At 46.0% G+C, this 136355-nt stretch overlaps 4 protein-coding genes across 16 annotated transcripts; 2 read left to right on the plus strand and 2 right to left on the minus strand.

The window, feature by feature from the left end:
• Nucleotides 1-2481: 2481 nt before the first annotated feature.
• LOC131591728 (ran GTPase-activating protein 1-like) lies at nt 2482-24097 on the minus strand. The gene is made up of 17 exons (XM_058862721.1): nt 23854-24097; nt 23585-23622; nt 21904-22022; nt 20632-20759; nt 19672-19731; nt 18845-19024; nt 17875-18009; nt 16464-16622; nt 16177-16290; nt 14593-14692; nt 13781-13865; nt 13252-13393; nt 12669-12782; nt 12235-12337; nt 10460-10548; nt 8510-8631; nt 2482-3732 (listed from the first exon to the last, which is right to left on the minus strand). The coding sequence occupies exons 3-17, from the start codon at nt 22013-22015 to the stop codon at nt 3663-3665; spliced, it is 1713 nt and encodes a 570-aa protein (XP_058718704.1). The 5' UTR covers nt 22016-22022; nt 23585-23622; nt 23854-24097; the 3' UTR covers nt 2482-3662.
• A 3820-nt stretch (nt 24098-27917) lies between these two features.
• On the plus strand, nt 27918-76133 carry LOC131591515 (zinc finger CCCH domain-containing protein 7B-like). Of its 10 annotated transcripts, none has more exons than XM_058862301.1 (23): nt 27918-28476; nt 35229-35289; nt 37200-37233; nt 37607-37804; nt 38651-38809; nt 41423-41503; nt 42979-43038; nt 44432-44474; nt 48430-48689; nt 50146-50494; nt 51459-51568; nt 52428-52590; nt 52676-52837; nt 53698-53903; nt 55389-55489; nt 56186-56367; nt 59915-60000; nt 65391-65524; nt 67075-67180; nt 68239-68347; nt 70023-70156; nt 70968-71131; nt 71888-76133. In XM_058862301.1, exons 2-23 carry the CDS (start codon nt 35237-35239, stop codon nt 72078-72080), a joined length of 3087 nt encoding a protein of 1028 aa, XP_058718284.1. In that variant the 5' UTR covers nt 27918-28476; nt 35229-35236; the 3' UTR covers nt 72081-76133. The 10 variants fall into 10 exon arrangements, with proteins under 10 accessions (XP_058718284.1, XP_058718283.1, XP_058718286.1 ...); XM_058862300.1 differs by lacking the exon at nt 27918-28476 and adding an exon at nt 28483-30411; XM_058862303.1 differs by lacking the exon at nt 27918-28476 and adding an exon at nt 33510-34759.
• An 8158-nt stretch (nt 76134-84291) lies between these two features.
• LOC131591403 (transcription factor VBP) lies at nt 84292-102268 on the plus strand. Of its 3 annotated transcripts, XM_058862061.1 has the most exons (6): nt 89299-89403; nt 91079-91409; nt 95047-95373; nt 96822-97042; nt 97682-97893; nt 99803-102268. In XM_058862061.1, exons 2-6 carry the CDS (start codon nt 91391-91393, stop codon nt 99822-99824), a joined length of 801 nt encoding a protein of 266 aa, XP_058718044.1. In that variant the 5' UTR covers nt 89299-89403; nt 91079-91390; the 3' UTR covers nt 99825-102268. The 3 variants fall into 3 exon arrangements, with proteins under 3 accessions (XP_058718043.1, XP_058718042.1, XP_058718044.1); XM_058862060.1 differs by lacking the exons at nt 89299-89403; nt 91079-91409 and adding an exon at nt 84292-84615; XM_058862059.1 differs by lacking the exon at nt 91079-91409 and having other exon boundaries at nt 89097-89403.
• A 21405-nt stretch (nt 102269-123673) lies between these two features.
• On the minus strand, nt 123674-131528 carry LOC131591734 (protein Tob2-like). Of its 2 annotated transcripts, none has more exons than XM_058862736.1 (2): nt 131411-131528; nt 123674-127317 (listed from the first exon to the last, which is right to left on the minus strand). In XM_058862736.1, exon 2 carries the CDS (start codon nt 127229-127231, stop codon nt 126209-126211), a length of 1023 nt encoding a protein of 340 aa, XP_058718719.1. In that variant the 5' UTR covers nt 127232-127317; nt 131411-131528; the 3' UTR covers nt 123674-126208. The 2 variants fall into 2 exon arrangements, with proteins under 2 accessions (XP_058718719.1, XP_058718720.1); XM_058862737.1 differs by lacking the exon at nt 131411-131528 and adding an exon at nt 130444-130462.
• Between the last annotated feature and the right edge of the window lie 4827 nt (nt 131529-136355).

A 136355-nucleotide genomic window follows, 5' to 3' on the forward strand; every position in this document is an offset into this window, starting at 1 on the left:
AAATACTACCAACACCACATGCCCCAAAGAAGATCTTTTCTTTGAAGACAGAAAAAACCAAGCTGTTACTACCTTTAAAGGCTGAGTCTCACCATGTGGACAGTTGTGGATTGCAGCAGACCTTTGAAGAATGGGCATCCCTCTCAGCAGAGCTCTGAGATGGGATTTGATGGCTACTGATGGTAAATAATTTTTCTTGGGGGTAGGTGAATATAGAGTGATGTTCAAGTTTATTATTTCATAGCTCATAGATATAAATTTTAGGTAGAATAACCCTAAGTGATTTATAACTGCATATTTTTGTTATCCAATTCTCTATTTCTTTTAGGCGTGGGTCACATAAATATGAATCTTTCCCTGAAAATAAAAAAAAAAGTCATTTGTGAAAAGAAGTGTGGCATTATCACAGATCCTACATTCACTCAGAAAGTATAAATATAAATTGATACATTTTTAAGAAGAAATTTTAATTTCCTAGGTAGCTTTCTCCCTTTTGTGAAAAACTTTCATCAGCTGGGTAATTTTTCTTGAAGACAAAAAATTCTTCCCTGTGAGGGTGGTGAGGCCCTGGCACAGGTTGCCCAGAGAAGCTGTGGCTGCCTCTGGATCCCTGGAGGTGTCCAAGGCCAGGCTGGAGGAGGCTCAGAGCAGCGTGGGATAGTGGAAGGTGTCCCTGCCCATGATGGGAATGAGATGAGCTTTAATGTCCCTTCCACCCAAACCATTCTGAGATTCTGCAATTTAGTGAAAAGACTGAAAAATTAACTGATAGCATTATTTTGGAAAGTTTGATGAAATTGGATTTCCCATTTATGCTTTTTCTTCAGCATTTGATGCATTTTAGGATTCAGAACCTCTGTTCATTTCACAGGCTTGCAAGAAGTCAGAGATGACATTTTACAGCAAACTTTCCTCCAAAGGTATTAATGAGCTTAAAGAATTCTACCCATCATTTTTTTCTTCTTTTGCTTCTGCTCACCCTACAGTCATGAATATGAAATATTTTTTCTTGTGTTTCTTAATTTGAAATTCAGGTTTTCCAGCTCTATCTCAGAGCACAGAGAAACCCTTTTTCCACCCTTCAAACGAAGCCCTTCTTACTTCAGCCTTGCTCTCTTGCTTGTCCTGCCCTTTCTTAAAGACTAAATAACAGTGATGAAGTTTGGCTGCTGTTCAGCTGAACTCAGGGACACAGAGAGAGAGAGTGCAAGTGTTCCCAAATGAAAGGAAGATTATACTTTTAGATTATACAAATAATCATCATTAGTTGTGTTTCCTGTCAGCTGCTGGATCCAAAGACTTCTTTCCTCAGGCAGGTGAATGAAATTGAGGAAGAGTGAGGCACTCTGACAGTTCTAACATGCCAAAATTAATCTAAAATTATTTTGTTCTCATCTTCAAGAAAATGAGGCCCATAAGATATAATGTTGCTGTCCTATAGAATACATCACAACATCCTAACTCCTCCCAATTTCTGTCTGGAGAAAAATCTTCATCTGCAGTCTCAGAACTGTGGCTGAGAACCTGAGCCAGAGCTTCCATCTTCCTGAGCTTTGCTCCCACAACCACAGCACACTGTGAAAGTTGTAGATGTGTAAAATCACTGAGGGAGAACTCCAGACAAAGTCACTGTGCTGTAAGAGCAAAGCACAGACACATTTTGGCAAGCTGAGTGTTCCGGTTTGCTAAGTAGGCCATGTTTAAAAAGATTATTTTGCATATTTACAAAGGGCAAGTAGACACAAGCTAATAAGCCCCAAATTCTGAAGAAAAGCAAGACTGACCACACCAGTTTGGAATCTGGCCAAAACCCTGAAAGTCTTGCTGCCCTCATGAGTGTGTAACCACCTGACCTTTATGAATGCTGGGGCAGTACAACCTTAGCAAGTCCTCAGAGCTCTGCCTAACAGATCTGGCCCTTTGATTACATTTATTTTCTCACAAACACTGCAAAATTCAAGAACTACTCCATGCAATTTGATAAGGGGGAGGAGAAAAAAAATAAGCATTCAAATGGTCAAAGCATCAAGTCACAGCTTTCCAGAGGGAAATCCAGCAAGACACGGGCTGACCAAATCTTGGCTGTGCATGAGGTCACACCAGAAAGACTTGTGATGGAGTTTTCAGTCCAGTCATTCTTAAGGAAAGCTCACAGGTTCCTGTAAATATCCCTGTGAATATTCATGTGCATTCCAGCCTATTTTTCTAGCCAGTGAGATGAAGTGCTTAAATTTACCTCATCCTGGGAATGTGGGACAGTAACAAGTTCAATGTTCACCTCACGCTACTTACAGCTGAGAAGCAGGATAGTGCTCCTAAGTGTCGGCACCACTTTTCCCATTTAGACTCTGCTAGGAATTTGAGGATGCCTGGAGGGAAGCCTGCTCCTCTGCCATGTTCCTGTTTTGGACAGGAGCAGGAGACCACCAAGAAAATAGATGGGGTGCTGCAGAAACAAGGTTTGTGACTCACTGGCTTGGTTCCCTTTCACTTTACTGGTGCCTCTCTCCTCATACAAACCAGGCTCCATTCCAGTCCCATTTTGTGTTCCACTGCAAACTCTGCAATCACACAAAGCTGCAAAACAGGCTTCCAAATCCCAGTGTAGGTTTTATAAATCACGGTAAGGCTGTGAAGTTAGTTTTTATTTACATAACATTTCAGGCAATCACCATAAAGATTTCTATGTTGTAAGGAGGAACGCCATGGTGGTCAGAAGGCACATATGGGCAACATGGACAATCCTTCAGACAGATTTAGGGGCATCTGCTGCTATTTGTTCAGTGCAAGAGAAAAGCACAACCTTCTCTCTCCATATTCTAACACGTGCTTGGCTTTCAAACATGTGAACAGTGCACACAGGCCCAGTGTTTTGTCAAAGGGAAGAGAAAGGGACACATTCCACAGGGATTTCATGGATTGTATTAATTTCCAAACCAAGCCTATTTAATTAGAGTGAGAAGGAAAAGGGCAGGAAGAATAAACAACACAGGCAATGGCAAAAAAAAAATTACAATAAAATATGTTCTCTCCCTTAAGCAATGGCCAACATGATCAGCCACATTACACAAATATTCCAAACCACAGCAGAAGGGGAAGAGTACATTAAAATAAACATCAGCCACACACCGCCATTGACAACAGCCTTGAAAGAAGAACCAAAGGGAATCACTCCTCACCCCTCTGACCCATGAGCAGCACCCCCATGGCCCAGAGAAGCAGGGCAGCAGCAGCAGCAGCACAGCCTCCCTCTGGCACAGTGCTAAATGCTATAAGGCAGGAGTTCAAAGTCCAATAAAATAAAATGCCCAATTGGGTTGATGCAGATGAGAGCTCTTCTGGGCCCCATGTTAGTCTTGGCACCCTTGCCAATGCAACCAAAATGGAGAACTCTTCAATTCATGCCGAGCTCACAGCAGCACAGACTTATTGTAGCGTAAGCACCTGCCCTACAGACCAGGGAATCACTTCAAGAGGATTAGGAAGACAATTCAGCAGGATTTGTTCAAGTTTATGAAAGCAGAAGGAAGGACAGACTTCCTACAGGGAGAAAAAAAAAAAGCCAACATGTCTGTAAGGGCTGTGGGATCCTTTCCCACTATGTGGCTCCAAGTTCTCTGCTGATGAGTCCTATGAGGAAGGAAGGGCACATCTCTTGTCTCTTACAGCTGGTGGAGGGTCTGTAAGAGCATGTGGCGAGCAAATGAACAGGAGTCAAGAGCACGGTTGGGTCTGTGGAAAGAAGTGAAAGAGAGATTTAAAGTACTGAATTTAAGAATGGCTTTGTGTCTGCCTTTGACTGAGCAAATAAACACTATTTACAATGCATTGGGTGTGTATGCCCAAAAACCTACAAATCTTGCCCTCAGTTCTCTCTTCCAAAACCATTCCATCACTGCTGCCCAGATCACTGCTTCCCATTCAGAGCCTGTTGTGGAAAACCCTCTCTCCTGAGAGTCCAAGCCAGGAAGACAGTGGTCAAGAATCAGAACATTTATTTCCATAACTAAAAACAATCTGCTACTGACTTTTATCTCTGCAGCCCAGCGTCTCATTTTGGGTAGAATGATGGTTATGGAAACCCCCTTCCCTCTCTTCTGGCATTGGATTTTTCCATAAAGTTTCACCGTCTAAAGCCCCAAAACACAGGAGATGATCCTCTGAGCACCCAATCTTTTCTGACCAAGTCATCTGCTATCTATAATCTGCTGGTGACTTTGGTCTCAGGATTTTTAGAGTCTTTAAGAGAGGCAGCACAACCTCCTGTCCTCTCCTTCCCTGAGGTCAAGTAACACCTGACTGACTTTGCTGGGCCACCTTTCAGGCCCACAGAACATGAAGAACGCCACCTGAAAGGGCCCAAGACAGAGGATGCAATAGCTAAGTCAGATTTACACAGAATAAGCTGCTCCGTGAAATGAAACCATGGAAATACACTTACAGCAGGGTTAACATGAGGCTAAATTTCTGCAATGTTTCCATCGCCTCCCAGTAATGTATATTTCTGTTTCTACAGGCTAATTGCTGGCTCAGCATCACTGAAACTTTTACCAGTCTCTAGCCATCCATTAGGGAACTTTCTCCAAAGAATTTTAATCCAATGTTTTCCACTGTTCTGAGAATAGAAATCATTAATTTTATCTCTCTCCCACCACACCACACCAAAATAACCTTTAACAATGAACAGTTGTGAAGCCTACTCAGTTTGGGAAAGAAGGGTGAGCTGAAATAAAGAGTGGAACATCTAGGAAGGACAAGGAGCTCACCTCCAGGTGTACAGCACACACCCAATGGCTGCAGAGGTTGTTTGCCACATCACCCCATGGCTGCTGCAGTTTAATAGAAGTATATCCTGGAGAAGACTTAACCTTTTTATTCCCCTCAAGTGCCATTCAGTGCCTCATACTGAACATGCAGTGTCACACAATTACAGCTTAGAGTTTATCTTCAAAGTGGCTGGGAGACATATTTCAGCCCTCATCTTTGGAAGATCCAGCCCTGCTGGCAGTGAGAGAGATGCCTGGTTCCATCCAGGCAGGTGCCTGTTTTTGGAAATAGAGAACCTGGACTACTGATGCTGATCACAAACAAGATCCCTTAGCCCCCTCTCCTAACACTAAGCCTCTTCTGGCAATAAAATCCTCTGTATTTGCTGTGGAGTTGCCTGCCTGCCACTCCATGCTACAGACTGTTGAAAGAGACCAGTGATGTGACGCAATTCAACAGCAAAGAACAACACAAAAAAAACCCAAACAAACTACCTAAAAACCAACCAAACACAAACCCCATCACCTCCAGCAAGTCACAACTGGGGAGGCAGACATCCACATAATTTCAGTATTTCCACCTAAAAAATTATGGAAAGCACATGTGGATTCACAGCACCCTCTTGCGTCCAAAAAAACCAAATAAAGCTTGACAGCAAGCAGAGTAAGATAGATGCTGTTTACAGTCTGTATCCATAATTCTGTAATTATTATTGAATAGAGAACACTGCCTACAACAATGAACTGTCACAAAAGGAAGGAGGTAAGTGCCTATTCCAGAAGTCCCTTGCAGTGAAAGACAGCAGAGCTCTGGCCTAGGTAGCAACAAGAATTTACAGCTCTGAAAGCCCAAAAGAGCTAACCACAAACCAAAAGGAGAACAAAAAAATAGAAAATACCACAAAAATGCATACCAGTTTTCTACAAGTGAAGGAATCATAGGTTTGACAGAGTGGAGTTAGATTTGTTGCAGAAACAGAGGCCAGATGAGTTCTGAATATTACTAGGTTAACCAGGTAGAGGTTTATCTTTAGGATTGCAATTTTACTCTAACTGAATTCCAAGAAGAGACAAGGAATAGAGGTTAATTGAGAAGCTGTGTGTTGGTTTTGGCTGGGGCAATTTTCTTCACAGGATTTGTGCTGGAAGCAGTGCTGATAACACAGGGATATTTCAGTTACTACTGAGCAGAGCTCACACAGCATCAAAGCATTTTGTTTCTCACCCCACCAGCAAGCAGGGCCAGGGGTGCACAAGAAGGCAGGAGGGGAGACACAGCCCCAGCTGACCCCAACTGTCCAAAGGGATATTCCATAGTACGTGGCATCATGCTTATCAGATAAAGCAGAAGAAACTAGCTATGATGGAGCTTTCCTAGAAAGGGTGGAAGTGGTAAATTAATTCCTTGCTTTGCTTACAGATTCAGCTTTTGCTTTACCTATTAACCCATCTTCACATCAACCCCTGAGTCTGCTCACTTTCAGTCTTCCCCTTCCCCATCCCACTGAGGTGAGAGTAAGTGGCTGTGTGGGGCTTAGGTGGGAGCTGGGGTTTAACCACAAGAGGCTGGTTGGAATGGACTGTGGGGCTCTTGAACTGCTTACATTCACCCATACACAGATTTAAGAGCTGTTGTCCTCGTTCCCTTAAGGGAAAGCATTGTAAGAAATGCCCACGTTCATATAACAAAGATCGATTGCTTGTATCTAGTACGGACTTCACTCTGCAGCACAGGACAAAAGATCCCCTATAAACTCACAGCTTGCAAAAGTTTGTAAAGCAGAGAACTTCAGCTCCAAGCATTTCATAGCACCAGGGGCAGTGGAGGCTTGACATTAGCACTGGTACATAGCACAGGAAGGCAGGAAAATCTGCCTTCCACTGAGAGAGGCTCTCACTCAGCTTCTACAGAACCTATGAGCAGTCTCGTATTTCCACCACGACTCTCCCCTCTTGCGCTTGTAGTGCAATGCTCTGGATTCAGTGGGGTTTGCGTTGATGAATTCATGAAGACCAAAATTTTACTCTTTATTTTGTCAGATACAGGGTCATGTACAGCTTAAAAACATTTATTGGGAAAAGCCTACATGCACAGGTACAGGAAGAGGAGAGACAAATGTCTTTGCTGAGCAAAATTTGTCAGGACACTTAGAATTAAGAGGCTACTCTGGGCACTGCTACCTGACACAAACAAGACAGTCAAATGCCCTTTCTTCTTACAGAAGTCCTTCTTCTGTATTCTCAGCTTCCAGCAACTTAAATTCCATTTTGAAGGCTGGGGCTTGATCAACAAGCAAGATCAAGGCAGCAGTGTAGGAAACAGCAGAAATTCAGTGATATGTCTGGGTAATTTCACATGGCAAGTTCTGGTACTTCTTGCTTAAACCTGTAATGATCGAGTGGGAGGTATATTTGTTCAGTTGGTAAAGCACATGGTCACTGGCTTGTAACCTGATCAAAGACAGAGGAGGCAGCAGGCGAAGTGTTCCACAAGAAGAGCCTCCAGTTAGCATTTGCATATGTGTAAACAAGATACTTTATTTTCCAAAACTCACCTTAGCATGGTTGGCGTTTATGGACACAAACCACTGCTGCATATCAGTTTTGACAGCTTCAGCCACAGCAATGCTTGGAAAAATTCTTTTCCCCTATCACAACTGGCCAGCTTCCAAGCCCAGCAGAACCAAGACAGACTGCCAATATTCAACTGCATGCCTACTGTCCATGCTTAATACTGACCAAAACTATCTGATGCCTCCACCTTTCACCAGCAAGGGATCCTAAGCAGCTGCTGCTAACCCATATACCATGAAATTCAGGAAGGCTTAAGCCTCATTATGGAACCTGCCAAAAAGCTGCTCTCACCCCACACAGCATATGGTCCATGCTGAGCCAGCCACACCAAGCTCCAAATGGATTTCAGACCTCTGCTGTTTTGCCTAAAGTGACATTTTTGGACTGTTTCTCCTCTGACTGTTGAACAGTAGTAAGTAATCCTATTGCAAATCTATTTGGTGGATTTTATTCCCCTTTAAATCTCATCAATGCTGAAGTTGACACTGACTTAATTCCAGAATTCTATGGTTTCCATAGCCATTTAATACATTAAAAGAGCTGAAGCTGGTGGGGGCAGAGGTTGGTTCTATACCCTAGTGGAAGTAACAACACTAAGTACTGGCAGTGAGTAAAAGCAGCTTCTTCAGTACTTATGCTCCCCATTTAGGTCTCAGAAAAATCACTAACTTAGTTGCTGTCACAGTAGGAAGCTCCATTTAAAAAAACAATTCAGTCTTTGTGTTTTGCAGTTTTCATCTGCTGGTGTTCAGTGTCACACAGCATGACAATTCTGGCAGAGCTCTGCTGACCCTCTTAACTCTGAAGGATGACTTGAAGGGCATAGTTAGAGCCAGCCTACCCACAGTTCACTCAAGCAGGGGCCAGAAACCCAGCAGGTTTCCTTAAGCTCAAAATATTTCTTCTGTGAGAGGCATTAGCAGTCTCTCCTTCAGAGCCACTTCCTTGCAAAGCCAACTTCCCACTTTTCCCTCTTTAGGATTTTTTTTAAACTCTGAACCTCACATACTGGGGTAAACAAGATAAAATAGAGGCCCATTAAGCTATTAATTCTCAATTTCAGAACAGACATTTAGTGGGCTTTCACAACAGCTTACATGTAGCTATTAATCCTCAAACAGTTTCACAAGCTCCCACAGAGAAAACTGCATGGCAAATACAATACTCACTTTGTAACAAAAGCTGAGAGAACTGGGACCAGGGATTTAGGGAAATAATCCTGCTGGACCATATGGTTCAAGGTCATAAGAATACCATAGAGGCTTGGAACAGTTTTGATCTTCTCTTCACTCTGAGAAATAGACAAGAAATCAGACATCAGACAACTGGGATTTGATCTAACCCACTGTAATTCACAGACAAGGAATTCTCTGCAGAATGAGGTGCTCCCACACACTGCAGCAGAGAAAGCTGGTCACTAGATTAAGTGTAAGACAAAAGTGGCCAATTCCATAGTCTCCCAACACCTAAAATAATGTATCAAGAATATTCTAGTACTTATCAACTGACAGCAGTACTAATAGGTAAAGGGAAGTAGTGAATCTGCAAATCAAACAGCCAAATCTTCTCAGAGGCTCTGTGTCAAAGTGTTCAAGAGAAATTTCATCAGACTTTAGTCCATAAAGAATTCAGCTGCCTTAATTTTTATTCTATTATTCTGTAGGTCATTTTTATACCACCTCCAGCTCTTTGTCAGGCTCCCAACAGAACCTGATGCACTGTTCCCAGAACTGATCTCACAGTTATATACAAGATAAAGCCAACAGTCATTCCCTTGCTTACATGATGCGTAAGTTATTCTTACTCCTAACATGATGCTACCCTACATGTCCCAACTCTTACATTGCTTTCATTTATTTCTTTACTGGCATTTCAACAAAACTCCTCATTCTGCAGAATATGTCACAAGCCTGTGTTCCTGCTGTATGACATTGGAGTTTATAGTATTAAGAATATCTGTTGCTAACATGCTTCTAGCTTCATAGGACTGAAAATGCAGTATGCACCTTCTCCACATGTAAGGGAGTGGTGATGAATTAGGCACCACAGATGACAATCAGCAGGCTGATCCTCCAGGGCTTTCTCATCAGTGCCACTTCCTGGCCTGAAAGAATTCTTCAGGAGCACAGGTTTGCGCTTTGTGATTCAGGCATATCACTATTTTCCATATGGGAAAGAGGTAGCTGGCAGTCCTCAAAGAGGCATTCTGCAGAACCAAACATGACCTTGGCTTCCATTGACCTTTCTGGGAAGTAGGAATATCAGTGTTGGTCCAGTATACAACGAATAGAGGGAGAGACTAAACTGATTTTTAGGAAATTAAATCCTATCTGTGCATGTCAACAAGGGTCTGGGCCCCCAAGCTGAATATAACCAGAAGGACATTCATAAACTTGTTTAATAGCAGGCTGCTATTACTGAGATTATGGCTTTTCTGTAGTTTAGAATTGTCTTAGTCCAAGTTTTATATTCTCAGCTTCCAGGTCCTGAGGCAGCAAGAAACACTAACCCTTGCAGCACAAGCAGGCAAAGTGTTGCAACAGAACCTCTCCACAGTCACCTCACTGAAAATAAAGCTACTAATTCTATTAAAATCACAGGCTTTCTACTGACCCTCCATCTTCTCACAATGAGTTTATTCCTTGCAACTAATGACTTAACACTAGCATTTGGCAAAGCGTCTCCAAAGCATGGATTTGAATGCCATTGATCTGGCATGAGTAGCTAATACACATTTTTGAGACATGCTCTCAAGAAATGCCCTAAAGGAGCCAAATAACTAATAACATTGCCAATAACTAATAACATTGACATGGCTTTTATAGACACCACAGTCCAGCAGCAGCATTATTGCCCTACCTGCCCCTCCCTACCTTCAGGGAATGACTGAGAATGCAAAGCACATTAAGCAGATGTACAAAAAGGTGACACATCCTTCATCCTAATGCAACCTCGCAATTTGCAGTTTCTGCTCGACCTGCAAACTTCCATTGTCCCTGGGCATCAGGCATGCACAGGCACCCAGCTGCTTCCATGGCAACATAATTACCCAAAATCCTGCCAGTCTGGCCTTCAACAGTCTAAACAGACCATGACTTAACTCTTTCCTGCTTCCTCACCTTAAGTAGTCCCATGTGGACCAAAAGGTTTGTGACGAATGCATCTGAATTAAATGTGGCAGAACTGAAGGCTTTCCTCATCAAGGCATCTGAAAAGAGATATGTACATTAATTTAAGCAATATAGGAAAAGGATGTTTATGGATTTTAAGATTAAAATGGATCATAAAGAAACTAAGCTGTTAAATCAGTTTTGTGGTATAATATCTGTTAAGATTTCATTTGTCCCTGTAGCCATAAGCTCTGAAACGCTAAGACAGGTAAAACCTCTTAAGTATAAAGGAGAAAACAAATTTTAAAAATCCAGCAGAACACACAAAGCCCACAGTGTGAGAATTCCCACACTGCCAAGCTTCAGATGCAATACATCCTGGTCCTGTGCACCACCAGATACTCTGCTCAGTGCGCTTGAGCATGTTTTGCATGTACAGACATAGCATACATATAAACATGAGCAGAGGAGCTACAGCACCAAGAGGTAGAGCCTTGACTTCTTAAAGGCCAGAAACAATTCACCTTTCATTTCAAACCACATGGAATGAGAGAGCACAATAAGAAAGTTTGTTCAGCTGTTTTTCTGGGCTCCCTCAGGACCAATACTGTGCCACAAACAATGAGCAAACCAGCACTTTAATATCTCATGTGTACAAGGGGTGAGGCAACCCAGTTTTGACCTCTGATGATTCTGTTTTCTTAGAATAGGCAGAATTCACTAGAGTGGCTGTAGAACAGTGTCAAACATTAACCAGGGCCCTCACTGTCAGCTGATGGCTGCTTTTATGGAAGGAAATTGCCAGGTTCTACCTTTCCTGAAGAAGGAGGAATAAAGAATTATGTACACAAACACACTTGGGACAACAGTAATATTGTTTGTTCCATTTTTTTACTGGAGACAATTCTTAACAGGCATGAGCCAAGGTGCACTAGCTCAGTGAGGTGCCAACTGACTATTTTTCACTGACTGGACCCATAACCAACTACAGAGAACTACTGTGTTACTGTTTGTAAAACAATGGTTTCACCATGTCTATGAATTCCAAACAAAGAAATTCCAAATTAAGGTGGTTTACTGTGTATTTCCCTAAGTGGGCTTCAAAATAACTGATCCCATTTTTTTGCACAATAATGATAGGTAGCTCATGTGTGGGAGAATTGAACTGCTGGAGGATTCGAGAAAGATCAAAGTGGTCACATGCCCAGGATTGCTTAGAAATTCCTATTTCCAAGCAAAACCATGAAGGAATATACTATTAGTCCACACACTAATCCAATAGTACTCCATTATAGTTTGAGAAAGGGTTCTTTGTTTGAACACTGGTTTCTGTGTCTTGCTGCAGGTTGGAAATCTCTGTTTCCTGAAAAATTAAAGATACGAGACCTCAACAAGAGGTCTCTCTTTACAATCTCATAACACTGCACTAGGGAGGCTACTTCCTGCAATATGCTTTTTAAATAAACAGCCTTGGAAAGGTAACTGACCTTGAAACACAGAACTACTGGCTATGGACAGCCCAGCATCAAGGAGATGCACTAAGGGCAGCACTGGCCCACAACAACAGCAGCTACAATAGAGACAAAGCACAAAATATGGCAGGTTCAGAAAGAATCTTCCACTCCACACAGCAGTGGGGCACAGTTTTGCACTTTGTCGTCTCTGTTTTTTGTTAGGGACAAAAAGGCTCAATGGCCTGGCCCACAGGGGCCTTGTCCCACCTTGCAGCAGTGTCTATGGCACTGAACCAGGTCACACCACAAAGTGAAGAAAGATCCAGTCACCTGTTGTCTCATGCACTGCTGTTTTCACAGGGGCTTCATCTTTGAAGACTGATGATATCCTTAGGAGGGTTGCAACAACTTTCTCTACATCAGATGTATCTGTCTGAAAGAGAAAATATAGAGATCAGTTAACTGCTAGACAGCTACACAACATGGGTCTCTGCTAGACTCTGCTAGATTCTGGCACGAATTACTGTCTTCAGCTGACTGACATCAGCTTTGCCTTGGCCATATCAGGAGGCACAAGCAACACAAACAAAATTACTTTCTGTACAAGCTCTTATGCCAGTTTAAGCATTAGCTGCATCATCTGCTTCCATAAGGTTCTTTGGGATCACTGGAGAAAAGATGCAAATCTAGGTCAAGTTATCACCTCTGGCAATTAAACAATTTTGAAAGAAAAAACAAGCTCAGGCAAGCACCAGCTCACCTACCTGCTGAGCTATCAGCACAGAGCACTTTGGTCCTAGTCGCAGCAGCTTCTCCGGTGATGGGAAAGCAAGGAATGTGGCAACATCCACAGGAGGAGAGAGCACTGGAGTTGAAGCCTGAAACAGGCAGAATTCATCTCAAGTTTATTCTTGTAAAGTAAATAAATTGGTTCAGCAAAAGCAGATGAGACTACTCAGGGCACAGCTATACTAGGCCAGAACCTGTTCTGTTTGAAAACAGCCTGAGGCTGACCTAAGTCCAGAGCTGGAATGGCCAGAACATGGAAGCACAAGGGCATGGCACTGCATGTACAAGGTCCCCACCACTTGCTGAACATGGAAGATTTTTGCTGCCACCACTACTCAGCCTTTCCCTCCACATGTGCGTACAACATGCACACTTTAACAAAATACATTTTTCAACTAATTCATTTTATTTCCTGAAGGTTATCTCTGTTACAATAGTGCCAGCCCATGCAAGAATGTGACTGCCTGTCAGCACTTTAATTTCAGACTCCAGAATCTCATTTCTTGCTTTACTCTTCTCCAGCTGATGAAACAAGAATCCATCTGGCAGTAAGCTTACCTGTGAATCAATTATCTTCTTAGGAGTCAGTGACTCCTGTTCTTCCTCTCTCTCCTTCAGTTGTTGTTGTTCCTCCTCCTCTTCCTCCTCCTCATCGTCATCTTCCTCTTCCTCCTCCTCGTCCTCCTCCCCTTCATCATCACTAAGGTTAGAATGTTACACATTCCATTAATTAGGCCTGGAATTCCTGTACACTGGCACTCGACTTTTTAAGAACAAAAGAGCAGCCTCTCCTCAAAGTTCCTACTGCAAGAAGCACATCTCACCTACACCACACCAAGAGGATGCTCAGACATCAGTCACCCAGCAGGGAACAGCAAGAAAAGATCAACAAACACAATCAGTTACTAATGCTACGGTAAGTCCATCAATGAAAACAAAACAAGTTTAAGACACATCCTTAGGTGTGCTCCACACTCAGATCAACATCCACCAGCAATAAGAGTTATTTTAAAATGAGATAAGTCAATGAAAGTGTTGATGAAAATTGTCAAAAAACTTCCGATTTAAACTCTGGTACTATGCCTACCTCAAAGATCCCAGCACTGATGCCATATTGAAGCCTTCAAGGATCTCATGGAGTTGCTCACACACCTCCTCTCCCAGACAGTTACCTAGGTTCATAGAGGAAAGGGAGTAGACTTGACAGATGCACACAAGTTTGTTCTTGAGGACTTAGCTGTATATTCTTGTCTATCTCTTGTTTCTGAAATCAAACAGTTAAATGCTATTTCTGCACACCACCTTAGAGGCAGCAACACAAACTGCATTTTTCAGACAGAATCAAACAGTTGTTAAAGAAATTTCAGCAGCATTACATAATGGTTGGAGGTGAAAACCCCCTAATGCTTCAGGGTCTGGTTGAGAGACTTCCTGTTATTTCTCTACATAGCTCTTGATCTTAGCAGTTCTAAAACAAGGACACACAGCATAGCACCAGTGAAATGCAGTGACCCAAGGTATAAACAGCAAAAGCCAACAAAAGTCAAAAGTTCTCACTCTTCTGCAGAGTTGAACATAAAGGTTTTTGTTTGCAGGTATGAATTATCTGAGATAGCATTGAATAATTAGAGTTTTACTGAAAACAGGTATAGATATCAGCTTAATCTTTCCACCTTATCAGGTGTACTAAAATGCTTACCAGTTAACCAAGTTCATGGTTTAAGAAAGCTTTCAGGATCTAACCATTTTCTGTCCCAAAGTCATGCAAGTTCAGCTACTGAGTAGTGTTTTTATATGCTGACACTTGCAGGAACAGATTATGTGGTTCTGTCAACATTCTTCCTACTGGTTTCTCATTGGAATCAAACCAGACATACTTGATCTAGCAAACTTACATACCATTGAGATCCAACTTCTCCAACTCTGTCTTATCTTCAATAGCTTCAGCAACAGTCAGAGCAGCATCTCGTTTGATCTCACAGAAAGACAAATTCAGTTCCTAAAAATGCAGAAGAACATTTTGTCTGCAGAATTCCTATTAACATCTATCATACCCCTAAATTTCATGTCCTCACAAGTGTCCTGGAAAGACCCTCATTTGAAGAGGCTCCCAGCAAAAAAAAGTATTACTAATTGAAAATAAAGCCTGACATACTCCTACCTCATATACTTGAAAGGGGAATTTTGAAACATACTGGTGCTTAAGAGCAGCGCTATATTAAAGGTGGTAATTTTAAAATACCTACAGACCACTGCTCACCTCAAAGGTAGCAGACATGTCAGTCCTTAGCAGTCAGCTGACGAGATCTTCACTTATTAAGGGTCACAAGAGCACTCCAAAACTCACTGTCCAGTAAGTCTAACAGAAGAAGGGCAGCTATTGTACTAAACAGATCGCACATTTCCTTTGACACCTCAGTTGCAAGTTCAGGCCTTCAAAAAGCAAGCCATGAGTGGTACTACTTCTGACAGACCCAGCCAACAGAGAAACCATGTGGACTAGTAAGAGTGAAGTAATTCAACAGTCAGACACCATCCCCCACCATTCCACACTGTGCTCAATCAATCCCTTCCTGAGAAGGGATTGAATAGTAACAGCAGAAGGGAAGCAGTCCTTGAACAGAATGAATCAGCTGAAATTGCCTCATGCTACTTTTCCTTAACCATTTCCACTCTGGAAAAAACAATTTAACTTCTGTCTGTTCATCTCAACACCCCATTACTTAAGTTTGCTTAGGAGATTCAGACACCTTCCAGTAGAACCAGAAGCCCAAGCAAGGGATCACACACCACAAAGAACCTTTCTGTACCAGGTTCATACACACAGATATTCATTTTTGTCTTTGACTGCAAGATTAGGAATCAGGTGTTCAGCATCTGTCTCAGGGCAGTTATGACTCATGGCAGGTGTTTTTAAGAGATCCTAGTTTGCTTATGTTATTAATTTGACTTCAGCTTATGCAGAATGTTGTCAGATTCAAGTCCTGTGCAAATACTGATGTAGAAGGCTGTGGTATCACCAAAGAACTAAATATACTTGGACCCTTGATTGATGCTCTAACAAATAAAAAGGATTAACTTTTGAACTTTTAATTATGAACTATGAAATGCTGAGGAGACAAGCTGTTCATGAAGTCCCCTTTGTGTCACTCCCCATTTTTGAAGCTCTGGGAAGTTCTAATAGCAGGTACTTCCATTATCAGATTTCTTGAGTAGCACTTGCTGAGTTGAGCCAACAGCTGCAAAAACATCAAGCAAAGACTAAACAGATCACTGGTACACCTCCACATAGCACAGCCCTCACTAGATGGTGGGATGCCACTGATCTATAGCACAGCTTGCTGCTTTTCAGTTGTGAGCACAGAGCCTGCACAGACTGAATCTTACCTTAAAGTAATCAGTAGTGGTAGGAGAATGAAGAGAAAAACATGAAATTGAAAACTTGGCATTTTTCAAAAGAGCTGAACAGCAAGCAGACAATACCTTTAATTTATGAAGCCCTTCTTTAACAGCATCAGCAATAGCAACAGCACCCTTGGAACGCACCAGGCAGTCCCCAAAGTTGATGACTTCAATCTGCCGAAGTGCCTTCAGAGTCTGCAGAGCAAGATGGCACAGATTTAAAAGTGGACATGCAAGTAAGTACACATCCCATTACTTCTGGAATGTCATCTTCCCCACTGCAGCATGGCATGGTTCCACCAACCCAAAGGCGTTAATGCCAACCAGACTTGAGACAAAATCCTAAACAACTGCTTAGAACAACTCACCTCTGCCATGGCCACAGCTCCTTTCTCTGTGAAGGTGTTGTCGTTCAAGTTTATAACCTTAAGCAGTGGATTGATAGCAAAGGCCTGTGCCAGAGCTGTTATGCCAGGATGGTTAATTCCATTCTGTGGCATATGGACCTCTTCTAAAGTTCCAATGATCTGGGAAAGGATGTAGACAAAAAAAGCTTTTAGAAAACATACTTCAGCTCAAGAGTATACTGCTCCACTCTTAGGATTTATTTAAAATTGTTCTGAGTTTCAAAACTCCATTGGTTCTCCTACAGTGAATTATTTACCAGCAATTCTGTCACAAATCTAAGTGAAATATAGAAATTTATCTGGCAAGTGCCAGATAAATACAAAACCCTGACTCAAAGAGACACAAGTATCATTGTCCTATACGCCTGCTCTAACTTAAAACAAGCGCTCACCTGTGGTTCAACAACACTGAAATAGACCACACAACATCATTTTAATTTCCTAATTAAAATTTACATTTTGCCCTGACCACAGAAGCAAACACATAAGAAAACTAGTACAAATATTTATGGACTAAACAGCATGTCACATAACACAGTAATTAACCCCATTTTGGTAGTGCCATTCAATCCTGATCCTCTGTGAATCCCATTGTTATACAACTCTTAAGTATTTAAAAAGTCTTATTTTTGCCATGATTTCTGATTACTCAAAATCACATATAGGCAGTTCTTTACCAAAAAAGTCAACCTGTAACCTGCAATATCACTATCAATATATCTATATAGATATCTATATAATAGATATCTATATATATAATATATATTATATATATATTATCAATATATCTATATCATATATATCTATCAATATATAATTCAGAAGTCACTCCTAGCAGCAACTGAGGTATGAAAAGGGAATTAGGTGGCCCTAATCACAGTGAATTCTCTTCCTCCCACGAAAGTGCAATAGGGTCAGTGACAGCTAGAGAAAGCCAGGCAACACTTCCAGCTCTGACCAGACAATCCTAGCAAAAACACTGGGCTGCTTCTGCCAGATAACTGAGCAAAGCAGCACTCAAGAGAACCAGCTGGGATACCTACTCCAGTGCCAGTCAACAACCAATAGCAAAGAGAGGAAAAGGATCAGGACTATTAAATTACTTAGGAGATGACTATTTCTCCCTCAGGTAACTACTTTACACAGCTACTAGTTATGTGCTCGGAAATTTAGGTCATATAAACACTCCGTCACCAACTCTAATTCCACTTGTTGAAGACTCCAGTTTCAGCAGCAAGAAACACTGTGACTTTAGTGAACAGACCACCAGCTCCTGCCTCCAAGCTGAGGTAAACTCTGTGTGCATCATCTTTAGTGCTGAATCATAGCCTGCTCCAACATGCTGTCAAAGCAGCTCTGGTTTGATACTCACCCCGAAGGCTTCAGCCAGAGCAGTGGCACCATCATTCTCCAGACGATTTCTGCCAGCCACAAATATTTTTAAAGCAAGAGGCTTGCCCTGGGCACTTGACTTCCTGTGACACTCTTTCAGAGCAGCTGCCAATATCTAAAGATAAAACAAGCAGCTTAAACTCCCACAGCATATCACTCTACAGGAATCCTGTTGTGTTTTGTAGATCCACCTCTTGAGAAATACTTTGGGCATCATTGAAATGTACCTGTTTCTACAACAGGGTATACAATAAAACTGTCTCTGCCTGCAGCACTTGCACACTGTGGTCTCAGGCAAGAATTGATAATTTTGCAACACAAACTCACTGAGACAGCAGTAACATTTTGCTTCTAATCAGACAAGCATATATGGGTAAGAAGTTGACCATGAGCTAACAATATACACCCGAAGCAAAGGAATTCTATGGGGCTGCCTTGGGAAAAAGCACTCATAGGAGGTCAGATCCTTCTCTACTTAGCCCTGTGAAATGAATCCAAGCAGTGTCCAGTACCAGGCTCCTACATGGATTTAGTGGGGTGAGTCCAGCAAATGGTACCTGGACCGGAGAACTTTACTCACTAGGATAATACTGACCTCTGAGATTACTAAGGCTGGAGAGGAAAAGGCTCTGGGGAAAATATTATCCACGTGTAAAAACAGCCAGAACAACAAGATGAGTGGAAAAGGTGGTATAAAGAAGGCAGAGTCAGAAACAACTGCACACAAAGTGCAGAGAAAACACAATTTTAACACAAACTCCCTTTTTTTACTGTGAGGGTTGCTCAGCCCTGGGATAGACTATTCACAGAGCTTGTGAAGTCTCCCTATTCAAAACCTGACTAGACCAAGCTTGAAGAACCTGGTGTAGTTGTAGTCGCCCTAAGCAGGGGAGTTGGCAATCACCAGAGATTGCTTCCAACATCATTCCCAAAGAGGAGATAACCCTTACCTTGCCACCACCAGTGCCCATGCCACAGTTATTGAGCTTGAGTTCCTGCAGAGTGTAGCATGCAGGGCTCTTCAGCAGAGCCTCAAAGCCACGCACACCGTCTGGCCCAAAGGCATTGTCACTCAGGTCCAACTCCACCAGCTGGGCTCCAGCAGCTATGAGTGCATCTCCTAAAGAGATCTGTAAGGAAACAGATGGCAGTGGGTGGGAAGGAATGGATTAACTTTTAGTGACAACATCACTGCAGTGGCTAGGTATGACAGTGATGCTGCAAAAAAATTTCCACTTTGAAGACATTCTGCAAAGCTGCATGGGGAAATAAAACTTTTCTGCTAAATCCAGAAAGGAAGTTGCACAAATTGAGCTAAAGATAACCATAAAGCTGTTACCAAGACAGTATCCCAACCCTTTAGGTCAACTACTTTTCAAAGTTAATTTCCCACTCTACACTGCTGAAATACTGTCTTCATCAGTGTTGAGCTTTATGTTCTGGCTCCACAAGACTCAAGGAGATGAGGAGCTCTGTAATGGTCTTAGAAGACACAGCAGTATGATCTATTTAGAAAGCTTAGCTCTCACTTTTTCTGTTGGGTCAAGCAGATGTTTTTCCCAGTGAAAAGTTCCTTCATTAGCATGGACTTGCATTTAACCTTTAATCGACTCTTCTCCATCTCATACAGGGAGAGCAAAAGAGAACCACTCACCTATTCTGAGACATTTAGCACAGAGAAGGATCAGCCCTACCAAAATGCAGACTCCCACAAAAAGCATGACAGGTGAGAAAAAGGTTATATTAGTCAGAAGTCTTAGATCTAGTTTTTACTTACCAAAGCAGGAGGGATCTCAGATCTTAGCCTGCCTGTGAACATGTCACTCCAATGACACCTCTAAAATAAGAAGCATACAGATAAAACCCACTAAAACATTTAGGTCAACACAGCTGTAATAAACATTTACACACACAAGCTGCTTTACATCACTGGGGACAACTTAATGCTGTCTCCCTTCCCTTGGGTTGTCATTTGATTGTACTAAAGAACTGCAAGAACCAGTGTTACAGTCACTTCACTTGCAAGGATGAAGTAACTGAAATGCACACCATAAACACCATATAATAATTCTTGCTTGTATTCAAGCTGGAATTCTTTTCTGCTGAGAAAATTACCACAGAAAAAAGCAACAGGAAACAGAAGAACACATTAGCAATGCAGATTTTACTAAGGTATGAAGCTCAACAATCTGAACTTACTTGAAAAGCCACATTTGAGTGATTAATGCGTATCAATGTCTCATACCACTCTCCTTCAAGGGACGGTGTAGTGTTTCCAGTAGCAGAGCATCCCCTTAACATTAGGGTAGAGCAAGAGCAGGAAAACATAGCTTGGGCAAAGATTAACCTCCTGTTGCATTTCCTTCATTACTTCCTCCCTATTGAGACATTCTCTGAGGACTCACTCTCCACAGAGCTTCATTTGAACTCCGTGTTTTGTTGCCATGGCTCTTTGTTTAAGATGCTGCCTTCAATAGAGGCTCTTCCTCACACAGCTTCCCAGCTTTAAGATTGAAAGCCTTCTAAACAGAAAGTTAGGAATGCAGAAGGTGTTCCCATTATCTCAAAATCTACAAGTTATGCTCTGTTTTCATAAGGTTGCTCTTCCTCCTGGGAAGAGCCACCAAGCAAGCTTTGAGGGTACTCAAGGCAGGTTTCTGCAGAAAGAGCCTAGACAGGCCTTCACTATTTTCACATTATTTCTTTCCCTTGACTACTGCCCACTTAAGAATCTCACCTTGAGCTCACTTTTCTTCTCCAAGGCTTTGGCAATAACCTTTGCTGCCTCCACACCCACTGTGTTGCCTTCCAGGCGCAAGGCTTCCAGGCCATCAAATTCCTCAATTTGCTTGATCACTTTTTCAGCTGCAAGAAGCAGATAATCTAGTTGGTCTCTTAACCATTGTCTTGGTTACCACAGTAACCATGAAATGCAGTAATACTTGTTCAACCTCTAGCAAAAACAGCTAGAACAACACCTGAAACAGCAATGGGAACAGAGCTGAAGTGTCAGGTCACCAGAGAGAAGACTCTCCATTCCCTACCCTGCCTTCTCATATTTTTTTTCCTGTTCTGGTACCTAACCTCCTATTTGCAAAAGTAAGTTTCTTTACTTCCCAAATAAAATTCCTCTGCCATTTAGCACATAGTTTAAAAGCTAGACTGCATATCCCTGGAGAGGTGCAGAGACTAAGTTAGAAGTTGATGGGAGAACTAGTGTCACATCAACAGGAAAAAGTTCCCAGTGACTGGCAGAAGTAATCTGTTTAGCAAACATGTCAAGGTGGAAGGATTTAAGTCTACAGTAATCCTATGCAAGGCAAAGGAGCAAGCTGCAGTCTCTCCTGCCAATGGGCACTTGCTGTTGCTCCCAAGCTCCAAGACCTTTCCCCTAAGTTCAGTGCCTTTGAACTACTAAGCCAACCTATTAAAAAGTTCCACCTTTGGCATTAGCCAAAAAAAAAAAAAAAAAAAAGCAATATAGCAAATAACCTCTCTGAAAAACATGTTCATAGCAGAAATGTTGATCTAATATGTACATTTTTCTCCAGACATTTACACTAGCAGCCACTGTAAGACTTATTATGAATCACACATACACCAACAAGAGAGAAAGTGACCTAGGGCAGCAGGCTAACATATCAACACATTCCTCTGTGCACATCTTGTTCCAAGAGCTGCGATGCACTTGTTTACTGTTTTTAAAAGAAGTACTGACTTCTAATGCCCAGTGATTGTCAAAAACACTTAGAGAGAACACCAAGAATACAACAACTGCAAACCAGGCACACAAACCCCAGTTACAGCAGCTGCAGCACTGTCAGGGCACCAGGTCAAAGCAGGGTACCAGAAGGGAAGCAAATGTCCCTATCAGAAGCAGCTGTAGCTGATGGACCCCTGCATCACAGGTATGCTATGAAAACTTGTCCGTGCAGGATTAGCAGAAGGTTTACTACAAGGTTTTACAGCCTCAGGCAGACTTCCAAAGCACAAGGGTATTTTCTCTTACCATCTTCAGCTGTGTTGAGTTTAAGGCTCTGGCCTTTGAAGCTCAATTGTCCACCACCCACTTTGGTTTTGGCAAGTGACTCTGCAAGCTTAGTGATATCTTCTGATGCCATTTTCCTGCTTTTTCCAAAGGTCAAGAGATGTCAATTAAAAGAAACCGTCACCACAAAAACTCTCTAACTACAATAAAAAATCTATACAAATAACCATATTTATTTAAACACTAATGTTGTTTTTGTTACTCAGCTATCTAATTGACTTTTCAGTGTCATTACTACTTTTCCCCAGAGCTCAATTAAGATAGCTAGGCTAGATTAATATTCCAAAGCCAACCAGTCAGATGGTGCTGATTCTTCCAACACTGACAAGACTTGGGTTTTGATGGAGCTCTTATACTTCATAAACAGCAGGTAAAACTATGGATTAAGGCCACATTAAGACATTATACTTTGTCTAAGATTAACAATTACAACACAGTATTCCTCTTGTTTCGAACCCCATCCTTTAATTATACGTGCTGCACGCTTCCCCTACTCTCCAAAGCAAGTTAGAATGAACACAGTTGCTTTTCAGTGATATTCCCAGTAGTGCCCTTGTCAGCACAGTTCCAGAACCACCGAGTTGCTGAAAACATTGTGTGTGCTGCATACAAAACTCTCTCAGCTTCCTCACTGCTGTTTCCCTTCAGATGTTCCACACAAATTCATCACATATTAAACAGGATGATCATACACTTAAAATAAATTAGTGAACATTTAGCCTTGAGGCATAAGTCTGAAGCTAGCCATGCCTGGTAGTATCTGCATAGCATTATTTAATGAATATTAATCACTGTCTGAAGGAACTGGCCTCCATCCATTGAGCAGGATAAACAGAGTACATTTCTTATCCCACTGCCTCCACTGGTATAAAAGGGATAAAAGACTACACACAGCTAATGCTTAGAAACCACACACTTAGACCTCAGAAGAGATGAAGTTTCATTCCTACAACAGAAAACTGGTTCTCTTCCATTCTTGTCTGATTAGAAGTGACCCCACACTCTTGTAGCTGTTTGAGGTCAACAGTGCTGGTTTTAAAATATCCTCTATACAAAAGCTGTATATACATACTTTCCTCCTGATACCCATCTATGAAGGTTCCAGCTTCCCCAGAGTATGACTTCTCTTCACAGGTCTTTAATTTTAATATTGCTTTTGGAAACAAAAGGTGAAAATCTCCAAGGCTGAAGAACATTATTTTTCTAGGATGACTATCCTGTCAAGTAGGTGCTGTCAGCAGAAAGAAACCCACGTAACTTACTCCACTCCTACCAGACCATACAGATGCCAAACTCACAGACACTCCCAGCCTCTGCCAATCCAACACTGGGAAGGAAGAAAAAGAGGTCATCCTCCATACCCTGAAGGCTTTACCAGACAGGAACAGTAGTTATATCTGCAGAAGTCAGTCTGTCCACCTATTTCAATTAACAACTTTCCTCTTAAAAAACCAGTTCCATTCTACTATGATCAACTTCTTTACAGGTGTACTCCTCCTCTTGGCTTCTCTTTCCCTTGAATCTCCTTCGTCACTTTTCACCTTACGTACACACTGCCTCCTAATCTCAACACGCAAATCCAGCATCACATCCTGAAGCATATTTTACAGCACACGTCAGCAACACCCAACCGTCAACCTACCAGAGGTCTCTTCACTGTTAATCCTTCCACAGAGAAAGCTTTGGGAAAAAAATAAGAAAGGAAAAAAAAAGAAAAGAAAAAAAAGAAAAGAAAAGAGAGTTAGTCTATTTGGCAAACACAATCAAGATCTGACAATGCCTGAAGACAGGTTTCCTTTAAAATTAAAGGCTGTATGAAACTTTACACTTCCTGATGATCAAAGAAGTTAGTTCAGACGAATACTTTAATTACAACACTTCGTCGACCCCAACAGACAACACACCGGCTACCTGCCGCTCGCCCGGGAACGGAGGCCCTGATAGCGCGGGGTGACAGCCCGAGGTCCCCGCCCTGCCAGCCCCGGAGAGTCTCCCCGCGTCGCTCGCTCCAGGGGCGGCCCAAGGCTCCTCTCTTCGCCCACGGGAGCCGCCGAGCGCCGGCCGCACGCTCCTCCCCAGCCCCGTGTAACGGGGCCCAAAGCACGGCCGGAACGCCCCATCCCGCTCCGCGCGGGGAGGGGGACCCGCGGACGGACACGCGTGACGCGTGCCCACGAGGGGGGAACTCCCGCCTACGTGTGGGAGCGCCCCCCGCAGGCGGGGCCGAGGAGCGCGTCAGCCCGCGGGATCGCCACATCCCACGCACGACTCCCTCCGCCGGCCGCTAACGGCGGCGGCTGCCGCCTTTCCCCCTCACCTCCTCGGGGATTCCGCCGCCGGTGGCTGCCGGGGAAGGCGCGGGAGGCTCACGCCGCCGCCGCGCCGGGGCCGCTGGGTGAAGGGCGGGCGGGGGAGGCGGAGGATTTGAACGCCGGCAGTTCTGCTCCCCGCTCCGGGATTGGCTGCTGCCTCGTGACGTCACTGGACGCGCTCCACCGCCGCGCCGCAGCCCGGCCGGTGTCTCCGCGCCGCGCGTGGGCGGGGTTGTGGGGCGCGTGCGGCGGCGGCCGCGGGGCACGCCGGGAGCTGTAGTCCTGCACCTGCCCTCGGCTCCTAGTGCGGCCGGCGGCCCGGACGGGCTGCGCGGGGTTGTGGCCGGGCCGCGCTCACAACCCGCGTTCGTGGAAGGGTCGCTGGGGAGGTCCCACAAGCCCGCAGGTGGGACACGAGCACCTTCGGATGTGAAGCCTCGCCTAGATAATGTCCCTGTCTGTACTTGGCATGTTACTGTCAGACCGTCCTGCTAAGGAAGGCATTTCACAGAATCACAGAATCACAGAATCTGCTAGCTTGGAAAAGACCTGAGATCATCGAATCCAACCTGTGACTAAACAACACCTTGTCAACTAGACCATGGCACTAAGTGCCACATCCAGTCTTTCCTTAAACACCTCAAGGGAAGGTGACAACACCACTTCCCTGGGCAGCCCGTCTCAATGCCCAGTCACCCTTTCCGTGATGAAATTCTTCCTGATGGCCAACCTGAACCTCCCCTGGTGCAGCGTAAGACTATGTACTCTCATCCTGTCTCTTTCACCTTGCAGTGCATAGCCATTCCTGTTTAAGGATGCAAAAAAGCCTTGGTTTGTGTGACAGCCTCGCGTGCACGTTGTGCATGACATTTTCTTCTGAGTATAGAAACAAAAGTACATCGGATGAGGCAGGGTGAGTGGTGCACAGACCTGCCTGCTACTGCAGTGGGTTGGCACAGCACCCCAGTCCCTTCTCTGCAACCTGCAACCTACAGGCACCAAGACAGGTGCCATTTCAGGTACCTTTCAGGTCGCTACTGAGGTGGCCCATTGGTAGGATTTATTCTGCTATTTAGTCCCAAAACATTGTGAGAGGCATTTTCCAGTCTCTCACAAAATTCCCGTGTTTTTAATAAGCAACAGCAAGTGCTTATATGGACCCAAGAAAAGAATGTCAGTAGTTGATGGTGCTGGATGAGCAGCCTCACAAATAGTAAGAGAAGTTTCTTTTGCAGCTGAAGAAAATTAAGAACCACTTAGACACTAGACTATGGCTGTATGTGAGAAGCATAAAGCTGCCGGAATACATAGAGCTGATGAGGAACTAAACTAGTGTGATCTCTAGAAGGAGCCTGAACCTGGAAAATATAAGCAAGAAATTTGGGACTGGATATTAGTTCCTCACAATTTTTAGTAATAAATAAATAAACAAACAAATAAATAAATTTTAGTAATAAACAGGATTCTTATCAAATACATCAGATTCCCTTCCCTGTCATTCTCCCAAATCTTGGTTGTGACCAAGGAGCAAGAATAAAGGCATTAACTACAGGTGCAGCTATGTTGGAATGTAGATGTACCATGCCACTGTAGGATAGATCCTACATCTATTCTTCCTAAAAGATAGCTTTATAAATCAAAGTAACTTCTATGACACTGTATCTGGTTTGTAGCAGGGGTTTGCAGTGTTTGACTCTTGCTGACTACCTGCACATGAGACTGAGACTTCAATAATTGCACTTGCAAACTGTGAAAATCTTAATGTTAACTGCTAATGAGAGATTTTACTTCACAAGAGGAGTGGTACATGCCAAATCATGACCTTGCAGGACACCTCAGTCTTACAGACAAAGCAAATTGGGATGGAGGAAAGCACAACATGACTTTCAATTGAGAAATGCAGTCATGAAAATGACTGTTCTTAAATGAAAAACTAGTGTTTATTCCAGCATAACTCTTGATTGTGTGTACAATTTGGTTTTGTTCCTCTTTTTCCTCATCTCCTCTTAACCTTTCTTCTCATCCAGTGGTGATGTCTTTCCTTTTACAGGGGCTGCAGGGTTGGAGGTGTCCTGGGCTCTGTGACTCATTTGGTGATGGCTCTGTAAGGCTGCCCTCCCACTGTGATCTGGCATATCTGCTCCCTGTATTTACTTTCTGCCTCCAGACCTGCTCCACCTTTCTTCTGCCCAAAACCACCCCATCAACAGGGTTTGCCACTTAATGTGCATTTTGCCCAGCAGCTTCTGCACCAGACGCCCAGCTTAGTTTAGGTTCTACTCATTGTCACAGTTTCACCACCTTAAATTAAGAAACAACAAATCGTCAGAAGGGTTAATAAAAACAAACATTTTCTTATCCATGGATAGTAGCAATCTTTGGATCAAAACCAATACCTAAAAATGTGCATTGTAATTTTGGAGCATTAGACAATGTTCTCCAGTGTCATAAGGTACACTATACAAGTCATAGCCTATATTTCATAAATTATCAGTTTATTGTGTTTACAATGCTGTCAGAAGCAAATCCTACACACTACAATAAAGTCTTTCCTTTTATGATCAATGCGTTTTAAATATCAGGCAAGTTTAGTACACTTCAGATATTACCTTCAATCTGCCTTTGAATCTTGGCAGAGTACAGAGCTGCAAAGCACAACGTGACATTCTTGTGGGTCACTGTAAACGGAGAAGTGAGACACTCAGGAGTAAACATGTCACTGATTACATTGGGAAAAAGCTGGTAATTTAAACCAGTGTCAGTCTGGAAATTATTAATCTAATGGTAGACAGAATCCTTTAGGGAGTGGGAAACTCTTCTACCAGCACAAAACTCATTCCAGAGAGTTATTTGAAGTTAGTGATAGTGCAGCTGGGTGGGGATGGGTGACCCCCACCTAAGATGGTCTGTGTCTCTGGATCTTCACAGCCACTGCCCATGGCAGAGCATATCCCACTCAGCCCCCTTTCCCACCAGCAGCTCTCTTCCTGGGGCTCTGCCAGTATGGACTGCTATGGAGATGCAATCCACTTTCTGGAAATATTGAGAGATTTGGGATGAAAACGAGCCAAAAATCCAATTCCAAAGCATCTAAATTTACATATGTATACATAAATATAAAAATATATATGCATCTACATACATATAATATACATGTAGATTGTGTAATACCAAATCATGTAAAATTTAATATTAATATGGTTTTTATATATATATACACATGCTGCATATATGCATCTACATATATATATATAACATATAGATGTGCATATATATATAATTATGTAGCTTGTATAATAGCCAGCTGTATAAAATATAATATTAATTGAGATATAGCTATATATTTGTTTGTTTTGTTTTATTTCTGTGTTTAGTTTGGGGGGGTTGTTTGGGTTTTTTTCTGCTTCTTTGGTTATTTTTGGTGTTTTTTTAAATTTCTAATTTTTTTTTTTTTTTTTTTTTTACTGCATATTCCTTTCCACCCAAAGATTTACGTTTTCAGACGATCTAATTTACAGGGAACCCCCTCAGCAGTGCAGGGTGGAGTGAGTAAGGTCTGGCTGGAGCAGATAATTGCTCTGCCAGCAGCGATGGCTCTGGCCCCCGTCCAGCGAACAGAAATGGGTGGGCACAAGGGTCACTTCTTCACATATGTGATAATCCCGGGGGGGGGTCTCACAATTCAGTTCCTCGCCGCGTTCGTTGCATGCAAACCCTCTGTAGAGGCAGCTTTGCTTTCTCTTGGGGTTTATTTTTTTATATCAGCAAAGACAACCGGGAAGAAAAAAAATGTTGCATTAAAATTAGAACGGAGAGTCGACTGCTGAAGCGCTTTATTTTTTAGATTTTTTTTTTTTTAAGCCTAATTCACCTTAAAGAATCTCAAAACCAGCCACAAGGGAAAGATTTGTGAGTTTTTGTAATGGAAAGCGGTAGCCTCTAGGGCCCAGAGGATATGCAGGGAGGCATTTTCTCTTGCTGGTGCAGCTGGGAGCGAGCGAGAGAGAGCGAGACCTGGAAATGAAAGTAAAGAGATCAGGAGGCACATGGAGGGAGCTGCAGGGGCAGCCGATCCAGAAGCAGAATGCTGCCTTCTATAATTAAATAGCACTTACTATTATTATTACTTCTAGTAATAATACATTAATAATATCTCTAGTAATACAATACCATTTATCAAGGAAAGTTTATACATAGTGTGGGGGGGAAAACCCGAGGAGAGGTGAGTTCTTTATTATTATTTTGGGGGGATTATTTTTTGTCTTAAATCAATTCTGTGTGTGTTTGTGTATGTAGAAAGGGGTGGACTTGAGAAACAAGAAATTCTGGATGTTGCTTCATTAGAAAGTAAAGGTTTCAGATAGTAACTGCATAGATGAAAGGTTGTGTAATTGGAAATTTGATTTTGAAGCTAAACCCTCTTCCGCCAAAAATGTGGGGTTTGCAAAAAAAAAAAAAAAAGAAATATTGTCAAAGATCCTAATCCCACCCCCTGGAAAAATGTGGTAGTAGTCTAAAATTGCATAGCTAGGGGAAAAAACCCTGAGTTTACATGGAAAACTTAGTATTAATCGCGTCTGTGCCTGTGTTTTGTAGGTTCGGGATGTGTATGCTGGTCTGTATTTAGACTGCAGTTTCCCCCTCTTGTTTGGTACAAACCCCATTAAACGGCAGAAAAGCCCTTTGGAATTGCTTTTTACATGGATCTTCCGTAGGGTCTTCTAAAGTTTATAAAATAAGACCGTGTTTTGGTTTTGTTTGGGTTTCATTTGTTTGTTTTGGGTTTAATTCTTTAATATTTTAGACAGTTTCCGGGTGGCAGGGGACATTATGTGTTGGGTTTTTTTTTTAATTTTTTTTTCCCTCTTAAAGCCGTCTCCCAGACTCTTGGAGATGCGTGATTTTTATTTCAGTGATGGGGGATGGGGAAGGAGGAAGAGCATGTTTTGGTTTGTTTTCCTTTTCCCGGGGAAGCCTGGATGTCTCCTGCCGCGGGAGACCCTTCCCAGCAGGGCCGCGGTGTTGGCAGTGCCGGGGTGCCGGCGTTCGGCAGAGCCGCGGGGGTGCGGGAGGCGCCGCCGGCCCCCCTCCGCTCCAGCCGCCGAGGTGGCGCCTCTCCCGGCAGTGGCTTCTACGAAAGGCCGGGGATCGGCGGCCTAGCGCTGGCAGTGGGGGGAGGAGGCGAGCGAGGGTTCCCGCGCTATCCGCGTGGAAACCGGACCTGGGATTTAGTTTTTCAAATGAAGCACGGGAGTGCGAGCTGGGTGGGCAGGAAACCAAGAGCAAGTGGCGTAGGGATAGGCAGCATCACCCCACAGCTCTGTCCTTGCTCCCTGGCTGCGCTGCAGTGGGGGCAGGAGGAAGGGTGGCCTGTGATATATGAAGGTGTTATGTGTGGAACACAAGGCTGGAGGGAATGGAAAATGAGGTAATGGGGGCTGTTGTGGTCAATTGAGGCTTTTAGCCCCCACCACCATCCCCCTCTCAGGGAAACTTCGAATCACTGCGTTTATTTTCACTGGGGAGTGAGCTGGTTGTTGCTACCTTGCTCTGCATTCAGTGGGTGCAGTGAATATTGCTGGGTGCAGCTGGTGCCACCCCAGTGATCCCAGTGATGCTGCAGAGCAGGAGTGGTACTAATGGGGTGCTGGGATGTGAGACGGTGGCCGTGAAAGTACCTTGGGGCAGCCGCTGCGTGGAGGGACAGAGGAGTCAGCCCTGGTGGGCACAGCAGAGTGGTGGGGAATTCAAGAGCGGTTGGCTGTGAGAAGCAGTGAAACCCAGGGAGTGGGGCATGGCAGAGAGCAGCTGCAGGAGTGAGCAAGAGCCCAAGTTTGTAGTGGGCTCTGCAGTTTGTCCTTCATTGATGTGTGCCCAGTTAGCTGTTCCATTGTACCACTAAGGCAGCCAAACTGCAGGCAGTGAAAAACTCCCATGTTTCAGACCAGTGTTTCCTGGAGCCTTTTTCCGGGGGAGCTCCAGTCTCAGCTCTACAACATGACACTTGCATCTGAGCATACTTATTTCTAGCTGAAATGTTACAGTCAATGCCTGGAAGTCAGTCAAATGTCAACTCATTGCCATCTCAGAAATACGGTATGAAAAACTTTGCCCAAATTCAGCTCTAGCAGGGTTATGAATAACAGCCATGTCCTTGGTAAGATAAATCAAAGTCTTTCTGTTCATCTCGTGTTTCTACCATCTACCCATCTAGAGGATATCCACCCAGTTTGAAGTTCAGTCACCCAGTTCACTGGCTCTTACTTCCTTCTGAAGGCAGTTCACTGGCTCATGCTTCCTTCTGATGCCTGTCTGTAGCATTTTATTCCTGTCTGGGAAATGGTTTGTAATTTATTGACAAAGTTTGAATAAAGTTCTCTCTTGATGCTGAACCAGAGAGGATAAATGTCCCTGGACTGAAAGGATAAGAGCTTTGTAGTGGAGGTATAAATACTCAGTATTTGAATTTTGCTGGTGATTTGAGTGGACATGTCTGGACAGAGAGGTTTGGTGGGGGGGAGAAAAGGAACACTTAGATGCAGTGCTTCATAAAATGTTTTCTACTGTGTTTCTAAAAATATTTGAAAGACCAAGAAAACAAAAGCTAAACAACCTTTCCACTTAAAATTAATTATGCAGTAGCTGTGGTATAGTGTGTGGCAGAACTGAAGAGTTGCTCATGTGGGTGGCTCACAGTGTGTTGGGTTTGCTGGTGTAACAAGTGCATGGCTCGGTCTGAATGTTAAATGAAACACTGTGAAGAGGCTGGAACCATGAGGGGAGACAGAAGTGACTGAATTTGCCAGTGAGGTGGTGGGGGAGAAGGTGTGAGGAGCAAAGAGAGGAGTGTGATTGGCAGCCTCCTGCAGTGGTTGGGGCAGGCAGGACAGATGAGGGGTCTGCCACGCATGAAGGAGATTGCTGGTGTGGAGTCACATCGAAGGAAAAAGGAAGGTAGTTGCTCCTGAGAGATGTGCAAGAAGTTGTTGAGCAGCAGCTTATGGTGTGTGCTTTGAAGGTGTTGCCCATGAGAGGATGAGTCTTATGTGCAAAGTCATGACATAAGCCTGGAGGTGTGACAGACCTTTAGCAGAAAACGCTGGTCACCCACTTGCAAGGAGGGAGGAATGTGGGACAGTACCAGGGAGCAACAGTCTAGAGGGGAGATCACGCTGGTGGTTTATATCCAGAGAAGGCAATGGAGAGTTTTGGGTTGAAGAACATTCACTCTGGAAGATGAGGGTAGAACTTCAGAGCATAAAGAGCATGCAAGGCACAGAAGGTTGCCTTTTACGAGGGTTTTGTAGCAAGGATCAGACTGTAGCTGTGTGTTGTGGGACTTAAAGAACTGCAATAGGCTGGTCAGCCATCCACATGAAGCAAGGGTGGGGATATTCATGCTGGATACCGTGGCAATAGTGATGAGGAGAGAAAAAAACAGAAGAGGAGCTTTGGGATGCAAGAAGAATTGGGTAACTCTAGAAAGGAGACATCCTGTAGCCATTCCCAGTAGTCCTTGGCTGCACTCCAGGTTTGGGTCAGTTATGTTTGAATGCCCTTTTCTCTGGGCAAGCAACATTAATCAGCTCTCTCTGTAACACACACTCACATCCTGCTGTGCAGATGTTTTAGCAGCGTATCAGGGTAGCTGTGAGAATAGGTACTGATCTCTCCTTCACTCCTTGCAGAGTGTTTTGAAGGTTGAGCTCAGAAACAGAAGTAGGCCATGTGTATTGGAAGGTTTTCAAGGTGGTGATCTGTTTTGTGGATATACACAATTGTAAAGGTACACCACAGCATTTTTGGAATGCAGCCATTGACTTGATGATGACCAGCCTGTGTTCAACTGCCGTCCCCACAGTTGCTAATAATCTCTCTTTTCATCGGATCCGTGGGCTGCTGCTTCACTTCCCTGACTTTGGTTCCTTCCAGCAAGGCTCAGGGAGCAGCAAGAGCAGGGCTGCACCTCCAGGCAGGACAAGCAAGTAGCTGAAGGTGATGGCAGTCACCAGCAATGCCCTCACTCATAGGGTACAGTCCCACACCTGAATAGTGTAGTCTGAACTAGTTACCAGTAGCAGTGGTCCATCAACAGTCACAAAGAAGATGAGGTGGTGAATCTGGTCCAGGTCCAGCCAGAAAGTCCAGCAGTAGGAGATGGTGCCAGAGACAGGACCTGAGACAAGCTGCCTGCAGTAGAGGTCTAAGGTTTGTCCCAGAGATAGAACTGAGGACAAATTCACCTAAAGCATTGCTCGGATAAGGCAGGATCTGGACCTCTGCTGAAATGGAGCTCCTAGACCTTGGACAGAGGGGCATAGGTGGGGTTCAAGGTGAGGCTGTTTGGAGTACTTCAAGCCTTTTAGTGTATTCAGGGACCAGACAGCTAGAAATTTTTCCTTCCTCTCAGTGCTCTCCCCATGAGCTGTTGGGAGGGTCTACTTGACTCTTTTGCCTCCTCTTCTCTCCCACAGTTTGTCTCTTGTCATTTTCTGTGGAGACTTTCCTCACTCTTGTCTCTGATGGCCCTCACAGTTTTCTACAGTGCTCTGGGGTGGTTCTGTCCTCTTTCATTTCTTCCACTGCTGCCTTTGTGGAAATGGGTCCTATTGCTCTTCTTCCACATCTCTGTTCTCTCTTACTTCCTCTGTCTTTACAGAATTTCACACAAGGAGAAAAATTAAATGAATTACCACTTGTCTGCCTCTCAAGCCTGTCTGTGAATCATTGAAAATCGATATATGATCATGGACAAAGACCCTCTAACTAATTAAAGTTAGAAAGTGGTATGTTTATTCACCGGTGGAGGGCATGGGAGTCGTCTCCAAAAGGCATGACTGCCCCAAACAAGGTTCTTTTCCTTTTATTTATTTCCCAAGATCTTATATAAAATACGTATGCATAACTCCAGCACCTCCCATCCCCATTCAGTATTAAAATGAGGCTATTAGTTCTTCACGTGCGCACAGTTCTTCTCTTGAATTGGGTCGGTGGTCTCGAATTTTGTCAGTGGTCTCAAAGGATGAAGTCAGGAAAGTGTTCATCAGGTCTTTGTGACCCTCTGGCACGATCCAAAGCCCTGTGCTTCGTCATTGATTGGTATAGAGTCCAGGTGCTGGTCATTTTTCTCACTGTGTTCAATCTGTTCTTATAACGGTTCACTTATTCCACTTTTTTATATAAACAAGTTCATAACAGCAAGCAATATAACAATTAGCTCTGGCTTAAGCATCTAATAGTCATTAATTACCATTTGCTTATCTGACTTACATCTTCATCATTACAAATTGCTTCTAACTCTTAGCTAAAATCTTAACTCTTCAAAAATCATGATTCATCTGCCTGTATCGCTAGTGATCATATGAACCTCACAATCTCCTTGTTAAATTTCCTTTTTTTTTCCTGATTGCTCATTATCCAGGATATTTATGAATCAATGCAGGCCTTCTGATGGTGCTGTACTGAAGTATATCAGCTCTTCTCCATCACTTCTGTTAAAAGCCTTTGTAGAGATGCTGATCATCCCTCACCTTGTCTGTTGACTTTCCCTGTCTTGCTGCACTGTCCATCCTGTTCCAAGTTCAGCTGCTTAAAATCTCCTACCTGCTGCTTGAACCAGATTGCTCCCAAATTTACTGTCGGATGACTCAGAAATGGCACAGTGTCTCTTTCAAGCTCTTGCTTCCTTTTGCTGCCATTTTCCCTCACTCCAGTCTTTTCCCCTTCCCCCAACTCTTCTTCTTGGTAAGGGGCAGATATCAATTCTACCTTTTGCGTGGCACAGAGCACAATCAATAAGGGCTTGCTGAGTTGTCAGGATTGATTTTTATGTAGCGTGAAGGCCCCTTCACCCTGTTCAGACTGGGTGTGTTATTGATACTACAAGATATCTTAGAATGATAGGGATGGTCTTAATGTAAAAGGGAGCTGGATGATAATGCTCTCCAAGTTGTTGTAGTGTAGAGGTGGAGAAATTACTTTAGGATCTTTTCAGAGGCAATCCTGGGTTGGGAAGGTACAGGGTCTTCATCTCATTTCAGTGTTCCTCCAGTTGCTGACTTTGTCCCCAAGTTTCTATTCCTCAAATACTGAGCACTATTTGTGATCACAGCTCGTTGATGTGAACTTTGCTGTCACCAGCAACTCAGTTTTACCACAAAGTGCCATTCTTATTTTTTCTTGTGTGACAGATCCTTGTACCTTGGGGAATGGTCACTGGGGAGCCATTCCAAAATTTGCTTCCAAACTGCAGAGGATGAAGTGCAGATAACTCTTGAGCCTTCCTAAGGTGCTGCCCTTCCCAGTTTAAAACACTGCACAATAGGGCTCTGTTCCCTCTCTAAAGAAATGTTTCCCAGGCTGTGCTGCTCTTGCCTGCTGATTTCAGCATGAAATCCCCATTGCATGGATTCACTGCTGTCCTTTTATGTGGACCACGGCAAGCAATTCCTTCTTCCTTTGCATCTCCCTTCGTGCTGTACCTCCATAAACCTTATGTAGATAAGGTATGTTTCATAAGCTGTGCAGTAAACCAGTTTTCATCTGTCCCAGATAAATAGTGGTCAGAATTGCTTATCATGGGAGGGTCTCGGCACAAATTCCTGAAATGACAGCCAGTGCGGGCAAAGTTGGTGTTAGGTTTCTTCCCTTTCCTAGAAGGCAGTCATGATAACAGTTGGTTTCCACTGCTTTATTTACTGGCAGCCTAAGCAGAGAGCTCAAATTGAAGTAATTCCTCTTTGCCCATGTATCCTGTCAGTGGCATGTGAGAAAAAGCAGATACTTGGTAGTGAGCTGCTGGTCGTGCTGTATCTGCAGTGTGGATAAATCATGGGCTTTGCCGTTCAGGGCATCTGGTCTGGAACATTTTGTTAGTAGTAAATTCAGGCACAAACAAAATACTGTGCTGTTTAATTGGCAGCAAGACCTAAAATGACTCACTTTGTGTTGTTTCTTTTTCTTCTTTCTCCACAGCAACTATAATGGAGAGGCAGAAGAGAAAACAAGAGATAGAGAAAGGACTTCAGTTCATTCAGTAAGTGGACAACCTCAGTGCTCCCTATGGATTTGGAGGCAGTTGTCTTTCTGTCGAGGATTGCAGGAAATGAGTTTTTCCTATTCACTGCTTTGGGTTTGCTGCATGGGAAAGAGATACTGTCTTGAGGATTTTAACTGTGATTTTTCAGGATGTTTCTTGTCCTGTTAGCTCCCTACATTTGAAATTCTGTCATTTTAATATCCTTTGGTTTTGCCCTTCCCTGCAGTTCCAGGATGATCTTTACAGTCAGCATAACACTAACAGTACTTGGACCTTCTACATCATCTTCAGTATGAAGATCTCAAAAGTGCTCTTTCAACAAGGTTATCCCACCTTTGTTAGGAAGAGAGATAGTGTTTCAGTTCTGTAGGTGGGGAAACAAGGTACATAACTTGTTAGGCACCCCATATGGTGCCTATAGGGCAAGTAGATGACCTGGATTCTTTTACATCTGCCAACCTGGTGGATGTCTCAGATCATTCTTCTATAAATATAATGTGGCCTTGTAGAGCTTGAAGTGGTTGCTTATTTAGTAGTTACAAATCCTAGTACTTCCTTATAAGATACCATAGCATTTCTCCCTCCAATGTTTGAGTTAGCAGAGGCCTCAAACTCTGGTCTAGGTTCCATGGTGAGTAAGGAAGTAGTAAGATTGTAAACAGATTGGTTTGGGTTTTTTTTAAGGTCTGCTTTGAATCCTGCAATTACTATGCCTGAAATCTGTGTCTCTACAGTAGGAAACCCCCTAGATCTTCCATGTTACATATTTGTATCCTGTAATTTGGCCATGAAATTTTCATCCCAGTCTGAGACTAAATAGGGCTGATAACCCAGTTTTGGAGAGATAATTTTGAGATTTATATTGGTAACACTTATAAAAATGCACAAGATTCTGGGGAAGAAAATAATTAAGAAATATGAGGTGCAGTTCATGCATCTGGGGCATATCTTGCACTCTGAACCAGGAACGGTGACATATATTGGTTTGTTTTGATGCAAAAGGGGGAGTCCAAGTTTGTAGGCAGCACGAATGTTTCTTACAAAGCCATGACATTTCCTGTAGTTAGTTTTAAGGAGTGATTAGATGAAATCTAAAAAACGTTTTTTCAGTAACCAGTAAGATCATGTATGCACTGTAGGTGAGAAAAGCTATGAAAGGTGCTAAGGATTCCTGCAGAGCTTATTGATTTGTCCTTGAAGAGAATAAATAAATATATGTGGACCAAGCCTGGATGAATTAGATGGTCCAATCTGAAGAACAGAACCTTGTTCTTAAATCTCAGTGCTGCTGTGGGGTAGGTGTTATCCTCACAAGCACTGCCAGAATTTGTGGCTCAGGCTTGGCTGAGAAGATTAGAGTTAAATGGTCTCCTGAACCTGCATTGTTTCCTCCCTTCCTTTTGTAGGGTAGGCCTAAAGGCATGTGGCTAAGTTAAGGCAGAGAAAAGTGATTGCATTAATCTCTTTATGTCTCTGGTCTCACAAAGGATTTGGGGAGGTCTTGGAGTGCCCCTCTGGTGCCTCTCATTAGAGCCAGATGCACATAAAATACACTTGTATTCTTCATGGCAGTCTCTCATGGGACTTTATTAAAGCTGGGTCTTTTAGGTGACTGTTGGAAGGCACATTACAGGGGATCAAGTATGTGCAGAGAATAAATGAGAATAAGACTCCTCTAGTCCCAAGTCCCTCTTAGCTGTGGCCATCACTTGACACCACTGTGACTGTCACTGAGCATAATGCTCCCTAACTGTTCTCTTTGCCTCAGCTGCTTTTGCAGTGATAAAATGTTCAGTAACTTATTGAGATCACCAACACAGAACCAGAAAAATTATCTCTTCTTCAGACAAAAGCCCTTGTTTTCATGGATGCCTGTTTCATGAGTATTTTCTCTTCTTTTTCTTCAGGTCCACATTACCCCTAAGCCAAGAAGATTATGAGGTAATGGAGATTTTGTTGAAGCTGGGAGCCCTCTGGTTAGAAAGATTTGTTCTGTTGCACAGCCATTAGTTTACATGCCAAAAGTGAAGAATGTGGGATGGTCTGTCACAATTTGACTGTGACTTAAAGTTTTAAGGTTCTGACGATGACAACTTTCAGGGAAAGGAGAAGACACTTGAGTGTTCAAGAAGAATGGGGGTTTGACTGCATTATTCTCCTCTACCAAAAAAACTGATGTTTTACAGGAGAGTAGGGATGCAGAAGTATCTTTGTGGGCAAGCAGTAAAAGATATGGAAAGGAATGGTAAATTGGGAAGTCTCTCCTGTCTCTGAATATCCACTTGAGTGTATTTTTTCTCTCCCTGCTGCCCAGGCCTTTTTGCAGAAGCTGGTGAGAAACTTGTTTGCAGAGGGCAATGATTTGTTCCGAGAGAAGGATTTCAAGCTTTCCCTGGTACAGTACGTAGAAGGGCTGAACGTGGCGGATTACGCAGCCTCCGACGAGGTGACCATCCCAAAGGAACTCCTCTGCAAGCTCCACGTCAACCGAGCTGCCTGCTACTTTGCCATGGTGAGTGCTTTCCCAAGTCATCCCCAGGAGCCAGGGTTGCAATGCTGTGCAGTTGGAAAAGATGTCAAGAAGCGTTTCAGCTGGTTTTGCCCACTCCCTGCTCAAACACTGGAGGAGACAACACCACACAGAAGAGTCTGCAATCTCCTCACCATTACACCGTGTCTTGCAAGACCAGAGGAAGGATGTGAGGAGAGGGGGCCAGGCCTGAGGTACTGACAATGCAGTTCTGGTATTCAGTGGTGAGGAGTTAGTACCACCCAGTGTCTTCCAGTATTGAGCAAATATTTTTCTGGAATAATGTTTATTGCTCTGGAGGCTCTTGCCTCCTCCTTTGAGTCACTGGAAGACAGTAGGAAGGCTTTGGGTCTTGAAGGAACTTGCAGCATACATATGGAAAAGGATCCTGAAATACCCAGGCTCTAAAAGGCTGCATGCTTCCATTTTATTAAGGCACGTAACAGCTTTCCTTTATGGCACAACCCCAGAGCAGGCCCATCCTGTTTGTAGGGACACTGAGTCCCCTGAAAATTAGCAAGCAGTCACATAATTAAAGACTTTCAAGTGTAACATGCTCAGGGTAGAAGGGGAGACAAGATAAGGTTGCTCAAGCAGCCTTACTTCTGTTATTCCTTGACTTTGAAATGATTTGAGTTTTGCAAGATTTAACAAAATGTTCTGTTCGTGTAGGTGTGTTTGCACGCTGGTCTGTGCATGAGGTAACATATGTACTTCCACTTGCCACTTGTATTCCTGTTTTCTGCTGAGAGATAGAACATTTGCATTCACAGAGGACAGGTTAGTCTGCTGTGCCTCAGCTGACTCCATACGGCCTCTTCCATGCAGGGGTTGTTTGAGAAGGCACTGGAAGACAGCGAGAAGGCTTTAAGTCTCGACAAGGAGAACATCCGAGCGCTATTCCGGAAAGCCCGTTCCTTAAATGAACTTGGAAGACACAAAGAAGCATATGAGTGCAACAGCCGATGCTTGCTGTCCCTCCCACATGTAAGTTTTTGACATACAAGTCATCTTGGTTTTTGTGGCTCACAACCTTCCTCTCCTCAACATGCTTAGTGTGAAGCCAGGGGATAGTGGATGAGAAATATTGTCTGTGCCCAAGAAGATCCTTATGCCCAGAAATTCTGTCTCTCTGACATGATGTCAAGATGTTTGTCCTCGCATGTTTCTTCAGACCAAGTCACCTCTTGCAGATAGTGCCAGTCAGAGACACCAGGTAGTCACAGCAGGTTCATGGTCTGTTTGTGAAGAGCAAACCCCTGCTCTTAACAAGAGGAGAACTAAAGCCATGAGAATGTTTTAATTGACTGCTTTTGTATCTCTAATGTAAGTGACTAGAAGCATGGGATAAATGGGAGCTGGAACTGAAAGGAAAACTCCTATGGTTTTCCTGTGTTGGGTACAAGTGTCTCACGTTTCACTTACTGATTGCTAAGGCAAAGTGATTTTTTGAGGAACACTCAAAGGTGTCCTTGACATCACATGGCATAGTTATTTTTGTGTTCAGGGATGTGTAAATTTTTGCATGCAGAGAGGACTATCTGCATATACTGGGAACTAAATATTTTCCTGATAGAGCTTTTGAGCATCCTCTTAGGCCAGATATTGATCAGGAAAGCAAACTGTGATTACATGGATTCAAGTGAGCACTGTGCTGATCTTGGTTCTGATCCATCACAATAATGTTATCACAAGAAAAATGCATCCACCTCAGCAGGAGAAGTTAAGTTTCCTTTGTTATTAGTGTTACAGAAGCAATGTTTGAAAGCCTTGTTAGCAGTTAGTTATTCCTTTTGCGTAGCTTGTAAATTCTAGCTTTTTTGACTTGGCAGAACAGGGTGACCAAAACATATTAAAGATATCATGCTTGGGGAGTGCCAAGGGATTGTTTTATAAAGAAACCCTTTGATTAACAAAAGTGTCTAATGTAGGTGTTCTTGTGAAGCTATATGTGGCTATATTTTACACTGCAGTTTAGCCACTTAATTTAATTTATATTTTAACTACATAGTTATGTTTACATAGCTCCCATTATTATCATTACTTTATCAAACTTCTCTGTGCCAGGAAACTTCAGCCTAAAAAACTCCACATTCAGTGGTCTGTATTTCCCATTCTAAACAATTCAGTCTTGTAAATTAACATAACCCATTGTCTTACCACGTACTTAACAGAAATCATAAGCCTTCTCTGCATCAAAGGCAAGTCGTGCTATCCATCATTTCATTCTTGTTTCCATTACCCTCTGGAGCACATGGGTACTTCCATCTTTGCATTGCTGTAATTGCTGAGAACTTTGTTGTGGTCAAAACAGACCCCATCTTAAAACTTATGGTGATAAAGGATCTACTACTCATTTGGCTCACTGTCTATCAGAGTTACCTTATTTCTGGGTGCAGATGCTCAGTGCTACACGTTTGCAGAAGTTCTCAGTACGGTGAAGTTAATACTTCTCTGTGGTATGCTTATGTTTGGTATGGCATGGGTGTTTTAGAAGAAGAAATGGACAAGCTAGATTTTGGATTCACTGAGTTCAGTGAAGATGGTGCCAAGACTGATGTTGAGGGTGTGGGGGAGTGAGTACAATCAAGAAATGGCACTCCAGATTGAAGGGAAAAGTTACTGATATGGTGGGCTTGAAGAACCAGAGGCTTCTCAGCTGTTGAAAGGGAAAGGACTCAACCTGCAGAGAGAAGGAGATTGGAAAGACCAGCATGGAAAATAGAGAGAAAGAAGGCAAGCTTCAAGGTTGGAGATGAGGAGGGAAATGTTGGAAGATTAAGGAGGGCTAGCACAACAGGTTGGGCAGATACTTTTTTTTTCTTCGAAAATGCTGTTAAAGTGCTCAGATATTTTTGCAAACAGGGAGAGGAAAGCAGAAAGAAGCAGTTGCTGGTGATGTATAACTGTAGAAGACTGTGGCAGGTTGTTAGTCTGGGCAGAAAGCCCATGGTGGTGTGTGAGTGGGCATGGACACTGGGCAGGGAGGATGGTAAAATGCCACACAATTGCGGAAAGCTGAAGGATCTGCTTGACTAAGCTGAGGCAGTTTAACGAGCTGGAGACAGTCAAAATGCCTTCTAGCTAGTAGGTTGAAAACTGAGACTTGGTTTCAGCTTTAAAAACAAACAAGCAAAACAGGCTAGTGGGTACTGTCTGCATATCAAAAATGACTATTAACTCTGCAGCTGGCAGAGAGGGAAGACATGCAGGCTCCCTCCCAGGCATGGAGACCTTGTGGAAGCTGTATCAGCAGCCAGCCTTGGCAGCTCCTTCAGCCTACTTGCCAGCAGGACTCCTAAACCCTGTTTTCACAGAGTAGGTGCTTTGTTTGAAGCACATACTTGATTTGATTTTCTGCAGCATTGACTGAGTGTAGGGCAAAACTCCTGGTGCAACTGCAGCATCTTGGCAAGACTGAATGACAAGAATGCTGAAGTCTGTCTGGACTCTCCTGGGACTGTTCTGGAAATTATCTACCTGTTGCTGTCTGAAGTTGAGGCTTCTTGGTGCAGCCCAATTTCCTGTATTCCTCTTTATTTCATTCTGTATGCCACAAAGGCAAAACTAAAAGTGTCCTGTTAATGGTTTTGTCTCCAGGATGAAAGTGTCACACAGCTGGGACAGGAGCTTGCCCAGAAGCTGGGACTGAGGGTTCGAAAAGCATACAAAAGACCTCAGGTATGACTTCTTTTGTCTTAAGGGCTATCCTTTGCTCGTACAAATTTACTTTTGCAGAGATGGTAGGTGCTGCTCTGCAGTTACAGACATGTGTACACAACCCTGCAAACTCTAGCAGGCTGCTGGTAACCTTCCTTGTCCTGACCCTTTGACTCACTTTGCTTTGATCCATATCTAACCCCATTGCTGCTCTGTGCCTGCTGCCAGGATGTTTCCTGAGTCCCCAGATGGTGCTGCAGGAGAAACTTCTGATGCAGTAGATGCCTACTCTCTTTTTTGCAGGAGAGGAACATTTGGCCTGATCCGAAAGCAGGTTTTGCATCACAGTCCTCTCCCTGTTATGCAATGAGAGGGATGGGATCCTCTCCTGCATTGGAAGCATGGCTGCTTTTGTGGTGCAGTGGATTGTGAAGGGTTCCTGCCCCATTTCTAGGTGTATGCTTCTTTATGGTGGGGGAAAAGCTTGGCTTTGGGAGAACAACTGGTACACACCTGCTCAGAAGCTAATTGACACCAGTGACTGGATCCATAACTTGGCTCTACAAGGAAGTGCTGTCGGTGTTTAAATGTGTACCCTGAGATGGAGCTAGAGGGCGTTAGGCCACTGCTAGCCATAAAGCTGCTGTCCCATAAAGCTGCCTTGGTCACATATTTTGTTCTCAGGAGCAGAGAACACAAGATAATAGTGGAGGCTGATGTTTGTGTTTGCATCCTGGGCCCCAAGCAAGGGGGTGTGTTAAACAAAGAGCGTGTTCCATCTGCAGAGGGGCACCCTTGTAGCATGAGGTGGAGTGGTTCGTGGGCATCGGGTTTGCAGAGAGCTTTTAGGGTAAATCTGGCTGTAATATGTTAATCCTCTCCCCAACAAACCTCATGTGTGATTTGCCTACCCTAAGAAAACTCCTTGATCTTGTAGCAGCTTTCCACAAATGATTCCATCTCAAAGAAATGGAAGTTTATGAGGAAATACTTTTTGTAGATGTTCACTGTGTTGGCCTTACCACCTTTTCTGCTGCTGTCATGTTACTCAGCTGAGATGGGCTTAGAGCACCTGTATGTTAGAAATATGAAAATGAAACATTCCATAATGCTTTTTATTATTTGAAATTCTGTGATTGGTATTTTGTTAACATTTTGTGATCTCTTGTATTGAGTTCCAGCTTTCACTCAAGTGCAATAATGCCTTCTCAAAGTAGTAATTTCTTAACGAGAAGCAAACCCATCTATTTCTCAAGGAAGTTTTTTGCCTCCTGGTTGTGGGTCAGTGGGTTGTGGGTTCTGAGGTATACAGAGCAATTAAATGTCCCTTTTCAGTGTTGACAAACGTGTACTCCAGTGTCACAGTGGGGTAACATTTTGGGGTGGCTTTTATTTTTGGCAGTGATTAGAAGGAAACCATATTGTGACCCAGCTTTACCTAGTTTATGAGCATTCACGGTCTGAATTCTGCTCTAAGACCTTGCTCTTCCTTGCAGCAGGAATTGGAAACATTCTCACTACTCAGTAATGGCACCTCAATCAATTCATCAAACCAGGTAGAGTTTGCAGCCTGTGATTGTTACTGTTTCTGGATTGTGCTACTAGAATACTTTAAAGTTTGATTTACATGTAGATTTATAACTGTCTTTTAGGTTTCAACTGTTTTAATTAGTGTTTTCTGCTTTTAAGGGATATGGCCAAGAAATTTATGTATTTGAAACTATTTCTATTGGCATCATATTTTATGTCGGTAATTAGATCACCAAAGATGGTTATTTTTCTTAGTTATTATGAATGTTTGCTTTCTCTTGCATTTTAAATAAATTTTTGTTTTCAAGTTTTGCATATCTAACAACAATGCTATGTAACAGTCAGAAAGTGCAACTGCTGAAGAAACAAATAAAATTAAATCCTGTGATGTACTGAGCAAGGTACATACACAGCTTATGTATTGTTTCTATTGTCCTGGGAGATCCAGCTGGGCAGGGCAGTGTACAAATACTAAGGTAAAATAGAAGAAATCGCTGGTTGCCTTGTTCCACCACTGGGCAAAGAATCATCCCAACAAGCAGGCACTTGCTGTTTTTACAGGCTGTTTGGTACTTCACATTGCTCCTTAAAGCAAATAAACAATAAAACTGTAAACATTGTAATTTTGTACAAGATGGAATATGAAAGAACTAGTTTACCTCTCACTGTTCAGTGATTTGGCTTCACATCTTTCCAGCAAGGCCAGTCAGCTTTCTTTAATAGTTGTGCCTAGTTTTTAATTTGAAAATCTTTTCCTTTTTTAAGAACTGAAAATAGTGCAAGCTTCACTGTAGTAGATGCAGTATCACAAGCCAAATGCTTTACTTGTGCCTTTTTAAGCTTAAGCTAAAGGCACATGTACTTACCTCTATTTATGTTTCTGTAAAATATGGACTCAATTTATTTCTTGCCTTGAGCTCCAAGTCAGCAGTTGTCTTGGCGGAAACATTTTCCTGTTTTGAATTTGCTGTAGAAGTTTGTGGTTGTTAGATTGCAAAATATGTGAACTAAGAAAAGGAACGTTGTGTAAGATCAGGCTAATCAGATCTCCCATGCAGTGGGCTGACCAATTGGTGTGTCCTGGGACCTGGGACACAGTGTTCCCATCCACACATGAAATACTCTATTCTATGTATGGAGCTGCTCACAAGGTTGGATATTGTACAGGCATGGTTTTTCTTTGCTGCAAAAGGGTTTGTCAGCTGCTGAAGGTAAACATTTATAGGTTCCTTGGATCAATGAATCTCCTAAAGTTCATTTGCTTTATTGTTCCAGCACAGAAAGAGGCCATAAGGAAAAAGAAAGAGTCATATGCATTTAGGAATAGTAAAGAGTCCCAGATGTGAAGTGTGGATGTCTATTTAAAAATTTATTTCTCACAATATTTTTCCTCTCCCTTTTCCTACATCCTCTTTACAGACTACTTCCAATGGATTGGGCTCAATAGATGACATTGAAACAGGTAAAGATATCTCTCTCCTCAGAATTTTGTGGCTTCAATATGGTATGTGACCAGGCTGGCAGGCTTGAGAGGTTCATCACCTGCATTTGTGTCTCTTCTGCACACTCACAGCTTTGGTAACTAGGAGAAGAAAAAAGTGCTGCAAAGCAGGAGTATTTTTCTTGCAAAAACAGCTTTTTGTCCAGGCCCAGTGAGAGACACGTCTGGGAGTTAAAAGGGTCTGCTGAGGTATACAGCTCTCTCCAGTTGTGTTTTCTTAAAGCTGCTCTTGGCAGAGCTTCTGAAACTCTGCTCCAAGGCAAAACAGTCCAGATAAAGTGAAGGTTGTTTGTGCTCTGACTGCATATGGTCCTCCAACACACTGAGGTAGAGGAATTGAAAACAAAGGAATTGGGAGGGACCCAGGGGGAGCCAAGTTCAGGGTTAGGCACCCAGGAGGAGACGAAGGAAGATTAACAGGGTTGCTTTTCTCACACTGGGAAACAAGTGACCTTAACTCTGCCCCTGTAGAAGGGCTTGCTACCTTACCTGCTGGAGAACTGAACTTCTGCCTCTGAGCACATCAGTCTTTGTTCCTTCGTAAGGTAGCTCTGTGTGTGTGAAGGTAAGTGTGAGGACTTACCACCACAAGTAGCAATTGCTCTTTTTATAGAAAGAAACTAATTTTGTGATTAAGGTGCTTTGGAAAGCATGTTAGTTCTTTGTTGAATGCTGATTTATTATCTGCTTGCTACATGATATAATGAGACCCAGTTCTGTGAATTAAGGAGAGTTTTTCACATGATCTTGCTGTGCTAAAATTAACTGGACTCCTACTACGGACTAATGAATGGCCACATCCAGTAAGCTCTTTATCTAATCTGGATTTGGTGTAAGAGCAGCATGCCACCTTTGCTGCGGATCAGGCAGACAGAGCCTTTACTGCTAGAAAATCTTTGCAAAAGCACGGGAATTATGCGTTATCCAATTGCCCAGAGAGTGGTGTACCACCAGGATGGCTGTGGGTGCTGGGTACCTTGAGAGTTTCAGATTCAAAGATTTCTTTTAGCAAGGGTTTTTGTGGTTGTTGTTTTGTTTTGTTTTAAGATGCAGACTCTTCAAGCCCTTTCCTCCATGTTTTGCTTGAAGTCATCTGATTAACTCAGCCAGTCCTGCAGAGAGACCATGGCTCAGATCTGGCTCAGTATGGCCATTGGCCAGCTAATGCACCAGGGAACCACTGCTGTTCTGGAGAGCAGAACTAGAAATAGTGCTTATAAAAGCTGTGTACTTCCCCCTTGGGGACAGGCAGGTGTATGGCCAGAGAAGTCACCAGCTGGGGGGGCTTGGTATGGGAGACTTGGTTCATGGGGATGTATGGACAAGCCCCTTGTTGACCTTTTGATAATATGTGGGGCTGAGTGTGATGGCAGGGTCAGAAATCAGCAGGTGTGGGTGTGCCTGTGAGCTACTCATCAAAGAAAGCTGTTTTATTCTTTTAAGATGGAGCAAATGTTAGGGGAATGCAGAGGATGCATGAGCATTCTGTAAGGAGAATATGTGAGATGTGGGTATCACAGCTGGTCAGTGAAGTCAGCAGATCTGGTGTCCTGAGGAAAGCAGGAATAGGAAAGGATAGGAAAAGAGATTGGACAGAGTGGGAGGAGTGGCTGAAGGAATGACAGGTGGTCAGGGAGAGAGGAGTGGACATCTTCCCTCTTCCACTTACAAGTAGTGGAGCCTGTTGGTGCCTGCTCTTTTCGTTACCCTTTACATACACTGAGCTCTCATGTTATTGTCTGCCTTTTGGTCATGCATTCAGTGTTTCCAGGTTTGGGGCCTCTTAGGGTGTGTGAGGGCCTCTGTTCTTTGCTTCCCAGTCTGAGTGGAAAATGCAGGGCCTCATTCATTCCTCAGAGAAGGCCTGAACTGCTGGATCCTTTGGGGCCCTGTCATTGTGCACCCTTTTGCTCCCCGCTGCACGTGTCTCCATCCCTTCCGGCATGTTCTGAACTTCTTGTTGGCCTCTGTAGGGATCTTGTCAGTACTCCAGATTTAAACATCTGAAAAATGGGAAGGCACAAGCCATCCCTTTGTACTGCAGGGAATCTGGCCAAGCTTCCAGCCATGGGAAAAGCCGGAGAGCTGGCTCCCTGGCGACTGGGGGTTCTGCACCAAAGGGAGATGAGAGAAATCATTGCAAAGGGGGCATGGGGTTGGAGCCAAGCCAGATTGGTGGGGCAGCTGCAAAACTACTACTGATGGACAGCCTTCCTTTGAGTCGCTGCCTGTAGGAAATGCATTCAGCTGCAGCACCAAAATCCTGTGCTGGATCCCATAAGGTACACCATGTGTTTGCCTTCAGTGGCATGCTTGAGGACATGGAGACATGGACACTTCCCCTGCTTTCCTTTCCCAGCACTTTCCTGCTTTTGTCATGGCTCAGCCTCCAGTGCCTTGCATGGTGACCTTTGCTGTGGTCCATCCACGTGGACCATTCACAACAAATACTGGAGGAAAGGTTGCAGGGGTTGGAGCTGTGCTCCTGGTGGGGTTAGAGATAAGGGGGCATGCCTGTATTTGTCATCTCTGCTGTTGTTTTGTTCAGGACTTGGAGGTTTACTGGAATTGCTAATTTGCTGAGCTCTCTAAGAAGGTACCAGCACATTCCTGGGCCAGCAAAAGAGCAGTTTGCAGCCAGTAACAGAGCGTACTCACTCAGTCCCTGATGCAGGGGGATGGCCAAGTTCTCGTGGGGGCTGAGTGAACAGACCTGGTACAGACAGGATGCAGCATTTCTTGCTGGATCAAGTTTTATATCTCTGAAGCTTGTCTAGTTTCTTTCCCAATTTTATCAGTCTTTCTAGTAAAAGCTATTGTCTCTCCTTCCAAACTTTGCCTTGCTTTTATAGCCTTAGTCTGTTGCAGGTAAAGTGCAGCCAATGGGATGTGGATGGAGAAGGTAGCATCTTTGTCTTATTTCTTTTCTTTTATTCCAGGACATCTGCACAGGGGCAGAATTAAGGTAGTCTGGGTGCTTGGTTTCAGAATGGCAAATGTAACGCTGCATTTTCCAAATTTCTAACATTTGAACTTTTTTTTTAACACTTAATTTTTTTGAGAATGAAATGCTCTTCTGTGAAGAACATGTGCTTGCAACCTTAACTTCACTTAACAGAAGTTTATATTGCATGATGGGAATATCTTACTACTTCAGTAATGTACTGGAGAGGGGAAGAAACCTTAGGGAAAACCACCGCCTCTTCCCTGGCTCGACTCTGCCTCCCACGAGTTCCCAAGAGCACATTTGCTGATCAGGTATTGAGGGGAGAAATGGATAGCAACCTCCCACTTTTGGACATCAGGAAGGATCCAGGAGCAGGGAATTTACTTGACTAAAGACAATTAAAGCCTGAGTGAGTCTGATGGGGATTTTTGGGACAGATTGTTAGCACGACCTGATCTGACGACTCAATCTCTGGCTCTCCTCCCAACAGGGCCTTGTGATTTTTATCTTCTTCTGTTTAGGATGCGTGGTTTTTTAGAGAGGGTGTGCAAGTAAGCAAGCTTTCAGCTGGGATATCAAAGCTCCAAGAAGTAAAGAAAGCAGTGACCTCTGCCAAATGCATTAGTGAGGAACATTAAAGAAAATACCAGGTGGTGGGTTATAGAGAAATTGTATTATGTGCCCCTTTAGTCCTGGCCACAGTGAATTCAGTAACTGCTCAGCCACAGGTATTTTGTTGTTCCTGGTTGCTGTACATGCTTGCAAATCTTGACAGTCAGTCTGAGCACTGGCCTTTAGAATGTATTTCAGCTACTGGTGAGTCCTAGAGCCTTTCCTCTCAGAAAAATTGGCATACTTGGTTTTTGTGATTTGATGGAGTTGTACAATATTGGTTTTACCATGTTGTGCTCTATATGCCTCCTGCAAGAGGCTCTCCTGGTGACTGGCTCTGTTTCTCTCTCATCACAGACTGCTCTATGGACTTGCAGTGCCTCCCAGCTCCTGTGGCCACCTCCATCCCTGTGAATGAGGGGATGGCCCCTTTGCCCTCTGATTCAGATGCAAAGGGCTTGCCCACCTCACTTCCTGCTGCCAGCTTGCTCCCGTCTCCAGACTGTGTACCCTTGCCAGTGCCTGAGAACACGGAGGACTTCACAGATGGGGACATCATTGGGGAAGAGCTAGACTCCCTCCTGGATTCCCTTGCTGAAGGGTCACCATACCCTCTAGTAAGATGGGCACTGTGTGGGTCTGCTGTTTCTTTATTCCAAATAGGTCCTTGGAGGATGAGGATGTGCATGCTGCCTCTCGTTCTCTTCCTGTCATTCTTTTCTCCTATCTCTTCCTCTGGCAAAACTCATTCGTTCTTTCCTTTATTTCTGCTGCTGTGAGTATGTAGAGTCCTTCTCCAAGCCTGCTTTGCTGTGTGCAGCTTCAGGGAGATGCCTCTCAAAATACACCCAAGGTAGCCCTCCCCTGACATTTCCTTCCACCTGGCCTCTCAGGTCCGTGAAGTTGAAGCAAGTCTGAGAGTAGAAATTAGTGTGGTGAAGCAGGAATGATGGATGTATTTTATACAGAGGGCATGCTCTAATCTCCTTGTATTTTGTGCAGGTTGCACTCAGACTAAGCTTGTTGAACAGGTCTGGGAGCTGCATAGACAATCTGTTCTCATACTAATGTTGGATTTTAGTTGCCAGTGTTGCTTATGTTAGCCACCTTGGGTCTGGAGGCAGTGTAGTGATTTTCACGTTGGAAAAGCCCTGATGAGAGGCACCATGGGTCGTGATCATTACCCTGACCTTTGCACTGTGTGTACTCGTCTGCCTTGTTTCTCGACCTGAGCTGGTTTAAGTGCCCAGCGCAGGACACTGCCTTGCAGACTGATGAACTCAATCCAACACCTCCTCAGGGATCCTGGTCCAGACTGTTTGCAGTACAGAAAAATTGGAAAGTCTGTGGGAAGTCTGCAGGTGGATTGAGCTGCCAGGTATCCTTTTGCTCCAGCTTGTACAATACACCCTTCACTGGGAGCCTGTTGCTCTCTGTTGTCATGGTTTGACCTCAGTCAGCAGCTAAGTACCAGACAGCTGCTCACTCACTTTCTTCCTGCCCCTTTCCCAGTGAGAATAATTGAATAAAACCCAAACTTGTGGCTTAAGACAACAGTTTAATAATTGAAACAAAATAAAATACAATATTAACAGCAACAATAATAATAGAAAAAGAGAGAGAGGGAAGGAATAAAACCCAAGAGAAACAAGTGATGCACAGTACAATTGCTCACCACTTGATAACCAATGCCCAGCCTTCCTTGAGCAGCAGTTGGTGACCCTGACCAAATTCTCCCAGTTTATATCCTGGACATGATGTTCTGCGGTATGGAATATCCCCTTGGCTTGTTCAGGTCAGCTGTCCTGGCCGTGCTGTCCCCCATCTTCTCGTGCACCTGCTTGCTGGCAGAGCACGGGAAATGGAAAGTCCTTGACTTAGAGTAAGCACGACTTAGCAATAGCCAAAACATCAGTGTGTTATCAACAGTATTCTCATGCTAAATCCAAAACACAGCGCTGTACCAGCTACTAAGAAAATTAACTCTGTGCTGGCCAAAACCAGGACATCTCTTTTCAGTCTTTGCTCCTCAATACTAATTCGCTATTTATCCTCCTTCCTGCTCCCCTGAAGTCTCTTGTCCAGGGCACCATTCCTACCAACCTGCCAACAGAGATGCCCCAGTTGATTCCTGTGTTTCCGGGAGGAACTCCACTGCTGCCTCCAGTTGTGACAGCCAGCATTCCTGTCTCCACCCCTCTGCCACCTGCCTCCTTTGGCCTGGTAATGGATCCCACCAAGCAACTCTCCTCCTCCTCTGTTCTGGATGCCTTTGAGGCCCCACAAGGAGGAAGTGGTGGCTCCACTTTAGATTCGCTGGATTCCCTGGATCTGCTTCCATACACAGATACACGGCTTGATGCCCTGGACTCCTTTGGGACAAGCAGGGGGTCACTGGATACCTTGGACTCCTTTACCATTGGTAGGTGCGGGTAGGTAGGGGTGATACGGTTTTGTGTTGCCTTAGCTGTGAATGCATGCCAAAATTATTTCCTTCAGTGCTGAGGATGTCTGTCTTGTAGCTTTCTCTGCTGGTGTATATAACAGGAATATAAATATAGAAGAGAGCAGGGAATTGTCTTGGACAGAGTAACTGATTATGTTTTGCTCAAAAGTAATGAGAAAAGCTGTAGGTTATGTATTCCCAGATAACCAGCATGGAGTGAAATCTAAAGAGGAGAAAGGAACACAGAGGTATATAATGATGAGAGATGAGATTTAAACATTGCTGGGTGTCCAGAACACTTCCCTTGGCATAATTTGCTGGACTATAGCGTGACTCCTCCACCTTCCTCCTTAATGACTCTGACATCTTCCACAAAGTGAGCAGAGTGGTGATGACTGTTTTAGATGATACAGGACCTTGTTGTGCTGGGCAGAATGGTAGAGGCCAAGGTGGGTATTTCCCATCTCTGGATTCAGGGCAATGAGTGTCCTCTTGAATGGGGTTCTGAACTCTCATGGTACAAGGAGAAAATGGATGGTGGGCAAAGACTAAGTGCCCTCCTGTTCAGGAGGGAAGTGGGCTTCTTCTTGGTTAACTTATTCCCAGTATTGCAGTATATTCAAAGCAAAAGTATTTTGAGAACAGCAGAGATTGGCCAGTCAGCACTTGAACACTCACATTCACCTCAGCTTTGGGTTGCCATTTTAGAAATGTCAGTTCTCAGCAGCATAGAATTGGGTTCAGTAGGATTTCTGGGACAAGAAGCCTTTCCTGGAGTTTTTCCGAGTCTAGACAGATGCTTTGGGAAGAAAGTATTAAAACATTATGAAATAAATAAAGCAAATTAATTTAATTAGATATTGTTTATCCTTTTGTGAGTAGCACTGCTTCTGAGAGTGAAATGATTGTTTTTGTTTTGTGGGGTTCTTCTTTCACCCAGAAGAAACTAGCTCTCAGGAACTGCGACACCCACCTGGCAGCCAAAAGCCAGCCCCAGCGGTGAGTGAGCTACTGCCCCATGCTGACATCCCAGGGTGCTCTGGAGCCAAGGTAGTAGTGGTGGTAGTAGTGGTCACTTGGGTGATGTAGTTAATTTGGGCCCCTCTTCTTACCCTGCCCTGATCAGTGTTGCCTCTCATGTTGTGGCAAGGCAGGTAAAGGTTCCCACAGAGTCAGTAGGAAGACATTTGTTCCATCTTTGTTTTTATCCGTAACTCCATATTGCCAAGGTAAGCATGGTGTGACCAAGGTTGTAGGGTCAGCAGGGGATCATGGAGGCCAGGGTCCCACTGTATGTGGCAGCCACATAATGCTCAAGAATGGGGCAGAGTCAGCCAACTTTGACTTCACGCTACTGGAGTTCTTTGCTGCTCTCTGCCCCTGTCAGGAGGTTTCTCCAGATGTTCTGCTTTTGTTCTATGTCTCGAGTCTTGGAAAAAATGGGGAGGATTAGTTAGCTTGGAACAAAAGTTATTCTTGAGTTACTCTTACCTGTTGGCCCTGTTAACATCAATGTGAGTATCCCTGAAGATTGACTGATAAGCAGTTTGGGTTTTTTCTTAGGTTGGGATATGGTTGATTTAAAAATCTTTCATTGCAGAGTAGATTGTGATGGAAGGAATGGGAAGGAGTGAGGAGGGCATTTTGTTTTGTAGCTCGTGATAGGAAACTGAGGTCTCTTACCAATGAGAAAGAGGCCTATCTTTGAAGTGAAAACACCACAGTGTTCATTCTCTATGGAAAAGTTGCATGCATCTCTTCTGGAAATGTCATTTCAGATGTGAACATTTTGATGAGAGAGGAAATGAGACAGGTTTTGAGAGACTGGAGCGGGGCAAGGGGTTAGAGAGGTTTCTTGCCCATGTGGTTGCAGAGCTGAACAGAGAGATGTGTGTGTGTTTTCACTCAGGTCAGCCTTGGTGGAGTGAGTCACCCAGCTGCGCCCAAGGCCACTGAGCACCTGCTGTCCCAGCCAGAACCAGCAATGCCCAACACAGCTCTGCTGGTGAAGAACCCCTTGGCGTCTACTCATGTTTTCAAACAGGCCTGTCATATCTGCTACCCCAAAACAGGTGATGCATTTTCTCTGCCACCAGAGCACTGGCACAGACTAGGAATTGGCTTTCCCCTGGCTGATGGGGTTATTCTCTCTGGCAGGGCCCAAGGCTGGTGATTACACCTATCGGGAAGGCTTGGAGCACAAGTGCAAGCGGGACATCCTGCTGGGCAGGCTGAAGAACTCAGAGGACAAGACCTGGAAGAGGATCCGTCCTCGCCCAACCAAAACCAACTTTGTAGGATCCTATTATCTGTGCAAAGGTGATGTGTGGTGGTTGGTCGCTGGGAAGGGGCTGTACCAGGGGAAACTGGGAGGGAAATTCTGTTTGATATTGCCTACTGGCTGTGGGGTCTTCTGTCCCATCAGTAGGATGGCTGTACAGTTCATGGACTGGATGGCTCAGTACAGTGAAGGGCAATGAGCTGCCATGTTGTGGAGAGCAGGCAGCTTCTAAAGTGGCAGAGCAGAAGAGTTCCAAAGGCTCAGTGAGCTGCTGCACACAGTCAAGCATTCAGAGCTGTTCTGCTGACATGGGCTTTACTGAGAACTTGCCTCCTGTACATGTGCTCACATTAGTCCCACTCAGCCCAACTGCCCCATGGCAGGGCTCTGGTTCTGCCTAGGGAAAAACATTTTCTGCTTGCTCCTTTGCTCCAGCCGATCCCACAGTACCCACAGACAGTGTGACTAGACTGGTATCCCGAGGCAGTGTCATTACAAAGTACTTAATGAGGTGGGGAGGTTGTAAGAGCCAACTAAAATGGTTCCTTACTGCTGGGCCTATGGGAGAACTTAATCTGTATTGGCTTTATGGGGTTAGTTAAGTCATGATCTGTCCCTGGCCAGGCACTGAATTAAAGCTGGCCTCTAGTTTTGAGATAGTTTCCCCCATAGCAGCGTAACTGGAGATTGTCACCATTCAGTAGTTTGCATTAACTCCTGAATGTATTGATATAGGTGAACTTGGGAGGAGATATCTTTTCCTTTTTCTTTTAGCTCTCAGTTTTTTTGCTTTCAGTTCCATGTGAGGCATGGGCAGTGGGAGAAAGCAAGAGAGAGTTTAGTTTCTGACTGGGCCACCCTGCCTGTGTGGTGGTGTGTGCTGTTTGTTGCTTTGTAGATATGCTTAACAAGCAGGACTGTAAGTACGGGGATAACTGCACCTTCGCGTACCACCAGGAAGAGATCGACGTGTGGACGGAGGAGCGGAAGGGGACCCTCAACCGTGACCTCCTCTTTGACCCGCTAGGTGGGATCAAGCAGAGCAGCCTCACAATTGCCAAGCTCCTCAAGGAACATCAGGGCATCTTCACCTTCCTCTGTGAGGTACAGAACTGGTGGGAGGGCACAGGCATCCATCATTTCTTCATATGTGTCTGGATCACTGATCTGTTGATAGTTGCCACCACAAAAATATGGTGGGATGACTGGAGTCAAAACTGGAGTGCTTACAACCGATGTCTGTAAACTCTTCAGGAAGGACAGGTGAGGAAGGAGAGGCAGCGGGGGAGCCCTGTGTGTTAGGGAGTGTTTTGACTGTCTAGAGTTTAACAATGATGATGATGATGATGATGATAGAGTTGAGTGGTTATGGGTAGGAATTAGGGGAAGACCGACAAGATGGGAGTCTTGTTACAGACCACCCAACCAGGGTGAAGAGGCAGACAAAATAATTCATAGGCAGATGGGATAAGTTTTGTAATTGTTGACCCTTTTTCTTGTGGGGGACTTCAACTTAGCAGATGTCTGCTTTAAGTACAACACAGCAGGGAGGAAACAGTCCAGGATGTTCCTGGAGTGTGTGGAAGATAACTCCTGAATTCCCTCCTGGTGAGGGAAACAGCTAGGAAAGGCATCCACTGGATCTGTTTGTGAACAGAGAAGCACTGGTGGGTGATACAATGGTTGGAAGCCATCCTGGGCTCAGAAATCATGCAGTTGTAGAGTTTTCAGTTCTTGGAGAAATAAGGAGAGGGGTCAGCAGAACTGCCACCTTGCCACTTCACCTTCTGAAGGGCAGACTTTAGTCTCCTTAGGAGCCTGGCTGACAAAGTACCTTGGGAGGCAGTCCTGAAGGGAAAAGGAGTCCAGGATGTTGCACATTCTTCAAGAAAGAAATCTTAAAGGTGCAGGAGCAGGCCACCTGTAACACTGTGTGTCCCAGCCAGTGCCCTGCTCCCAGAAGGACAGTAAGCATTGTATGCACATGTGCAGGAGAAAGGAGTAGTTTTCTTCCTTAGCTCTGCAGCTGAACCAGGTGCTCAGAGCCTCATGAGATCACCTGTGTCTTCCTCCATCTTGACATGTTGCTTTGAATTGTAATTTAGCCCCAGTTACTTTAGAAATCAGAATTCCATAATGCAATAAATTCCCACTTGATGTCTATGCAGAGCTACTGAGTCGGTCAGTTGAGAATTGCCTCATATCATCTTAATGCTCTGCAGCACAGAGTTCCCTATGTTGGCAGTGCATATAAAGGGACGTGTGTTCTTTGCTGTGAAGTGGCTGTTCTTTTATTTCTCCCTTGTTCTTGTTCTGTTGGGAAAGAATATGTGGCTCTGACCAAAATTTTTCCAACCACAATGGAAAATACTGTTGAGAATAAGCCAAAAAATGTTGTCCAGAAGCTTTTCCAGAGATTGACTTGCTTTGTTTTAAAGCTCTGCCACACCACAAAGTTTTCACCAGACTTGTTTCTAACTTTGAACATTAGAATAGGCTGGCTCTGGTTCTTCTTCTTCCTCTAAGCAAAGTCGCTCTGGTTCACTGCTCTCTAAGATTTTCCCAGTATGCTAATTCTTCTCTTCTCAGATTTGCTTTGACAGCAAACCCCGGATTATCAGCAAAGGGACCAAGGACACACCATCTGTCTGCTCCAACCTTTCTGCAAAACACAGTTTCCATGACAACAAGTGAGTGAACAATTTTTTCTCCTGATGGGAGCCATCTCGCATAAGTCCAGCCAGTTTAACTCCAGGGCTCTGGTCTGTTTCTTCCTTTCCTCCCTACAGGTTCCAATCATAGGACAGCTCAAATCATAATAAATAGCACTATGGGCTTCACCCTGCATGTTTGCTCCTGGTGGTGAGGGATTTCAGGCATCAGCAAAGCCCTTTGGAGGCAGTTTGTTAAGTTTTCCATTGACTTAATTTGCCTTTCAGTTTGGCCTTCACAAAAAGGTCAAAACAAAGATCCTCTAGCTCAGGATCCTGCTTCTGACTGTCTGGTAGTGAATGTTTAAGAGAACAGGTATAACAAACATGTCAAGTACATAGTCATACAATTTCTTCTGGTTCCTGGGAATCTCAGATGTGGGGAGATGCTGAACCTATCATACCAACTCAGAGGAGTTGTTATCTTTGCTGCGTATTTTGATATGTGTCTGATCTCTGAACTTAGTCAGAGCATCACGCATGTGCTGAGGGTGAAAATAACTACCCAGGCTTGATAGGTCGGGAGGGCAGGGGTTTGCTTTTCCCAGAGGGAACCTGTCTCTTCTGGAGTCAATTTGCATGTGTCCTTTGCCTGCCCAGTCAAATGTCTGGATGTCATATGTAAGAAGGAGGTAGAGAGGGTTTGATCCTCTGGTGCTTTGTATTTTTCTGCAGGTGTCTAGTCCACATTGTGCGTTCCACCTCCCTGAAATATTCCAAGATCCGTCAGTTCCAGGAGCACTTCCAGTTTGACGTGTGTCGACATGAGGTGCGTTACGGCTGCCTGCGTGAGGACAGCTGCCACTTTGCTCACAGTTTCATTGAGCTCAAGGTCTGGCTGCTGCAGCAATATTCAGGTGAGTGTGACTTGGCTGGTGTTGTGTATACCTGAATTTCTTCCAGTGTGTAACCAGGGCCAGTTGAGAGGGGAAGGTGATTTGGGAGTACTGAGAAGGTGTCAATCACTTGTGCATAGTACTTACTCTGCCTCCTCAGGGTCACGAAAAGTAGGACCAAGGTCTTCTATGAGGTGGTTTGGCCCTTGTCCATTTACAGGAGCAGGGTTATTAGGATTTGCAGACCAGAACGCCTTTCCCTTGGGACCAGCTGAATAAATTAAAATAATAATTAGGTAGAGCTCAATCCCGAGAGGTGTTTTGTGCTTAGATCTTGTGCAAATAGCAGTTGGACCCCTGAGTGAACATGTCTTGCAGTGAGAATGGCAGCATGCAGAGGTGACAAAGCAGTTGGTTATCTAGAGAAGGCTGTGGATCTCCAGTTTCTCAAAACAAATTCACCAACAGCAGGAAATTACAAGATGTTTGGTGTTTCCCAAAAAGCCTTTGATGACATGCCTCAGAAGAGGGTTTTACAGAGATTATACTCAGGGAAATTGTATGGTGACACTGCCACATCTGGCACTTCAGTCCTGTGTCTCTGATATATTGGCGTTTTTCTCTGGCTGCTGTCCTGTTGGCTGTGTAGATGCTAGTCCACCTGCAGTGCTACCTACATGTTTTTTCACCACAGGGTCTCATTTAGTGCACCACCCAGCCTGGTAATGGGAGTACTTCAGAGAGTAAACACATTATAGATGTTTCTCACCATTCTTTGATGTCATAATTGATGTCCAGTGCAGTCCTTGGCCTTGGGTTCAGCTCATGAGGGACAGTGATGAACAAGTAGCACATTGTGGCACATGCCATCTTTAATCTTTCCGTTTGCCTTCATTTACTTGTGGCCTCAGGAAATTAAAAAAATTACGGCTTGGAGTTTCTAAGATAGCACATTGCCTGTGAGCCATGGGCCACCACTGCCCTGCATGCTTGTGATACTGCTCATTGTACTCTGATATTCAAGTGCCTTGCTTTTTTCCCCCATACCATGGTTGGTTTATTTTTGTTGTTTTGGTCTGGTTTTGTTATTTGAAAAGTTTCTTTGCTCCCTTCTTCTTTCCCTCTGTGTTCCTTTCTCTTCATCCTGCAGAAGAAACAAACTGATTTTTTTCTTCTTGCCTTCTTTACATGAAGAAATTATTTCAAATGATTTTTCAAGCATGCAGAGCTGATCATCAAGCCTTGTGTCTACTTCCACCTTTTCCAACAATAGGAGAGATATTATCTTGTGGGTTTTTTTTCCTGCAGGCTCTATATATGAGCCTGCTTTCCTTGTGAGTTTGCCTCTCCCAGGTGTAGTGCCTTCATTATGGAAACTGAAATTAAAGGTAGTTGTTGCCATTCTCTGGGAATGCTTTAGCTTTGGAGCAGGAAGTTTCATTTGGGCACTATTTTCTCAGCAAGAACAGGAGGAGGGCAGCTTACATTTGAAACGCTTCACAGCCATTTGAGCATTTACAGAGCTTTTGGCTTTGTTCATGGGAATACAGGATTGTATTAGTGGAGTAAAGGTTCCCAAGATCTGAGAATTGGACAGGCGGGACTATTTTCTTGTTCACTGTGGCTTTTCACAGACATCTCTTGCTATCTTCTTCCACTAGTGGTAATAACACTCTTTGTCTTCACTAATGATGTTGCAAAAGATGCCGAAATATTAAAAGTAATCAACACATAGGCCTTTTGGTTCCCAGCTCATTTCTTTGTGACGGTTCATGCTTTGAAAAGCTGGTAGATTGGAAACCATCCTTTCCCATTTGGGAGGGTTTTTCTTTCCCAATCACCACATTTCTAGACTCTATTGTTGAAATAGTTCAGAATTCTGGAACTGGAAGAAGGCAGTCACAAGAACTACGTTTGAAATTCAGTCATGAATTTTGAAATTTCACATTTGAAATATAGACAAATGTATATGCTTCTCCCTTTGGTTCTGCACCCCAAGGATCGCAGGTGTGTGGAATGGAGAAGGTGGGAGCCGCTTCAGCCCTTTCCCTGCCATGTTCAGTGCAGCATGTTAACTTTTTGTTGTGATTTTCCTAGCTTTAGAGCTTTTGTCCGCAAAATACAAATCATCATTGTGTCCAACCCTGGAATACTTGGACATGGGAGAGGGAGTTGCAATTTTTCTGACTCTACACCATTTCTTCTGGAATTAATGGTTAAGAGGTAGAATATTCACCAACAGCTCTGATCTGTGAGCAGTACCAGTTATGCAGTAGCTGCCATTTTAAAGACCTGAGCAAATGTTCTTGAAGAACGGTGAAGTTTTCTGAGTGCTTTTCATCCTGTTGAAGCCCTGTGCAAATGGCAGCAGTGTTGCCTGATGGGGACATGAACAGCCAAAATCAGACAGGAAAACTGAGGTCAGGAATGCTATGATTTACCCAAGATACACACAGCCTAAGCTGATATGAAAACTTTGGTGGCCCTTAAGTTCTGGAACGTGCTGTCTCCCAGATCAAAGATTGTGTTTATGTAATACTCCTGGGGAACACCTCACTTCAGTAATAAAAGCCGTAGGCATCAGCAGAGCAATCAAATTTGCAATGTCTATGTCCTGGGGATACTGCATCAAGACCATCCTCAGAACCCTTCTGGTTGCAATCAGCTGCCTGTGCAAGATACTTGCTTCAGTTTGTTTTGGCATCTGTCTTGGCTTTTTAGAGCACTTAGTAACTTGAATGCCCATCTAGCTGGCTGGTGCTAACAGAGGCTGTTCCCTCACCACTTGAGCTGGTCAGGAGCTAATTCCTTAGATAAGGTCTGACCAATCCTTTTTCTTGTTGTCTGATGTTGTGTTTCTGATATCTGAGACCTTGCAGGTTTTTCCTTGCTGGTTATCTACTAGCAGCTGTTCCTTGGTTGGTTTTTGCACTGCTGGTCTTTTCTTGCTGCCTTGGTTGTGCTTGGTGTCTATGTGTGTTGAATTTCAAATTTTCTCTGCCTATTGATTGATGGGGAGCCCTCTCAACTTTAAGATGTAACAGGCTAGTTAATCCCAGCAGGTAATAGGTGAGACTTCTGGGGTCTTGGAGATGCTAGATGTCTCAGTGGGTATCTGTGATCTTCCAAGCTAGAAGCAAAAAATCCATATATAGTAGATCAATAGTAACAAAGCATTGCCTTTAGGATCTTGGTAGAATCTGTTGATACGGGGTTGGGGTCAGCCTTGGTCAAGTTCTTGGCCCTTATGAAGAATTATTGGCTTGGAAGCAGTGTCTGGGTCCTTTGCAGACTGCCTAAGCAGTAAGCCAGGTCTGAACAAGCCCAGGATACTGAACTCTTCTCCTTTTGTTTGACTTGCGTAGAGTGGAGCTTCCATAGCAAGGCATTAGACATGTTCTGTGGTGAGTTCTGTGACAACTTAATCCTGACATTACCAGGATGTCTGCTGGGAGCTTGTCAGCTACTCAGGGGTTACTCACCCCAAACTAAAAAGTCCTACAACCCCTCCCTCTCTTATCTTGGCCAAGGGAGTGTTAGCTCAGTTCTGTCTCCTTTTTGCTCCCAGGAATGACCCACGAAGATATCGTGCAGGAGTCTAAGAAGTACTGGCAACAGATGGAGGCACATGCCAGCAAACCAGCCAACAGCGTGGTAAGTAAGGTCCATCTAGGGCTTGGAGCCAGATTTTGCTCCCAACGGTTCCAGCCCTTTCTCTCTTCTCCTCCCACTATTGTGCCTGACAGGTGCCAGGCAGAGCAGGCTGGCCATTGAGGTGGAGGAGAGCTGAGAGCTTTCCTGCTTGCAGTGCTGGTGTTGAGCTTTGTGCCTTATTTTGCAGTGTTATTGTCTGCTCTGTTTCTCTGCTAGGGTGAAGCCTCCAGGTCACTGAGGGCAGCACACACAAGAATGGTGTTTCCTGTGACACCTTGCTGGTGAAACTGGGAGATACTGGGGCAGTCACCACACAGTGGGGACCAAATGTGTCCTGCTGCCCTTTAGTGGCCAAGGGACGGTAGAGCAATTTGAAGGACTTCTGAGGAATGACTTATGACCTACAGAACTGATCTAAACACCGGAGTGGGTGGAACTGGCAGCCCAGGTGCTGTTGAGACTGACAGAGACCTTAGTGGTGCATTACCAGGAGGAGACTGGGAGATTTGCCTTTTCTTTACCACCAGTCTCTCAGTGTGGAGGGCTGCACCCTCCAGCACTGCCAAGAGCATACAGGGTAGTGCGAGAGGGGTTACAAGCAAAGGGTTCTTCCTTTGTTTACTTTCCTGTGTCTTGTTGGCTGTGGGCAGTGCTGTCTTATCCTTTTTTTTTTTTAACCCCAGAGGGGATTTCTGTATTGTAGGAGCAGAGCCCACCCCATGAGAACAATTCACAGCCCAGTCCTGAGGTTGAACTAAAGCAGTTTTTGACATTTGAACAGGAGAATGGTTGGGAAAGTGGTGTAAATCCTTTTTGTTCCCACTTGGCAACTTTCTTTAACCTTGGTGAACCTGAACTTGCCATCCCTTGGCCTGTGCCTTAGTGTCCAAGCAAGAGTGTTTCACCTTTGTGTGGGATCTGTCACCCTGGAGCTTCCTCTGCAGAGACCAGTGCTGAGTACAGTCTGTGAGCACCCTGTGGAGGAGGTGTTTTATAGGAGAGAAATATAAGTCACTCATGCGATGTTTAGCCACTGTTTTTTGTCTTGGTTGTGTGCCAAGAGAAGTGTTCTGAAGGCTGTAGGGCACTGATGGTGGGGAAGCATCAGTGGAAAGGTCTGATGGGCGTAGTTTAGCCTAACAGAAAAGATGTAGGTGACTTCACTGACTCTTGCCGTGGGCTCTGTGTCCACCTCTGCACTGGTTATGCTGCATGAGATGGATTCATCTTCGAGGGGATGCTCAGCTCTAAACCTGTGCAGCTGTTGTGGTCCGAAACAGTTGGAAGAGAGCAATGGCAAGCAGCAGTCCAGAATAACCAAGGTCTCTAGTTCCCAGAACTGTCTGATTTGCTTAAGGAATGTATTCTAGCCTCTCAGGAAGCCAAGCAGGACAAATTTCTACATCCTGTATTATATGCAAAGTGGATGATCTGAATGGTCCCTGCAGCCAATGCTGGCTGTGATTTCTTCTGCCTTGTGTGAGGACAGAGGCAGTGGCCCGCATCTCCACATGGGAGGAAACTAAATGTGATTTTGCAGCAGTTTGTGACAGCAGTTGGATTTATATCAGCAATCCCTGCTCCATATGTGCCTTGCCCCAAGAGCACAGTCCAGAGATTGGTTCTGTCCTGCCTGCTGTGAATTTACCTGCATTTTCAAGAAAGCTCGGTCTTGCCATTCTCTGTGTATAATGAGGGAATTAAAAAAAAAAACTGTTTTCCTGTAAGCCTTGTAGCTTCAAATTCACCTTTGTCTGGAGGTGCTGCTGCTGGAAGAATAAGCTATACAGTAGGCATGGTCAGAGCAAGTCCTCTGAAGCACATGGGATCTGGATGCTAAGTGAGGGTTCCATTTCTGGCTGCTGGGGCTTGCAGGGGGAAGAGGATCAGGAAATTAAATGCTAAAGCCTGCTACATCAGGGGATGGGCAGAGAGCTACCGTTTCTGGGCCCTATGGGCAGTGCTAGGGCTAGTGACCAGTGGCAAAGTCTGGCTGTGCCCCACAGATGCCTGTCACAGAGCTGGACTGCACCCACCACCCTTCCAGGGTGCAGAGGCAAAGCAGCAGTCATGTTGGTACAGTGAGAAAGTGCCTACCAGCAGCACCACCAGCTGTCTGTAAGGATTGGCAGCCTGGCACTGGCACTGGCACTGTGCAGGGGGACAAGTCAGTCAGATGCATGTGTTTGCAGTAACACACCATGGCTTTGGCAGCAGCACGGAGGGCGGTACTTTGGGATGAGACTCTGGCTTGCTGCCGAAGACCCTGCGGGCAGGACTAGCTATCTGTTGAGAGATGTTTACTTTTGCCATTGTTTTCTCCTGTCCAAGCAGGCTAACGTGACTCAGAGTTTTCTCAGTGTCCTTCCAGCTTTCAAAATTGGCTGCCTGGCAAAGACAACTTCCCAGGAGTGCTGTAAAAACAGACCCCTCCTTCCCACCATCCCGTGTGATCCACTCTCACTCCAGTGCCCTTTGGCCAGCGGAAGCAAAGTTGCTCTGGGGGATTTTGCTGCACTTTTTGTTCAGCTGCCAGCTGGACTTAGCACCTGTGGCTGCCCAGTTGTGGAGAAAAAAGGCAGGCAGCATGCAGGGGCCCAGTAGCTGTGACAGTGAAAGTCAGGAGGCTTAGCAAGAAATGAAAAATGAAGATACACTGCTTGCCAAGCACCAGCTGGCAATCTTACACGTGGTCCCACAAATTTGGCCTCACAGAAGCTTCTGTAGGAGTAAACCCAGTGGCCACAGATTGAAGAGCCATCAGCAGGTGGGGCTGCTGCAGGGAGCTGGGTGCCCTCCCATTGCATCCCTGCAAATAGAGGGGTTGTAGCCCTCATTTTTTTCTGTTTTTCAAGAGCTGTTTTGTTTTTATTCCCTTAGCCAGCACCAGAACCCCCATGAAAGCTGACCCCAGAATTATCAATTTAAGCATGGAGAAGGAAAAATGTCTCCATTAAGGAGTACTTACACCTAAGTACTGCTCACTCAGTTAGGTGGCTGAGTAACCTGGGCTCCTCATATAGTCACCTGAGGCATGTGGCTCCTCCAGAGAACATTTCAGTATTGCTGAGAGGAGTTCCTGAAGCTGGGAGACATGAGTGGCCATGTGCAGAGTCTGTTGCTTTCTGCAGAGCCTGAAGTGGAGAGCTGTCGTGCCAGAGACTTGTATTTATTTGGTTGCCATGGTGCATAGCTAGCACTATATTGTCTGGCTTCATAGCAAGGGGTGGTGCCATAGCCCACGGCACTTTTGCCTAGCTTCGTCTGCTAGAACCTCATGTGATATAATTTCCACACTGTTGGGTATCAGCAGCCTGCCAGGTATGTGTCTTGCCTTTACAAATACAGTCATGTAGCATTAACAGCAGCCGCTTTGATTTTTTGCTTGGCTCCTAATCCCCTGGGAGCATACTTGCCCACTGGTTTGACCAGCAGTTTGCATGACTCAGATGAAGAAATGCACGAGGCTTCTTTTGGCTAAGAATCTGTGGAAAAAGCAGCCCAGATTACCACAACTACCTGAGAGATATTTTCTTTCTCTCTGATCTCTTGTCTCTTCTGGAGACAGTGTTTAGTTTCCTGGGTCAGAAGGTTTGAGCAAAGCTTCCTTGTCTGTGCTGAGATATATGTCAGCAGGAGGATAGCATGGGATTGATAAAAGGCAATACACCAGCAGTGCCATTTTGTTAGCATAGGGCTATAGGTTTGATAGGTCAGTAGTGAGCTGTAGTGAAATTTCCTTTGGAGACCAAGTGGAGATTAAAGCTACTGTTCAAAGGCCACATAGCTGAGAGGGAGGCACTTTATTGCTTTCCATGGTAGTCCAGATCTCAACTCTGTTCATCTCACAGCCAACTACTTTGATGAGTTCTTGGTGGTCACCAACACAAGTGACAGCTGACAGCTGTCATCACAGCAAGTGATAAACAAGTCATGTGCTGGGAGCCACCAGAAAGGTTATTCTCACAGACAAGTAGGCCAGAATCGCTGCTGTTTTTCAGAAGAGATGCTGGTTCTCTCAGAGGGTCCTTTTGCAGGGGCATCAGAGAATTGATGGCTTCATGTAGGCAGCACAGGCAAGGTTAGCTCCCCAGTCAGATTTTCACAGTGACAGAGAACCCTTTATATGTCAACTCTGGTTCTCCAAAAGACTAGGTCTGGAGAATGCAGAGTGGTAGTTGATAGCTGATGTGGCATCTCCTGGGAAATGTTTTGATTCTGTGTTGTCTGTACTTGCTGTTTTCCCTTCACCAAGGGATGCAGCCAGGCTCCATGCCGCAGCTAATCAGTTGCTGGCAGAAACCTGCTCTTCAGGGACACGGCTTGCATGTCTGGTTATTGTGAGATGCTCGGGGTTAAAGTCAAGGCATGGTAGGTGGGACAGGCTGCTGATGTGGCTGACAGTCAGAGAATTGTTTTGCTGGTGCGTGACCTTTGTGCTTCATGGCCAGCTCGATGACCAGGGTGTTCTCTTGTACTCTCACATATTTCTGTGCCCAGGGCCACCGGCATCCAGTCAGGTTTGTTTTTCAGTTTGGAAATGAACTGGAGACACCAGCCCTATCTTCTTCCAGTGGTGATATAGAATGCAAGCAGTTTTCCAGATATTTTCTCAGAAAACATGAGGCAGCAGTAATATGAGATTGGGTCCCTTTTTCCTATCTTCTCCACAATCTGTCAGTCATAATCCCAAACCAGTTTTCTCAGGTGGGATGGGGGCAATAATAAGTGCAATGGCTGAGAAGATATGAAATATGTGCATTATACCTCTGTCCAGAGACTGTGATTTAACTTCTTGGGAAACCCAGTACAGAGGAACTGTGAGAGATGGAAACCTGCCCAGAAAAGGCTTGAAAGAATATCAGCAAGAGGACCCAGCTCTGACTTCATTGTGTCAAATGTTAGGTGCGACACGAGGATCTTGGTCCAAAAGCAGGAGTTTTGGGTCCTGCATAGTGATATGGTCCCATTTCCTCCCAAGGGGGCTCTCTCTGTATGACCAAGCACTCTCCACAGGCAGAGTGGGACATAGATTGCCCTCCCCGCAGGGAAGTGGGGCTTAAGCTCAGGGGCAGGTCTCACAGAGCTTGTCTGTATGCAGATACACACTGCAGGGGTTTCATAGCCAGGCCTGATCAGTGCTGGAAGCTGCCAGGCTGTCTGTACTTTTGGCCAGATGTCAAAGCCCAGGAAATCATGCTGAAGCAAGCAGTGGTTTTGCTCTTGTCCGGTATCTCATCGGGCTACCAGCTAACACTGGCAAAGGAGAGCTGATTTAATCTGGCTTGTAGCTGGCACACAGGCATGAGGGGAGCTGCCAGCATCTCTGTGGCAGGTTTGGGGGATGCATTTTGCCTCTGTTCACTTGAGGCTGTGGTTCTTTTCCCCAGGCTTCTCCCCGGACTCCCACGTCAAGCACCTTTGACCTCCAGATGAAATTTGTGTGTGGCCAGTGCTGGAGGAACGGGCAGCTGGTGGAGCCAGATAAAGACCTCAAGTACTGTAGTGCCAAAGCCCCCCACTGGTGAGCAATTCAACCTTCTCTTTCCTCTACCCCTCTTCAAGGGCAGGAATTTTTCATCCTACCTTCTCCAGGGCTTCATTTGGCATCTTTGGAAGAGGCTGTAAGGTTTCCTAGCAGCCTCTCCCTGCTCGAGATGTTCATCACTATAGCAGGCATCGCAGATAGCTGTTTTCCACTTTCCTTCTCTCTTTACTGTGTGTATTTGCTGCCAGCATCATGCAGACTGTTACTTCTGGCACAGGCAGTCCAGCTCCCACAATTCCCTTTTCTCCCAGTTCCTATCATTTCTTCTTACCAATAGCACAAAGAGAGTTCTCCTCTGCAGTGTTTATACTCCTAGCTGTTTGCATATGTATGTCAGGTCACAATTAACAATGATTCAAGATATTCTGCTTCCTTTTAAATTAGTTTCCCTTGGCTATTTCATTGCTTTGGTTGCTCCTCTGTGATGCATGTCATGTCTGTTTGCACCTCTTGACTCCTTGGGGCCCATGAGAATGGTGTGATAGAAGCATTGAATCATAGAACAGTTTGGACTGGGAGAGACCTTTAAAGGTCATCTAATCCCACCATCCTGCAATGAGCAGGCACATCTTCAACTAGATCAGGTTGCTCAGCCTGACCTTGAATGTTTCCAGTGATGGGGCATCTACCACCTCTCTGGATTGTGCCAGTGTTTCAACACCCTCATCATAAAAAATTCCTTCCTTACATCTTGTCTGAATCTACCCTCTTTTAGTTTCAAGACACTACCCCTTGTCACAACACTACAGGCCCTACTAAAAAACTTTGTCTCCATCTGTTTTACAAGTCCCCTAGAAGAGAAATATTGGCTGGGAAGTCTTGGGTCATGGAAACTGTGGCCTGTCTCACCCAAGCAGCCTGCAGGGATAGGATGAAAGGGTTTATAGAACCTCTCTTCCCATAACACAAGCCACAAAGGCACAGCCCAGCTTCCTCTTATAAATGTAAGACTTCTGTTGAAGAAGAGACAGAGGCAGAAGTTTCTGGAGGAAGTAAGCAGGTGAGGATTGCTTTCTGGGATGGGAAAAATAATACCTCTTTGTGCAGCTGCTGAATTGAGCTGGGGTTTTTGCTCTGGGTATCTCCTGGTGATCCGTTGCTGGAGCTGCAGGAGGATAAGTCTTGGCACTGTTCATAAGGCAGTGCTTGTAATGACTTGCATTTCTATTGCACCTTTCAAGCAGAAAATATTCCCAAGTGTTTTTCATGGATCTGATTGCACAAGAATTGGCTGTGTCAAAGGGTGGAATGCAGCTGTTTAATAATCCGTGGTGATGCCATGTGAGATTTGGGGAAGATTTTTGGGGCTTTATGAAAAGAGGAACCCCAGGAAATAGGTAATATGTACACGAGAAGTCCTCCTAAAACAGCCTTCTTGTGGCTTCTCCATCACAGATGTGCATGTCTAGGAACAGCCAGATAGTGCAGGGACAAACTGGACAGGAGAGTCTGCTCATCTCTCAGTATTTAAGGGTCTCTGTTCTGCTCTTCCTTACACCTCTCTTGATTTATTCTCTCTTCTTCAGTTGGACGAAGGAACGCCGTGTCCTGCTGGTGATGTCCAAAGCTAAGAAGAAGTGGGTGTCAGTCCGACCACTGCCTTCCATCCGTAATTTCCCACAGCAATATGATGTAAGTCCCATGCCTGGCACAGCCAGGTGCCACATCCCTCTCCCTTCCACCACAGTGCAGTGCTTTGAGGGCTGCTCCCTTGAAGACCTCTCAGGGAGACAAGCACATGCTGGCTGAGATGGGAGGTAAGGCCAGACTGATGGCAGCAAAACACTTCCAGCAAAAAGATGGAGCAGAAGAAGGAGCAGCACCCATTTAAACCACTCTACGCACAAATGCGAGTTTCCGATGCTGCTAAGGTGTAACAAGAACTGTTAAAGCATCTCTGCTGGCACAGGGTTTAGGAATGAAATTTAAGACTCCCCTTAGGTCAGGGTTTCTCAATGTGGGTGAGAGGCGAGATGCTTAGGAGAAGCCTATCCCTTCCTTCACTTTGACTGTGCCGCTTCGGATTATGAAACTTGCTCACAATGGGTTTTGAAAGCAAAACTAAGATCTCAGCTAAAAACCACGTGCTGTGAGGAAAATTACAGATATCCAGCCTCCAACACCAGGCCCAAATGTAGTGATAGAGAGTTTCTTTCTCCCTCTCCTTTTCTTTTTCCCTGAAAGGAGAAAACTCCTTCCCCTGCCCTATGGTAGGTCCTGCTTTTTGTGCCAGGACAGGGGGAGAGGAGATGATTAGTAAATATGATGTTTATAAAGCATCTCATTTTCTCTGGCAATGATGCTGTTGGTAGCTGTGTGTGCACTACTGTGGTCTAAGGAATCTGTAAGACCTCTCTTCACCCACTCAGAGATGGCTGGAGAATGAGTCAGCTTTGGGGACCAGCAGCTTGATCACCAGGAGACATTATTGGGTCAATCCAGGATGCTCCCTGCTGTTGCCCTGTACCTGCTCCCAGTCACCTATGGAAATGGCAACAACTGGTGAACTGACTGTGTGTTTATGTCATCAGGAGACTAAGGAGAAGAATCATGAGTTAATGATATATAAGGTGTCCTGTTTGCATCCTCTCCTGTGCAATTTAATGTCCCAGCTGGTTATCAAACCCACTTTCCCCTCTAGCAAGGACTGATTGTAGAGATGCTAAATTTTTCTCTCTGTCTTTTAACAGTTGTGTATCCATGCACAGAATGGCAGGAAATGCCAGTATGTAGGCAACTGCTCCTTTGCCCACAGCCCTGAGGAGAGAGACATGTGGACCTTCATGAAGGAAAATAAAAGTGAGTGGGCAAAATGTGAGCCAAAGAGTTTGGGGAGAGGGAAGAGAACATTTGGGCATCTGGAGGGTCTGTTAAGACATATTCTTGACAGCAGAGATGGAGCTGGACAAGGCTGCTGCCTTGAGTTTAGGTGGGATTATGGGTCAGGTCTGTCTACAGCTGCTCCTTTCTTAAATGTGCATTTATCTCTTGAGCCCCTTGCTGTGGGACTAGTGCACAATAGTTTTATGTCTTACATTGCTTCACTGCTGCCCTCTCTTTCTGCATCACTTTTGAATCCACCCTCTCCTGCCCCTACAGTTGCCTGTAATGTCCCAGGCTTGGTTCTGTGTGGAGCTCTGCCAAAGCACCAGTCCTGGCCTGTAGCTGCTCCTGTATCTTTCTTGTCTGTCTTCTATCTGCCTTGGCTATCTTACTCATATCTGCTTATATCTCTTGGTCCTGGGCTGTGGCACTCCCTGCTCATGGCATTGTATTCAAAGGGGTGGAGTTAAGATTCTGAATGAGAACATCGTTGGGTGGTGCCCTTGTGGAGGAACTTATGTATACTTAATTCTGCAGGCTTACCTTTTGGGCAGTAGTTGGGGGGCTGCCCATATCCTGGACAGAAATCCTGGTTTATTCAGATCAACAGGAAGCTGGGGAAAAAAGGGCCAGTTGTCCAGGTGCTCACCTACCTCTGTTGGAGCTGCTGGAAAGCCTGAAGGATTTCAGGCCTGCCCTGATTTTTTTGATTCATATGGTTCTGTGGAGGGTCTTTCTCTCTGCTGAGCCAAACTGTTATTTGTTGTAGTTGAAAGCATATCATTGCTGGGGCCTTTAAAGCACATCATACCAATCTGGGTGTGTTAGCTCAAGCACAAAGGTGAATCTTCAAATGACAGTGTGATCTCAGTTTGGAGGAATTTGAATTCATTATCCCCAGTTGCCTCAAGTTCCTCAATTACCCATTTAGCAAGGAGTAAATCACTAATGCATCACACTTAGAGCATCATATTGATGTCTGCAAACATTTATGTTTCCATAGCTTCTCTCAGGAGCTGATCTTGCAGCGGCAGATGTCTAGTTAAAGCTTCCACCTCAATTTTGCCTTCCCAGAAGTATGCTGAGTGACTTTTAAATCAAACGCCATGTGATACATTTCAGTTCTCTGGGCAGGTTTTGAACTTGGAGCAATCTATCATTAGGTCTTCCCTCTGCAGTGCCTCCTGTGGCCAGCTTGCTTAGGGGCTCTCCTCTCTCTCTAGTGCTGAGGGTGAAGCTTGGGCTTAGAGGGAAGAGATGGATCTGAAACTAGCTCTGCCTTAGCTTCCTGGCTGGATGAGATGTCTCCTGAGGTCAAGCAGAATCAGGCCTGTTGGAGAATTATCTTGTGGGGTGAATTCCAAGGAGATCTTGCGGCACTTTGCCACCTTTCTGAAAAGTTTGTGTGGCTGTTGTCACAGTTGCCCCTTGACTGATAGAAGACACCCCCCCTGCCAGGTGGTGTGGTGTGAATTTGGCTCCTCTCCCCAGGGATCTTATCCAAGGAGGTGACATGGGGCACAGGCCTTCAGTCTGGTGCTGCTGCACATGCAAGGGGAGGGAAGGGCTTCCCCCACATTTGTCCTTTTCTCATAGCTTGTGCACTGGGTGGGAGGCTGTCTGAGTGGCTTCATGTGTCACCTTTGTGCAGTACTAGATATGCAGCAGACCTATGACATGTGGCTAAAGAAACACAATCCTGGGAAGCCTGGAGAGGGAACACCACTCACCTCGCGAGAAGGGGAGAAACAGATCCAGATGCCCACTGACTATGCGGACATCATGGTAATAAGCTGATCTCTTGTCCTTCATTCCTCCTCCTCCTCCTCCTCCTCCTCCTCCTCCTCAGTGCTGCCAGCCTGCCTCTCTCCTGTGCTCCAGGTGTGGCTCGCAGGGACTGCATTCCTCTAGTGGAATAGAACCTGTATTAATGTAGGTTAAATGGACAGCTTGGAGCAGCACAATAGGGGCAGCATAGCTGAAGTGGGAAGAGATTGACTTGGGGTCAGCAGGGCTCTACAATGGCTTTTCTGTTAATCCTCACTCATTAGAGTCTACCTTAGGTTCCCTTTTGCGTGGGCTCAGCCTCTCTCCAGGCCTCCTGCCTGCTCCTGGGCAAGTTGGCAAAACCATTGCAGGCCTGTCAGAAGAGGGAGAAGCTTGGAGAAGAGCTGGCACAGAAGCCTTGGAAAACTAGAGGCAAATGTGTCTCCTTATGCCAGGGATGGTACTGGTGTAAGGTTCTGTGCTGCTGAAGAGTCCTGCATTGCCTGTGAACCCAGGGACCTTGTGGTGAGACCCCACTGGGACCATCAGCAGGAGCAGGGGGACCATTTCAATAAACTGAGCTGCCCAGTTCCCTAAGCCTGTTTGAGCCATAGATAAACTGTGACAGAGCATTTCCTCTGTTCCCCTTTAGTGTCAGCACAATTCCCTAAAGATGATACGGCAGAGAAGTGTGGGTCAGTCATAGACTGAGTGGAGCTTCCAGGATGCTCTGGAAGGAGAGGGGAAGAGGCAATGCCAGCACAGGGAAGGCCAATTGATATGAATGTCATTGCACTGACTGGCCCTTTTCCCTGTCTGCACCGGTTAGATGGGCTACCACTGCTGGCTCTGTGGGAAAAACAGCAACAGCAAGAAGCAATGGCAGCAGCACATCCAGTCAGAGAAACACAAGGAGAAGGTCTTCACCTCAGACAGTGACTCCAGCTGCTGGAGCTACCGCTTCCCCATGGGCGAATTCCGGCTCTGCGAGAGGTACCATTGTCTCATCTCCCTCCTGTGCCACTGCTGCAGAGATGGGGTAACAGGCCCAGGGCCTCTGTCATCCCCCCTCATCCTCTCTCAGAGCTCTTGGAGACTTCTGCGTGGAGGAGGAGTGGGATGAGATGACAGGTTTGGGTGACACTGAGGCTGTCTTGGATCACAGAGGTGCTCAACCACAACACTGTGGGGTAAAAATACTGAGCATGTGTCTTTAGAAAAGGAGAACTTCCTGTCTGCACCTGTGCCCTTCATAGCCAGGACGCTTTCAGCTCCCAGGCTGCTGAACAGTCTCTTCGATCCAGTGCTTGGGGGAATCCCAGGTGCCTTATTAAATGGTTTGAATGTCTAACGCCCTCTGAATCAGCACATTAAGGTGCCTTCAGAAAGCTTGTGATGGTTAAAAATGCCGCTTTGGTTAGCAAAAAGATTCTTGTCTTTCATGCTGGTTACCTAGCATTTCCTCTGTTGTGCATTGGTTTTCTCTCATCCCTGCTGGTCCAGTTCCAGCTCACATTTTTTTGTGCTCTTGACTAAATCCCCTTGTAGCCACTGCTCTTTTCGCTGCTCTGTTTTTTTTCTCAGCCTTGATGTCTTTCCCACTTGCACATGGGTTTGTAGGAGAATCAGCTCACCCTTAAAAAGGAGAGTTCACAGCATGTTTCAGTGAGTCCTGATCAAGTATCCCAGACAGGGAGCTCAAACCCCTGTACTGGGGTGCCCACCTGACTGTGCTCCTTGTGCTGGCAGGTTCCAGAAGAACAAGACCTGTCCTGAGGGAGAGGAGTGTCGCTATGCCCATGGGCAGGATGAGCTGACAGAGTGGCTAGACCGGAGGGAAGTGCTGAAACAGAAATTGGCCAAAGCTCGCAAGGACATGCTGCTCTGCCCCAGGGATGACGACTTCGGGAAATACAACTTCCTATTGCGGGATGACGTATAGTATGAGCTGGGAGGAGTCTGTCAGCAGCAGAAACACGGGGTGGATTTTCCGAGTGGCAGTAGCAGGGAGAGCGAGATCTCTGTCTCGCAAAGAGAACTTTTTCTTTCCTTTTGTTTTAAGATTATGAGATGATGATTTATTAGTGAATGAATTTGTGAATTTGATTCTCGTTGGCCAGCGACGCCATGCTCACTGAGTTTGTGATCCATCTTTTCTCTCTTCTTTCCCCCAAATTCTCCTTCCACTTCATCTTCTTGTTTTTACTGTCCTTCATTCAAAGGAATTAATTCCGTCTATACTGGGCTGCAAATCAGAGAATTTCTCCTTGTGTCATTCTTCTGTCTTTCAATTCAGAGTATGACTGCAGAGGTGTGGAGGACAAAGCTGAGAGAGAGGGACAAAAAAGTTGTGGATGCCCCATCCCTAGAACTGTTCAAGGACAGGTTGGATAGAGCTCTGAACAATGTGGCCTAGAGGAACATTTAGAAGGTGTCCTTCTAAATGACAGGGGGATTGAAACTAGATGATCTTAAGGTCCCTTCCAGCCCAGACCATTCTATGATTTTATGAAATCTGGTGAATAGGTGACCATGAATTTCATATGTTCCTTTCCTCAGTGCTGCAGACTAAGCCCCACTTACTCTGCTGCAGCCTTCCTGTTCTTCCGGGAGTTTGGTACCAGAAGAAATGGGAATTGTGGTGCAAAGAAGGAAAACCACTAGATTTAGCTTAAAACATCTAGGCTTATGCTCCAGCTGTCTATATTGCCCTGAGACATCAGCTGTTGGTGAGGACAATAACAGCTGCGTGGTATAAGGAGTGCAAAGTAAACACAGCAAAGTAATGAAACTGCTTGCAGCAGTGGGAACTGGGTTGTAGGTGACTTCAAACTCCAGCTCACTGTATTCAGAAAGCAAGTTGGTGACTTCTCATTAGATGTCTTTTTCAGTGTGTGGCAGGTATTCAGGGCAGATAGTTTGGGTTTGTTTTTTTGGCTGGTGTGATTGGTGCAAGTAAAACAGAACCCATCTAGGATGTGTAGTGGAGTCTGTGACACAGTGCATGTCACTGAAGTCCACACAACAGTATCAGTCAGGAGGGAGGTGGTCACCAAAAGGAGCCTGTGTTTCTGTGTTGCTTTGTGTCCTGAAGAGAGGGAGGGAGGTAATGGTGTTCTTTCTTGCTCTTTAAATGGCATGTGTTTCTTGTTACTTAGAGCTGCATTTTTCCCTGCACTGCCAGAAGAACTGGGTGGGGACCCATTTAAAAGGACACCATTGCGCAGCATGGGCAATGTTTAGCTAATGAGAATCCAGCTGGAAGCACTTACCAGTACCAGAGGTCCAGCCCCCTCCTCCTCAGAGCCAGGGCAGGGAGCACAGTGCAACCAGGATGTGACCCAGAGCAGGGACAGTGGTGGAGAGCAGTGGCCTGCGTCTATGCTGCCTGATGTGTGCTTTGATGAGGCAACCAGTAATGCTGAACTCTGGGACAGGAGTTTTGCTTTTACAAGTGGCAGCAGTGAGAAGCAGTACTGCTCTGAATGCCAGCTTTGTCATTTCTGGCAGTCTCATCCTGTAAGCAGTAAATGTGTCCCCTGACCTGAGCTTCCCTCTCCATCTCTCCTGCAGTCCAGCTGTGCTCTGCAGTTTTGCATGCATGGATGGCACCATCCACTCAAACACAAACACATCTCCCTCCCAGCCTTTGTCAGGGATGTCTTTTTCATACAGAGTCTCCCAGGACAGCAGTCTCAGAGCCCTTGGGGCTGGTAGGGCTGTATCCATGGTAAATACAATCTGGCCATGAACTCTTGGTGCTTTGGCATTGCTGCATCCTCCCGTTCCTCTCTGCTCCCATATCCTTGGGGTTCAGAGCTTCAGGAGAGATGGGATGTGAAAATCAGGAGATGTGGAGATGGTGTGGGACAGCTGTCACCTTTCTAAACCAGACTTCAGGAGGGTGCTTCAGTTCCACTGGGATATTTATATTCCATTGGGATAGTTAGGGTCCAATTATGGAGCAGAGGGCACTGGATTCTGGTCTGGAATCTTTCCAGAGACATGGTGTGCTCTAAGTAAACTGAAAGCACTTAGAATCATTAAGTTGAAAAAGACCTCAAAGATCATCGAGTCCAACTGTTAACCTGGCACTGCCAAGTCCCAGACTAAACCATGTCCCAAAGTGCCACATCTACATGTATTTTTAAATACCTCTGGGGATGTTGATTCAGCCTCTTTCCTGGGCAACTTAACCACTTTTCTGCTGAGCTCTTTTTCCCCTCCTTTAAAATATGGATGGTAATCTCTGGTTTGCTATGAGCAATATCAGACATGGCAGTTTCTGAGTGGTCAGGTGCTGTATTTTCTCCTTTGTTCTTTGTGGTAGCTATGGTACCTTCTGATCATCCTTGTGCTCAAGCAGTCAGCTTTAGAGGTGGGAGGAGACAGGCATCAGCTCCTGGGTAATCTTGTTCTGCTCTTCTTGGGCAGAGACGCCAAGGAAGGAAATCTGGATTGGGGAACACTGGAATGTGTTTTTTATTTTTAAAACAAACCTGCATCTCTAGTGTGACTCTAGCGTTCGCTGAGCCGTGATTTCTCATGCAATGAACGACTTGTGTAGGTTACAGAGTGGGTTACTGTCCCATGTCCCCCTCTCTGCAATGAGAGTTGAGCTTCTCAGTGGGGCTTCAGAGGTTCAGGCTGGGGCTGAGGTGGGGAGAGGGGGAGAGTGAGATGAGGTGAGGTAGGCCCAAGGTCACGGGGGTTGCATCAAGTGTCTCTTTGTTTTACCTGATATGATAACCTGGTCTGTGGTGTTGCAGTACTTCGTCACCAGACTTGTTTTAGTGTGTATATATGTGACCCCTCCCATGAAGCATATATACACGGGTATTAAATATATCGCTCTATATAATATTATATGTGTGTGGTATCGAAGGAATCTTTTAAATGATGGTAAAGGAAAAGGACTCGGGCCAGGAAACGCAGCATCTCCATTTTAAATATGAAGCCTTTTATTTGGGATAGGGAAAGGGAAATAATAAAAGAGGGGAGGGTTTTGTATAGATAGGTATAAACTCTGAGATGGGACAGGTTTCTCTGTTCACATTTTTGAAACCCTTTAGGATGCCCTTGCAGTTCCACCTCAGTGAGAGAGTATTATACTGCTAACTAGTGAGTAAAGTTTTAATATAAGGCTTTGCTTATATTATTTAAAGGGACACTGTGAAAGGCAGGAAGTTTCACACTGACTTCCCAAGCTTGCTTTATCAAGCCAAGAGGGTTTTCTTCAGCATATTATGTGCTCTCAGCAGAAATGCTCAGTGCTTGCAGTTCTACAGCAGATAAATCACAAGTTGTAGGGGCTGCTTCAGTGGTGGGTTCACAAGACCCTGTGATAACTCTCTCTTCTTTATTTGTGTAAGATAAGAAGAAGGGAATTCTGCAGCACAGAACCAAATTTGAGGGTTATTAACAAAGAAAGTGATGTTTTAATTCTATAACATTAGAAGAAAATCTCATATCCTGTAAAATAACTACAGACATTCACACAGAACAGGAATTTATTAAATGCTGAAGGGCTTAGTGAAAATCTTTTCCCAAATTCTTTGGTAGGGGCAGGAATTTAGGTGACAACGACATTGGAGTTAACCTGGCCTTTACAGGGAGAAGTAAAAAATAATGATAATAAAAAAACAAACAAAAAAACCCAAAAATTACCCTACTTAGCTTGTAGGAAAACTGTATGTCAAAAATGGATGGGTTTTAGCAAGTGAAAGGAAAAGATTGCAAGGGGATGCTGCAGTTCTGAGCTGGGTAGTAATGATTTTGAGTCCTTTAATATGTCTTTGTATTAATATAATTTAAGAATACCACGCTTTACTATTAAAAAAGAACTTAGTATCTTTCATAAGGTCTAGTATCAGGATAATTATGTAGATGTTTTAACAACATTTTTGTTTTTGTTCTTAAATAAAGAAAAACCAAACTTGCTTATTTTAGCCTTTGTAATAGAAAATAAAAGTGTGCACTTTAAACCCTCTCCTGATCCAAGTGTGTTTGTGTTTTTCAAATAACCTGAACAGGATTTTATCTTGCTTTTGGGTTTCCCTGCTGTAAGGAGGGAAGCAAAGGGAGCACGTCAAGCATTGGATCACTGTGGCTTTCTCCCATCTTTAAGTATAATCAGCAGCTCTTCTTGCTGAGTGGAAAATTGTCTATGTGTGTATCAACAGCTGATGGAGTTCTTCATCAGACACACAGTTCTTGTGACCTTTAGGTGTATTTAAGATGTTTTTCTTTCCCTTGAGTGCCAAGAATCTATACGCTCTGAATTAACACATAGTTTCAGGTGTTTGGGTAACCTGTGTTTTGAAAGCTCCAGTAATCGGGTCTTGTAAACACCTTCATCTAGAGATTCTTCTGTATAGGCTGCTCTGTTCAACTGGGTTGGCCAGTTCTTTTGCCTGGCAGTGTGCACCCTGCTAGGGAACATGTCCTTAGCCCTACCCACCGAGTCGCACACAGCTTGGGCTGTGGGAAGCATCTGTGCACTTGCTTTCCTCCTGGAGAGGATGCTGTGTAAGGAAACTGCATTGGGGGAAGAGGTCAGTGTGAAAACATTTATTAATAAACCCAGCTTCTTTATTTTTGGAATCCATCATGATGCAGATTAACCCACATTCTTGGTAAAATCAAAACTGGAGATGTGGTGAAGATAGGGGGGTCCCAGGGATAAGCCCTTAACAGGTATAAAAATATATACACTACCTGCTGTATAAACTGGTAGTGACCAGAAGGTCATATCTAGTGAGGCCTGAAGAGACAGGATTTGTCAAACATCTCCTTTATGTGCCTTCCTACAGACATAAGAACTCATGTCCTTCTGGTCAAAGAAGAGGCCTGAACACATTCTTACAGTTCATGGGGAATGAGGAGCCGTGTGCACTTCCAAGGTGCATCGGTTGAGTACATAAAATGTGAGAGACATTAGTTTTACATTCCAAAGATTGTTGAGGCCATGCTGGCAAGAGTTGAGGGTAGCTTTTCCAGTACAACTGAAACCAAAATTGTCAAATTGTGAGACAGACAAAGCATCAGGGGAAAAACACCTATTTTCCTTGCAGGTTTGAGCCTCAGCTGTAAACTGGTGTTTCTTCACTGAAATAAACTTGCATTTTGGAGAGGAAGAAAAGGAGTGTTGATTTCAGTAATCAGATCTTCCTAGGAACTTCAGCAGATACAAAGACAAGGCAGAGAGAGACCCAGGTCAGCCAGGAAAAATCCAGGCTCTATGGAAGATTGGGAGGAGCAGGGTAGAAACCCCTGAGAGGTGGGAGGAAGGCTTCATATTGAATACGGTTAATGCCATCACACAGCAGCCTGGCAGAGGGAGTTTGCTGCAGATGAGAATCAAAAGCAATCCTGTAAGTGAGTCTGCCCACCACACTATAGAGAAACATTTCTGGGCAGTGACAGCATATGATACAAATGCTTGTTATCCTCTTCATTGTGTTTGCTGCTGCAATTGCAACCAGGAATAAGGGTCATGTTGTGTTGTGTCCTGTGCACATGCATGAGCTGGGGAGGTGTGTTGGTCACTGGCTGGGCGCAGAGGATGTAACCATGTAGGGCAGCTGGAGGGAAAACTGGGGCAGAAAGCAACAAGCTAAACAGTAAAAGGCCTGGATGGGAGTGACTGGTTGGAGGAGGAAAGGCTGTGGGCACGCCAGCTGAAGCACACAGCTGTTCGATATGTGGTGGAGGAAGGCACTGAGCAGACTTGGTTGGGTGCTATGGGATGGCTCTGGGTAGAGGTCCTGTGGACACACAGCTCCTGAGGCTTCCTGGAAAGCTGCAGCTCTGGTCTGGAGCTGAGCCACGTCTCATTCAGCCTCATTCTTTTCTCTCCAGGATGGGAATGGACAGGACAGGATCCGTCCATTCCACATAACCCCTCTCCCTTTCCAGATTGATTGTCACCTCCTGTTTCTCTGAGGTTCACCCTCCAGACAAGAGCAGTGTGTCCTGCTGCTGGGACAGGAGCGGTGTTACCTGAAAACAGATCCAGGTGCAGCGAAGACAAGAGCAGGGACCAAACCAGATGACAGCTCCAGTTGACTCATTTCTCACTGCAACCGTCCTGTCCCTGGCGGCTCCCAAGATTGCCCCTTTCAGTGACGCTTGTTTCTTCAGTTTATCTTATGTCTGTGCCCCAGAAAACTAGCCTTAGGAAAGCCGAGAAAGCCTTAGGAGCCAGAGACATAGCAGAGACCCAGTAAATAGGGTCATGCATAACCATCTGGATTAATCCTCAAAAAAATGACATTTACCCAGGGGTGGGATGGAAGTCTCTAAACTTAGATGCCAGAGTAGATTTGCTTGCTTTGAACTGGAAAAACACTTGGCTCTGGAGGTGCTCTTTGGCGTATTTCCTTTGTTCTCAGTGGATTTCCTACGTCTGCCTTAGCTGGGGGCTACCAATAGCGCTGCAGCCCTCCAGGCAGATGGTTGAGAAGGATGAAGAGCTGCATAGTTTTGCTAATCAAATACCAAGGCATGTGCCCCCATCTGTACCCCAGCAAAGCTCAGAGACAGAGAGGGAAAGTCCTGCTTCCATGGGACTGAGATGGCCTCAGTTCTCCTCAGCAAAATTGCTTGAGAATAACTGCAACACAGCTGGGCATTGCCCTTGGGAGCTGTGGTGGGGATTCAATACAGCGGCAGTGTTTCAAAAGAAGCTCTAGGCAGTCTGGAGCTTCTCCTTTCAAGACCATTCATGTCTTGGCTTTGGGGTATCAGTAGCAGCCAAACTATCCAAGCTTTTTTAAGGGTCATTTGTTTTCTTTCAGCCCACATGCCTTCCCCAGGCTCAGCTGACTCCTGTATCTTTCCATCAAGCTCAGACCTCTTGTGCTGCAGGATTCCTGCTCTTGCCGGGGACCATGTTGTTCTTAGCAGGTGTGAGTAGGAAGAGACGGCTGACAGACAGCTCAGGTCCTTACAGACAGCCTTGGTTGTGAGAGGGAAGCAGCCACAGGAATGTGTCTCTTGCTGTCCCACCCAATGATCTCCTGTGGCCCAACATCACTGGCCTTGGATTTCCCCATCCTGCTTTCAGCCCCTTGGTTTATTGCTGTTCTTGGCACCTCCTGGACTCTGCCTCCTGCCAAGGCTTGTTCCAAGAGCTCCCAAAGCTGTCTCTGTCCAGGCTGCCAGAGTGTTTTCAGAGCAGGGAAATGCAAAAAAGCAGCTCTAGGTGTCCTTCCTGCCCAGGACAGTACAACTTCTGGTGACCCCAAGACCCTTTTTCACGTTTTCTCCCTGCCCAGCACCTAGTTCTCTGGCAAATGGCACCTCACAAGGGAAGGCCATGTGCAGAGAAGCAGAGCTGTGGTGAGCCCAGCTGCCATGTGAGCACCCCACGAAGGGGGAGATGTCTTGGCGGGGGTGGTGGGGAAGCAAAGCTCATTAACTTTTTGGCACTCATTTTGGAGAATTAGTTTTTAGAAATTCTTTTGCCTCAGGCAGGAGGTGCAGCCACTTCCACTGAAGTTCACTGCTTGGCTGGGAGGTCCCAGCACTGCTCCTCCACACAGGGAGGCAAACAGGCACATATGTACACATACATAAGCACATGTATGCATGCCATACACTGCTGGGGAAGGAAGCCCTTTCAGAGGTAGGAAGGGAGCTCTGAGGAGTGAGGCCTCATCAAGTCTGCATCTGTGTCACATGTTGCTACCATCAAAAGTACCCGAAGAGTTGCATGCCCATGTTGCAGGCACCAAATGGATCCAAAGGACCGAGCCCTAGTCCCACTTTCCATCAGCTGTCCACCCTCCCATGCTGGCTTCATCACTCCTTCTCTGACCTCCTTTACTTCAAAGTAATCTGCTGTGGATGCTGACACCCCTGTGGTCTGGCCACAGCCTTCCCTGCTGCTGCCATTCTGGGTATCCCTGCAGCTCCATGGAGGTCTGTTAGCACTAGCAGCATATCAACTCAGAAAAAGACAAGTTTCTGGGATGTGGTGCAAGTGTCCTTTCAGAATAGCCATGGTGAAACTCAGTCTGCAGGCCTCTGCCGAGGTGAGAAAATTTCCCTGCCAAGCCCAGTGCACCATACAAGTAAATAGTTAAGTCTGAAAGCTGTAAGGGGAATGTACAATTGTCCTAAGAACTAGCAGATAAACAAAACATTTGGATGGATGTCTGTAAAGAGGCAGTGATTGACCTCTGGCAAACGCTTTGCTTGGATAAAAGAAAGAGGAAACTACTTACCAAGCTGGGTTTGGTGTGAGAATCAAACCCTGCGAGTGGGCCTGGAGCCTCCACACAGACTTTGAGGAGCAGGCTTGATTTGTGGGATGTGCAACAGAAGAAGTCTCATGTGAGGAGGTACAGAAATTTCCAAGTAATGGCTGTGCTGCCAGTGTGAATGGTCTTGGGTGACTGAAAGAAATGGAGAAAAAAAGGAAAATACTCTTGCTTCATGAACAGCAGATTTTTCTCATCTTATAGAGGCTTCTACACATTTTTATCCTTTCTCCCAGATTCACTTCAGGGGAGTGTCATCTTGTATGTCACCACAAAGGCCCTTCAGTACAGCTGGCTTCTGCCTGTCCCTTGTCACTGCCAATGGGCCCCAGATCATATAGAATACATAACAGCAGGTTTCATCTTTGGGGAAACATTAATTTGACTCTCCTCCTGGCTTATCTTTCAAACAGAATAAGATATTTAAATGCATTTATCCCTTTGCCAAGGTGGGTGGCATGTGCTGAGGGTGGATGGATGGATGGACGGATGGACGGATGGATGGATACATAATACTGTTGTGTAAGCTTTGTGTCCTTAGAAAATCAGACCAAAAAAAAATTATTTTCTAAGAGGAGACATTCCATTAGATTACCAAGCCAAACTTTCACCTTATTGGAGGAAGCTGAGATAACAGCAATTAGTAATAATAATCACTAATGCCTTTCTTAGGTCAAATGTCATTGCTGCTGCTGGATTCCCCATCAGCTGTGCTTTGAGACACACCTGAGAAACAACTGAATTCCCTTTTGTAGTGGTGGCCTCATAAATCGATGATCAGCTAGATACCACCACCAAGGACAAGACCCACAGCAATAATCTGCAGGAGTTTCTGACTGAGGAGGCACACAAGCGTGTCACTGGCTCTTGTTTTGGGTCTGAGGATGGCTGCAAGACACTGGCAGGAGCAGAAATAGGGGAAAAGCTCTGTGAAAGTGGCCCTGGGGAGGAGTTGAGGGAATACTCCTGGGGCTGAGGGAAAGATGGCAACTTGGAGGCGTGCACAGAGAACTCCCTTACCCAGCTCCTTGTAATGAGCAGGTTTGTATCAAAATGTATTCTGAATGTGTGAAAAGATTCTTCAGGGTCTCAAACTGCCAGCAAGGCTGTACGTATGAGTAACACCTCAGTAGTATTGCTCTACAGTTCACTTTGGGCCCAATGGCACACCTCTCTAGAGAGGTCCCATTAGAGACTGGAATAGAATTAGAGGTTTTAAAAGAGACATTTACATGCTTTGGTACAAGCAGAAGCACCTGAGCACTGCAGGAAGACAAAGGGGTCAGGGGAAGGAAGGTACAAGAATTGTTTGCTTAAAAAAATCACAATTCTTTCAAAAAAAAATTTAAAAGGAGGGAGGGTAAGGCAAGTGTTGAAGGATCCACAATCCTCCCCTCAGGACTGCTCCCCTCAGGACTGCTGAACACACTCCTTGGGCAAATGTGCCAAGAGGTTCAGCCAACACAGCTGGGTGGTGTGAGTAGCTGCTGCAAGAGACCTGCAGAAAATACAGAGAAGTTAGCCCTGGCCTCTGCCAGTTGAATTTGTGTTCCTGGAGTTTGGCCTTTTCCATCGCATTAGGTGCCTCCTTTTGTGTGCCATCCACTTAGGGCCAGTATAAGTTGACTATGGCTGGTTGAATCTATGAGAAAATGTGCTGTTAAGGGCTGGCTGGGCTTCTGAATGATGCAGCATCTCCACTAAAATGGGATCACAAAAACAATAAAACCACACCTGATCCGACAACAGCCAACATCATTTGTGCAGCCAGCACAAATGACGCAATCTGTGGCCATGCCTGCACCTTTCCAGAGAAAACATTTCAATTTCTTTCACTAAAGCAACTCAAATGCTCAGCCCTTCATGGCAGGGACATGGGGGCAGACAGATTGCTTCCCTACTGCTATGACTATACTCCATAGTATAGTTTCTGATTCCCTGGGGCTTGAAGACAGGGTGGTGTTGATGTGTCCAGCTAATAATGTTACCCAAGCTCTTCTCATGGGCAGGAGCTCATTGTTCAGGGATTCTGAATCAAGAGGGACACACAGTATCAGTAGGAGACTTTGTGGACATGGCAAACACCAGATGAGATGTGTATCTTGTCACTCTCAGATCTCTAGACAAAAACTTAAGAGATTTTCATTACAGGCTAATAATTCAAATTGCTATGTGACAATTTAGATAATCTTTAAGGTACTTTCCAACCCAAACCATTCCATGATTCTATGATTTTTTTCTGAATGAATGTATTCCTTTTCCAGAGCCATAAATGTCAGCCAGTTGCTGTAGCAGCTGCTGTGAAGTTCTTGGGTCCCTCCAGACATGTGGCCAGATGTTTGTTCAGCTTTCATAACAAGTTTGAGCCTGGGACAAAACCAGGGGGTCCAGCTGCACCTGGCACTGGACAGCTACCATGCTCCCAGTCACTTTCCCTTGCCAGCCTGTGATAAGAAGCAAAACTAGGCATATATGACAGTAGTTGTCCCAAACATCAATGATGCCTTGGATGACTGAGTGACTCCAGTCTTCCAGAAAGGACTGGAAGATTTCAGGAAAGGATATGGATCTCCTGGCTGGCAGGCTGTGCTCCAGGAAGGAGAGATGTGATCATGTCTCTTGCTCACAATAGCCAGAATGCACTGACCATCTGCAGACTCAGCTGGCTCCCGCTTTGGGTGGATGGAGAACACTGGAACAGCCCAGGGTTAGTATGGGACTGTTTTCCCTGAATGGCTTCATCACGGATGGTTATCACTGGCTCAAAATCTGAAGAGGTTGTATCATAATTACAAATTCTACTATACCAACTGTTGTGTGATTTCTGAGCCTGATTAGATTGGGATCTAGATCATGAGGCTTCTCCTGCTAAACTGAAATTCTCAACCACCCAGCCTGGCTAGGTAATTTTTTCATTTTGGTTTCTACTGGGTTAAATCAAATGCATTTCCTTATGGAACCAAACACCATGCATGATTTGCTGGGCTGTGTCCAATTGCTGTGGCTCCAGATATTCCTACAGACCAGTGTAGGAATACCTGGTTTCTACCTACTCACACCAGCACTGTAAGGCTGAGACTGGCAAAACGGACAGGGACAAACTGAGAAATAAAGGCACTTCTGTTGAAACACCACACTCAGCAAAAGAAAAGACCACAGCACATGTAAGATGCTACTTCCCACACCAGGTTCTGAAAAGGGGATCAGACCTTTATCCTCCTATCTCCAGTCCTTTTCTCCATGCTAAAAATTTCACTGACAGGAGAGGAGGGGCTTTGCGTGCTCAAGATCTTACTTAACCAGTTGTTACCAGGGTATTTGCAGGGTTCATGAACTCTCTTCCCGTACATCACTGCTCTGAGAAGAGGCTGTTTGCTTTCTGATAAAATTCTGTGCCACTTAAGAAGAAAAATAATATATTTTGGGGATGATGCACACTTTATAAGAAAGAAACCTTGTGCTATTATCATTAACTTAGGAGGGACACACAGTAATTGTTGCATCACATACAAATAATGTCAAATAACAAAATGAAAAATAACTAAAAAGTTAGCAGGCAGATGCAGACAGCATGTGTATCTCCCTGTTGCAGCCTGCACAGCTTGGTGCTCCTCAGAGCCTCCCAAGAGCTCGTCAGAGGATCCTTCTCCTGCTGTGTTTGCAGCCAACACGTACCCCTGACAGCGCACGCTTGCTTTTTTTCCCCTTCAGATACATGTATTTGTTATAACACCTTGGGAAGGAAAAGGGTGCTGCCTTTGCGAAGTTAGATAACTGGCCCAGTTCTTTGCTGCCGGATTGGCTGGGAGAGGCCCTGTAAAACCACGCTGGCCAGGCGCCCGGTCCAGCCCAGCCCTGCAAGGCTGCAAGCTATTTCCACAATTGGCCACTTCAGAGTGGGAGAGGGGGAGGTGAAGACAGCCGGGCAAGCTGCATCTCCGCCAGGCTGCTTCCCTTCCTCGTTGTTTTTTCTCAGCCAGAGTAGTTTGGCAAACACGCTCCGGGTGCCTCCGAGGCCGTCTCGCAACGCCCAGGAGAGTGGGGTGTAACGTTGGTGGCCAGACACCTGGCCCTCCATTAGCCCTGCTGGCACAGTCCCAGGACAGGACATGTCAAGCTGCAGCACCCCTGGGGGCCCCACTGCCCTGGACTTTCCGGAAGTCCTGAAGTCCCTACTGGAGTATTCCCTGCCCTGGACCAACAAGATGACAGGTAGGATTGAGGAAATATGTACTGGGGGTTCTGTTTTGATTTCTCCTTCCCCTCCTTCAGTTGCAAGGTGAGAAAGGGGCAGATCTTGTTTGCTGCAAGCCCTTCAAGGGTGTGTTTCCCCAAAGTGTCCAAGTCAGACAGGGAGTTTTGGCACTGTGCATGTTGTGCAGCTAGGAGGAAAAACAGCAGTGCTAGATTGATTATAAAATCAGTCAAGAGTGCTGAGCTCCTGATCCTTTTAATCTCTGTGTTCAGCTACTTCTTGGAAACCCTCAAAGATTCGTGCACGCAAAAGGCTTGGGCACAAATCTTCATGCTCACATAAAAGCAGCTTCCAGGATTGCCATTCATTGTTGTCCTATGGTTAATAACCGCTAAGCCTCCAGACATCGCCTCTTCCCAGACTCAGACTGTCCAGAGAGCCCAGCCTGCATGGGGCAGGCTGACTCTGTGCAAACTTTGTTTGATGCTGCAATTGTTTATCAGTGAAAAGTTGGGGTAGAGAACACAGCAAGTGCTGCATTTTCTTTGCAAGAGCACTTCTGTACTCCTAGGCTTTCTCACTCTTTGTGCAGGATCCTAGAAAACAGATGGAAAGGACTCAGGAGGTTATTTAGTTTGGGCTTTTGCTGGGCTGAACACTTTGCTCATGCTGCACTGATGGCTATGCTAATGCTGGGTCTGCTACAAGCACCCATCACGAAACTTGAGTACTGTCTGGTTTTGGATAGGATGCTACACACCCTTGACAAGCTGCTTTTTGGTTGTTGTGTTTTAAAGTTTGCTGCTGAGCGCTGGGGAGGTGTGTGGAAACAGCTCAACAAGCCTATGTCTGGGCATGAGTGAGTTGAGCTCACAGAAACAAACATGCACAGACCTCGTTCTTCTCTAGGGAGCTGCTACCAGGACATCTAGGCAGCTTTGAAGTGTTGAGGGGCAGCAGGAAAGCCAGACACACAGTGTGAAGAGGTACTCTGCTCTCGCTCCAGGGTCAATGGGAGAAAAGGCTGCTGCTGTGACAGTAAAGCGTTCATGTCAGGAAAGGCAGCTGCCTACACCTGCTGCTACCCTATGGCTCATGCATAGCCCCCTGTGGGAAAGGGAAATAGGCAAGGGGAGCTGTCCCATCCCTAAGGGGTTCATTTTGTCACACTGCTCTGCTGCCTCCTGTGAGCTGTCTCTCTTCTTTGATGAGACTGCCCACTAACAGGTGTGTTTAAATACCACACCGTATGAAGTCCCACTGTTTGCGTGGACCAGGACATGTTTTCCCAGCTGACAGTACCCAGGTAGAAAGTGGAACTCTCTGGGAGGAAGCAGCAGCAGCCAAGGGCAGCTCATGTGGTGCAGAGCCTTGCTGTGGCTAAGCTGAGTTTGGCTCCTTTTCTTGGATCTCTGCTCTCCAACAGCCAAGTGGATTCAACTAATCCAAGGGAGGAGTGTTGGCAAAACCTCTCTGTTTAGAGTAGGGGGTAGAGATCAATGAATTCAAAAAGAGAATAATTTAGTCTTAACTCAGTGTGACTTGTTTGGCAGCTGAGAATGCTGTTTTGTGGCAGTTTTCTTCCTCAGCTCCAGGACCACCCTGCCTCTCTGCATCACTTCCTGTAGTCCTCAGAAATCTTTATTATGCTTTTTTATTAATTTATTAATTTTTTATTATTCTTTATTATGCTGCCTCCCTCTCCAGACCAGCATTCCCATCATGGCCCTCTTCCCACAGAGCTCAGTTCTCTCCTCCTGGATCTCCATACTTGAACAGCACTCATCTGAATTTGCTAACTCTCAGGCCTCTCTCTGAAATTCTCTATTCTGCTATTCAAACCTCCCAGTGGGGCTTGCTGCACACATCTTCCCCTCACACCCTGTGCCCAGCAGTGAGCTTCTTGTTGCTTGTCTCCCTCCCTACTGTACCCCAGAATGGGGCTGCTCTTTATCATCTGGCCCTGACAAGACGCCCAACAGTGGCAGCCAAGGCTGCTGCATTCTTCTCCTCACATCTCATTGTCCTCCACTTTTCCTTCTCAGCTGCAGAGTGAGAGCAAATATAAAAATCCCAGGCAGATCCCAATTTAACCAAGAAGGTACAGCTTGTGGTACAGTGCCTGCTTTATGCTGGCAATTGCCTGAGCACCTAATCCCCCAGGCAGTGAGGAAAAACTCTCAGGGCAGCCTCCTTCCTAGCTGGCAGGGCAGTGCTAATGCTGGAGCAGGGTGATGTGAGACAACCCACAGGAATGTTCCTCAGGAACTCCCTCCCTCCTGCCTTTGGGAAGAGCAGCTAACACTGTATAGTCTAGACCCTCTCCAAGTAAAGTCACAACTTACGGGGCTGAAAAATAAACCTTAGCACAGTGGGGCATAGGTGGAAATGTGCTGAAGGAAGGAAGAACATGGTCAGTCTAAAGGGAAAAGTCCTGGAGTAAAAGCTGCTGAATGGTTTTAATAACCTCCCTTTCTACAAACATTACCCAGCAAAGCAGCTGCCACTGAGCTCTGCAGGGGTGATGGTGCACAGACCCTGTTCCTTGAAGGAGTGTTGTACAGTACAGGGCCACAGCATCATTCTTGGGGGCCACCAGTGTTGAAAACAATGGAACAAAGTGACCATGAGAGGCATAACTGAATGGGAAGCCTGCAGCCTGCCCCATTTTGGCTACATCCACTTGCCTAAAAGCTCCTCCTTTGTGATCTCACTTGGTTGTGTTCTCTATTTACCACCTATCAGTAGCTGTTTCCTAGACAAAAGCACCACTGCGGGCTTGCCGCCCCTTGCCAAGCTGTGTGTGCTGCCTCTGTTGTGTGTGGTCTGACATCTGTGTCTCATTACCCTCTGTGAAGTGGCATCTCCCTTTCACACATGTGCCTTTTTTTCCTGCCAGCTGAACTTGGCAAGGCGGAAGGAGTCCGTGGAGGGCACGTAGCAGCCCTGGAGCACACTGGGCAGCGGAGCATGACCTGCTCTGCCTGCTACTTGCAACTGGATTTATCAGCCTTGATAAATGATGCATTAACCTGCGCCGTTCCAGCCTATATTAACAGGGTGTCCTTTTCCAATCTTCCCGTTGGGCAGCATGTGAAGTCATGCTGGGAGTCCCACCCGTTCCCGGTGAAGGAAGGAGCAGATTGGGCCTCTCAGCCCACACAAGAGAAGTAGCTGCTGGGTAGGCCAGCTCCACATCTGCCCAGGTTGGGTGGAGATGTCCCCTGGTCCTCACTGCAGTAAGACAATGGAGGAAAACACCCACGCTGTGTCACTTTCCTGTGGGGTGGAGTGGGGAAGAGTTTAGACCTGATTTTTTTTTGTCACAAAAACCATCAGGGCTTATTAGTAAGGGTCAGGTAAAATCGTGCCTTGCCAGTTAAATTAAATATCTGAGGTTTATGGCAGGGAGGTTCAACCAAGCAGATTCCCAGGTGCCTACCTGAGAGGAAGATGTCTTTTTTCTGCTGCCACTTATGGGAATGCCTGTGCTCTCACTCCCGCGGCTGTGTTGGATGCAGACGGGCCGATCCCAGTGGAGCACACCCTTGCCTTTCCCGGCTCGCAGCACTGTCTAGGAGGTTCGCTGCACCCCATCCTGCCGAGGCCAAAGCAGCCGCTGCTGACAGGAGAAGCCTGTGGCTGTAGCGTCTAACACTTCTGCCAATTTATCCGTTCCGTAGGAGAGGCTCCTCGGTATCCACCTGTGTTTTCGGGAACGAACTTGGCAATATTTGCTCCCTTCGTGTATTCAGAAGCTTAAATCCCAGCATGGCATCCCTGCTGCTAGAGCAAGGGGGCCGCTTGGAGAATCACAAGAATTTCTTGTGATCATGACGGCTTGGAAAGGCGGCCTTCCCTCCCTTCCCCCAGCAGCCCGCCCATGCCAGCACTGCAGTGAAGTCCCTCTCCCTGCCCATGTTATGTAGGGCACGCCGCTGCGGGCATCGTGTGGGACGGAGAGAGATTAAATCCAGGGCACGCGCGAAAGGTGATTTCGGGATCCTAAACGAGGATACTCAAGTGCAGGCTGCGGCGCTGCCGCCGGGACAGGGCGGGGAGGGGGTTGGCAGGCGTTGCGCTGCCGGGACGGCCCTCACGGACCCCCGCTCGGCCGCGGCTCCCTCAGGCACTACCGGGCCTCGGGAACGGGCAGGCGGGCGCGCGCCCCGCTCCTCCGCCGCCCGCCCACGCGCGCGCTGCCTCCCCCCGCCTCCTCCGCCCTCCTGACGGTGACGCAGCGCCCGCGGGAGGCGCGGGAGGGGCGGGGCTCCGAATGCTAATGAACCGGCTGAGGGCCCGCCCCTGCACGTGCCCTGGCGGGCGGGGGGCGCGTGCCCGCGCCGGCCGCGGGGAGGGCAGGGCTGGGAAGGCGGGGCCTGCCTGCGCGGGGCCACCCCCCTCGGAGGGCGCGGGCCAATCCCGGGGCGCGGAGAGGCCGGGCTGGGGCGGGGCCCCGGAGCTCATGAATACTGAAGCACGCGCCGGGCGTCAGCCGGCCGCGCCTGCGCCGTTCGCTCCGCGCTTCGCCGCCGCTGCTGCCGTCGCCGGGTCCCGGGGAGCCGCCGCCGCCGCCGCCGCAGCCCCGCGCCGCCGGTGACCGCTGACAGCCCGCCCGCCCGCGGGGAGTATGCCCGGCCGCGCCGCGCACCAGGAGGCGGCGGCGGCGGCGGGAGGACCAGAGCCCACTGCAGCCGGGGGGAGCGCGGGGGCCGCCGCGCAGCAGGAGCGGCGGGGCCTGGCGGGCGCGTTCCCGCTGGTGCTGAAGAAGCTGATGGAGAACCCGCCGCGGGAGGCGCGCCTGGGTGAGCGTGGGGGAGCGCGCGGTGCCCCCCAGTTGTCTACCCCCACCGCCCCCTTCCCGCCCCGTGGCTCGGAGGGCGGGACCCGCCGGGTCACGGCGGGACTGGCCGCGGGGGGAGAGGCCGCACGCCCCGGCCCCCTCCCTCCGCCCTGTCCCTCCCTCCCTCCCTCCGCCTCCCTGGCCGGCCGAGCCAAGAGCCGGCAGCACGGGATCGCTCCCCGCCTCCCAGGGATCGTTCTCCGGAGCGTGTAGGTGCCTGCGCTGGGCAAAACCGAACGCTGCGGGAACGAGGGGTGGGCAGGAGCCGAGACGTGACACGCTGGTTTTAGTCCTTCGGTTTTCTGGAGCCTCCCCCGCCTGTAGACGCGTAGCTGGGAGCAGCAGTGAGAAGGTTTCGAGTCTTGCTTGACCTTAATTGCTGGGAAGTTGCCCGATGACACGAGTAAACAGAAGATCCCCTCAGATTAGGTTCGGTGATAATCCATAAGGGTATGAGTGACTGCCTGCACATGCAGCCCTGCATGGGCTGGACCTGCCTCTGCCACTGGTGATGCGGACAGCAGCTGTGTAAATAACAGTGCTAGTGCTTATTAGTCTTCGGTGCTGATGGCACGCTTCTTTTATTCTTTTTTCTTGGGTTTTTTTTTTTTTTTTTCCCCTTCTTATCCGACAGTATTTATGCCTTTCTGAGTATCAGTTTCATTTCGAGGAAGTCTCAGGAATATCTGCACTGCTGTAATGCCCAGTGTACTGGTGTATAATAAAAGAAGCCCATACACTTACGAATTTTGAGATTAAAAATAATTTTTTGGAACAGTAGACAACATCCAGGGTAAACTACAGCATAAGCAAGATTGTTTCCAGTGAGGATCCTACCTGCCTTGCGTTGTCAAATGTTGCACAATACCCTTTAAATCCATTTTGTGATTCTGAAGACTATCTTTTTCTCCTTTCTGCTAAAAAAAAGGAAAAAAAAAAAAGAAATAAAAAAAGTCAGCTTGTGATAATGGTTTTAGTTATGTTGCTATGGTGCAGGATGCTGCAGCACACAGAATCTTGAATCTACAAAATCATGGGATTTTTTACGATATTTCTGCACCCAGTCCTTTTTAAAGACATTAGTGCCAGCAGGAGCAATTTTAGTTCGTGTATGGTTGCTGATAGGGATTTGGTGACTTTGCCTTGGGGGTGATTTTTGTGTTCAGAATCATGTGATGTGGCCTATGGAGATGTAAAATTCTGAAATGAATATGATTGTGAGGTAGTGCATTTTCCGAAAATTAGAAATATTTGCTACTAAATTGATTACTAGATGACCCCTTTCTAGCTCATGAAGGTGTTCAGCTAGAGCCTCTAAAGCTTGCTAATGAGTCCGTTTCATCTTGATTATACCTCTCCATTCATGGTGTGATAAAGTTCAAGTTGTTCTTGTTCTTAAAATTTCTCCATAGATTTCCTTAGTTCACCTTGTTCTGTTCCACTTGACACTTTGTGGAACTTGTTGCTTTCTGTTTATTTTGGTCTCTGATACTTTTCTTGTTTGCATATTCAAGACTAAAGAAAGAATGCCTTCATTGTCAGCAGGTAGTTACTCTTAATTTACAAAAGGCTTGTCAGTAGACTTGTGACTTGACTGACTTCAGAGGATCCTTGATTATTTTCTCTTTTTTTAACAGTGATACACTCAAAATGTTAAAAAAATATTCATTTGCTTAATCCAGTGGTGCAATTTCAGCGAACTTCCTGAGAAAAGACCCTGCGCTTTTGTCTGGAATGCCTATTGAAAAAAACATAATTTTCTGCCTTACTCTAAGAAATTATATCAGCTAGCTGCAATGTCTGTCCATTTATAGTCTCTGCAAGCTACCTGTGGGTTTTCCAATTGCTGTGGGTAATCTGACTGCCCAGTCAAAGCAAGCAGCTTTCTAATCCTCCTGAGCAACAGAGGAGAGGGGTCAGCCAGTTCCAGCAGAATACCATCCCCTTGAATGCCCTGCCATGTACCAGGTACAGCTCACCAGCCTTGATGGGAGTTGTTGTTGTGTATGTTGTAAGGATTAAATAAATAACAATAATGATATTTTTATTAAAAAAAAAAGGAAAAGTCCAGTGGGCTAAGGGAAGGCAATTAATATTCTGGAGCAGGAGCATAGGTCTCTTCCATTAGTAAGGAGCTGCTGCATACTCTCCAAAGGATGCTTAATCACCAGTTGCATGCTGCTGTGGCAGGAAAAATGCCTCAGAAAACATCACAGTAATGGGCATTAGAGACAGGGAATCCTACAACTGCCTTCTTCCATCCTCACAAGTGGGGCTAAAGACCTATGGAGCAATCAGCCTATATATACATACATACATACACATATACATATATACATACATACATATATATATATTTATGTAGTAGTTTGAGTGCAATTTGACAATATTTTTTTTGGTGAACAAGAGGAAGTTTGTCAAATAAGTATATGTTCTGTTTGTGGCTGGGATAGCTCTTGACAGCATGGTGGCCAAAATCTTTTGGTTGGTTTTTTGGTTTTGAGGAAAAACCATGACAGGGAATAAAGCCTTTTTTGGGCTGCTGCTTTTGCTTAAAACAGCAGTATTTCCAACAGTTCAGTAACTGGAATGGTCCACTTAAGTCACTGAGCATAAACCAGTGTCCTCACTGTTAACAGCAGATGTAGAGCCCAGTTAATAGGTCACAGTAGCAGAATGAGGGGGCTAAATGGGACGTGAGCCATCATCTGCAGAAGTACAGTCCAGATTTATCAGGGTGACCTTGAATCGCTGCAAATGGAGCCTCTTAGGATACTGCAGCTCTACTGTCAGGTAATACCTGTTTACACTATAAATATCTTAAGAGAATTAATCTTTCAGGTCCCTGTGCTGAGGTAGGCAGAAACTTCCCTCTCAAGATGCAAGAAGTTAATTAGTGTTTCATTAGATATTGTGCACCCAAGCAGGATGTTGTGTGGCAGAAATAAAGATTAAATGAATTGAAAGAAAGCCCATGGGAAAATATCAATGCAAAAATGATCACACAAAAGTTTTACCATGTTATGTATCACCTTTGGAATAGCTGGACTCCCAGTATGTGTATTAACTCTGCTATTTTGTTTCAGATACTGTTAGAGGTGAGGGAGGAAAGACAGCATAGTTGGGGGCCCAGTGCTTGCAAAGTTGTCAGCTTGTAGCAAAAGGACACAAAATTTCAGATGCTTTTCTCACGTGGAGAAAGGATCTAATCTGGTGTGAACCAGGGACAATCACAAGAGGAAACTGGAGGAACCACAGTTTTTCCAGGTTACTGCAGAACAGCAGGATGATCATGCACATCCAAAAGGCATTAAAAGATCTGAGAAGAGCTACATATGCCAGTAGTGTAGTCTTTTTAGCATCTACCTTCTGAAAAATATTTTAGGCCTTATATTCAGTCTAACACCTAATGTTGTTCTTTTTTCCTACTCTCTTGAAGGTGTTGTATTAGTTGTTGCAAAACAAAAGCACTGCTGGTTTGTATTAAAACTGGCATTACTTGTAATGGTATACTGTTGTTTTCAAGAACTTTTTTAGATTTTTTTTTTCTTTTTAGCTGATATTTTGACTTGACATTTCACAAGTTTTTTATTATGTTTATTAAAAATAGTTATTTAAAAATAATTCATTATTGTTTCTTGGATTTGTTTTGGTGCTGTCTTTACTAGGATATCATTCACAACATCCAGTGCAAATCTGGGTTTGGTTGTGCTGGGCACTATGAAATGTTGGGGAATACACAATCTCTATTCACAGGTGAAATGTTGGTTCCAATTTGGTGGAGTGTGATCCACTAGTAAGGGAAATCCTTATTTAGAGAGTAGATGCTGTTTCTTTACTGGCTTCAACTAGGAGCTGTTTAGAGACATTCTGGTTATTTGTGTCATTACTGTTGACCTGCCTGTTTGCTTTGCCCAAGCAAAAGGTAGGGAAGTTGCAAAACTCCCTGTGAAAAGGAGTTTATAGCAGGAATAGGGGCTGGAAGATGGCAGTTCAGGGGCAGCAGTGTGAAGTGGCAAGGAGAAGGTCAAAAGCTGCAAGGTGATGTTACCAAAGCTTAGGTCCAGGAGCTACTGGTCTGAATCTAATGTGCGCTTTAGGTACTTGCTCTTGGTTCCAAGCTGGTGGTTGGTGAATACTTTCTCAGCTGCTTGATTTAAAATCAGTATCTTCTTTTGTATAAGAAATTCAGAATACGGTAGATAATTTACTTTGTATGGCAGCACTGTTCTTTAAGCCATAAAAAGCTCTTTCAATCTCAGTTCCACACCAGCTAAGGCAACAGCGGAAGGAATGCCACTTTTATCAGAATAGGTTTTATATAAATAGGCTTTTCTGGTTTAGAGCCGAGTTTCACCCCCACTTCCACCCCCGATAAAGAAAAATGCTCCTTTAGCATATTGTAGCCAGTCTAGAAAACCCTAATGCCAAAGACTGGTGCATTTTATTGGGCCAATCTCTGATAATACTGGAGATCCAGACTGGTCCAGTGTATGTCCTTGGAGTCCTTGTTCTGTTGAACTGAGTATTTGTTGGCTTCCATGATAATACCCAGTTTGCAGGTGATTAGGGTACAACTGGTGACTGTCCCTTGCTTTTGACAGCAGTGCTGGCTCAGTGCTGGCAGTACTAGCACTGCTTCTGGAATGCCTCCTTCACTGCTGATAGAACTGCATGGCTGCATGGAGAACTGGATCAGGAAAATGACTTGGATTTTTAAATTTTCTTTCTCTGCCAGCTTATTTTTATCTCTTAAATTATGTAATTATTCCATAACTTGAGTTTTCTGCTTGGATTCTGTCCCAGACAATTGTTAAGATTCAGTAGCTATGGGGAACATAGAAACAGCCATTTTTCTGTAATATGTGCAGTGTAGCACAGTAAATGGAGAAAAATTCATCAGTCTCTTGTGACTTGGGGGTGGGATGTGGGAGTGTGCCTTATTAGACATCTCCCCAAAGAGTGAAAATTGTATGTAGGTACTCTGAGCTATCTTTAGTGAGCAGCACTTGGAGCTATTGCTTTCTGTGGACATGCTGAGTCATTTCAGAGAGAAATGCTTCTAAAATGCTGAACAATAGGCATCCAGGTCTCTGGTGTCCTATGGACCTTTTGACTGATTTTCAAATGTAATCTGAAAACCCATATTCCTCTCCCATTTCTATTTAAATTATTGTTCTGCACCTTCTTTCTTTGTGCATAAAAAAAGCTACTCTGCTTCCTCAGAATTTTCTTAATGGTTTCCCATGTAATCCTGCTTAGGGACACTCAATTTTATTATTTTCTGAGATGGGTATGTAAAAACCAGGTTGTTTTGCAGTGACTGGTTAATAAGCTCCATGCAGTACTTCATTACACCTTGGTAAGCTATCACAGCAAAGATGCTGGTCTGCAAGGCTGCGCAGCTCTCTGTGGTCCAGCCATCACAGGGGGTTAGAGCGTTCCACATGTAAATGTTGCTTTTCAACATGTGGTTTTCCAGATCATGTCATGACGCAGAACCATGAGCTCACTAAATTTCCTTTCATGAGGATTTTGTTGGACTCTTAAACCTTGAGTTTCTCCTGTATTTCAGCTTGCACAGTGACCTACTTGTATCTTTCAGATAAAGAGAAGGAGAAAATAAAGCTTGAAGAAGATGAGGCAGCAGCTGCCAGCACTATGGCAGTTTCGGCTTCCCTCATGCCACCCATTTGGGACAAAACTATTCCTTATGATGGCGAGTCTTTCCACCTGGAGTACATGGATCTGGATGAGTTCCTGCTGGAGAATGGAATTCCATCCAGCCCTACTCACCTGGATTTGAACCAGAATCCACTCTTACCTGTGGCTGAGCTGGAAGGGAAGGAATCTGCTGGTGCTTCCACTGGTTCTCCTGCATCATCCTCTTCCACTGCAGTTTACCAGCAATCTGAAGCAGCCTCCAGCACAGGTAGATGGAATAATGTGGTGTTCTGAGGGACTTCTGTTGTTCTCATATTAAAAGGTCCCTCTTCAGGTCAAATAGGAGACATGCTAACCTTGTCAGTGTTAGCTTTGGCAAGTTAAACAGTACAAACATGCTCAATGTAGAGCCTTAGTTCATATGTCAATTCATGAAGATGCTGCCTCTCCTTTTCTTCCCCTTTTCTCATCCAATGAAGACTAAGTGTCTATCAATCTGCAGTCTGTTTTGCTTTTGAAATGATAAGAGTTGAAACAGCAGCATAAAGTATTTGCTTTCTTGGTATTGCTAATGTAGTGAGAAGCTGGACATGTTGAGAAAATACTTTCTCAGGTTATTTTACAACAGATTTGATAGCTTGTCACAAGTAATTTTCACTGCCTTGGTCTGCTTGGGTGAACTTACGTGAACTTAATGTACCTCAAATAACAATGTTAAATAGAAAAACAATGAAGCAATCCTTTTTGTGGTAGCCTGGGAAATGTGAAAACAGACACTTGGAAAAGGTGTTTTAATGATGCAGTTTGATGTTCTGTGGTACTTTGAAGTGGGAATGGAGGAACAAAAAAAACAAAACTCTGCTTAAATGGTACTAGGAAACTTCATTTGTAGTATGGAGATCTTCTCTGTTAAAGAATTCAGCTGCTCAGTTTGCCCTAGATTTGGAGTTTAAACATGATAGCCATCACAGTACTATTTTATGAGCAAGCTTTACAGAAAGCATTTTGCTCTGGAGGTCTTTTGTGAATCTATGGTAAAGATAATGTGGAACTCCTTCCATAAATTCTAAGGTGGAGCTTTTTTCTAGATGGTATATGCAAAATTTATTTATTGATCACTTCTGCATATTGCAGTGACATGCAGTTTTGCAACTCATGTATATGAAGTTTTGTAAACAATAGATTCATAAGATAAAGTTCATGTGAACACTACCAGTGTCAGATACTCTGTTGGGGCGTTTGTTTCTATGTGGCAAAGAAGAATACTGTTGCATTTGTAACAAATACTCCCTTATTTAGTCAGTTGTTTGCAAGTCTACTTGTCTGACCTTTGAAGGGGACAGGGACTGGGGTCTTTGGGCAGTCTTGTTTCTGTAAGTATTTGTATGGTACAAAACTCAGCCTCATACAAGTTTCTCCCTTCTTACTGCTGTTGAAGGTGTGTGCAAAGCATGTAATTTTTGCCAAGAAAGTATTAACTCCCATCCTTCATCTGTCTACTCATGTCTGTTAATCTGGCATATGTTCCTAGGGTTATATTACAGACTGGACTGTGAACTCTTTCTCTCTACCAGCAGCAGTAGAGCACCCTCCACACCTCAGGGAAGCACCAACTAATACTATGAAATATTTCTCACAATAGGGCAATAAAGTTGGCTTCTTTGTTGATTCTCTTCATCCTGCTGAATATATTGTAATTTCTCCTGTTGTTGCCAGAGTCCCCACCACAAAATGAGAGAAATACACCCAGCCCCATTGATCCTGACTGCGTAGAAGTTGAGGTGAATTTTAACCCAGACCCTGCTGATTTAGTGCTGTCCAGTGTGCCTGGTGGTGAGCTCTTCAATCCTCGCAAACACAAGTTTACTGAAGAGGACCTGAAACCACAACCTATGATTAAAAAGGCCAAGAAGGTTTTTGTCCCAGATGAGCAAAAGGTAACAGATTTATTGCTGCAAACTCTTCTAGGCTTTGATAAAAGTTTCTGACTCTTTGTCCAAACACTTTGACATACAGTGCTAATGCAGTTTACCTACATGATTGGGCAGAAGCACTGCCAAGAATAGAATTGGCAAGCCAACTGCTGTGCTTGCTGTTCTGCAGGTTTTGGTATCATGAGCTAATTACTGGCAAGGAGCAACTTAGCATGCTATACACAGAAATTAGAAGAACTATCAAGTCAAATCCCCATCACCTGCACTTTTGAAGGCCATTGTCTGTATTTGCCCAGTATTTTGTCTAATCTGGATTTAAGCAACCCAGACAACAGAACAGGTGGTTTTATGTAAAAATTCACCCCTGAATTGAAACTAAGTAAAGGAAACATTTCCGTTGGACAGCTTCTTAATACTCAAGTCTCCAAATCTTCTTAGTTCTAGCAATACACTTGGTTTATCCTAAAAGAGGACTTGTGTAAAGATGAAATCTTACAGTACTGCATGGTCTGCATTTTGATGTCAGAGCCCTGCAAACCTACGGAGGAGATTCCTCAATATAGCAGTCAGTGTGAATATCATTATACAATGAAGAGGTGTCTCTGAAGCAGTTGTCAGTTTGGCATCTTTTTTTTACTACAGGATGAAAAATACTGGACAAGGCGAAAGAAGAACAATGTGGCAGCGAAGCGTTCCCGTGATGCTCGGCGATTAAAGGAGAATCAGATCACAATTCGGGCAGCCTTTCTTGAGAAAGAAAATACAGCCCTGAGGACGGAGGTGGCAGAGCTGCGCAAGGAAGTGGGACGATGCAAGAACATTGTTTCTAAATACGAGACCAGATACGGACCCTTGTAAGCACACCCTTTTCCTTGTTAGGGCTCTTTGTTTTAGCCTCTTAGACTTCTCTGCCATCTGTAGAGACTCCCAGAAATAAAGTTTATGGAGGCTTTGCCATTTTGCATCTACACTAGGAAAAAAACAACAAAATACAAACAAACCCTATTTCTGTTGGCACAACTTGTTCAGGCCCTTTCCTGATCATTCTGTTGTCCACGATTTTAGTGTCCATATTTACAAGCTTGTTTTCAACACTGATAGAACATTTTCTGATGTCATACAATTGAACAGATTCACCTGTCTGGAGGAATAAATGTGGATCCCTCCAGATTGGACAGAGCTTTTGCTATCTGTTCTAGCCTTCATTTTTAAGTGGAGAAAGGGTCTAGGAGATTCTCCTCTCTCTCTTTTTCTTTTTTTTTTTTTTTTTTAATTTTCAAACTCTTGCTCTTTTTTCCTCTCCATTCCACCTCCCCCTCCCAGTAAAAGTTTAAAACATAATTTTAGGATATAAGTAGATGTTGCTGGGCAGCATCATGAAATTGTTTCCTCTCCCATTCAGAGGCACTAGAAAGTATCTGTTGTATAGAACTCTGTTCCTGTTGAAGAGGAACAGGGAACCTTTAGGACAGGAAGACAGGAAAATATCCAATCTCTTGTATAAACAGAAGTATTGCAAGGTTAATCTATGAATCTTATGCAGAATGGAATCAGTGCAATTTTGATTACAATACTGTCTAAATGTCTTGATAGGTTCTAATCCCAGAAATTGGAGAAACCAAGGAGAGAGAACAGTAGTGAATCACTCGCTTTACATATGTGGACAAAATAATTTGATGTGGGTTCTAGATGATATTTCTACCACCACCCCTCCTTTTTTTCCTTAGAGGGTCTTCCCTCTTAAACTGCTGATAAAGCAGCATGTTGCACTTAACTGAGAAGTAAGGGAGATTTAGAAAAAGAGGTCTGGCTCATTAGGCTGAACCTTGATTCCCAGCTGTTAAAAAATGGCCAGCACCTTATGCTTGGAAAGAAGGGGCTTTTTTAAAGACATAAACAAGCCACTGTTGTTTTACTGCACCTTACCTGTTGTGCAAGAGATTGAGAAAGAGTTCTGGTCCTTTGCCTCGTGAACACACTATGGGATAAGCTACACCCACTATAAACACAAACAGTTTACCTCACTGTCTCCTGTGTAGCAGTATATCTGGTCTCTCCATGCTTGCTGGTTCTATCTCCAGCATGTTTTCTGATAGAAAATTAGCACACAAGACTTGCCCTCTTGGAAGTAATCCATTCTCAGCACCAAGCACTGCTTCAACAATATATGGTGTTAAAAGAAAAAATATGCTGTGTGTGATGTTGAGACCTTCTACATGACCTACAACGGCAAGAACTAGAAGCTTTACCAGAAGTATATGTCTAGAAGTCCTCTTAAGATAGTGGCTATTTGTGTCAGAACTCTTAGGCTATACGTCCTGGGATAATATTTATATTAAGGAGTAAATGTGGGATGGTGATGTTGAGGGTAGTTGCAGTTCCTCTATTGAAATCTGAAAATATATTAAAAAAGCCTTAGGGTTTATTTTCTATGGTAAAGACTAGCTTATCTTTTAAACATAATGTGGAAATTATGAATTTAGAGCAATTTTGTGTTGACTTCTTAAGGAAGTGGAGAAGCAGGCTAATCCACAACATTTAATGTTTGCTTTGAACTATCCCCCCCCCCCCCCCCCCCCCGTTATGCTCTTAATTTGACTAGAGTGGCTCTTGATGCGGTGTTGGTCTAATTTCTTTCAAACATACTAAAAATTGTCACCCTTGCAGCAGGGGTTTTTTCTTTCACAGGGTGGTTTGTGGTGGTGATGGTGGGAAGTATGTTATAAATAAATTGTCACACTTAACACTTTGCTTTGTTTAAAGTGACTTATCTGATTCCGAGTGATGCAACTTTAAAGACTTTTAAAAACAAAGAAACTAAAAAGCACACATGAATCGCCAGTCTTCAGAGTGAGCAGTGAAATCTATGAGGTGTCCCAACACAAACAACTGATGATGACCCTGCCTGCCTCCTTGCCTGCAAGTACCCCATCTGACTACCCAGGGCTGGGCATGATGAAAAGTGCAAAGTCTCCTTAATTCTGTATATGGCTTTCTTATCTGTCTTTCTCACTGTAACTATGAACTACAATAAGCTTACCTACTGGGGTTTTGTCAAGACACTCAAAGTTCATGTCTCAAAGTCTGTTGACAGCCTGTGTGAATAGTTTTGGCACTCGAGTGGAAGAAGAGGGAGTTTTAAATGAAAATGTCTGTATATATAAAGAACTGCTATATTTTAAGACTCTTTTCCCTGCAGTATAATGAATTTTATTTAATACTGCGGCTCACTTCTGGTGCAGTGTAGCGTATTGTGGAGTACTGTGAGTGCAGAACTAAAGACACCAGGAAGACAGCAGCCTGTAATGTGTGAGACTTCAGTGCAGAAGATTACAACAAATGTACTGAAATAATACAGAAAGCACCACAGTGTGCCATACAGAGAGTAATACACCTCTATCAAATGACCCACGTAACAGTAAACTACGTCCGTCGCTTTCCTGCTCCACAGCTACACTGCTGTAACCTGCCTTTTCCTTTATTTCGTTTATAAGGCTCACTTTCTTTTATGGTATCTTGCTGAAACAGGTTCTATTCTTCTGCTAACGATTTAGCAATCATGGAAAAGGTGCTATTCTGAGTTGCTGATCTCCAAGTCTTTTGGCAATCTGAAACTACCAAATGAGTATTAGCTCCAGGAAAACAATGGCTATTAGCTGCCATATTACAATTTTCTGTCTCTTGACTGCAGGACAACTGTGGTGGTGAAGGTGAAACAGGCAATGATATCCCACAGTTACAATGGGCAGCTTAAGTGTAAGGACCCTTGTGCTGGTGTGGGAGGGTACTGAAAGCTTGAATGGATTTTGGAGATGTTTCTTGTGTTTAGAAGATGCAGGAAGTAGGTGGAAGTTCCGTTGTAAGAGTTTCATCAGCATAACAAAGATCTGCTTTTATATTAAGAAAGCTTGAGAGCTAAATCTGTGTGGAAAGAACAAGAGTACTTACTTTCTAGGAAAGGAGTACAGGGCCATGCTTGTAGCCAAAATGGAGCTTGTAAGACAGGAGTGTGTTCATGCCTGGAGATTGATGAATAGCATACAACTCAAGAAAAATAATCTTGAAAGCTTTCTGAAGCACAAGTGCCAAAATTATGAGGCATGACTAGTTACCAGCATAGCTCAGTGCTATCATATTGAACAATTATTTTGACTTTGTGTTTATTCAAGAAATTCCACCTCTAATTTCAGAGCAGAAACTGAAAGAGAAAAATGTGAGAAGCAGCAGATGATATTGTAAGATTAATTTAAAAAAATAAATTCAAAAGCCAAGATAACTAGTGTTTGCCAGCATAACCTTTGTACAGAGCTTATATATTAAATGTAGTTTTTGACCTATCATTTTTAATGGATGATGTACTGAAGTCAAGAAAGTTTTTAACTTTTTGCTGGTTACCAAAGTATACCTATGACTGTATTATTATAATTTGGGATTATAAAGATCTGAGATAACCTTGGGATATTTTTATCAAATAGATGAATATCTTAGTTCCATGTTGCTGAAATGGCAGCATATATCTCTGCCTGTAATCAGTATTGCTGATTTGGACTGATATTTTCGGTATGTACTGATTTTTGCTTTATTTTGGTGATAAAGGCCCAAACCATGGATAAAAAAAAAAAAAACAAAACCAGCAACAAAATAAGCAACCATGACAGCATGTAAATGTAGCAACTTTTTTTTCATTTTCATCAAATTTATAATTTCTAAATTTTCAGTTAGCTCTGGCTGTTCTTAAATGTCATGCTTCCTGTTTAAATCAAAGCCAAAAGCTAAATAATTGGGCAAGGAGTTGCTTTATTTGGATCCTACTATGCTTAGGAATATCTTTTAAATACTTACATATTGTGTACAGGATTTGGTTTTGCAGTATGTCATGACAACAGCAAAATATTCAGTCAGTGAGATTAGCATGTGCAATTCTGTTGTTTTATTTCTGTTATCTTAAAAGCTTACACAATGGAAACTAACAGTGAATGTTCATTAGATCTTTTTTTCAGAGAAGACTGTTAGCAAACATTTGTGCTTCCCTGTAGGACAATGCAGATTTGCACAATCTGTGATTTATATGTCTACGGGTTGCAAAACTGGAAAATCGCACTTTAGGGTGAGTGCGGCTCAACTTTTGTAGCTGGAGAATTTGTTGTTGTTATTGTTGTTAAGAAGCAGTATCTTTAAAGATAGATGAGAAGGTAGTAACTATTTAAAGGAGTGCAGCTATTGCCAGCAAAAAACATTGTGCAATGCTGAATTCCTTTCTCAGTTTTTGCAGTCTCAGGAAGTTAAGTTTATTGCTCCAGAACTCTCTGCTCCTCTCAGAATGACTCGCTATATCATTTTGTTTCTTTGACAAGGACGACAATCCTATCTGTGAGTGATAACTTCGGTATGTTTTCTTAGTGATCATAAGAAGACCAATATTATTTTAGCTAAATTTGAATATTAAAAGATGCTGAATTGACACTGTTAGGGTTTGAAGTTCTCTAGCCTTGGAACATACTCTGTAGAGGCCATAAGTGTGCCTAATGCCAACCTACCCCATTCCAGCCACAAAGGGACCATCTCCAAGGGGAGAGAATAAAGGGCATGTGCACCTTTCAGCATCACTGCAGGGATTGCCAGGAAAGAGAGCAGTTTATGACAGCGCTGTACTTTCATTAGGAAGTGGATTGACACCACGTGGCCATTTCATACTAACTTTAAAAGTATATACAATGTGGATGAGATTTGTGGACAATGAGTGTTGTTTTACTCTACAGAAGACAGCAGCTATGAATAAATTATATGCAATATTTAATACAGTATTGCTTTCATATATGACGATCTAATCTACAGGTAGCGGGTTTGTGTCTAAAAATTCCAAAAAGCTTAGTCTTTCACTTGTTGCCAAGATCTGCTCCCACTGAAGCTAGTAACAAAGATCTCATTAACTCACACAGGAAAAAGTCTTTACTCTTATGTGGTCATTGTAAAGTTTTAGCAACTGCTGGAGTCATGGGTGTCTTTGCTTTACTCTGAAGCATTCTGTGCTGGGATCAGGTGGATAAATCTGAGATTGCAGGTGTAGTGTTGGTAAACTGATCCTGATGGTTTTGATATTCAGATAATCTGAATTCTGCTTGCTTTTTTTTTTTTTTTTTTGGTCCTGCATGGACAGAGTGAAAAAGTAGTGTACTACTTGTGTTGGAGAAGAAATGTTTTTGGGTTGTTTGGTTTTTTGCTAAGCAGCTTTTTGTAGTAACATTTTATGTCTTTTCTGACAATTCTCCATTTCCATGCTGTGCTGTTTGAAAGCCCAAGGTGTTCTAACTAGAAATCACTTTCAGCATTATCTGCAGGCCTGCTACTAATTGTACCAAATCCATTTCAAGTTGGGAGGTGCAGTGGAAGGCCAGCAGCTTTGGGAATACTGTAATAAAACCACTTACATGGAAAAAAAATAATTTGTAGATATTAAAAATAATGGACCTGCACAGAGGAGAATATTGCTGCTTCAGTATTGTAGGCCACCTGAGCATAGAAGGGATTTGTTCCTTGTGATCAGGTGCTTTCATTTTTAGTGAGAGAGAAGGTATCTTGGACCTTTGTGAAATCCAGATAGGCTCTTGTTCACCTTTCTAGTTTTAGCTGCTAAGCACAAGATGAGAAATGTAAATTTATCTTAGTGCATAAATCTCATATTTTTGGCAACATACACCTAAATCCATAAAGAGCAAAATCATTTGTTAGTGCTAGTGTTTTGCCTTTGCAGCACTACAAGACTCTGACTGGCTTTCTAGATCTTCAGATAATTACTCTGGTGTGTATATCTGCCACTGTAACATGGTGAAGATAGCTAAACTCACAGTTGAAGACTGAGAGAAAGGTAGAAAGAATAGGCTTAACTAAATATCTATAGAGATGCTAACATAATGTTAATTGAGAAATTACAGTGATTTAACTCATGATGCTGAAAATTGTCATACAGATATAATTTGTTAGTTTGATAGTCTGCTATCCGTCGTGAGTCACTTTTGGAACACAAACTTCTTGAAGTTCAGACACCTACAGGGAAAAAGGAGTCCTTTGAGGAAGATAAATATATACATAGACATAGATAATTGGCAAGGAGAGCAAAGAATAAAAGAGGAAGAGGAGAGTAATGCAAGAATCTGACTTGAATGAGATTGCTTAAACTGACACCTCACTGTTTACAATTTTAGGCCAATTTGGATCCCCTCAGTTTAGCATCATACTGAAGATAAGTACTTGTTTAGGTCTTGGGAATCTGCTTGTCTCCACAGTCCAGAAGGAAGTGAAAGGAATATATAGATAGGGAGGAGAGTTACTGCAGAAAGGCATGAAAAAATAGCAGTTGTTTCAACTAAGTGTGCTGTTGTGCTGGGGCTTGCCCTGCCAATGTAAACTGGTCAGTGCTGTCTCACGAGGAAACTATCTGAGGCCCCAATCTTTTAAGGTCTCAATTCTGCTGTCATTTCTGCATGGGAAGAGCCCTATATCTATAGACAACCATGTGGACTTCACAGGATCTGTTCTTGAATGTGAATCTCTGCCCAAGCAGTCAGCTGCAGAATTGTGTCCTTAACACACTATCCAGTTGTAGTTACAGGGCTGTTGATATTAAGTGTAATTTGGGTGCCTGTTATATAGCTAAAACCCTTGTTACTTCATTTTCCTAACTAAGGCATGAGCAGAAGCCCTTTGCTGTACAACATCTGTAAAAAACTTAAAAATGTACTTCACATATGTCTAGTAAATTAAGGCATGTGATTTTGGTCTGTGGGTCTCAACAAACCTTGCTCGTGTACCTGCCTGAATGTTTTCCTAGATGTGCAGCTACGTTTCAGTGAGAAGGGATGGTGGGATTTGTTTTCCCGAGGGGGAACAATAGCAGCTCTCACCTGTCACACTGGGGTGACCGCTCGCTACTGGCCAGGATCAGGGATGGATGCATCCTCCGCACTTTTATGTGAAGTTGTCTGAAATATGGTGATTAACATGATTATTGGAATACTGTATTTTGTATAACTTAGAACATGTAAATACACTTTTAAAACTAATCTGTTCTATGAAGTAATAAATAAGTGCTTCCATTGTAATATCTGAATATTGTTAATGCTTCATGTAGCTTGATTTGGGATTATTTCTTTCCTAGAGAACTACAGAAATCAAAACAAAGATTGATGTTGTGGAATTCTAGTCTAGTTGTGATGCTTTCTATCAACAAAAAATGTTTTAAAAATAATAATGAGCTACTTAAGCAGAGAAACTTAAGATTTTGAGGGAACTGATTTTCTTCCAATCTTTCTTTAACAGTAGTCACTGATTACATTCATCAATTGTACTCTTCCCATCCTGTTAGCTGGACAGTTGATTTGTTTGTGAGTAGCATTATTAAATTATTTGTAAACTGTAGTGACTGAGGAAAACTAAAGCTGGGTGGTTTTTGTTGGGTGTGGTTTTTTTAACAATTCTCTCTTTTGGCTCAAACAGATGTGTCTCCACCCTTCAGCCAGACTGCAGCAAGTTGCAGTGCAACAGTGAGTGACTGTTACTGAAGCTCATTTGTGACCTAGATAGTCTACATCTTTATTAGTTCCATTATGTACATAGATGACACAGGTTTCCTGTTGTGGTGTGGAGAGAGAAAGAGAGAGAAAGTGATTAATGACTTTTGGTTTTGCTGAGTACATGTTCACTGGATGCTGCACAGCTGGACCTTTCATCAGCTTTCATGACCTTTTCTATCTTGTGTTAAAAAAAATAGAAAACAGTGGAGTAAGAATCATGAGCAGTCTGCTAGGAAGTCTGAATGCTTGGGTTTTGAGGAGGAGGTGAGATTAATCCATCAGCCTTCATGTAAAGAAATTAGCCTGTAATGACACTTTCTCCAGCCATAATGTAACTTTGTCTTTAATGCTGTACTGGAGCAGTCTCCACTCTGGTAACAGCTATGTCTGCAGTGTTCCATAAACGACAAAGCCACAGCTTTCATAGTGGGCAGAGACAACGGCTTGTCTTTTTATTTTCATCTATTTTTTTCCTCCTCTCTCAGTGTCTCTAGGCTGTAAAATAGCTATGAAACAGCTAAACAAATGTGCAAGTTATTCTGAAAACTCTGTTCTTGTAAAGCTTTTTCAGACACAAACAGTTTTTAACTAAATAATTTGAGGGAACTCCTATCTGCTATATTTGGCCTGAAATTCTGTTGCCTCTTGGATAAAAACATTTTTTTGTCTTCAGATGTGACACTGATCTGTCCCATTCATTCAGTGGGATGGATAATAAATCTGCACAGTATTTATATAAGATATAAATCTGATCTTAGTTTTACTGCGTGTTAAGTTGTTTAATCTCTTGGATGTCTTCTCCTTGAGGTTGTCTATATAATTCCTGTATATGTAGCTGCTTTTTGAAGCAGTCCATCAAGTGCATTTGAGATCATCCTGACTGAAAAATTCCACAGAAGTGAAAGAGATAATAAAGCTTGTAAAGCGGCTGGGTAAAACTGTATTGCCATAAATGGTTTTAATTTCTATATGAATCTTCTGTCCCAAACTGCTTATTTTGTACATAAACCTAAACACTCCTGGCAGCTGATGGGTGAAAATAAAGGTGCTTAAACAGCAATCTAATGAGGAAAGGGCATTTCACTATTACAGAGTTGGTATTATTTTATATTTCCATTTATTACACTTTTTTAAATGTATAAACCACAGATTTGAATTCTCAAAGTCTTCGGCTTGGATTTTGTGAGTAGTTTAAATCCTCTCACCTCTCTGCTCGTAACTGGTTTTTAAGAAAAAGAAAAGCTTTTGTTTAAAATGTAAAATTTTGACTGTATTAAATTCTGTTAGTACCCTTCCTTTTTAAGAAATAAAATGTATATTCCACTATGCTGAGACCCAGTAATTTTCTTCTTGAGACAGCATACTGTGTGGTGTACAGCACCACTGCCAGCATTACACCTGCAATTTGCAGTGAAGTTGGTAGACACTAAAGCAGCTGATCACCTTTTGGGAGTGGGTTCTTGCTGTGCATTTCCCATGTGTTAAGTGTGCTGGTAACAGGTATACAGTTCCCCACTTTAATTTTCTGGATTAACTGATTTCAAAAGCATTTTTGCTTTTTTGGTGTTGTGTTTGTCCTGCAGTGACTCTTGGTTGAACTCTCAGGCAGGGGGAGAAATCTGAGAACAAGTCAGCCACAGACACTTGGACCGTGCTTTGTCTGTTATGTTGGGGCTGAGAACATCCACAAAGTAATCGGAATTTTACTTTCTTTCATGGGAAGAAGTAATGTTCTGAATAAGTAAGCTTTGTCCCTGATGACAGCTTTTTCTGTACCTTGCCATTCTTTTTTTTTTTTTTTTTTTTTTTTTTTTTTTTTTTTTTTAAACTTGATTTGTTGAGGGTTTTGGTTGGTTCATTGTTTTTTTCATTGGTGGTTGGGTTTTTTCATTTTTATTTTCCAAAAGCTAATAATTGAAGATCAACCTGGTAAGAAATCTATGTCTTCTATATGTTTCTGCATCTCACACATTCTTTCAAGGTAGACAAGATCACTGGTGCTTCAGTATAATCTCTAAATGAACTGCAGTAAGGATCTTTGTTGGATCTTTGCTTTTGTAAAAGGTATCTTGTATGATTTGCGATGGAGGGTGGTAGCAGGGAAGAAACTAAGTGTCAGTGAGTTGTTTATCTCTGGCAGTCTTCCAGAGCCATGGCAGGTTTAGTGACCCAGGCTTATGAAAGCAAAAAACCTTCCTCTTTAGAGGGAGGGGCCTGACTTCTATCACATACCAAAGGCCAAGGTCTTGACATTGCCAAGCCAAGGATTTTCCCTAGAAACTGAGTGGATGCAAAGCTGTGCTGGATGTATCCTTCTGGTGTTACATGGCTTTAACAGAGTGGAGGATATTTGGCTTTTTTTTTCCTGTTGGAAATATCCCGTTGGAACATCAGCTGGCAGCAACACCAATGTTTGTTACACTGCCTTCTTTTCAGGGAGCTTGAATGTTCTCTTGGGTGGGTGGGGAGTGAGTTCATACATGTACTAACTCTGCACATTATATTACTAGTTCCCTTTCGGAAATGTTGCAGCTATTAGTGATCTGAAAAATGGCAACTGCTTACTCAGCCTCCTTCCTGTTGTGTGTTGGGAAGATCCACTGATATTGGTACTTTGGATACACTGGTACTCATTTTTGCTTCTGCTGGCTACACCAGATCCACAGAAGAGCAGAAAGGATCTGTCTCTAGTGGGTCTGTAGCACTCTGTAGCGGGAATGGAATACTGTGGTTGAGAAATGTGAAAGAGCTGCATCCACCAAGTGCCTTGGGGTTTTTGCTTGCTCTTGGCTGTGGTTGTTGGCTGGACATGACCATTGAGAAAGTGTGTCTTAGGCTTCTGAGGAAATAGCAAAGTGACAGAAAGAGAGTAAAGCCAGAAGCTGATGGTATAGCTTTGACAGACTTGTGCTTAGGTGGGTGGGGTGTCCCTGAGAAATGATTGCAAAAGAGTAATATGACACTAGCCTTCCTCCCATAAGGGAAAGAGAGGAGGTGAAAGAGGCTGGCTTGGGATGTGGAGTGGAAAGCTGCTGGCAGTATTCCAGATGTTGCAAGAGGTGAGCTCCTGTGCCTTATCCCTCTGCCTGATCAGTTTTGATGATCAAAACTGGCTCTTTTATGCTTTATTCCCGAAATATGCTTCCAGCTTGCAAGAGCAGGCTCAGGACCCGCCCCACCCCCGGCTGAAGGCTGGAGCAGCAAGGCTTTGAGCCAGACCCATGTGCGTGCTCCACGGTGGCGGTGAGGCCGCAGTAGGGCCCCCCCCATCCCAGGCTTTGTGCCCGCGGTGCTGCCCAAACCCACCTGTGCTGGAGAAGGGTGCGGGTGGCTCCCAAGCAGCTGCTGCCTTAGCCTTCCATGTCTGCTGGTGCAGTCATTTTATCCCGCTGATTGCTTATTTGTTCCTAAAGCTTTATAGGGTGTAAAATACATAATTGGAAGAGAAAGCAAGCTCATCTTCTCCTAAATTCGCATACTGCCTCAGTCCATCGAGCCAAGTGTGTTCCGGTGTCCTGCTCCTCCTGCACGCCTACTTGCAGCCCGGGATGAGCTGCCGTTCCACATCGTTATCCCGAAGGAAAGGCTGGCTTCATCAAGTCCTAAGACGGCAGTCGTACTGCAGGGCCCATGCCGTAGTGTGACCCGGTGTGGGGGCGCGGGCCCGGAACGCCCGCCGTCCCCTCACGGCCCCCGCGGCGCTGCAAATGGCGGCCGGGCCGCCCCCTCCCGCGCCTCCCGCCGCGAGGTGGCGCTGCCGCAGCGCGCACCGCCCCGCCCGGCCCCGCCCGCCTCAGGGCCCGGCGGGGCCCGCGCCGCTCGGTCGGAGCTCAGTGCGGTGAGGAGCGGCCTCAGCGCCTGCCGGGCTCCCACTGCCCTACGCGGGCCGCACCGAGGCTCCCGCGTCACGACAGGTGTGTCCTGCAGCCCCAGCACCGAGGGGGACACGCGGCAGGCAGAATAGAAGGTCGCAAAGGCTGAGGGTCTTGTGACAGCGCGGGCTCCGTGCCGCGCTGAAACATGGAGCTGAGACTTCGGACTCTTTTGGGTCTGCCCGAGTCAAGGCACTTGGGGAGCAGCCAGGGAACGTCCTGACTGCCTAAAGGCACGCTGTCCCTTCCCGTGGTCAAGGTCCACAGAAACCTAAGGATGCGAACAGCAGCAGGAGTGAGTGGCAGAGAGCACAAGTGTCTCTAGTGTTCCCCCAAGCTCCTGCAACAGGGAAAATGCAGCCAAGGAGTCCAGAAGGGCATTGCCTGCCATAGTGAACAACACCTCGAGCTCCCCAGGTTGCCACAGCACACCAAACCCGAGGGAAATGCCTCCCTAGCCCTAGAGCTAGCTTTGTCCGGAGCCTGTGAGCAAGACAAACCAGCACACCCAAAGCGTGACTGAGAGCAGCAGGAGTGACCCTATTCTCCTCCCTGCCTCACCCCAGCCCTGTGACTACTGTGGCCAGAAAGGTTACAGAAATGAAGGAAATTCATTTCCTTCCAGAAGGAAAAGAGGTGACCTCTTTCTTGCCTCTTTAAAGATCTGGGAGGACCCTGAAGCACGACATTAATGATATGTAACCAACCTACAGAGGATGCAACACACTGTGGTTTCAGCTCTGTACCAATCCCTCTGGGGACCAGTTTGGGGACATGATTGCAAGCTTCATTTCAGACCTGTGTATGGCTCATTCTGGGCTCCCTCCTCTCCTGCCATGCAGTGACTACCAGCCTGCTGAGTCTCTTACCAAATTAGGCTTCTTCTGCCCACCTTCCAGCCTGACAGGCTGTCACAGAAGTTTATACCATGGCTGGCTAGGAACTTCTTTCTAATTTTAAGTCTAAATGTATTTATGATCCAGATGAGCTTCTAAGAGAACAAATTAGATTTTTGCTCTAGCATATCTTTTTGATGCATGGATGCTGTCCCTTCTCAAATTTAGATTAAACAAGCTCCACACTCAAAATGGCCACTCACAAGCCTACTCTGTACCTGCTACAGGTCAGCTCCATCTTTCCTGAGGAGGGCTGTCTAGAGCAGCATCTGCAATGCCAGGTGAAGAGGTACCTCACATTTTCCGGTCTCTCCAGACAGTCCTTTGATGGGCAAATCCTTGAACCAAGTGTCTTTATTCAGAGCCAAATTGGGAGCACATGGGCAGTGTCCACCCCCTGCATGCATTCTTCCAATGCTCCAGCTTGAGGGGTGCCTTGTTTGCAGCATTCTGGTGCAAAACACTGCTGGTTTTGACAATTCTCCTTGTGACTGTCAGAGCCCTTCTTAGACAGCTCCCCACCCGCCTTGCCTCTCCCCTACTGGTCCCTGTGCCAACAGCACTCAGTGGGAGATGGGACAATCATGCAGGCCCCTACCTCAGACCATCTGTCTCTTGCCCTCACTCTGAGGGACAGGGTGGTGCTGAGGTATCATGTTTACACAGTAGAAGGTAGGTTTTTCTCCCTCTAGATCCCTTCTGCTCTTTTCCAAGGAATTGTGATAACCCTGTGGCTCAAGGAGGAGGGAATGACCTTTCTAAAGTTACAGAGAGGCTGGAGGAGAGAAAGGAACACTGCTGGTCCTGCCGACAGGCAGGGCTCTGAGAAGTGAAGGAGAGGATGTCAGGGGACTGTTGATGGCCAAGGAGTGTTGTTGCTGGAGATGAAAAATCACACGAACACAGCTCGAGGTGTGGTGAAAGGAAGAGCAGAGTTTATTTTTCCTCCCAGGATTTATAGGTTTCTGACCACGGCCAGGGATTGGATGGTCAGGATAACACTTTCTCACAGCACTGGCCATGAGAGATGCCCATCACAAGACGTGTAACAGAAAGAATGTACACATCTCTATGTTTACAGTTACTGTCCTGGGAAAGTCCTTAGAAAACCATGTCAGCAAGATCAGAAGCTGAGTTTTCAGGGCTGGAAGAGGACACGTCCTCTGAGTACCACCAGCCCTGTGCTGAGGTGCTGCATGTTCCTCTGTGGCAGAATTGCTCAGGACATGTTCAGCAGAACCCAGCAGGACCAGTTGCCCCCATGGGCTGGACATCCACTCAGCCTGGCTGGAGCTGTGGGAAAAGAGCTGGAGAAGGCAGGCAGGGAAAGGTTTAAAAATAGTTCCCTTCTCATTTTTGCAGCTGTCATTCACGGCACACAAGCCACCCCGAGGCCTCCCAGCTCCCATCCACATTACGCCTTACATAATGGGAGACACGCGGGCATTGCTTCGGGCCGGGAACAGGCATCAGGCTGGGAACAGGCAGGGACGTGACATTTACGCTACCCTGCCAAAGCCGATGAGCAGCTCCAGGGTGTCCAGGCCCTGAAAACAGCCTGTGGGCTGGGGAAGGCAGCTCATGTGGCTGTCAAGGGCAACCCAACCACAGCCACAGCCTGGAGAAAAGGTGAGGGAGAGCGGGATGCAACCCAAGATGAAGGCTGGCCTCATATGGGCTGCTGGCAGAAAGCTGGTCCAGCCTGCCGAGCCATTGTGGTGCTTCTGGAGCAAACAGCTGTGGGAAGGGGTTGGAGGCTGTGGGGAGGTCTGTGGGAAATACCACAGTAGGTCCTGAGGGGTGACTGTTTGCCAGAGGGGAAGATGTGGCCCCAGGCAGCAGACAAGGAGGGAGTGGTGCAGAGATGGCACAGAGAAGCAGAGAACAGGGATTGCAGAGCGGCCCTCCAGGGAGGGGAGCTGGAAAAGAAGTGCAGGAGGTGGGGGAGGATGGGTCTGGGGGAGGAGGAAAAGGACAGGCAATCATGGAGGGGACAGTGCTGAGGGGAGCTGGTGTGAGAAGGGGGCCGAGTGGATGGGGAGAGTTTTGAGAGAGAGGCAGGGTGGGAAGGGCAGTTCTGGAACTGTGGGGGCTGGGGAAATGGAGGATGATTGAAGTGAGAAAGGGAAAGGTGAAGGTCCACCAGAACCCCCAGAAGTGCCTATCCTTTTCTGCCACCTGGATGCTACAGGACAAATGTTGCAAAGGGCAAAAGAGCATTCCACGCCCCCATGTCAGCCACTCTGGGTGCAGGCGCTGCTCCCACGTGCTTTTTTCCTACCCCTCCAAGGCTCCTCAGCGTGGAAAACTGCTAACTCACTGAAATTCCAGACACAAGGGGCTGTGTATGTGGCAGCAGGTCAGGAGGAGAGAGCTGGGCAGCACTGGGGAGGCCACTGCTCTGCACCTGCAAGCCTCAGCCTCCCAGCCTATCTCGTTTAGAAACGCTTCCACCCCTCCCACCTTCTGGCCAGGAACTGAGCCATATGTCTGCTCGCTGTAGGATCCTCTCTTTTTCCAAAGATCACCGGCTTTCATGCTTTATATGCCAGCAGCCAGACTGCCTTGGGTAAGGCATGAGTCACTGTGGCGTGGTTATTTAAAGTGTGTCTCCTTAGCACCAGCCACGTGCCTGTGCTGTGCAGGCTGAGAAGGAACGCACTGCTGGACCCCAGAGTTTGCACACGGAGGGCCAGCCGCTGAAAGAAAGGCTGAGACTGGGTTAGCTTCCTCCAGAGCAAAGGGAAACCTTGACATTTCTCAGCAGCCCCCTGTCAGTGGGGAGAATAATGCGGCTCATCCCAGTCTCAAAACACACCAGACTATTTCTGCATCCACAAACCAAGCACACTTCACAGGAGCTGACGGTGTTGCCTGGGGGCTCAGCAGATCTGGGGCTGGTCTGGCAGCCATGCAGTCACCTGCTGCACAGGAGGTATGACTTGGACTCATCAGGACCGGGCTGGGATGGTGCTTGGGTTCTCCTGGTGCTGGAGCAGAAGATGCAGTTCATTCCTGAAATTTCAAGCATCCAAGGACTTCTAACAACTGTTGGGGAAAGGGATGCCTTAGCTAGTAAATATTTATGGCATATTATAACTCCTCACTGCTGTTTTCCATTAGGACTGACATCCCAGAGCAGTGGGTAAGTCCCACTGTGTGTCCTCCCTGGCTCTGCATCATTCAGCTGGACTGGCTGCAAGGCTGCGGGCCTCTGAATGAGTCCATGCGTGGGGAAACTCGTTCTCCCCCTGCATCCCACTGGCACTAACTGAGATCCTGGGCACACACTGTGCTTAGGCAGAGCCTCGCCATCATGCCCCACTGAGGAGAATGGGTAAATAACAGTCAGCCTTGGCAAGAAGTTTGAGGAGCTTGGCCAAGCTGAGGCAAGACTGGGCATCTCTAGTGTATGGAAAAGGAGGTGTCTCTGGTGAGCGTGACATCTGTGTTGGCAGTCAGCAGAAGGAGCTGAGAGAGCAGAGCAGAGTTTTGCAGGGGCACCACATGCAGGTCAGCTAGATGGAAGATCTCATCTGTGTTTCCTCACGAGTGATTTTCTCTGGCCCAGAGCAGAGACTGCACCTCTGATCTGCCAGTCTGGGGCAATGAAAGCTCAGAGTTGTCACTGGTTGCAGGGCACTGAGATGCCAGGATATGTCCACATCTTTCTCTTCCTTTGGACTAGGCTCCTCAGGATCAAGACACTGAGACACCTTATGCCTGCCTGGGATTAGGCCAGAAAAAACTATTGTTGGAATTGGCACCAGCCACTTGGGAGCCAGCAGTGGAAGGCTCTGACCGGATGCCCAGTCTGGATGGTGGGTAGCCTGGAGCTGCGTTCAGGCAGGATGCTACCCTGATACCTTGACAACGACGTGTCCAATTAAGCCCTGTGGTATTTTTGTCAAAGCAGAGCTGTGAATTGCAGCTTCCCAGCTAAATTGCACTTGAGTAATGCTCTCATGACTTGACTATCTCTGCAACATTTTAATTAGTCATTTCTGTCTTCCCTACTATGACATGGTATTAATACAAAATTATTGTTATTAGTACAAAATGGCTGCCATGACACCCACTGCCACACAGCTCTTTTCAAGATGGGGCTGTGTTTCAGCAGCAGTGGGTGTTTTTGGAGCCATTGGGGGAAAGAAGCATCAGTATAATGGATTCAGACCCAAGAGCAGACTTTTCCACTCCTTTTCTTTGCAGCCCACTGAGGGCCTGACACCCAAGGGCCATAATGCTCCCACAGAAGTCAGCTCTGCTACTGAATGCAGCAGAAGTGGAAACAGGCCCCAGGGAAGGATGGCAAGGACAGGAGCTTGGGATGGAAAAGATTCAGAGGATCCATGTATCCTGACTCCTCAAGCATAGGCAAGCAGAGCTGGATCTATACTCTGGCTTTATGCAGAGCCCCAAAAGGAGCAGTTTGTACTTGCAGGGTAACACAACATGGTGATCATAAAAACCTACCTCCCTTTTTGGCTCGAGCAATTAGCCCATACTCAATGTTTCCATTAGTAAGAGAACTGAATGATGGCATTAGGTAGTTTGACATAATCCTGTTTGCCTACAAAGAAGGTATAAACTCCTGCTTCTGTAAGCACAGCAGGAGTCAAACTGCATCAACAGCTTCTTTGGTCATAGCTCTAAGCCTCTTTTTAACCAGTTCTTCAACCTGCTTGAAGAACCTGGAGAAAGCTTCTCAAGCTCTTGCTGCGTGTCAAGTTGCACATTCTTCACTGCACTGCCTGTACACTTCTAGACAGTTTCCACCACCACTCTTCAGCCTCTCCTCTCCTCTCCTCTCCTCTCCTCTCCTCTCCTCTCCTCTCCTCTCCTCTCCTCTCCTCTCCTCTCCTCTCCTCTCCTCTCCTCTCCTCTCCTCTCCTCTCCTCTCCTCTCCTCTCCTCTCCTCTCCTCTCCTCTCCTCTCCTCTCCTCTCCTCTCCTCTCCTCTCCTCTCCTCTCCTCTCCTCTCCTCTCCTCTCCTCTCCTCTCCTCTCCTCTCCTCTCCATAGTTTTTCTTTGGGATCAGTAATTCCCAAGTGCCTCAGGCCATTTGTGGTAGACACACAGTGAAGGAATTTGGTAAGACCAAGCTTCTTTCATCAGACAATGCCATTTATTCCCCTCTATCATCATGTTGCATCAACATGAGTGACATGTAAATGCCCTGTTGCCACTTTGCTTCTGATGAAACACCTTTGGGGTTTAATGAGTTTTCCTCCTGCTGTAAACCAGTGGTCACAGCTATGGTCACTGCTGTAATCCCAAAATAATTTTGGACATCCTGGGAGGGGTGACAGAGCCAAATGCAACTGCAGTATCCTTCAGAGGTTGAAGGTTGTTTTGGAGACTTCTGTAAAGCAAGAACACACCTTGCAAAACCCATCATCCCAGCTGGTCAGCAAAGACTGGTCTCAACAACAAGCTGTTCCAAATGTGCTCCCCTCATCTCCAGCCACACTGCTGCAATCCTCACATCTGCCACCTGCTCCATCATTAGCTCTTGGGCCACAGCCAAAGACTGTGGCGACACCTGAGCTACTAATTGGGCTATTGCAGCAGTGGTAGCAGAACAGGGACATCACTGCCAGCCAAGCCAACTGCTCCAGCCAGCGCTCCTACTGTGCACCGCAGCCGCCGGCTCCCGCAGCTACCTGCTGAGGCCCATGTTTTTGGAAATGCTGTTTCGCTGCATGGAGTGCAGCTGTTGCCAGACAGGCAAGGCATACGTGGGAAGTGAAGACCAGGACGAGCTGTAGAGGGGGGAAAAAAGGGAATCAGCTGCTTGCAGGTGAATGGCACAAGGGGGATAGGTACAGCAGGAGGCAAAGGGAGAGATAGGGTTGCTCACTGATGGCAGGACTCTCTCTTACACCCTACTGCTGGCTGCTGTTTGCTCCAAGGATCAGGCCACAGCATTTATGGAAAATAATTCCTTGGAGCAAGGAAGATAGAGAGGTGAGGGAGACAAGAAGGCTAGGGCTTTGGAGAAGGATGTTTTCCAAGTTTCCCAGGTGGATGAGCTCCTACCTGGGGAATGTAGCATCCATAGTGGCATTATCTGGTCATATCCAGAGGGCTGGGAAGCCTTTCCATACCCTTGGGGTCTTTCTATACATTTTGGCAGCATGTGCATGTAACAGCAAACATTACAGGGGTGCAGTTGCATCTGTTCACCTTCCTTTCTACTCCGCCCGCTGAACAGATCCACAAAGCAGAGCAGACACACTCATCTGTGCACCAGTTTGAGTGTTTAACTCCTTGAGGTCAGACCTGCTTTGCTTGGCAAGGTGTGAAGAGGCCAGCATTCACTCAGCAGAGTGAATGCTTTGGCAGGGCAGGCTCCAGGCAGGAGTGAAGACAGCTGCACCCCTGGGTAAGAGGCTGTTAAATGTTTGTGCGGTGGAGAGCCACGGCCCTGCAGCCTGCTTTGCTGGTGGAAGAGCCTAGAAAGCCAGCCCCTGTCACCACCAAGATGAGTAGGATCCTGCCAAGTGCCAATTACCTCTAGGAGGAACAATTACCACTTCCCCCACCAGTATTTGCAGGTGAAGAGAGTGGCCTCACCAGGCATGGGAGCAAAGGAAAAGCTCTCTGCACATTTGGCTGGCAGGGGAGCAGCACAGCATGCAGTGGAGACCCCTTTCTGTCTGCAGACCTTGTAGGGAGAGAGGATAACACTAAAGACAGTGAAATAAATGGGGGGCAGGGGTGGGGATGATGATGACTCTTGCTAATTGTACCTTCCTCAACAGAGTTGTATTACAGAAAAATATCTGGGAAGGGTTTGCTTGGGGGTTTTGTGAGGTCAGAGCCAGCTCCCCGTACCCAATTCTGTCAAGGTTAACAAGAGTCACTGGATAAAATCATTAGGTTTTTGTCAACCAGGCAAACACAGTTTTGACACACCTTCCCTTTGCCCTTTTACCTCCCGACTATGGAAGCCAAAAGGCACGTCCAGCTATTTGTCACACCACTGAGGTGACACGGGTCCTCCAGTGTAGCGCTGTGATCTGGCTTTCGTGGTTTCCTCATGGGGCCCACCCCCACCAGCTCCTGCAGTCCTATGAGGGCAGAGCAGCACCGGAGAAGATACTTGTGCAACTTTGTAGCACATTCCAGGTATGTCAAAGGAAGATATCCAGCTCCAACCGGTTCTGGACTATGAAGCTCTACTGGCCAGGCAAGGCAAGGGTCAGCACACAGTTACTAACACGGACTTCCACTTCCTAGTTAAGCTTTGAAGACTGATATTGTGGCCCTCAGATGGCCTCATTCAACCAATACATTCCACTTTCCAGGAAAGCTCCATCACAGGTAGAGATCAATCAGGTGCTGCTGGAAAACTCACAGGTCTTAGCAGTTACTCTGTGCACTGAGGAGTCGACAGTTCAGTCTAATGCACCCCACAATATAAAACACTGGAGTCAAGTTTGGATGGTCTCAGGTCCATTCATAGCATTTTAAGGTGCGCTCTAGGAAGCCTCGAGTTGTTTCTTTAGAAATGTAAAGTAGCAAAATCTTTTCAGCTGTGAAGTTGTCTGTGTGCTCACCTAAAGATGTGGTCAGTGCTTTCTCCTGCAGTAAACACTGGCCTCGTATGAATGATGGAGCACTTGCTGGTTACATGCTGTATTATTCTCTGCTGGTGATGGAGCTCTTGTAGCCCCTGCTGTAACCTCTGTAGCCATTGACTTTGATAGGGTTTTTACTTAAGTTCCATGACTGGTCATAAGATTTCCATCACAAGTATCTCCATGAAAGAAAATGGAATTTTTCAAAGAGCACTGTACCTTTGGAGAAGACAATTAGAAAAGATTAAAAATAAAGTCTTATCAAAATAAAATAATCTTTCTTAGCTGGCTTTGACTGGTTATTCTCAATGGTCAAGTCTCCCATTTGAAGAACCAAGTGATGTCCCTCTTGCATGGTTTTATGCTCTTGATCTGTGGTGTGATTTATAATCCAGACCATGAGAAATTTTCTTTGCTTATGTTTCTAAAAACCAACAATTTGTGGTTCCCTGTGCTGATGTGTTAGCACTTAGACTGTGGGTTCTATCATCTAGTGCCTTGTCCAACAATGACAGCTTACACTGCTCTCCTCAGCAGTGCAGATCACCTTCAGCTCTGCCTTGGAGCATCACAGCCCGCCTGTGTTCTCTCTGGTCTTGTTTTGTTAGATCCTATTTTGTCTGGGTTTGTTAAGCCCTTTCCCTTCCTCAGTGGCTGCTGGCAGTGGCATGACTGCAAAGGATAAGCTGCCCTTCCCCAGGATGTCTCTGTCCCATCCCTTTGTATCACCTCCTTTCCCATTTAGAGCAGCTCCTGGTGCTGGAGGATCAGTGTGAGGCAGCAGAAGAGACTGATGGTTGCCGGCCCAGTGCTCGTACTCCCTGCGAGTGTGGTGAAGACACAGCCTCTCCCCAAGCCTCGGCATCTCCACGTCTGTGCTGGAGGCACGGACAGCACTGTGACTCATGGCCCCTCTGTGAGATCTGGCCAGGTCCCCACATGGGAAACACCATGCCAGGACCAGCGCAGACTGAGAGCTGGAGGAAGATCATGCATGAGAGTTTGACAAGCAGGGAGCCAGATTGGGGTGGGAAGGCTCTGCTTGGCTGTGCTCCAAAGGAAGGACACCCACGCAGCTGCTGCCCATGTTGGGTCACTGGGAGCATGCCCCTTTTCACCAGGTAGTGATGGGAAAAGGAGAGTTCCTGCCTTCCTTGCCTCCCTGTCAGCACCTGTGTGTAAACACCTTGCATGTCCCTGGGGTGCTGTTCTTCTTCCCTCTGCTCCTCAGTCCTTCCTTGACTCGTGTTTGTGGTCTTCCAGACACCACTGCTGGTTTTTCCTCGTGTTCTCCACTGTGCTGCCAGTCTGTCCCCACAAGGATGCCAACCCCAGTTCTCCCCTGGCAGATCAGGTCTCTGTGGTTCCCCCCGATTTTTCTGTGTGCCCCTCACTTGTCCAGTGCATTGCGCAAGTTTGGATGTTGTGGGGGAGGTCCGGAGCATCCCCCTGGCTGCAGCTCAGCAGCAATGCTGGGCACAGGCAGGGACAGAGGATGACCTCGGTAGATTTGGAAAGGTGCCCGAGGCCTGCTGTGACGCCACTGATGCCTCTGAGGGAGCCCGCAGCAGCACGTGTTGACACTGAACCCAACCACAGGAAGATCAGGAAATGCAAGAACACTTGTTGCTGAGGGAAGCTGGACTTGGCCCTTGCATGAATTTGCTGAGCTCTGCAACAGAGGCCTGTGAAAGAAGCATTTCCTGCTGCAGCAACATCACCCATTGCCCTCCCTATGCATCACCTTATGTGGGTCATTTCAGGTTCATTTTTGTCTGATGAAAGCCCCAGCTGCACCTTCTGCAAGCAGTTTCTGGCTGATTCGCTTGAAGGAAAACTTTGTCCTTGGTGGAAACACCCTGCCAAGTGGGAGGGACACACACCGGAGGATCTGCTTCCTTCAGCTGTCAAACTGTGCCAGCAGCGTGAGGTCAACAAAAATAAGCACAAATGCTCCCCACCCCCCCAGGACTCTGCAGAATAACATGGGGACTACTCTCGCCTTCTTGGTATTTGGTGAAGACGGAGAAAGTTCCCCCCTACCACTTTCACCTGTACCATTCCCTGCCCCTCTCAAGACAAAGAGGCAAAATTTAATCCTAACCCTCTTTTCCTACCTCATTCCTGTGCCTTCTGAGGGCTTCTTATGAAAGAAAAACCACATTCCTTCCTGACATATACATGTACCATGCTGGAGTCACTTCTGCCACTGTCAATGGCCACATACAAAACGTGCCCTTCACTGACCAGTACAAGTCAAAAGCACCATGTGTGCCAGACAGGGCTTATCCTTCACTGGAGTGTCTTACAGATGGAGGGTGAAAGGCTCATTCTTCATCAGCTTCATAAAAATATCAAGTTTCTGGAAGTGATAACACAGGCAGCAGTGGGAGGAGCACTGGAAGAACAGCTGTGCAAGGCTGGGGATGAACATGCTCCTGGCTGCGTTTGAATTGGAGCCCTGCCACAAAAACCAAAGGAAAAAGTGCAAGGTTTTGGAGGTAGCTAACCTTGGTCACAGCCTGCAGCTGGGCTGGTGCCTGTGCTTCAGTGGAGGACATGTGGGGTGCAAAGACCTGTCTGGCCTTTTGCAACCGTGGCGTCAGCCTTGCCCCTCACACCTGCTGGGGCCATGGGCAGCGCTGCGGCTGCAGCCATGTGAGTGTGGAGCAGGTGGCATTGGCAGGAAAACTCCTCAGGGATGCCAAGGACTCAGCAGGTCCTGGCCCCCCCAACTAGTGGTGTTTTTCCACCTCTTGGTCCTGGCATGTCGGCAAGTGCTGGGACACGGGGAGGCACCCGCTGTTGGCAGTGCCCATGCCATGTGTTATTGAATCCCAATTATCACAAGTCTCCAGGAGACTCTGGGGTAGGAGGAGATCCTCTCCTGTTGAACTAAACTCAGGCTATTTTGCTGGACCTGTATTTTAAACACAGTCCAGAGAATGACTTTTCATGTTTGCATAAGGCTTTCCTCCGGGCACCAGCCCCTTTGTACTCCCTGAACAGCCCAACTCGATTCAGACACTGCTGCTGCTGCTGTCACAGACTGAAAGGCCCAAGGCTGAAGTGTGGCATCTTCTACCCGAGCTGTCTCCTCCTTTCAGGCGGGAGTCCGCCTTCTCGGTGACTCAAGTTGCGAGTTTCCTTCTTAATAACGGAGTCCCCTGTGACGAATGTCTAAACAGCACCCCCACGCCCCTCGCTTCGGAGGTTTCAGGAGACAAGTCCCATCTTGTTGCCATGCCTTGCTGGAGCAAACTGCTCTGGGACCGACTCGGTCACTGTCCAAACAGTGACAAAGTCTCCCACACCCAGGCACTACCCCACACTGGCCCAACACAGGGCTCCAGGCCGACGGAAGGCAGAGCCTCTCCCTGCACACTGCACTACATGGGGTTCAGCTCCCTACACTCTTCCTGCTCCCTGAGACAGCACAGTAACAAATACCTCGGAAGGAACAAGCCTATACTAAACCTCTTCCCTAATCCCTGCCCAAGCTATGCAGCTATCAGCTGTAAACCAACTCCAGGCCCTACCTGTGCCCAAAAAGGGAAAGGCTCCGTGCCTGCCTGCGTCACAGCTGAGCAAATGCAGGGCAAGGATCAGGAAGGCACATAGTCGCCCTCGATTTTCCATTTCCAAAAACATGTCTAAGGGCAAGTGTTTGTGCGTGCTTTAGATAAATGATTACAAGGGGTTTGAGACACAAAGGGGAAAAAATAGTTTTGTTGCCTAGTGGAGTGTGACAGTCACGCGGCACACAGTAGGCATGAGCAGCAGCCCGGCTCCTGGGGCTCACAAAACCAAGGGCACAGTGAGCTCTCCCAGGAGGAAATTTAGGCTAGAGGGGCTGAGGGGGCAGGGGTAAGGATGCTAGTGGGAGTACACTCCAGTTCTTGTTTGGTTTCCTCAAGGACATTCAGAGCAGCTCCCTTCAACAGCTTTTTAAGGAGGCAGCATGGGGAAATTAAGGCACCCCTCAAGCAGGAGGCAGCAGGAGGAGTGTGGTGGGGCTGGGGAAGCTGGGTCACACAGTCAGTGGCACACGTGGGGTATGACATGCATTTCGGCACCTTCCTCAGCCATCTCATCTCCTTTTGCCAAAAAGGAAATGCCCCCTTGAACAGAAATCCTGACTGAAACCAAGCAGTCAGAGTTTACAAAAAAGAGAAACAAAATCCGACCACTATCATTGCTGCATGTTCTTACATTCAGCTTCAAGCCCACCCCACAACGGGAATTCACCTTGCATAAACATTCACAGCAGGGAGGACAGAGCCTACACATGTACTTTGATGTTCCCTTTGCTTAGCAAGTGCCCCAGCCACCCCAGGATCAACACAAACTGGTTGGTGCAGAGGGGAAAGAAATCAATCCAATATCAGCACCTCTCTGCAGGAAGCACTGCCATGGGGAGCTTCATCTACCCCATGTAGTGACACCAGAGGCCTCCTAACTTGGCCTCATAGGCGATGGTCCTAGTGAGCTGCCACACAATTTGGGTATTTTTGGAACTCTGCTGCTTGACTGAAGGCTCCCAAAGCAGCACACTAAAGGCTCCCTCCTCTCCCCCAGGGAGGCGAGCCAGCTCTCCTCCCCCCGCTCCAGGGAGCTGAATCATGGCAGGACCAGGGATGGCCAGGCACATCGCCACTTTTTCCTATGTGCTGCTATTCTTGGCAGCAGGAGAGGTCACTGAGACAGCTGTCCTGGCCCCGTTGCACAATCCTGGGCATCACTGAGCTATTCCTAATACTGTGAAACCAGGGCCTTGCCTGCAAGGCTGACACTGAGCACCAGTTCATCCAAAGGCAGCTGTATCCCTCCTTACCCAAAACCAGGCACAACCGAGGTGTTCTCTCTGCACTGAGCACACACCACACGACAAACAGTTATTATATCATGCTTTTAATACAAACTTAAAAAAATCTGGAACAATAGAAACTGTACAGATTTGATCAACCTTTTTGTGTTTTTTTTTGTTTGTTTTTAACTAAATCTCTAGACACACCAATATCCCGTTCCAAAATATTGCACAACATTCTGAATACAAAACTCTGATTGTATTCCTCCTTCGCTAAAGAAAAAAAAAAAGAAGAAAAAAAAAAAGAAAAAGACAGCAACCCCCTGGTTCCCCCTCTCAGTAGTCCCCTTCTCCAAAAAACCCCAAGCAGAGCACACGCAGAAACCTTCCACTCTGAGACATACAGACTTCTATCCTCTTTCACTCCTCTCCCACAAGGCAACTGTTGATTCACTCCTTGGAGAGGGGCGGGAGGAAAGGGAGGCTGAGTGGGGAGAAAGGAATCTTCACCACTTCTTTTTTTTTTTAAAGTTTTTTCCTGAAAAAATATTTTTTCTCTCCTCTTTTTAAGAAAAAATCTTGAAAAGAAAAAAATTACATTTTTTTACGTTAGAAATATACATATATTATATATACCTCTTACATTTTACAAATGTAGCAAATTATTCAATACAAACGGACATCAACAAAAAGAACATAAACCCATAAAAAATAAAAGTTAAAAAAAAAAAAAAAATCTCTCTTCTCTTCCTAAGAAACCAGGTAAATTAGTGCAGGTTTTTAAAAAATAAAATTGAAGCTGAACGCCTACATCCAAGACTAGAAAAGACCTGAAAAGGCCATTAGTTTCCATTGCTGCCTGATGCTGGAGGAACATTTCTGAAGCACACTTTTTTCCTTTTAAGATGCAAAGAGGTTGGTCCCTCTTCTTTTCCTCCTTCCACTCACACCACTATTTTTAAAGCAGGTATAATACGTGTGGCAGGGCAAAGCAGCATCAAAGCTTCACACACATAAGCAGTGGACAGGGGACATCCCCACTTCCCTCCCTCCCTGTGCTGGAGGAGAGCACGCTGTCTCACAGCAGCGGCTCACAGGTGACTTTGCCAGATGTGGGGACAGTGGGGGGCAACTGGACCAGGTCCTGCCATCAGGGGCTGAGCACCCCTCAGAGTCCAGTGCAGCGTGTGGGGTGGCATCCAGAGCACCCTGTTGGGGAGAAGGACTTCATGGCAGTGGTAGCTTCCATTAAAAGCAGTGGGTTCAAAGGAAAGAAAAAAGGGAAACACAACAGCCAGGCCATTCCTCATCGATTTGTCTTTGTCTGGAAACCTGCAGGGTTGAGGTTGGGGGCACCAGCTTTGGGAAACTGGCTGGGCTCTGCTCTCCTCACCCAGCTGCTGCATTGGTCATAGCTCAAGAGCAAGCAGCCTGCTTGGGAACCCATGCTGGGCACAATGTCAGGACTGTACACCCCATCACCCAACAGGGAAAGGTGCACTGAAAACTCTCCTTGGAGAGCTTTGGGCACAGGCAGTCTCCCCGGGACAGACCATTACCTTCTACAAATGCTCACTGGCAACACAACTACAAAAGGGTTAGAGTGCCTCTGTCTCAGGGAAGGGGGCAGGAAAAGCACATGGTCAAGCTCATCTCACCTGAAACAGAGATTTCTTGAAAGAGCACATTGGTTCCACAAGTGCAGGAGGAGTGGATTTCAGACTGTGCTCCAAGAAGCATCATTAAAAGAAAACCAAACCTCAAGTTTGGGAAGCAGCAAAAGCTTATTTTTCATTTAAACTGAGAACTTCAAAGACTGGAGCTTCATCATGTCCATCTCTCTCCTCTTTGCACACTTCCACAATCACACAGCAGCCTCCAAGGAGACCTCCCTTCCCACCTAAAAAGCCTCCACCCTTTCTGGGCATGAAGCAGCCCTCCTTTAGCTTTCTGTGAAGGTGGGTTTTGGAGTCCTCAACACAGAAGGGATCAAGCTGAACAGCCACTACTGCCTGACTGCAGCACATCACCCTGGAGAAAGCTGCAGAGTCCCAGATCCCATCCCTGCTGTGAAGAGGCACCATACATTCATAGGCTGAGATGACCACTTGCCTTTGGAGAGCCCATCCCAGCTCTGCCCTAAGCTTACTGCTGTCCATGCTGATGTGATCTGTCTGGAATACGGAATTTAAGATAGGTGCTTCCTTTTCTCACTGGATCAGCTACCTCCTCACGCTTCAGAAAGGCAAGGGAAGGGATTTAGTCAGGTGTATACCTGGCTGAAAGCATAAACCCTTATGCTACCACTCAAGACAGCAGCTTCAACAGCATCACCCTATCTTCCTGAAAGGTTGTGCTGCCTCACTAAATAAAAAAGGAAGGAATTTCCTCTCTGAGACAAGAAGATGAATTCACAGCAGATAATGAGAACTCTGACCTCAGAGGCCACCCCAAGTGGATGTTGGCCCCTGCTGCTGGGGAGAACATCTGGGAAGTGGGGGCAGGATCCAAGTGGGGTCCAGCTCCACCCAAGCTCCAGTGCCACCTCCCCCAAGCCAGAGAGGCAGGCAGTGTTTCTACACCACAAGAGCTGTCATCCAGCAGACTGGGCAGCCTTGAGAGAGCATAAAAAGGCCCTCTTGCTCAGGTACATAAAGATCCAATAACCAGAGCCACTAAGCTCAAAGCACTGTCCTCCTCCTGTAGCCACAGCTGAAGTGCAGAAGAGGAAGGGAGCAGGAAGAAGCCATTTCACAGTAATGCTCTGCCCTGACTGTGACGTGCTGGGAGATGGTCAAGGAGAAGAGTTAGTGCTTTTCAGCACACAGACAGAACAGCTGATGCCAGCTTGGGCTGGAGCCACAACAGCACAATAGTCTGCACCCGTGGGCACAGGCAATGTTCTCCGTCTACATGCGGAGCTATAACAGAAAAAGCAAGCTCACCCACCCATTCTGGCTAGCACGCAACAAGAGTGTGTGTCCCCACCAACACTGACTCATCCTCTTCTTGTCCCTCCTCCAGCACAGTGGTATGAAGATGATATCCCTACACCCAGGTAGAAGACCCTGTGGCCAGCGTGGGGCAGGGGGTGGTGCAGGGAATCAGGAACATTGTGACCTACAATTGCACCCGTCCTGGGCTGGGGTGGGGGAAGGGGGAACACAAACAAAAAAAAAGCCCAAGACTCATTTTAAGGAGTAAAAAAGTGAGTAGGAAAAAAGCACAGGTACTGAGTTAAAAAACAATTCAGTGCTTCAGGAGCGTTACCAGCACAGCGCAACAACACTGAGCTCTCTCTTTCCCCAAGAACCTATATTTGTAAGGTTTTAATATTTTCTGTATATTTCTATTTTTCTTTTCTCTCCCTCTTGTTTGTTTGTTTTGTTCTTGTTCCCCCCCTCCCACCCTGCCCCAAAATACTCTCCTTCCTTTATATTCAGTTGGCCAGAACGACAGGCTGGAACGACTGGCTAGGATACTGCATGGCATTCAGGTTGTAGCTGAGTCCTTCCACGAAGGGAGACTTCTCCAAAAAGAGGCTATTGGTGCTGCCACCGAAGACCTGAGCCATATCAAAGGTACCACCTGTGCTGGCGTTGAACTGCGATGCTGGCGGGATGCTGCTGGCCTGGCTCTCACTGGCAACACCATCGAAGAAGAGACTGCTGGCTCCTGGCGAGGCGCCACTGTAAACGAACTCCTTGGCATTGGGGGAGAGCTGTGACTGTGGGGCTTGGCTCCCAGCGCTCCCGACGAAGTTCAGAGAGTGCATAGACAGGGAGAGGCCCTTGTGCTTCAGCAGGTTGGTGGTGGGAGACCTGACCATTCTCGGCTGCTGCACAGCCCCTGCTCCACCGCCCCCTCCTCCGGCTCCTCCACCCTTCTTCATCTTGGTTGAGCCGAACTTGGTGGCAGCAAAGGTGGCAGTGGTGAAAGTGATGGGCTGTGCAGAGCGAGGGATGAAGGTGGGGCTGGGTGACTGGCCAAAGGAAGGGGACGGAGAGTTGGACAGCGAGTTGTCCTGGCTGCCGATAGGGACAAATACCTGGGCGTCGGGGTTGAAGCTGCTCTTGATTTCTTTGTCCAGCTCCGTGGCACTGCAGCCCTCACTGTCATCTAGGTAGAGAACCTTAACAGAGCCCTTCTCACCGATCTGGTAGGAAACCTCAAAAGGATCGATCCAGACGCTCAGCTCTTCTGGCACATTGGCACGCACATCCTCCACAGCCAGCCCGCTCCGCTTGGCCGCCAGCTCCACCACCGGATCCACCGTCTCCCCTATATGAACACAGCGATAGCCAGATCCCTTCAGAGGTTTCTCTGGGTACCAGTGACCCTCATACTTCTTCTTCAGCAGGCGCTCTAGCTCCTCACCAAACAGGTCTGCCCGCCTCCGAGGAAGCTTGTTGTACAGGTATGAGATGATGAAGTTAAGAGCAACTTTGATCTCCAGATGCATACTCTCTTCCCAGCAAGCAAGTCAGGGCCGTGTATTAAAAGTGACAAAATGACAGAAACATAGACAACTTTTGACTCCAAAGAGACCTAGGGAAAGAGAGAAAAGGATAGGTGAAGACAAGAGAAGACAACAACTCTCCACCTGTTGAGATAAACAACTGTGCCTTTTCATGAACAAAGCAGAATGAGCAGTTTGCACAAATACTAACAAGAAGTAATATTCTCTAGGAGAGTCATCACAAATGTACTGGTCCTCAAAACAGAGGGATGCTGATAGGGAGAACTCTCCCTACTCCTCTTTTGAAAGAGATAAGGGAGTAGCCACTGCGCGCACACAAGTACATACATCACACTCACCTCGCTGCCAAGCACTGCTGCTGTAACACAGCAGGCCACTGTCTGCTCTGGCAGAGCTCTATCAGCACATCTAACAGGCCTCTCCTGCCCTGGCACTCGGCTGCTTCCAGCACGGCTCACCTGCACCAGCCTCTCAAGAGCACAAGTGCAGCACCTGAACAGCCTCGTGACTTGCTCAGCAGCTTTGTGCAGAGACCTGCTCACGCTCAGGACGCCAGGGCCAGCCTCTCCTCCGGGAGGCCGGGTAGTTGTGCCGGGTGCCACGTCCTGCTGGCACAAGCGCAGAAGGAACGAGAAGGAGAGAGGGAGGGTGCTGGGGCACCAGCTGCCAGCCCGTATTTATTATCCCCTTGACTGGCAGGCACATATCTTATTAAGTGTACCCAGTTGAGACTCTGCCTAGCTACAAGCATAAAATCTCAGTTTAAGTCTGCTGAGGGGGGAGAGTAGAGCAGTAAATCTGCATAGGGTCACAAAATACACACATGCCAACAGCCTGACCAGTGCAGGTCACATCGCTTACCCAGGCACAGAGGAAAGATGAGCTCGGCCAGGATCAGGTGCCTACTTAATAAAAACTGAAATTGCTTACCAAGGATCGAGGTAATCCTCCCTCCTCTCTCTCTCTGCCTTGTGAGGAAGTCTCCAAAATGGAGACAACCCACAAAAGCACAGTGCAAAACCGCAACACTCAACTCTCCCATTATACAAAGATTTGCAAACAATGTTTGTCTGGGTACAAAAAAAAAAACCCAAACCAGGTATGTCAGCACTACGCTCTGTCACTCATCCAAAGAAGATGAATCCCACAGACATTTTAAGAGGAAGCACACTTCTAGTAGCCTCCACACCTCTCCAGGGGAAAGAAGAATATCCAGTTTTTAATTGACAGCTTAGTCAGAGGCTGCTTTGTCTTCAGCTGCCCTCACCTTGCCCAAAGAGACACACTGTGTTCAACCATCTTCCTAAAATGGGCTTCAGGAATATTCTTGCACAGCACTCAAGCCAATGGTTATGATGTGTGACAATTATTTGGGGGTGGGGATGGAGTACAAACATACATAGTCAGCATTCCCCTGAAAAATCCCAGCAGCACAACCAGGTATCCACGCTGGCCTACGTCAGGAGGAATTAAAAAACTGACCAGACTTGTTTGCTTGGTCTAGTTCAGTGGACAGGAAGGATCAAATAATTTTAAAGAAGCCCTCAAATATTTTGAGGCTTTACTGCAAAAAAGGGATGCAGATTCTGTGCTTTTTCTGTGCTACTCTTCATTCACAGAAGTTTAGCTTTAGGAAGATGGTAACCAGAAACAGATCCCACACCTCAGATCTGCCAACAAGGAGGCCAGTTCTGGAAGGAACCCCCTTTGGGTTTGACTCAGGAACAGAAAAAACACATAGCAACAATGGAAAAGAAGTCTTGCCTTTAAAACTTTCTTTAAGGAATTACTGCAATGTAACAAACTTTGGTACGTCACTGCAACCTGACCAAGTCCAAGTAAGAACAGATGAGCACTAAAGAAATAAGCAACCACAGTTGTTCTAAGAACAGTTAAGAAGCCATTTTCAGAAGGCAAAAATCTTGGCACAGAGACAGAGCCTTTTCCACAGAAATTAAGTATGAAGCAAACCCCTAAAGAGCACAGCTAAACCCTAACAAGAGCTTGTATAGACTATACTACCTCAAGGGAGGATTACATGGAGCTCTCTAACTTCTTTGGTTTTGAGACATTCAAAAGAGAAGACACCTTGAGATCTCAGCAAGTTAAGCAGGAAGAGAACAGCCAGTTTGTAAGTCTTTTACCTTGTGATAAATTCTAATCCAGATCCAAAAACTATTAAGAAATCAGATATTAAAGACCGGGAAAGGAACAGTGGCCAAAATTTGTTAGCATCTTATTTGCTATACAAGTGTCTCAATATACATCGAGGATCCCATTGCAGAAAGCAGTGAGGAGGTACAATTATACATTATCTCCTTTTTTCTTTTTTCCTGTTTTCCTAAAAAGAGAATACTCTGTAGCTTGTTTATGAAAAAAAGATAAGTTAATTAGCCTAATAACACCAACAGCGGCCAAGGTAGTGGCATACAACCGATACCTGCTGAAGGCACAAAAACAATGTCACTGGCTCCTCAGGTTGTTGACATGGCAAGATGTGCTTCAGTAGGATCCCCTCAATCTCTTTCTACTGCACTGAAATGTGATATAATAATTTAAAAAAAAAATTTCAAACCCACTGAAATTCAGCTGAAGCAGCATGACCTGGAGAGAAGAAACTACTGAATAACAATTGTAAGAGATATTCTGAGCAGTCTTCCACAAAGGCCAGCATTTTCAAAGTAAAGGCTTACTGTACATGGGCAGAACATCGAGGTGCTGGCAAGGAACAAAGAGCTGTTTCTCTGCTCTGCGGAGGGAAGGCAAGAGCCCCTTCAGACTCCCTGTTTATCGGTATGCTTAAAGGGAGAGGCCAGACCATCACTTGCAGCAGAGAAGAGCGAATGCAGGAACGATTCTCTCTCTTCCTGGCTACACCAACACGGTGGGTGACCTTGTGGGTATCCCCCTTCGAGCTCCCGAAGGAGGCCTGGCCCTGGGAACGGGCTGGCCGCCGTCTCGGGACTTAAACAGACGGCTGCCACGGCAGCCTGCGGTCCCACAGCCGGACACACCCGTCTGGAACGGGAGCGCCCTTCCCAGCACCCCGCCAAGGGCGGCGGAGAGCCTGCCGCCCGTCAGACGAACGGCCCCGCGGGGACGAGCCCCGTCGCCCCCTCCATCCCCGGTGCCCGGCCGGTCCCGGCACGCCGGGAGCTGTAGTCCTCGCCCCCCCTCTCCGCCCCGCGACCTACTTCTCCCCGGACTGCGGCTCCCGGCGCGCCCCGCGCCCGGCCCGGCGCGTCCCCCGGCGGGGCAGGGCACAAAATTTTCCAGGGCACATGCGCGCTGGGGCCCGCCCGCCCTTCCCGACGCTGCCCACGGCCGGGAACACGCCCCGCGGCCCGGGACCGCCGGGCAGCCGCCCCCTTCTCCCCTTCCCTTCCCCTCCCTCCCTCTCGGCAGGGATGGGCGGGCGCGTCCGCACCCCGCAGCTGCTTCCCCCCCACGGCTGCGGAACGGAGCCCGGGAGGCCAGAAGCCCAGTATCCTTCTGTCCCTCTCCCCCGTCCCCCGCTGCTTGTCCCCTTCGCCCCAGTGGGGAACGCGAGGTCGCAAACAAGGTTCCCAACAGAGCGGTCGGATGGATGGGGATGTGTCATCAAGGGCGAGCTCCTGGCCCCGCACACCCAGCGGGGCACGGCAGATCGGGGTGTCCGGGGGAGATGGGGGGGGGGGGGGCAGCCCAGCCCAGCCCCGACAGCGCCTTTGTTGTCGCCGGGCTTCTCCCCCTCGGAGCTCGTCGTGCACGAAAGGGAACACCCCGGCGAGACCTACCTTTCCCGGGAGCCCAGGGTGCCCACCGCCGCCCTCGGGCCCAGCCTGCCTTTTTTTGGGCTACTAGGGCTGGGGCTGAGCCGCATCCCGCCCCCCCTCCCCCCCGCCTCTCAAACTGGGCTGTAGGGAACAAAATGGTGAACTGGGGCACTGCAAAGCGTCCCCGACCGAGTGACTTTCACCCCTATTCTTCTCCCTTGAAACCCTATTAGTCCCCCCGGGGACCAAAGCCACACACTAACTCCACGGACGGGAAAATCGCTGCCCCTGGCGGGGAGGGGGACGATAAGCCCTCTCAGACCGAGCCCACAAAGAGGACGCGCGCTGGAGGGGTCCCGGCCCAAGAAGGGGTGTGGGCGATGGAAACACCCCCGGCCCCACTTACTTCGTCCTCGGCTCCAGGGCCGGCGGCTGCTGGCGGCTGTCGCGGGGGCCGAGGGCGCTGCCGGCAGGTCTCGTCTCTGCTCTGCCCCGTCTCGTCCGTCCCCTCCCTCCCTAGTTCCCAGCGGCGCGGGGCGGGCCCGGTGCTGTCGTGTGGATGTCGCTGCTGTGCCCCCAGAGCCGCCCGCGCCCTGGCCCCGAGTGAGCCAACTCACGGCAAACTTTCACCCTTAGCAACCTCTCGGCGCACGGATCTGCTCCCACCCCGCGTGATGCGGCCGCGGGGGGCGGGCCGGGACTACTTCCCCCTCCCGTCGCCGTCCGCAGCCACCGGAATGGACGGGGGGGCCGGGTCGGCGGAGCCTCCTCTGCTGCCCCCCGGGCACCGGGAGTATCCCGGATCCGAGATCAAGGGAAGGCTGGAGGGGGCCGCGACCTTAGCGGGGATTGACCTGAGGATTCCCCCAAGCGGTTTAGCCTGAGGCGGGGCGGGGGGGGTTGGGTTGGGAGGGGAATCGAACGGATCGGGAAGGGACGGGACCGGCCGGCGTGGTCCCCGCCTCCGCGCACTGTGGGTACGGTCAAGCCCCAGCTCTGTGGCAAGGCCAGCCCCGGGACTCCCGAAGGAACAATTCCCCGCACACTCCAAGCACGTCTGCGAAGACCCCCGTGGTGGAGTCCCCCTCCCCGCTACGGTGGAGGAGCTAGGGGAGACGTGCCCGCGGGCAATCCCGGCTCCCTCCACCGTTGCAAAGCCCTCAGGATCCCTGGCCCCCGATGGGGGCAGGGAGCCCGGGGGACTGCGAGCGCATCTCTCCGGGGAACAACGGGGCAAGGCCAAACCGGGCGGGCTGGTGTCACGGCGGGGAGGACAGGAGCCGCACGGCCGCCTCCGCGCCCCCGAGACGGGGACGGAGACCCCGCCCCCGGCATGCGCTCCCCGCCTCCCGAACTATTTTGTCACCGCACGCCTGTGTCCCTCCGCCTCCAACAGAGGAGGGCCGGGCCGGCCCCGCCGCGGCGGAGATGAGAGACCCGCAAGATGCGCGAGCGCCGGCCATGCTAAAAATAACTGCGGCGTGTTAGCAACAGCCTTCCCATTGGCTGGCCAGGCCCGACGGCGCCTTCGGATTGGAGCGCTCCCTCAGCCAGTGAGCCGAAGGGGGTGTGCGCGGTGGGCGCTGCCCGGCGCGGCGCGGCGCCTGCCGGGAGATGTAGTCACCGGGGCGGCCAAGGCCTGCCCCGCACCGGGGGGCGTTCGCGGGTGCGGGCAGGGCTCGGGGTCACAGGCTGTCCTGGGAAAGGACAACCACGGCCATCCCTGGGGTTACGGGCCGATGGCGGCACCTCCACCGCCAAAGGCTGAGCTCCACTGCCCACTAGCAAGCTGAACGCACTCTCAGCCAGCAGACAAACATATCCTCACCCTTTATTTCAAAGCAGAACCATTGCTAGTTCCAGGAAAATTAAGAAAATGTCTAGAGGCATCCCCAGGCCGTGTATGTTGCAGCCCAAGGTCACACCACCTTCCTCACAAACCACTTGCTAAGGCTGCTTGCTGTCCACACATAAAGCAGCTTTTGACCCAAGTAATACTCCAAACTAGCAGAAAGGACACCAAGAACGGTGTTTCCAGGCTCTCCCAGCCATGTGTCCTACATTTTCCTTGGTGCTGACACAAGCAGAGGGTGACACAGGCATTACCACAGTCCCTGTTGCAGCAGGGTTAGCTGACATGGCAACCATCTCCCAAGTGCAAAAATACAAAGTTCATCTCTTGCCCCATTTCCACAACAGGCCTCCTTCTGGGTTTGGTTTGTCCTCCCTCATTCAGGAATACTTTACCTCAGGTACTGCCTTTGCCACGGAAGAGCATTTCTTTTGAGACCAGCCAACACCATGTGTTAAGAAACTTATTAATGTTCCTTCCCAGCCACAGCAGCCAGCCTCCCTCATTTTCCCACTGATTACAGAAAGAATCAATAACTTTTGAAGTTGTTTTTTTTCCTGCAGGGGAAGGGGAAAGAGAAGTGGAAGATTTATGAGAGCTATTATGAGCAGCCTTATTTTCGTCACTCCTATCTTAAAAGAAATTTAGTTACGAAAGAACACCTTTTTTTTTTTTTCCCCCAATTATTGCCTTTTTTCCTATTATTCCCTTGCTTTGGTGGAAACAAAATCATAGTGTCAGCCAAAGATCAGGAAATTAAAATGACTGAGCTATTTTTAGCATCATTAAGTAAAAAAAGGCAATTACATTTCTAAAATTCTATTATTGTTTTAATAAGGTGTTACTAAGAGGGTGTTACATATTAGGGCTCTTTAAAATACCTGTGCCTTGACCGTGCTCCTTTAATTATGGCGTTGCCCTTGTACACATGCAGGCAGAGGAATTCTGTCACAGTATCTGCTCCTGCATTCTCAGCCATTTGGCTATTACGTCAAAGCAAATCTCCCATGTCACGTGTGTCTGGGGAGGGGAACAATTGCCAAGCCACTGGGACAGAGCTCGTTTGGTTGGGTTATTTAATGCCAAGGAAGGGGAGTCAGGTTATAATTGGGCATAATTAATATTGCCGTATCCTGAATCCTCTCTACATTCAATTCACATGACAACCCCAAGGAAATGAAAAATTCTTTCCTGCTATTGAAAGAGGAAAACATCTCCCACTGATGTCTGTAATGAGAAAATAACAGCTCCTGTGCAGATAAGATTTCAGAAGCAAGATTTTGTCCATGCAGCTCCCACAGGAAAAGCTCACAGGCAGATTCCAGACCTCCACCTACCTTTTATTTTCGTTGTGTCTCTTTTTAAAGAAAAAGTAGTGCTTGGGGCTCAAGGGCTTTGTCAAGACAAGGTCTAGGTGATTCAAGGGACTAGATGTATGTTACAGAGCTTTTTGCTGAGCTCAGCTGTTGTTGTGGCTGGCAGCTGAGCTGAAGGGGTGTGTAACAGGGAACACCTACATTTCAGAGCACAGCAATGCCTTGTTAGTACTGGCAACAGAGGCCAATTTCTTAATAGGCCAGGAGGTTCCATGTTCTCTTCTTCAATGTAAATATTTGAAATTAAAGGATTTTTTTTTTCTACTTGTTACGCAACATTTTAATAAAAAAGGAGAAAATAACTACCTAGAAAAGTAACAGCAGCAAGAGACAGTTAGCTCCATGCATTAGGCTTTGAAGACAGCACCATGAGGGTTCAACTGCCACGTTGACAATGCTGTCCCTGTCTCTCCCACCCTTCCCTGCTGCTGCCACGCAAGTACTTCACAGCTGGCAGCCAGAGAGCCCCTGAATCTGGCTGCATAAAACTCCATGGACTGATGAAGCCCTTCCAAAGCTTGGCGTGCACACAGCAGCAGGACGTGTCTTGTCTCATTTTCCCCCTCTGGGGAAGCTCGCCCTTTTAGCATGTGCTCAGGTCTGCAGTACTGCAAGGCAATGTCCTCCTGGACAAGTACTTCAAAATCTATTTAGGTGAAAAATAATGCACTTTTCTAGAGGGCCTGCCTAGGTATCATCTACCGGTGCACAGAAATCATTACCAAGCAAGCAAGGTCGTGTTTTTCTGGGCTACACAAATGCATCCATTACCCTCGTCTGAATCAGCAGCTTCAGGGCAATGTCCCATCCATGCTCTGAAAGTACCAGAAAGGCAGTGGCACTGAACTGACCTGAGCACCAGCAGCATTTGGCATGCTCCCCAGAGCTGTCTGAGCAAACAAGGCAAAGGGGAAAAAGCCCGTCCCTCCCTCTCTCCACCTGCCCAGTGACTCAGAACAACTAGAAATGGCAGCTTAACTCTCAGAATACAGACTGATATATCCAGCAGTCAGCGTGAGTGCATCGGGAGTGCCAAGAAAGTGAGTATGCTCAGCTGTTGTTGGGGATGGGGGAAGGGATGGGGACACTTGTACCTCTACAGCAAGCCCTGCCTGGCTGGTCCTGCTAAATGATTAGGAACAAGGGGTGCTCTAAAATTAGCTCACCAGGGTGTATTGGTTCTGAGACAAAAATTAATTCCTTACTTCATTTCCCTTTACCTTTACTGAAAAACTTTATAATCTTCCACGTTTCTGGGAAAGAAAAAAATGTGTACAAACCTTCTGCATTCCTAGTGAGATAATTTGGGCGGCCTGACTGAGGGTAAGTGATAAGTTCTGGTTGAAGTGATAAAGTTCCACGTACAACAAATCTGCATGTCATGGCCTGCTTTTAAAGAAACACAGAATTTAAAATGGCCGATAACAGATCTGACATGGGCTTCCTGGTCTGCAGAGGCAGTTGCTTATTCCCAAAGAACTGCTTTGGGAGAACAGGTTTGCCGTAACCGACGAGCTAGATTGCTCTGAACACCTTGGCAAATGGCATCCATCAGAAGCTGTGTAAGGGAACCATCGTGCAGGGAAGAAGACATACTGATAATCTTAGAACTGCAAAAATCTTGGAAGAGAAACCTGACAGAATTAATAGCTGGGGGCAGGAGAGGGAGGAGCAGCTGAGATAGCTCTAGGGCCGGTGACAGCTACAGCCAGCTGGAGCAGGAAAAAATTACTTTTGAGGGGAAGATAATCACAACTTGTGTGCTTTTCACTTTTATCCAAATAGCTGGAGCAGGTAGAAGAGGTTTTGGTAGAAGCCAAAGAGTAGTTAGAGGAATTGGTGCTAGCCCCAAGTGAATAGCTGAAATCCTGGAAGGGGCACAAAACAAAAAATGGTCTTGGGGCTCTGCACCCCAAGACTGCACAAAGACAAGTGTTAGTGCAGCACATACTCTGCTCAGACTAAAATACTTAAAGGACTACAGAGCACACTGAACCAGGACCCTGATTTAACCATCTGAGAGGAATACACACCCGTGGGGAACTCAGTTCCGCCTCTGCACAAAGGCGCCTGTTCCCAGATCTTTGCTGAGCCAACAGACTGCTTTTAGCCTGTACTGGTAT

This window comes from Poecile atricapillus, chromosome W, assembly GCF_030490865.1.
Source record: "Poecile atricapillus isolate bPoeAtr1 chromosome W, bPoeAtr1.hap1, whole genome shotgun sequence".
Lineage (NCBI taxonomy): Eukaryota > Metazoa > Chordata > Aves > Passeriformes > Paridae > Poecile > Poecile atricapillus.

Bases quoted from the DNA above. Each gene is read 5' to 3' on its own strand.
- LOC131591728 (XM_058862721.1), bottom strand. From the start codon at position 22,015: ATGGCATCAGAAGATATCACTAAGCTTGCAGAGTCACTTGCCAAAACC. The intron at 19,025-19,671 runs GTAAGTAAAAAC...GTTTCCTTACAG, and splicing joins CTGAGATCCCTCCTGCTTTG to ATCTCTTTAGGAGATGCACT. The intron at 13,394-13,780 runs GTAGGCATAGTA...TTCTAACCTTAG, and splicing joins TCAGTGCTGGGATCTTTGAG to TGATGATGAAGGGGAGGAGG.
- LOC131591403 (XM_058862059.1), top strand. From the start codon at position 89,229: ATGCCCGGCCGCGCCGCGCACCAGGAGGCGGCGGCGGCGGCGGGAGGA. The intron at 97,043-97,681 runs GTAACAGATTTA...TTTTTACTACAG, and splicing joins TTGTCCCAGATGAGCAAAAG to GATGAAAAATACTGGACAAG. The intron at 97,894-99,802 runs GTAAGCACACCC...CTTTGTTTAAAG, and splicing joins GAGACCAGATACGGACCCTT to TGACTTATCTGATTCCGAGT.
- LOC131591515 (XM_058862297.1), top strand. From the start codon at position 35,085: ATGGGCTTTGCCGTTCAGGGCATCTGGTCTGGAACATTTT. The intron at 52,591-52,675 runs GTGATGCATTTT...TCTCTCTGGCAG, and splicing joins TATCTGCTACCCCAAAACAG to GGCCCAAGGCTGGTGATTAC. The intron at 68,348-70,022 runs GTGAGTGGGCAA...ACCTTTGTGCAG, and splicing joins CTTCATGAAGGAAAATAAAA to TACTAGATATGCAGCAGACC.
- LOC131591734 (XM_058862736.1), bottom strand. From the start codon at position 127,231: ATGCATCTGGAGATCAAAGTTGCTCTTAACTTCATCATCTCATACCTG.